The 133,700-nt window shown below is 37.0% G+C and overlaps 1 protein-coding gene across 1 annotated transcript; it reads left to right on the top strand.

Annotated features, from left to right (window-relative positions):
* Window positions 1-14,332: 14,332 nt before the first annotated feature.
* LOC139354086 (coiled-coil domain-containing protein 40-like) lies at window positions 14,333-126,561 on the top strand. Its single transcript, XM_070998347.1, has 3 exons — window positions 14,333-14,473; window positions 125,419-125,627; window positions 125,680-126,561. Exons 1-3 carry the CDS (start codon window positions 14,398-14,400, stop codon window positions 126,481-126,483), a joined length of 1,089 nt encoding a protein of 362 aa, XP_070854448.1. The 5' UTR covers window positions 14,333-14,397; the 3' UTR covers window positions 126,484-126,561.
* The last annotated feature ends 7,139 nt before the right edge of the window (window positions 126,562-133,700 follow it).

Genomic DNA, 133,700 nt, shown 5'->3' with positions numbered 1-133,700 from the left:
AAATAACAAATAACAAATAACAAATAACAAATAACAAATAACAAATAACAAATAACAAATAACAAATAACAAATAACAAATAACAAATAACAAATAACAAATAACAAATAACAAATAACAAATAACAAATAACAAATAACAAATAACAAATAACAAATAACAAATAACAAATAACAAATAACAAATAACAAATAACAAATAACAAATAACAAATAACAAATAACAAATAACAAATAACAAATAACAAATAACAAATAACAAATAACAAATAACAAATAACAAATAACAAATAACAAATAACAAATAACAAATAACAAATAACAAATAACAAATAACAAATAACAAATAACAAATAACAAATAACAAATAACAAATAACATAACAAATAACATAACAAATAACATAACAAATAACATAACAAATAACAAATAACATAACAAATAACAAATAACATAACAAATAACATAACAAATAACAAATAACATAACAAATAACATAACAAATAACAAATAACAAATAACAAATAACAAATAAATATTTATTATTTATTATTATTATTTATTATTTATTTATTATTTATTATTTGTAATAACCTTGTCACCGATGTGGAAGAGGTTATTTTTTTCATCAATATTTGGAATCGAATTATACATATTAAAATCGATAAGAGCGCACTCATATCGACCATTCAATTCGATAGGTGGAAAAAAGTTTGTATTTATAATGGAACTATTTCCATTCAAGGATAATGCAAGTGATCTAGACATATTGAAATCCCTTGATAAACTGTGGGATTGTAAGTATCTAACCAAGCTTTATATTGAAATTACTCCTTAAATCATAATAAATTGATCAAATCCTTTTCTGTATCTTCCGTTATCCATTTCGTTATCCTTGCTAATTAATAGGAATCCGTGCTTGTCCTCCCAACATTTTTGACAAATTTTCACAAATATTTCATAATTCATATCAGTGTTAATATGGTCCCGATATATATGCCGCATATTTAAATCATCTTGCTTAAACATTATAATAAAGTTGGCATTGTTTAGGTAGGACTATACGTTTGACATAAATAAAAAGAGTCGATATTTTTATGTCGACCCATACAAAAATAAGATCTTATGTTATCTTGTTTTTCACAAGCTACGTCATCGAATATCATAATGGAATTGTTTTTAGCTTCACTGGGGTCTAGTACACCCTCATTATGGGAGAATGTATGATATCCCATTCCTTTAATCGGTTTGATTAATTTCTCCAAGTACTCATATTTAGGTTGATATAAACTTTTTGAAAATATATAAACATTTTCGAATTTTAATCCATTAGGACTCTCTATTAGACTTAACATAATATTAGTTTTACCACAATTCGAAGGCCCAACAATTAGAGCCCTTATTGTGTTCGGTAAGAGAGCACTATGTCGTGGCGGTAGATTTTTCTCGTTTTCATCGTTAATATTTCTAACTAAAATTTTTTGTTTCTGACTTATTAAACGCATCTTTTAACCTAATGTACCTCATTCAATGAGAAATCTTTGATGATTAAACATCAATAAAATGGGGAAACGTTTTTATAATCGCATCAGTCGTATTTTTAATTGTAAACACGGTGGTGGTCTTGTCGATAAGCTAATTAATACATTACCGTTTGAAGCCCATATTCCGGGATATAATTTTTGTGGACCGGGTACAAAGTTACAGAAACGGTTGGAACGTGGTAATCAAGGAATAAACCCATTGGATGAAGCTTGCAAAGAGCACGATATCGCATATTCTCAAAACAAGGCATTGAGTGAACGACATAGGGCAGACTCCATATTAATTGACAAAGCCTGGTCGCGTGTCAAGGCACCAGATAGCAGTCTTGGTGAAAGAGCAGCAGCATACTTTGTTACAAATATAATGAAAGCCAAGAAAAAATTTGGTATGGGATTGAATAAAACGGAAAAGAAAAGAAGGAAAAAGATATTGAAGAATAAAATGAAGAAGAAAAACCTTTCGACTGTAATAAATGCCGCTACTAAGACATTAAAAAAACAAAAACCATTAGACATTATGAGTGCAATTAAAGTTGCACGTAAATCAATTCATCAATCAATGGGTTCTAAGAAAAATGTTAAAGTACCTCGTGTAATTAATGTACCCAAAATTGGAGGTTTTCTACCAATCGTGCCGATCTTGACAGCCCTCAGCGCTCTTGGTAGTTTAGCAAGTGGTAGTGCAGCAATTGCAAAAACAATTAACAATGCGAGAATGGCTAAGGAAGATATGGAGGAAAAAAAACGTCACAATAGGAAAATTGAAAGTGTTGCTGTAGGAGAAGGATTATATCTCAAGCCCTATAGAAAGGGTTATGGTTTCTTTCTTAAGCCCTATAGTAAGGGGAAAGGAATTAAGAAGCGAAAAAACTAATTTCTCTGCTACCCAATAGACCACTATCAAATATCGACATTATACATTTTGCTAGGAAATATATCCCACATTTTAGAGGGGTGTTTATGAGAGATCTACTCCCAGAAGCACCAAAAAGTAGGGAGTGTGGTATAGTAAACTTAGATAATTCACGATCAAGTGGTACACATTGGGTTGCATATAATAAAAATAAAAATAATATACATTATTTCGACAGTTTTGGAAATCTTCAGCCACCTAGAGAAGTTGTGAAATACTTGGGACATAGAATACAATACAACTACGATAGAGTTCAAGACTTTGATACATACAACTGTGGACACCTGTGCCTCGCTTTTCTACTTTCTTTCGTAGAAAATGTGGAGTCAAAACCGGTATATTTAAATGGTTAATTTACATTTGGGGGGGTTGAAAATCAATGTATGGGTACGTGTATGTGTGAACTTTGTATGGTATAAAAAGTGGACCTGCACGCGTTCAAATTCACAGTCTAAGTTTCTACTTCACATCGAACGTCATCTAGAGGACAAGAATTTTTGATCATTCTTAACAAAAAAAGCCTATAACTGCTCATAACAGCTCAAAACAGCTGGTGACCAGCTTATAACAACTAGTAAACAACTAGTTAACAGCTACTAAACAGATAATAACCATCTAATAACAGCTATTAACCAGCTAAAACAAGTAGTAAGCAACTACGAAACAAGTACTGAACAACTGCTAAGCAGGTAGTAAACATCAAAATACAGCTAAAAACAACGTGGAACAACTGTATCAAGTCCAAAAAACTCAACAACCATCATGAATCAGGAAAACCAGATGAACATTGTAGTTAAAGAGTTCAATAAATTTAATAAAAAGACACTGCTATCGAAGACAAGGATGCCTGAAAATGTAAGATTCCCGATCCTCAAGGCGGAGCGCAAAACAACAAAGGTTGGAGAATCTATTGCTCTCGAGTTGGAGGAGCACATTCTGTACATGGAAAGGTACACCTCTCTTCAAGATGATATCATCAATGAAATGGTTGATGGAAAATTTAATATTTATAAAAGTAATGACAATTTGTATTTAGAAATAAGTCAGTAATCATTAAAAAGATTGAGATTTTAAGAATATAACAATAAATACACTTTTTAAAATATAATGAAGAAAATGTATCGAATCTTTTTTTTTATTCGGAAATGGTATATAAATATTACAGATCTTGGCGTTCCCTAAACAGTATTTGTTTAGTAACTGAGCAGTGACTACATGAATTTCGGAAATTTTTAATCTTTCACCTATAAAGTTTGAACAATATACTACAATGAATATTTTGTCACAGTTAACCAAAGCTAGATTTGCTTTGAAGCGAAAATTCGATGATCTCAAACAAGTCAAAAATCATACGAATTTACAATTGGAGGAAACTTTTAAACCTGTTACTGAACCCTTACATGAACTTGTTAAGGAAAATAGAAAACAAAAGATTTCTAATGTAAAAGATAGTATAAAAGTAAAGCGTGAAATGAAGCAAATTAAGAAATACGATGATGATGAGAGAGAGCTTGACGATTTCTACTTTACAACTAATGAGAAAGATCCGCAGTCTAATCGAAACATAACTCCACCAAGGTCTTTCGATGATAGTGATTCCTATAATCAATTCTTTTCACAAACGAATATAGAGGAAGATATAGAAGAAGAGAAAAAGGAGACGGAAAAGAGTGAAGAAGAAGGGACAACACCTTTACCAATGTATACAGGAGAGGCCGACATGGGTGTGGATGCAGAGCTAGAAGATAATAACACTAGTTATAATTATGATTTTAATATCAGTAATTTGACCAGAGGAAATGTGTTGGATAAGGGTTATGGACCTAAAAAAAGCGCAAACAATTCATTAACTTTGGGAGATAAAGAATTAAAAATTAAAAATAATAAAATAACATTTTCTAGTGGAATGAGTTGTGATCTGACTCCTGGTCTGTACTCTCTAATTTTTCTTAGTAAACCTGAAAACTATGATGATCAAGACTTGAAAATGTATAAAAAAATTATTTTAGAAACGAATATACATAGATTAGGCTTTAAACCTAATAACAGAATCAAGGGTACACGAGCATACAAATATAGCCATATTATTAAGAAGTTGATAGACAAAGATTTCAGTCCTACAACGTCTACTACTACAGAAATCAAATCCAAACTATGTATATTGCGCAATGATGTAAATGAGTTAGTCGAACGATTGGAAATTTTAGTAGCATCAAAAGGAGCGGGTAACACCAGCCACAATAACGAAATTTTTTCAATACTAGAGGAATCGCGTGAAGAAAGGATTATATATTAATGAGTATAAATAGGAAGGACAAATATGTTTTACATTTATAAACATCATGTCTGTCGACAAGTTTGGACATTTTTCTGTTGATAAGGAACGATCAGAAAATTTGAAAAGACGTGTTAATTCTACTGAGGGGTTATTCATCGATGAGGACGGTAATCTAAATGCTCAAAATAAACGTATCAAAAACGGATCTAAGCCTTTAGACAACAATGATCTAGCAACGAAACAATATACTGATGAGATCCTCGGAAAGTTGGGAGAAGATTTAAGAAAAATTATAACTCAAAATGTTAATCGTCGACTCACAAAAATTTCAAGCTTAGAAAATAAAATTGAATTTGAATTGAATAGTAAGAGGGCAGACAGCGTTGACCAAATTTTTGCCAAAATTCTGGAAAAGATTAAAACCATTGAGGACTATATATTTAAATATGTAACAAAACCGATATCATTACCGAAAAAAACCACAATTGAGTTAGAATGTGTCGCTTTTCAGCCTATTAGAAGAATATGATTAAGCGAGAAATCGTAAATGAGTTGCACGGACCATCTCGAAAAAACTTTCAACGAAGACGAGTGATTACAAGGGGTATAATCGATCTGTGGCAAGCAGATTTGGTTGAAATGGGAGCCTTTTCAAAATCTAATGATGGGTACCGATACTTGTTGACTGTTATAGACACATTTTCGAAATATGCTTGGGGTGAGGCATTAAAATCAAAAAATGCAAATGATGTTTCCCAAGCCATGGAGAGAATATTTAAATCGGGTCATGGAACACCAAGAAACCTGCAAACTGATGATGGCACTGAATTCTTTAATTCCAAATTTAAGGTATTAATGAAAAGTTATAGGATAAATCATTATTCAACCTTCAGTACTCTAAAAGCATCAATAGTTGAACGTTTCAATAGAACTCTTAAAGAATTAATGTGGCGTGAGTTTAGTTTCAATGGAAAATATAAGTGGATAGATATGTATAAACAATTAATTAATAAATATAATAATAGAGAGCAGAGAACAATAAAAATGAGTCCAAGTAAAGTCAATTCTTCCAATGAAAAACAAATATTACAAACATCGTATAATCACCTGAAAATATTTGTTGCAAGTAAATTCCGTAAGGGGGACCACGTTCGTATCAGTAAATATAAACATGTCTTTGAGAAAGGGTATACACCGAACTATACATCTGAAATCTTTAAAATTAGAAAGGTGAAGAATACATACCCTAAAACATACTTACTTGAAGATTTAGATGGTAGTTTCAATGGAAAATATAAGTGGATAGATATGTATAAACAATTAATTAATAAATATAATAATAGAGAGCATAGAAAAATAAAAATGAGTCCAAGTAAAGTCAATTCTTCCAATGAAAAACAAATATTACAAACATCGTATAATCACCTGAAAATATTTGTTGCAAGTAAATTCCGTAAGGGGGACCACGTTCGTATCAGTAAATATAAACATGTCTTTGAGAAAGGGTATACACCGAACTATACAACTGAAATCTTTAAAATTAGAAAGGTGAAGAATACATACCCTAAAACATACTTACTTGAAGATTTAGATGGTAGTTTCAATGGAAAATATAAGTGGATAGATATGTATAAACAATTAATTAATAAATATAATAATAGAGAGCATAGAACAATAAAAATGAGTCCAAGTAAAGTCAATTCTTCCAATGAAAAACAAATATTACAAACATCGTATAATCACCTGAAAATATTTGTTGCAAGTAAATTCCGTAAGGGGGACCACGTTCGTATCAGTAAATATAAACATGTCTTTGAGAAAGGGTATACACCGAACTATACAACTGAAATCTTTAAAATTAGAAAGAAAATTAGAAGAATACATACCCTAAAACATACTTACTTGAAGATTTAAATGGTAGCCCGATTCAGGGCGGATTCTATAAAGAAGAACTGAAAAAAACACGATTTCCCCACACATACCTAGTTGAAAAAATTGTAAGGCGAAAAGGAAATAAAGTTTTGGTTAAGTGGCTTGGGTTTTCAAAGACTAGCTGGATAAACAAGGAAGACATTTTGTAGTATAATAAATGATTTATTTAATTAATTTTTATTTACATATTATCTTATCTTATATTAAGTTTAATATTAATATTTTTGTACAATGTTTTAAATTAAAATTAAATATAATAAAAATACTTTTTACAAACTCAAAATCATTTTCATTTATATTTTCCAAAGTCTCGATCATAATAAAACATCTCCAATTCAACTGATTTATAAAATAGTTCTTTTTCAATATGTTCCTTTTGAAATTTAAGGCTATCTAATGATTCTCCATCGTTCACATAATTATTATACCCGTTACTCGTAGAGTAAAAGGGTATACTAGATTCGTCGGAAAGTAAGTAACAGGCAGAAGGAAGCGTTTCCGGCCCCATAAAGTATATATATTCTTGATCAGGATCACTAGCCGAGTCGATCTAGCCATGTCCGTCTGTCTGTCTGTCTGTCCGGATGAACGCTGAGATCTCGGAAACTATGAGAGCTAGGCTATTGAGATTTGGCGTGCAGATTCCTGAGCTTCTTACGCAGCGCAAGTTTGTTTCAGTAGACTGCCACGCCCACTCTAACGCCCACAAACCGCCCAAAACTGTGGCTCCTACAGTTTCGATGCTAGATAGAAAATTTTAACTGAAATGTAATGTTCTCATCAATACCTATCGATTGACCCAAAAAAAGTTTGCCACGCCCACTTTAACGCCCACAAACCGCAAAAACCTGTGACGCCCACAATTTTCATGCTAGATAAAAAATTTTAACTGAAATGTATTGGTCTCGTCAATACCTATCGATTGATTAAAAAAAAAAAATTTGCCACGCCCACTCTAACGCCCATAACGCTTAAATCTGTATACCGCCGGTAGGTGGCGCATTTTAATCTCGCTTTGCTGCTTGCATATCTCCATTTAGCTGAGTAACGGGTATCTGATAGTCGAGGTACTCGACTATAGCGTTCTCCCTTGTTTTGTATCATCTCACCCAAGCAAAATGAATTTGATTCTAGCCATTCAACATTTTCTAAAATATCTTTTTCAATTAAACTCTGATGTTTTATTGATGTCGTACCATGGTCTTCATTACTTAACTCTAAAAATTGTGTTTCATTAACATTACGTTTTCTTTTGTTATCTTTGCCACAAAGCATTTTTTTATTTACTTTAACTGTAGTTATTTTATGTGCTTTTGATCTAAACATTGTTCTATTACCATATAGTGAGGCCCCAATTAATAAAACGTTTTTATAGTCTTCGATTGTAAGATTTCGTGAACTCACTCCCTTTGCTTTATTATGTGAAGATTTAACTTGATCTATTCTATAACAATAAACCTTTGAGCACAGACCTACAAATTCTGTCATGAGTTTACCGTTAAGCTCATCTTTAAAAAACCCTAAATTTTTTTTGTTAACTCTTTTAAAGTTATATAGATTAATTCTTTCATCTGAATAGTCCGATGTATCAATATCTTTATAAAAATCTTCAGTTTTTATTGTATAGATAAATGAATCAGTATCCATATAATTTAAGAGTAACTTTTCCTGAAACTTTGGCTTCATATATTGATAGTGAAAATCGTACATTTTCCATTTCGATAAGTCTAATACTGCAAATCCTAAATACATTGGCTTATTAAATAGAACGGACAATCTTTTCATTTGAATTGCATAGAAATTATCATTAATTTTAGTTGCACTATGAAAATTGGATTTTGAAATTAAAGTTTGGCACAATGTGCTTTTCGTCCAGTCTTGGAGTTATCCGGAGCTTCCCATGAACTAATAAGCTTAATATCGACCCTGAGCTCGGGATCTTCCATTGTTTTTCCGTCAACAGAAATATTCATTAGTTTAAAAAAATCTTTTTCAAATTTATTTTTTGCATTTTGTCTATGTAAAGTATTTAGATTAATGTAATTCTTTAACCAAGGCTTTTGTAAAAACTGAACACCTCTATGGATCTTTTTCAATACTAACCCATTCTGTATACATTGTTGCAAATTCCGATAATGTATTACATAATTTTTCTTATTTCCCAGGTCAGCAATTAATTTTTTTACCTTATCCTCTTTTGAGGCCAGACAATTTGACGGACAAAATGGAAGATCATTATGAAGATCATGTAAACGGTATGGATATATTAAGTCCACTTCCAAAAAATAACCGTATTTGCTATCGATTGGAATATTATTAATATCAAAATTGTCTATGTCTGTGGTAGACATCCACTTAAAATCTTTATAAGGTAAAGGTTGTGACATTGCCCAACCATACAAGTTATTCGCATCTACATACATTAAAAATGAAGACTCCTTCGAGGAATCATAATCTGACAAATATTTGTTGTTTGCTTTTGTATATCTATGACAACATTGAACTAAACCACCTCGAATGCTACTTTGAATAAATCTATACATATCTATATCTGTCAACAATTCAAGTTGAATATTTGTAGATTTCAACATTGCCTCCCAAGATAGACCTGGTGTCGTAAAATACTGAGCTGGGTCAAGTGAATAAATTTGCATACAAATTTTTCGGAAGTTTTCAAAAATGTCGGTTAAAAGAAATACATCAGTTTTCAAATATAATTCTAAATAATCTTTAAGAGTGGAACAAGAGAAATGCGACCAAACTTTAAGAGCTTGATCATAATCTTCCTGAGAGCATTCCCTTTCCGTTAAATTACTATAGAATGCTTCCCTTGGTGGGAGGGAAGTTTCCTCGAGTCTACTAGCGGAATCTAAATATTCATAGGGAAATATACCCTTCTTACGCATTAGTCGAAATTCTATATCATTACTGAAAAACGATTTTACAGTGTTCAATTGATCATCAACTAAATTAGAAGCTAGGGTATCTAAACTTGATGGCATAAATCTATATGTATCGAGAAAACGAATTTCAAAACTATTTCCACTTAAACTTTTTATTTTCCTTGAGACAGAAATATAGTTTTCCTTATTTATTGGTATTACGGAAATTTCACCGGGAATCTTTCCCAACTCTTGAATAAACAAATGACAGTCGTATTTTGAAAAATTATGAAAAAATACTGGTATGAATTTGTTAACTTTATAATCCAAGTTACACTTAGAGTGGGCTGCACCTCTAAAGCGACCTGTGAAATGACAATGATCTCTAACCCTATCAGTCCCTAAATCTTTCTGACAAATAGAACAATTCAATGAATTATCAAATATTTTCTGGTCATCCAAAGTCATTCTTATAGGAACTATTTTATTTAAGTAGTCATCACTCAATTTAGTTAAATTTTTTATCAATGAATCTACAAAACGTACTCCCGAATTTTTTCCTGTTTCTAAAACAAATTTATCTAGTCTAGAATCAAAAGCACACTTTATATAATACGCATATGATATTGGAATATGTTCATTAATATTAAATAATTTAGGGCTCACTTCAAGATTTTTCGGAATGCATTAAAAATCCGCGTAGACAACGAATGGAACTGTTGAACCTGGGTAAATTCCAATGTATTATTCTGGGGGTGTGGCATCTTTGAGACCTTTTTACTGCAGAGCGTTTTGTGTTTCAATGCAGCTTCCTCAGTTTTGGAAAAATTTAAACACACATTGCAGAAATATTGCGCCCTCTTCTGATTTCCTCTCTGAGCAGTCATTAGTCTTTGAAAGAGAAATATATACAAATTATTTAATTGCTTAAAAGAGATAAAAATGAATAAAAGAATTTACCTTGAAATATTTTTAATGTACATGTAATGTCCATTTCCACCTTCTTCCAAAAACATCATATTGATATGAAGAGGCTTTTCCACTTCCGATTGAAAAAGTGGTCCAATTATTTCCCTCGTCTCTTAATTATATCCGAATACGTTTAAACTCATATGAGTATTCTTCTTTAAAAAATTTTTTATACATTTTATTTCAAGGGGGAAAGTCAACCCTGTGAAATCTAATATTATTTCACCACTTATACGAATTATCTCCAGCGATATATCAATATTATATGCCGAACATTTTTGCGGCCTGTTAACAATTTTCAAGGCAGAAATCAAAGCCCATTTAAAACAATAGTGATCATTTTCGTTACAAACGTTAACTATTGCTTTTTTCGTTAAAAGGAAACGAGGTAGTGGTATGAAAGATGAACCAGCCATCGGTGTATAATGATTCACATTCATTTCCAAGCGAATCAATTTTATAAGAGACCATCCACTATCTCTCTCTTGAAATTCTTGTGTTTTTGAAATTATTTCCATGGTATGTTCATGGAAGATATTTTCTAAGTCAGAATCTTTGTTCATGATCGTCATTTTACTTTGAAAACTTTTCATATCAATTTCTTCAGATTCATCTTTAAAAAGTATATACTCTGCAAACAGTTCAAAGTTGACTTTTGCTGAAGTATAACTTTCTAACAGAATGCTGAGATGAGGTAGCAGGGACAATCCAGCTTCACTCAAGAAACTCTCAGGTAAGATCAAGTCCGTTCCATCGTTTACATACATGTAATGTAGTATTCTTCCCTTGAATCCCTCAGAAATTTTTTTAACTCTTCCGTCAAGGGGTTGAGTTGCACTTCGCTTATGCAACTCCGAACGGACATGATTTGCCCACTTATTCTTTAGCAAGAAACACTTGCAGGATTGGCAAAACTGATTTTGGTTATTCATTTTATTTTATTCGTTTTGTTTAAATTCTTTTTTCACGATCACTTTTTCACTTTTACTTAAGTTGTGTTTGACGTAGCAGAGTATCCCACTTCAAGACTGTTTTTGGTAGACTAACTATTGTCCTCGATCATTTATAGTGTTTGAAGTGGGCGTGAACGATAATATTGAAGATGAGAGATGCATTCTTAAGACTTTTTTAAATTCGAAAACAATATAGGCAATTCTAGTAGGTTACATCGACTATTCATTGGTTAGAAGAGATGAGAAGTATTGATTTTGAAAAATATTTGATACAAGTGTAACCAATAGGACACCATCAAATCGATAAAGGAGACACAAAATCATAGAATAAAGGAGAGTGTTGGTTAGAAGAGGTCGCACATACTTTGCTGCAGGTGGGAAAGGAAAGGTCATTTTTTAGACACACCATCATACTCAGGTAGCCAATAGGGGACAGTTTGGAAAAAATCATTTCGAGTTTGGGAAAAAACAAAGATTTTCATTTGTTGAATTTCGAGAATGCACATTTTTGGGTAAAAGAAGAGGAAAAATCAAAGATTTTTCATTTGTTGAATTTCGAGAATGCATATTTTTGGGTAAAAGAAGAAGATGGAAACCTGTAGAAATTTCCTTATAAATCGTGTAAGCATATTTAAAAGGGTAAGACGAGATTGTTGACTTAGATAGACAACATGCATTCAGTTAAAATAAATAACTTTTTGAAAGTATTTGACGGAATTTTGTTCAATGCACACTATGTACGGCTCCAGTTCATACAATCAAAACTCTTTGAATGTGAACGAGGTAATATAAAAACATCTATTCATGGAAATCATATGGACACCTGCGTGTGGAGCAATGATGCAGCCACTGAGGGAGTTGATACTTGTGTATGCCATCGAATTTCCGATTACAAAAAGGAACCACTCGACATTATGAATAAATACTATAATCTAGAAAAAAGAATGAAAATGATTAAATAACATAATAAAACATGTTCGCAGTACCAAAATAAACTTCTGACTTTTTATTTCGAGTTAAAATTACAGGTACGGAGAATGGAAAATATTTCCTTGACTGAGATATGTCGGCTACTTGCGAGTTGTTGCGCGGTCGTGATTTCAACCCCTATTATGGGAACGTCGTATGAGCTCGTATGAGGTCGTTGGCGTGAGGCCCATGATCTTGTCAATGAGCGTGCGCCTTCTGGGTTGTGCATGTGTCCCTTTTATTGCGGTCAGGTAATTGAGAGGTGCGCATGTTCGGGTAGCTCTTGCTTGAATCCCTTTTATGACATGTTTATGACCCATTTGTGGAAAGGAGAGAATCTTAGACAATTTACCAGTTAAACGTTCTGGGGCGGAAACAAAAATGTGTATTTGAAAATATTCCACAACTGAGAATCATTAACTTGTGAGATATATTTTATTGGGGTTCTTTTGATTTCTAAATTAGTTTTACAATCATAGGAAACATTATTCCCCAACATGATCGGACATGTTCCTCTAAGATAACCATCTTTGAATACTTTGGGTGTGCGACCTTTCACACGTGCACAGCAACACCTGTGATAATGAGGCAAAAGGGTACGTGATCACACCTTTCCCCAACATGATCGGATATGTTCCTCTAAGATAACAACCTTGGATACTATGGTTGTGCGACCTTTCTCACGTGCACCTTTCTCACCTGACTATTAATTGCACATAATGAGGGGAAGGATACATGATCAATATTGTCACATGGGGATGTGGGGGCGATGGGGGCAATTAAGTATACTCTTTATAGACATGATCGTGACATTTTTATGACTTCAAAGCCCATTAAAATCAGTTAATTTATTGGATTATGCTAATTGTCCCAGAACTCGCATACGTTAATGAGGAGGGAGGGGGGGGCCGGGGGCCATTAATATGCTAATTGTCCCGGAACCCATCTTTCCCTACTACTAACATAGTTCTTTGCATGAATAGCTGTCGTCGGCCAGGTCAGCTGTTTTGGATGTATGTCGAAGGTGTGGCCAGATGGCAAGGATATAAAAAGCCAATGAAAGCAAGCAAGCAGTGATAGTAGAAAACGGGAAAGAACACATTGGGTGAAAAGAGTTGCAGCTATGATTATGATATACATTTCAGAGCTTCTCGAGCCTATAAATTAAAATCTAGAAATAACGCCATAGTCGAGTGTCTCGACTATCAGATACCCGTTACTCACATGAAGAAAGCACTTACATCCTTACAAGATCAAATTAAAGCAAGATCTGAAGCCGCTTGGCCAACAGAACCGTCGTAAGTTCGTGAATTGGACTGAGCAACAAAATCTGATCCGGATTTTCATCGAAAAATCATCTTCAGCGACGAGGCACATTTCTGGCTGAATGGCTTCGTCAATAAGCAAACTATGCATTATTGGTCTGGCAGCAATCCACACGTACTTCATGAGTCACCATTGCATCCCGAAAAAATTACGGTTTGGTGGGCTTCATGAGCCGGAGGCGTCATTGGGTCGTACTTCTTCCGTAATGATCAAGACCGGCACGTCACTGTGAATTGTAATCGCTACAGTTCAATGATTGCCGAATTTTGTTGGAACGGATTGGATTAGATGCCGTTAGGATATTACCGCTTTTAAAAAAACAGGTCAAACTTTCGAAGTTGTGCGGACATACATATATGGCTAGGTCGATACGGCTGACTATGCTCATTTAAAACATATATTTTCTTAACACAGTCAGAAATGCCTCACTTAGCTACAATATTAAAAAATATACAAGTAAAATAATAATAATTATAATAATAATTGCTTAAAAATAATGTAATAGCGCAGTTATTAGCTGACATTTCAAACGTTTTTTATTCATATTTAATCATTTCTTTCAGATTAAACAAATTGAAAAAACTATTCACACTGGAGAGCTGCAAATTCGTGAGCATCAACATTTTTGGATAATGCTGCAAAATCACTTTGTTAATCTGTCTCAAAAGAGAAGTGACCAGTTAAATGAAATTCAAGTAACTCGAAAACGTAAGTTCACCTTTAAAATAGCGCAAAATTATCAATCATGTTTTTCAAGTTAATTTATACAACTTTATGAAAAAAACATTAATTTGTATGAAACATATTAGTTATTATATAATAGGAATTGACACAATTCATTATACAAATCAAGACTGCTAACCAATTTTTTTTTACATGGGTTATGTACTGGGCTTCTGATCCTGATCAAAAATATATAATAGATATATATATAGTGACGTGTCTGCACTGCGATTTCTCAACGGCCACCAGTTGAAAGATCGAAACCGTTTTCAAATAAACAGAATCGCCAATTTCGGCTTTGATTAAAAACGATACAGAAGCTCGAGATCCCGCATTGCAAACAAACAAAGAAAATTGATTAGGTCCGAACGTCAACAATGACGTAATTCAATAAACGTAAAAATCCAATAAGATCGCAAAATCCAATAAGACCGAATGATGTAAACATAAACAAAGAAGTGGCGATCGCATCATCCACCTGCGATTGCGTCACCTAATGCACTAACAGTTAATTCTAAGACGCAAACCGAGGTTTCATTCTAACCAATTCTGTAACATACAATTAGTCTTTTTCCAACGCTCTAATAAAGAATAACCAAAGAATATAAAAAATCTTCTACAATTTTTTATTCCGGCGAAGAACGACTCATGTAAATGGCGCAGTCGGTAGGATCTCTTTAAAAAATATCCTTGCGAAAAAAAAAACAAAGTCGGGAGCTTACTGATCAATTAAAAGGATATTTCTTAGCCACTAGGATATCCAGATCAGCGCGTGGAATTGCCCACAAGTAAGCAATTTATTCGACTAGCTCGGAAGTGCAACTTGAAAAATCCAACACAAATAAATGATTTTGAGGCATTGCTTAAATCTAAAAATTATACTGATGAAATAAATTATGCTGTTCAAAATGAATTAGCAGAGGGAAAAAGTTATCGCTTAGAACACTTAAATGAAGAAGAAAAAGTTAAATTATTAAAATTAATTAAGCAATATAAATGCATTCAATATCGTGATGGTGAAAATTTGACCTTTACGAATGTTGTTAAGCATGAAATAAAAACTCATCATGAAAATCCAATTTATAAAAAACCGTATGGGTATCCTTTTTCATTTGAAAAAGAAGTTGAGTCTCAAATACAGGATATGTTAAAGCAAGGAATAATTAGGCACAGCCAATCACCTTATTGCAGTCCATTGTGGATAGTACCAAAAAAGAAAGATGCTTCAGGTAAACAAAAATTTAGACTTGTAGTAGACTATAGGGGCTTAAATGAGATCACTATTAGTGATAAATTTCCCATTCCCAATATGCACGAAATACTAGGCAAGCTAGGACGGTGTCAATTTTTACCACCATTGATTTGGCTAAAGGTTTCCACCAGATCGAAATGGACCAAAATTCCATAAACAAAACAGCGTTTTCCACAAAGTACGAGTACACACGAATGCCATTTGGATTAAAAAATGCACCTGCAACTTTTCAGCGATGCATAAACAATGTCCTTCGTGAATTAATAAACAAGCATCAAATACAGGATATGTTAAAGCAAGGAATAATTAGGCACAGCCAATCACCTTATTGCAGTCCATTGTGGATAGTACCAAAAAAGAAAGATGCTTCAGGTAAACAAAAATTTAGACTTGTAGTAGACTATAGGGGCTTAAATGAGATCACTATTAGTGATAAATTTCCCATTCCCAATATGCACGAAATACTAGGCAAGCTAGGACGGTGTCAATATTTTACCACCATTGATTTGGCTAAAGGTTTCCACCAGATCGAAATGGACCAAAATTCCATAAACAAAACAGCGTTTTCCACAAAGTACGAGTACACACGAATGCCATTTGGATTAAAAAATGCACCTGCAACTTTTCAGCGATGCATAAACAATGTCCTTCGTGAATTAATAAACAAGCATTGCCTTGTATACTTGGACGATATAATTGTTTTCTCTACGTCCCTTGACGAACACCTTACTTCATTAAAAATTGTTTTTGAAAAACTTAAAAACGCTATTCTAAAATTACAACTAGACAAATGTGAATTTTTGAAAAAAGAAGCAGCATTTTTGGGACACATAGTTGGACCAAACGGTGTAATGCCAAATCTAGAAAAGGTTAAGGCAATCAATAAATTTCCAATCCCCAAAACTCAAAAAGAAATAAAATCATTTCTTGGTCTTTGCGGTTATTACAGAAAATTTATTCCAAACTTCGCAGACATTTCAAAACCTTTAACTAAATGTTTAAAAGCTGGTTCTAAAGTGACATTCAAAGATGATACATTTATTGCAGCATTCAATAAATTAAAACAACTAATCATAAACAATCCCATACTGATTTGTCCAGACTTTGGAAAAAGGTTTCAATTAACTACTGATGCTAGCAACTTTGCATTAGGAGCAGTTCTTTCTCAGGATAACAAACCAATCAGTTACATTAGTAGGACTCTAAATGCACATGAAGAAAACTATAGTACAATTGAAAAAGAATTATTAGCTACAGTATGGGCAACAAAAACCTTAAGACCCTATTTATTCGGAAGAAGATTTGAGCTATTAAGTGACCATAAGCCGTTAGTCTGGCTAAACAATATCAAAGAACCTAATAAGAAACTGCAAAGATGGAAGATAAGGTTAGGAGAATATGACTTCGAAATAAAATATTTAGAAGGAATGCAAAATCACGTAGCCGATGCATTGTCAAGAATCAAAATTAACGAAGTATACTATGGCAGTAACAAAGCAACAGCACATAGCGCTGAAGAAGATAATGAAAATTTAATAACAATTACTGAAAAACCAATAAATCATTTCGCAAGACAGGTAGAAATGATTCGAACCAATACAGAAGGTGAAGAAAGTGAAAATTATTTTAAGAAAGTCAAGATTAAAATAATGTTTAATGAATTAAACATCGAAAAAGCTAAGCAAATATTAATAAAACATTTTTGTACCAAGTCAAGTGCACTTTTCATCGAACACGACTCTGATTTTGAAATCATTCAAGAAGCTTGTAAACATGTTATGAACACTACTACAAAAATTGTAAGAGTAGTAATTAAATTACAGGACATAAAAACTTACGCTGAATTTAAAGAAACTATTGTTAGCAACCACGAAAAACTATTGCACCCAGGAATTAAAAAAAATGGTAAGGCTTTTCAAAGAAACCTATTATTATCCCGACTACCAGAATTTAATTCAGAATTTAATTATTGAGTGTAATGTTTGTAACCAAGCAAAAACCGAACATAGAAAAACATCGCTTTTATTAAAAACAACTTTAGAAACAGAATTTTGTAGGGAAATTTACGTCGCAGATATTTACACGATCAAAAATCAAAATTACCTAACTTGTATTGATTTATTCTCAAAATTTGGAAGCGCGATTGAATTAAACGGAAAGGACTGGATGGAAGTTAAAAGAGGACTTTTCCGAATATTCAATTCAATGGGAAAACCCAGAACCTTGAAAACAGATAGGGATAGTGCTTTTATGAGTATAGCGCTTAAAAATTGGCTGGACACAGAAAACGTAAATATTCAGATAACAGCAAGTAAAAATGGAGTATCAGATGTGGAAAGATTACACAAAACAATTAACGAAAAAATACGTGTGATCGAGACCGGCGACAATCCGGAAAATAAACTTATGAAAATGGAAATAATACTGTATACTTACAATCATAAAATAAAACACAATGCAACAGGTAGAACCCCAGCTGATATTTTTATTTATACAGGTACCCCTGCATATAATAGCCAAATTATAAAAGAAGCTAAAATAGAACAACTTAATAAAAAACGACAACATTTTGAGGTAAATACCAAATTTAGAAAGGCTCCCATAATTCACGGGAAATTACACAATCCTTATAAAAAGACAGGAAATATAGAACAAATAGATAATGATCATTTTGAGGAAACTAACAGAGGTCGAAAAATAAAACATTACAAAACAAACTTCCAGAGACAAAAGAAAGTTAATAAAAGTAGATATTTGCAGGAGGACCCAGATCAAGACCCAGCGCTTTGACTTTCATCTTTCTGACATCAACGTTAATAATAATGATGCCAATGGGTAACAACCAATTTATAGAAATTAACCCTATAAAATCATACAATAGCTATTTGTTATTTATGACCGACACAATCAACATCCCAGATAGTTTTGAATACCATTGTCTCACAATTAATATTACAAAAACGGAAGAAACTTACAAAAATTTGCTATCACAAGCGTTTGGTTTTAAGGAAATAATGCAGATTACATATTTAACAGAAAAACTACAAAGAGAAATGAATGGGTTAAAAATTGTTAGGAGAAACAAAAGAGGATTAGCTAATTTTGTAGGAACAGCTTACAAATATCTTTTTGGAGCATTAGATAATAATGATAAAGAAGAATTAGAAGAAAAAATCAATGTAATAGCTCAAAACAGTGTACAGGTAAACGAACTAAATAATATAATCGATACAGTTAACAAAGGCATCGATATAATAAACAAGCATCTCGAATACAACGAAAACGAAAAAATTCTTGAATTATTGGTTTTTAATTTAGAACATTTCGCAGAATACATTGAAGACCTGGAAATGGGAATGCAGTTAGCAAGATTAGGAATATTCAATCCAAAGTTATTAAAACACGACTACTTGACAAACATTAATTCTAAGATACTTCTGAACATAAAAACCTCGACTTGGCTTAGGTCAGATTCAAACGAAATTTTAATTATATCCCACATACCCAGAGAAATAAAGAAACTTCCCGTATACGAAATATTACCTTATCCAGATGAAAATAATAAAATATTACAAGATAACACCCAAAACAAATATTACGTATACAGAAATAGTTTGTATAACAAAGAAACAAAAAAACCTGTTACCAACACATGTCTTTTAGGTCTCGTTAATCAAACAGATACTAGTTGCAGGTACACAAAAACGCTCTTAACTACCCAAATTAATTATGTCGAACCAAATATCATAGTTACATGGAATTTGTCAAAAACTATACTAAATCAAAATTGTATTAAAAATGAAATTGTAATTGAAGGAAACAATATGATCAAAATACACAATTGCTCAATTGCAATTAACGATTTATCAGTAGGGTGTATTTGTATGTTCTGGATAAAACGATGGTGTATTTGTATGCTCTGGATAAATTTGTATTGTATGTTCTGACTCACTGTTTCGCTGGTGCGGGGGCGCTTATCGCTTGCGTAAGTTGTTGTTGTGGAAGTTGCTAGGGCCGCGCTCAATCCCCCTCCCACTCCCCCTCCCAGTTCCCCTCCCGCTTGTCCTCCCGCTTGTCCTCCCGCTTGTCCTCCCGCTTGTCCTGGTGCTTGACCCTCTGGGGGGTTGCGCTCACTCCCCCTCCCACTTCCCCTCCCCCTTCCCCTCCCCCTTCCCCTCCCCCTTCCCCTCCCACTTCCCCTCCCACTTCCCCTCCCACTTCCCCTCCCACTTCCCCTCCCACTTTTCCTCCCACTTTTCCTCCCACTTCCCCTCCCACTTCCCCTCCCGCTTGTCCCTCTGGGGAGTTGCGCTCACTTCCCCTCCCCCCTTCCCCTCCCGCTTGTCCTCGGACTCTCACTCTCGTTTGCGATAGCGCCCACTCCGCCCTCCCACTTGTCCACGGAAACGATATATAAAGCGCCAAGTGTAGTACGATTAACCAGTCCACGTCCAGTCCAGTAGCAACCGTAACGCGATGTCTCAATCGACTAATTCTACACAAGCAGAGGAGCTCGTTAGCAAAATTACGCTTGTTGAGCATAGTGAAAACCTACAGAGAACAGAAGAGCATGCTAATAGCTTGACAAGCAGCGATCAAAAGTCCAAACCACTTGTCCTCCTACTGCTGCATTAAGAGTAATAAACAAGTTGGAGCAAAGAAGAGCCACCAATGTAATTCAAATTGTGGCAGCGAAAATGAGAGAACTAAAAATAGATAATTGGACGATCGCAGGAGGTTTTGCTACTTATGTACTGGGATATACAAACCACTTCGAGGATATTGACGTCTTCTATGCAGCACAAAAACGTGGACGTGAAGTTATTGAGTTCGAGGATTGCGACTTCAATATTGATCTAGTTGCTTTTGAACTGGATCCAAAATTAAGTAATTTGCAGTTTATAACGGCTTTCCTACTAAGTTTCGACCTGCCTATTTGTCGTGCTGCGCTTCTACTTGACGGAGATAAAATACGCGTTTTAAATTTAACGCAATATACTTTGATGCATAAACTAGTGTGGAGGAAAACCCCTGCTCGCGAAGCTAAATACAAAGAACGCATGCGAGAAAATACAATTAAATTGAGCGCAAAAGAAGAACTAATAACCGAAGCAATAGTACTTGCCACTTTACAAACGGGCATTTCACTCGACGATTTTCTATATCCAACAAAATAATTCAACTATAAATAGCATCCACAATATTTACTGTGAAGGTCTTACTATTCAAATATTATTCCACTATTAATATATGAACCACAATTATTATACTTATATTGTTCATGAATTAAACAAATATATTAACCACAATTATATTGTCCAACACACTTATTCTAATATAATATATTGTACAAGTATTAAATAAATATATTAACCACAATAAATCTACTAAATACTTTGTGAATTATTATCGCCTTTCAATTCTATCGGCCAAGTCCTGGTAGCGTTGTATTATAATATAAACTCCAACTTTAAAACGTTTTCTAATGTTACGTGAAAACGTCAATTCGCTGTCTGATAAGTGTGCCCCTATCGTCATCAATTTTCTCATATTTCGTAAGGTCTGTAGTTCGAAATCAGGGAGAATGTCTTCATATTCAATGAAAAATTCGTCGATTTCTTTTTTTAGCTCATCAACTTCGTCTGTATTAACGAATGTTTCAATCTCATAACTGCTTAATTCTTTCCTATTATTGTATCCCGCACCGAAAACGTCATCATCATCTTCAATACTAATTTTAGGATTTTTTTTTGTTAGGTTTTCACGCAAGAAGCGATAACGTTGCATTAAATTAAACGCTCCCCACATGAATTGCCCCCTGATTGGGCGTAAGGCTCTGTAGTCCCCCGGAGTAAGTACTGTTCTTACTGTCAAAAGTCTTTTTACAGTGCGTAAGGTTCTCAGATCAGCGCTAGATATTACATCATCGTATAACGTACGAAACTCTTCAATTTCATCCTTTAACTCTCGAATTTCTCGATCAGCAACACCAACAGCGTCTTCACTGTTGATAGATCTTCGTTTAGCAAGAGAGTTAACAGTGGTGGATTTAACCAACTTATTGGGTCGAGGATCTTCCTTTTCAGCAACACCAGCAGCAGCAGCAGCAGCAGCAGCATCAGCATCAGCAACACCAGCAGCAGCAGCATCATCAGTAGTACCATCATCAGTACTAGCAGCAGCAGCAGCATCACCATCACCATCAATGATAGATTTAGAAACTTGTGTGTTTTTGGAACCCTTTATTTTTTTTTTTTGATTGAAAAAATATAAATAAAAAAAGAGATGAATAAATTATAATTTTACATTCTTTTTTATGTTTTTTTTCTTGTTTTGTCTAGGCGCAGCAGGTATGGTTATGGTGGAGACCTACGTTATTATCCTCAATGGTGTCATCAGGAATTTGAGTTAAGATCTTGTAATCGTGGACGGTATAGTCTTCTTCTTCTTCGTCTTCTTCTGAGGTTGCGTAACCGGGTTGTCTGTGGGTACACACCACACATTTGCAATTGGAGCATCGAAGCGCTTTCGGTGGTCTACTCAATTTGCTTAACCAATTTGAACCGGATGCTTCTTCTGCTCCTACTACCACTTTCTTGTATTTGATCGTTTGTGACTCCATGTTAACTTCTGCTTGCTTGCTTAGTTTTTTGGTTATATATATTGTTCACGTACTTAATTCAATTATGAACTGACTTTGAATTTGACTGTCTCAGCGCTATTTATTGGAAACTTTTCGCTGATTGAGTGTGTGTATGTGGACGCTACATTTTCTCGCAATCACTTGCAAATACAAAGTAAGTGTTTTTTGTTTGAAATCCCTTTTGAACACCGGATGTGCGATAACTGCATCCATTGCAAAAAAAAAATTATTAATTTGTTTATTTCTACCCCCACGCTCAATTTTTTTATTTGAGTAGGTGGCTTGCTGGGTATTTTTTTTTTAAAGTTATGTGAAAGATAACGAAGAAAAAAAGGACATTAAAATTTATTGGCTGAGTGGATGATAAGAGTATGCTTTGAGAAAAAAAATGTGATTTAAATTCACAACTGCGCAATAAGTGCACACACACACACACACACACACACACAATCACTTGCAATACAAAGTATGTATTTTTATTTTTTGTATTTTTTTTCTTCTTGTGATAACGAAGAAATAAAGTGTTTTAAATTTATTGGCTGAGTGGGTGATTTAAATTCCTCAACTGCACAACAAGTGAGTGATAAAAAAAAATCCCGCTCTCGCTCTACCTCCCGCCCTCCCTCCCGCTCTCGCTCTCCCTCCCGCCCTCCCTCCCGCTCTCGCTCTCCCTCCCGCTCTCGCTCTCCCTCCCGCTCTCCCTCCCGCCCTCCCTCCCGCTCTGCCTCCCGCCCTCCCTCCCGCTCACCCCCAATATTAAATACGATTTTTTTTTTTAGTTTCACCACAATATGAAATATTAGTATTTTAATTTATTTCTAATTTTTTTTTTTTTGTTTTTTAAAGATTTTGAGTACAATATGCATTATTAAGTTCGTAATTATTATTATTATTTCGAACTGGTGATGCTGCATCTTCAGTCATCTCAACTTTGATGCAGTCTATATAACAAGAAAAGATTATTTGAAATATTACAATTGCAAGATAGACTAACAAAAGCAATAATAAAAATATAATAGTAATGTTAATATGATAGACATATTTTGGTACAAGTGATGTTTTTGAAATGTCATCGTTGTCTGCTGCTGCTGCTGCTGCTGCTGCTGCTGCTGCTGCTGATGATGAGTCTGGTTCTTTGATGCTGGTTGTTGTTTGTGTTGCTGCTGTTGTGTTGTCTGCTGCTGCTGATGATGATGATGAGTCTGGTTCTTTGGTGCTGGTTGTTGTTTGTGTTGTTGTTGTTGTTGTTGTTGCTGTTTCTGTTGTTGTCGGGGGTTGTGGTGTTGTTGTTGTTGTTTGATTTGAAGTGATTTTAGCGACTGCGCATACTAACAGTAATAGGAATACGCGAAAATGCATTTTTTTTTGTTCGAAATGCTTGAGAGAGAGACTCGAGAATAATTTTCAACATACTTAATCTACTGACCAACATACATTCAATTTTATAGCTGAATCTATATACTATATATCACATTCTATCTTGCCTTAATTTTCCCCCATTTTCTTTGTTTTCCTTTTTACAATCTCTCGCTCTATAATACACACACACACACACAAACAACACAGGAAGCCTCCCACTTATTATTCGGATATACTAGATGATGACGATGATGATGATGATGATCTGAAATATATATAACAAATAAAATAACTGATATATATATATATTTATTAGTAGTATACTTACAAAATTTGATAGGAAGTCATAATTTGTAATGCGTCATGTTCATCAACCAATTTTTGTTGTATGTACTTGAAATGTTGTTCTTTTTCACAATCTACTACATCATCAGCAGCAGCAGCAGCAGCATAAGTTGTACTCATCTCTTTATTCGTTTCCATTTGATTAAAGGTAATTTTTAAATTTTTAATATGTTCTAATCGCATATGTATACTTTGGAGAGTTTCTTTATCCTCGGGCGACAGAATGTGTAGAATGAATAATTTTTTTTGTAAATGTCATTATTTTTTTTTTGTGTTGTTATTATTGAATATTCATATGCAAAACCTGTAGATAATCATTGATGTTATACGTTCCGATGTGTCTCTCTAACTGAAGGTTGGTGGGGTTGGCTTCATCGTAATAATCATCTCCCTCATCGTTGGTAAAGTCTCGTTCAAAAAAATAATTTTTCTCTATCAGGTTTCGCTCATTGGTATTGCTTACAGCATTATAGTGATGACAAAAAATTCGTAATGTTTTATTTGTTAAATCGCTATGATAATTGCATCGAATATTGACAATACTTCTCAAGTATCTTAATTTGAAATATCTACAAATTACAGCGGGTGCGCCAATTATTCCACCAATATCCTCTTCTTTTCTAATTAACTCTCGGCGGAAATTTTCAACTACCTCATCGATCGTGGGGAAAGTAAGAGGCATATGTTCGAATAGTACCAAATCTCGTTTAAATCTAATATCATTTTGATTTTTGTTGTTGCTGCTGCTGCTGCTGCTCTCTCGAATCACTTCCACAAATGCGGTATTAAGTTCAAAAATTAAATTTACTTTGACAGTCAATGTTTCGTTTACAACGAGATCAAAACTATAGTATTTAATTTCCGTTTGGTAGGGAATTTTTTTGATATCATATTCGCTTTTTACTGGCGCTATTCCAACGAGGATTCCAAGTACAAATAATAATATCAAAACCAAAATTATTTTCATTTTGTGCATTTATTATTAATTTTTTATTATGCGATTATATACTTTCCCTGTGGGTGAATGCTTAGAGACTAGTTTAACAGAATTGTGATTAAAGTAAAAAAATGCATGAATGCATGTATAGTATATAGGCTGCGTCTGTTTGTTTGTGTTGTAATCGACTTCTAGCGCGTGCCCCTCTCTCTCTCTCTCAAGTGATTGTCATCGTCTCAGTTTGTATATAGTTGTTGATGTCTTCGTTGAGGATAATGTTCTTCAGGGTGTTGGGGTTTTTTTCGACAAATGTTTGTTCTACCTCACCGTTTGCTAATAAACGTTCAATAATGATTGTCTCAATATATTGATTGCATTTTATATTTAGTGTTCTCTTCTCATAATTGCTTTTATACAAACAACGAATTGATATAGCCGACTCTTTATATTGGAGATTAAAGTGCCTATAGAATGGTACTGTTGCATTCAGTATTCCTCCAATATTTTTCTCCTTTTCTATTAGGTTTGCTTGAAACAATTCGATTACTTGATCAACCGTAACTTTAATATTATCCTCGGCATTGTCCTCATCGTTAGCTGTTGATGTTGGTGGTGGTGGTGGTGGTGGTGGTGGTGGTGGTGGTGTTGATGATGGTTGTCTCAAAAATTCTAATGAGAGGTTTACTTTTAACACCTCGTTGTTCGATAATGTTATATTAAATTCTACACTTTTTGTATTTGTATTGATACTATTGGTGATATTCAGAATAGAAGCAAATTCAGGATTCGGAATAGGATTACAGTTTCCCTCCCCGAAATTGCAACCGAATAGTAAAATAATTACAATGATTATTATTCGCAACATTTTTATTTTATTTTTTATATTTTTTTTTGGTTTTTATTCTCGTTTTGATTGTAGTTTCTAGCTTGCAGTTCGACTTGCTACTAATGCTTGCTTGCTTGCATTCTCACAGAGAACGCAATAGAAACAAGGAAGAACGCTATAGTCGAGTACCTCGACTATCAGATACCCGTTACTCAGCTAAATAGAGATATGCAAGTTGCAAAGCGAGATTAAAATGCGCCACCTACCGGCGGTATACAGATTTAAGCGTTATGGGCGTTAGAGTGGGCGTGGCAAATTTTTTTTTTTTTTTGACCAATCGATAGGTATTGACGAGACCAATACATTTCAGTTAAAATTTTTTATCTAGCATAAAAATTGTGGGCGTCACAGGTTTTTGCGGTTTGTGGGCGTTAGAGTGGGCGTGGCATATTCGCGTAACAAACTTGCGCTGCGTATAAGGCTACGAAATCTAAATCTGAAGTCCCAATTCTCTATCTTTGATAGTTTCCGAGATATCCACGTTCATATTTACGATTTTTTGAAGTTTGTGGGTGGTTTATGGGCGTTAGGGTGGGCGTGGCAAACTTTTTTTTGGGTCAATCGATAGGTATTGATAAGAACATTACATTTCAGTTAAAATTTTTATTCTAGCATCAAAACTGTAGGAGCCACAGTTTTGGGCGGTTTGTGGGCGTTACAGTGGGCGTGGCACTCTACTGAAATAAACTTGCGCTGCGTAAGAAGCTCAGGAATCTGCACGCCAAATCTCAATAGCCTAGCTCCCATAGTTTCCGAGATCTCAGCGTTCATCCGGACAGACAGACGGACAGACGGACAGACGGACATGGCTAGATCGACTCGGCTAGTGATCCTGATCAAGAATATATATACTTTATGGGGTCGGAAACGCTTCCTTCTGCCTGTTACATACTTTCCGACGAATCTAGTATACCCTTTTACTCTACGAGTAACGGGTATAAAAATATTCACATATACGTACATTGTATATATATATATATATATATATTTATAATATTTTTCTAACCTCGTTTGATAGCGGTGTATATTCGAATAATTTATCATGAATTATGAGACAGTATGCAGATGTTTTTGAAGGGATATTACTTTGTGTTTTAATCTCAATTCGTATATCAATGGGTCCACTTTTTACTGCTTCATTTTGATGCGTTACATCTAAGACAATAATGGGAGCCTTATTTTTATAAGTCTCTAGCGATAATAACGGTTGTGACTCACAGCCGTAGTAACTTTTTTGAAAATTGATATACATATCGTATAATAGTGCATATCTATTATAAGAAAAATTTTGATTTAATCCGTCATACGGATATACTTCAGAATTGAGATATACTTTCACATCGACTAAATCACAATGAACATACTTCTTATTGTTTTTAAATGCGATAATAACATAGCGAGGGCGTTCAGTTTCAGCAGCTAATTTAACACTCCAAATAAATGTAGTTGTCTGTGGAACTACTGGGTTATAGTATATATCCCAACTCCTGAAGGGAATCAATAATGGCGTTTGTTTGTTTATCACATTAAACATGTACAATTTATAAGCATCAGACAATTGTACATGGGGCATTTTCCAAACAATGCTCGAAATCGTTTGACTCATTGTTAAAGCTACAGCAGTGCTCTTATAAACATCATCGTTATCTTTTCCTCTTAATAGAACTAGCTCGTGTTTCCCATTCAGCAGTATTTTATTGTAGTCCTCAGCAAATCCAAGTAACAGATTCAACGGCACGCAAAAATTAAAGTTTCCTCTTTCAAGTTTTAAATTGTCTGTGATGGACCATCCACAATTTTCGAGCAAGTGTTCTTGATTTCGTTTAATTGATAAATAATTTTTTAAATCGCTTGTTACACCCAAATGTCGTGTTCGATCAATTTCAATACCATTCAATTCATATCGTATTTCACTAAATAGATACGCCATGCAATTATTCAATAAAGCTATTGTGGTTTCGATTTGATCATCAACTTTTGTGATATGCCCTTGAATGTGAAGAAAACTTTCGCTCGGCAACACATACAAATCTTGATTTTGTATGGCAATCCGAATTTTGTCATTGTTCTCATACGATCGCAAATAGGGTGAATAACTATGATAATCTTTCTTTATTATTGAATTATCAATAGTCGGTTTCTCGAGCACGTTAATTATATGTGACATTTTTTTTTTTTAAATTTGAATCCTAAACTCAATAAAAATTTTTTATTGCACTCCGTTAATGGGATTTGTTTTTGTTGTCGTCGCCGTCGTTGTTGTTGTCGATTAGCTAATCTGGTCAGCGTTGGTGAAGCGAGTAAGGGAGAATTGAGTGATAATGCCTTTTTATAGACGTTGTTGTTGTTGTTGTTGTATATAATCATTTTTTTATATTGGTTTTAAATGTAATCTTATTGTAATTCTTTCACCGCGAAAATTAATCAGATTACCGTCTTGATCACAGATCTTTAAAGTTATCGAATGTATTTCTTTTGTGTTTACTGGTAGATATATAACATTTTGTGGTACCTCAGTTATTTTATATCCAGGACTAACGACAAGCGCAAACTGATGTAGTGTGTGTGTTGTTTCGTTGTTTATATATGTACCATCTATAATATTGCATTGTACACAAATGGTATTAATTTTTGTGATATCAATTGCCTTATCAGAAGTATGAAATATATTAGGGCTTAATATATTCGAAGTGAATCCCAATAAAGAGCCGATTGACTTTTCCTTATTGAAATATATTTCATCAGTTGCAGAGAAAATTTCTGATTGCAAAGTGTTATAGTTTGGAACTAGATAGAATTTGGGACTTCCATCGGTCTCATTCTGTGTTAACTTTCTATATTTTCGTGTCAATAGATCATTAATATCGCTGATTTCATAGGAACCTACGGGGATTTTTATCAAATGTTTACCAATATGAAATAAATTATTGTCTACGTCAACGTTTGGAATCGAATTATAAGTGTCCAGACTGATTAACGCACACTGATAGTTCTGTTCAAGTTCAATTGGAGGAAAATAATCTGCAACAAGTACTGACGTATTGCCTGTTAGTGTTAATGTTATCGACATCTTAACGGTTCGGGAGGGAATGAAATGTTTATAGGCTTTACACATACACATATATAGTATGCTACGTGTGTGTGTGTAAGTGTGTGTTTACAAATCAATCCAGGAATTATGCTCTGATGAGAATCCTAACCATTTAACGAATGCTCTACCATTTCGACGTCTAATAACCTTCTCCACTAGATATGTATCGGGAAATTTAGTTTTCATCAGCTCATATTCGTAAAATCCTCCCTTAATATCATTTCCCTGATAATCTTTCAATATATACGTAATGGGATTGGTATTTTGTATCCGTTTGATTTGGAATATCTCAGTTGTCCAGTTTGGAGTATAACCTTTTTCGAATACATGTTTATATTTACTTATTCGCACATAATCGTCAACTTTGAATTTTGGTTTATGAGTGATTTTCAGATGATTGTAAACGGTTTGGAGGAGTAATTCTTCATTTCGAAAACTTACATCGTTTGGACCCATCAGAATTGTTTTATGGTATGTGTTATTATATTTAGCAATCAATGCCTTATAGATATTAATCCATTTGTAGCTACCTTGATAGCTGAACTCTTTCCACATCATATTTTTGATGGTTCTATTAAATCGTTCAACGATGCTGGCTATTAAAATACTATACGTTGAATAATGATTAATATGATTTAATTTCATCAGATTTTGAAATGTCTTATTGAAAAATTCTTTACCATCATCTGTTTGTAAGTTTTTCGGTTTTCTTTGTGCATCATCGAAAATGCTTTTCATACTCTTTGTGACGCTGTCTCCTGTTTTGTTTTTAATAGCAACAGCCCATGCTTGCTTCGAAAACGTGTCAATAACAGTTAAAAGATAACGATATCCCTTATTATATAATTGATAGGGTATCATTTCAACTAAATCGGCTTGCCATAAATCATCTATCCCCTTCATTATCACACGTCGTCTGATAAAATTTTTTCGTCCTTGTCTATGCAACTCTTCGGTGAGTTGTCTTTTATCCGCATTCAAGTTATTGTTGTTGTTGTTGTCACTCATTTTGTTTTATTTTATTGTCAATAAATTTAACAACAATGGGGAACTGTACTTTAATTTTTTTCACCTCATCCGTAGGTAGCTGTGTAGAGAGTAATTTAAAGAGAACGTCCTCAAGCCGTTGAATATTTTCTTCTAATCGCTCTATATACTTAGTATAAATATCTTGAGAGTAGTCCTCTAGAGCTAATTTTATAAGATTCGCACGTTCACTGACCTCTGATTGAAGGTTTGTTTCCAATGTAATTATTTTGCTTTTTAAAATATTTATGCTCTGTCTCAAGCTGTTTAAATCAATATCCGTTTTCTCTTGTCAATTTAAAATATATTTTTTTAGACTTGCTCCTCCTACTCCTCCTCCTCCTCCTCCTACTCCTCCGGACGACAAGCTTTCACCAAATTTATTAATCTGATTCATTTTATTATATTTGCCTCTCTAAGCTCTTCAATAATGGATATAATTTAGTTTTTGTGATTGGTATTTCCAGCACTCTCGGATGCTAATAGTAATCGTAATCTCTCGATTAATTCATTCGGATCATCCCAATACTTGTATCCTCTATCCTCCTTGGAGTAAGATTTTGTTGTTGCTGCTGCTGCTGCTGCTGCTGTTTGTGTTGTAAGCAAACCTTTACCAATAAGTTGTGTTTTCGGTTTGAATAGATTTTTTATAATATGCTGATACTTAAATGATTTAGACCCCTTAACTTGTGAACTATTCTCATATTTTCGTTTGTGTGCGTTTGTTCTTAAGAGAATATCTCGATAATTTTTCAAGTCCAGATTTGAATAATGCGCGGGCTTCGTGTGAAATAACAATTGAAATAGACCAGGGGTCAATTTCCATTTTTCCTTATCAATAATAATTGTGTTATTATTATTATATTTCAATTTACTATTGGCAAAATACCATTCACCATTTTCTTTTATATTCAGACCATACAACATGTCCAATTGTTTTTGACTTTTTAAGAGCTGAATATTATGCAAAAACGGTGATTTCTTGATCGAAACTTTTCTCTTGATTGCAATTTGTTTTTCCTTTTTGATCACATTGTTGTTGTTTTGTTGCTGTTGTTGTTGTTGTTGTTGTTGTGGCTGTTGTTTTGTCTTGTTATATCTTGGATATCTGGGTCCATTTATCAAAAAACTTTTCTCAAGCATAGAATCTCTTTTTTCGATTAATTTTAATCTTTTATTAGAGGAAGAAGAAGAAGAAGAAGAAGACTGAGGCAGAGGTAAATTTTCTGTGTGAGCACTTCGTTTTTTTTGTGTGTGTGTGTATGATCTCGGTATAAAATTTATAATGTTCGATGACGATGTCTGTGCTGTTTTTTTAAATCTATTAAATTTGGGACCATTGACCTTACGAATTTTTTCAAGCATAGAATCTCTTTGTAGCAGATTAAATGGTAATTTGAATCTCTTGTTATTAGGCTGGACTGCTGCTAAAGATAAATTCTCAATGTTAGCATTACGTTTGAGATTTTTAAAAAGACTTAATTTTAAATCATAATCATCATCGTCATCATCAACATCAACAGCAGCAGCAGCAGCAGGGAGAGCTGGGCGGCAGGGGGAGCAGGAGGGAGAGGGAGAGGGAGAGGGAGAGCAGCAGATGTACTACTACTAACTACTGCATTGTGGTCATCGTTCCCGTTTTGTGTGTGTGCAGGACTTTTTTTTTCTACTAAATTAGAGCATTTTGCTCTTTGACTATCCAAAAATTAAGTATAGTCTGATAGGATATCGTTGGAAGTATCTATCAAGTCGGGTGGGTTGTTGTTGTTGTTGGTTTTTGGAAAACTCGTTATTTGCGGACGATTAAATTCCATATCAAACACATTAGCATCATCATCATTAGCAGCAGCAGCAGCAGCAGCAGCAGCATCCTCATGCTGGATGTTTCTTCGTTGATAAGGTCTTCTTTTCCTTCTGTTTGCATTATAGGATTTAAATTTTCTCACTTTTATCTCCAAATCGTTGTTTGTGTTGTCGGTGTTATCTAGTCTTCTTCGCATAACCCTCTTTGGAGAGTATCGTCTTTTGTGTTTAAGCATTTCAACATGTTGTTGTTGTTTTTGTTGTTGTTGTTGTTGCTGCTGCTGCTGTTGTTCTCCTTCTTGAAGACCTCGATGCTGATGATCATCATATTTTATCAGTTCACGCTTATTATTGTTGTTGTTGTTGTATTTGTTTGCCTTCTTGTTCTTTTTTAGAAAATTTTCCGCAATCACATTCAAAGGTTTTGTAATTGGTTTAAAGGTATTTTCCAGCATATTAATTCGATCCATTTCATTCGACTTCATGCTCTTCAATTTCTGTGTCAACAACAATCTGGTTTGAATCAGATCATCCAACACTTTAGTCTTATTTTTTGATTTGACCATTGCTGCTGTGGTTGTTGTTGTTGTTTGTTTAAAAACCATTTATTTACTAGTAAAATATATGATATATATATGTATATATATAGCTGATCCAAAAGCTGATCCAAAGCTGATCCGAAGCTGATTCAGAGCTGATCCAAAGCTGATCCGAAGCTGATTCAGAGCTGATCCAAAGCTGATGCCGAGCTGATCCAGAGCTGATCGAGAGATAATGATGATTAAAGATGTATAAAACTATCGAATCCTTTTCTATATCGTCCTTTATCAATATCATTATCTTTACTTATGAGAACAAATTCATATTTTTGCTTCCAGCATTCCTCACAAATTTTTATAAATTGCTTAAAAGTCATATCGCCTATAACATGATCATTGTAAATATGTTTAATATTCATTTCATCTTGTTTAAAAATTATAATCAAATTAGCGTTGTCACGTATTAAATGTTTTAGTATTTTTGTATAAGTTTGACATAGATAGAAGGAGTCTATGTGTTTGTGGCGACCCATACAGAAATAATCTCTTATTGCTGTTTGCTTATCACAGATTACGTCATCAAATATCATTATTGAGTGTGGTCTAGCCCTTTCTGGACTGACGACTTTTTCCTTGTCTGAAAACGTGAACATGTGTATCCCCTTAATTGGTTTAATCAATTTCATTAAATATTGATACTTTGGCTGATACAACGATTTTGAATAAATGTATATATTTTGAAATTTAAGTCCATTGGGACTTTCGATCAAACTTATCATTACGTTTGTCTTTCCACAATTAGATGGCCCCACAATTAGAGCACGTATCGAATTCGGTAACAATGGGCTATGTGTAATTTTTCCACTCCTATCCCCCTCACCACAAATTTGATCGACATTTCGAACTTTAATTTGTCTGGTTTGTTTTATAAATCTCATTTTGTTGTTGTTGTTGTTGTTGTTGCTGTTGTTGTTGTGGTTGTTTTATTGGACAAATTTTTACAACTACTAATGAAAATACTATAAATATTTGAGTATATATTTCGTTTTTGTTTAATATACGATTGTCATTGAAACAGAATAGTCATAAACAAAAAACAAAAAAAAAAAAAAAGGAAATGCAATAATGCGTATAAATTATAAACATAAATTAAATTCATATCAGTATCGAATTGGTAGTGGACTCGTTAACAACTTGATTAACAAACTACCAATTGAACTTCATTTGCCAGGATATCAATTTTGTGGACCAGGCACACAACTTGCAGAGCGTTTGAAACGTGGAGACAAAGGGATTAATCCGCTAGATGCAGCGTGTCGAGAGCACGATATTGCATATTCACAATTCAAAGACCTGAAAAATCGTCATCAAGCCGATGATATTTTAGGTGATAGAGCGTGGGAACGTTTTAAAGCAAAAGATAGCGGTCTAAAAGAACGTTCTGCTGCTTGGTTTGTGACTAACGCTATGAAAACAAAAGTTAAATTCGGTCTAGGTATGTCTAAAAACAAATCTCATCGACGTCAACGTAAGAGGAAACCAGCTAGTAATAAAAAAAAACAACGTCGACGTTATCGACAAACAAGAAAAAAATCATTCGCAAGCATTGTGAGTCAAACGAAGCGAATTTTGAAACGAAGAAATCCTACGAGTATCGATGAAGCAATTCAGATATCTCAACAATCAATCCCAACTAGTTTTCATCGAAGACAACGAGGACAACGAGGACGAAGACGAGGTCTAGCGAATAATATCTCCAATATTCCGAGGGTGATACCATTACCAAAAATTGGAGGATTCCTACCGTTGATACCAATATTGACTGCACTTGGTGCAGTTGGTGGTCTTGCTAGTGGTGGATCTGCTGTTGCTAAAGCAATAAACGCTGTCAAAAATGGTAAGAACAATTAGCCGAAGCGACACGTCATAACCGCTATATGGAATCAATTGCGATGGGAAAAGGACTTTTCTTGAAACCTTATAAGAAAGGATATGGACTATTTTATAAGCCATATTAAGCAAAAAACTAATAAATATGCTACCCAAACAAGCACTTACCGATATTGATTTAATTGATTTTGGTAAACAGCATTTTAGACACTTTCGTGGTGTTTTTATGCGTGATCGTCTCCCCAAGAAACCATGGACCAACGAATGTGGGATAATTAATTTAGATAACGAAAGCGGTAGTGGTACGCATTGGGTAGCATATTTCAAGAATAGAAATTATAAAGAATACTATGATAGTTTTGGTGATTTGCAACCGCCCATTGAAATTGTGAAATATTTAAAACCACCCATTGAATATAACTATAGAAATGAACAAAAATTCAATACATATAACTGTGGTCATTTATGTTTAAAATTTTTATTTCGAAAAAATAAAATGTAATATATTTGTATAAAGCAAAAAATACAATTTTTTTTATTTTTAGCTTAACTTAGTAGGCTATATCTTTGTGACCCCATGCAAGTGTGTCTATATTATTCTCTTTTATATAGCGCTTATCATCTAAATAGTTTAGGGTGACTTTTGTATACTCTTGCGTATAAATTTGATGTAATTTCGATTTAAATAAGTACATTGTTCCAACTTGCTTATTTTTTTGTCACTCAAAATCAGCATATGCTACAAAAGGAACAAAAGGAAGGAGGGGGAGGGGGAGGGGGAGGGGGAGGGGGTGGGGGAGGGGGAGGGGGAGTGGGAGTGGGAGGGGGAGTGAGCGCAACCCCCCAGAGGGTCAAGCACCAGGACAAGCGGGAGGACAAGCGGGAGGACAAGCGGGAGGACAAGCGGGAGGACAAGCGGGAGGACAAGCGGGAGGACAAGCGGGAGGACAAGCGGGAGGACAAGCGGGAGGGGAACTGGGAGGGGGAGTGGGAGGGGGAGAGCGCGGCCCTTGCAACTTCCACAACAACAACATACGCAAGCGATAAGCGCCCCCGCACCAGCGAAACAGTGAGTCAGAACATACAATACAAATTTATCCAGAGCATACAAATACACCATCGTTTTATCCAGAACATACAAATACACCCTACTTTTATCCATAAGCAATTATAATTCTGACTACACACAAAGCATATACACAAGAAATAATGTCACCAAATAAGACCCAATATCATACATACAAGCAAAAGAAATATTTTTTGAACAAAATAAAGAAAACCAGATTTACAAAATAATTGTAATTGTAACACTGGGTCTCTTGATATTAAGTACAGTAGTAGGGAAAGACGGGTTCTGGGACAATTAGCATATTAATGACCCCCGGGCCCCCCTCCCCCTCATTAACATATGCGGGTTCTGGGACAATAAGCATAATTCAATTAATTAACTGATTTTAATGGGCTTTGAAGTCATAAAAATGTCACGATCATGTCTATAAAGAGTATACTTAATTGCCCCCATCGCCCCGACATCCCCATGTGACAATATTGATCATGTATCTTTCCCCTCATTATGTGCAATTAATAGTCAGGTGAGAAAGGTGCACGTGAGAAAGGTCGCACAACCATAGTATCCAAAGGTTGTTATCTTAGAGGAACATATCCGATCATGTTGGGGAAAGGTGTGATCACGTACCCTTTTGCCTCATTATCACAGGTGTTGCTGTGCACGTGTGAAAGGTCGCACACCCAAAGTATTCAAAGATGGTTATCTTAGAGGAACATGTCCGATCATGTTGGGGAATAATGTTTCCTATGATTGTAAAACTAATTTAGAAATCAAAAGAACCCCAATAAAATAAATCTCACAAGTTAATGATTCTCAGATGTGGAATATTTTCAAATACACATTTTTGTTTCCGCCCCAGAACGTTTAACTGGTAAATTGTCTAAGATTCTCTCCTTTCCACAAATGGGTCATGTAAACATGTCATAAAAGGGATTCAAGCAAGAGCTACCCGAACATGAGCACCTGTCAATTACCTGACCGCAATAAAAGGGACACATGCACAACCCAGAAGGCGCACGCTCATTGACAAGATCATGGGCCTCACGCCAACGACCTCATACGAGCTCATACGACGTTCCCATAATAGGGGTTGAAATCACGACCGCGCAACAACTCGCAAGTAGCCGACATATCTCAGTCAAGGAAATATTTTCCATTCTCCGTACCTGTAATTTTAACTCGAAATAAAAAGTCAGAAGTTTATTTTGTAGCATAATAATACATTTATTCATTTATTTTGGTATTGCGAACATTTTTGTTATATATAGAAATTAATTTTCTGCTTTGATTCCGACGATTTGCATAGAAGAAGCAGGCGCACGTTTCCGCCGTCATTTCTGGATTACAAAATGTAAAGTGTTCACCATAATTCGTAGTTTTGAGATCATGTCCACCTCGATTCATGAACATAGATTTTGTGTTTAGAAGATATTGAAAAGGCTGACCAGTTATCTCTCCTTTAAATTGTTCAATAAATTGGTCAATTTTCTCATGAAATTTCATTTTGTTAATTCTATTTTCTTGTAGGTCTTTACACATCTAGTCTCAACTTTAAAACGATGTATAACAATTATTTTATTGTTTTGGAGCTACTTTTAAAAAATGTCAAAATAATGTATGCATGCACAAACCCCGCCCTTAAGGTGTGTTTCACAATAGGGAAACCGGTTTCCTTTAAACCTGTTTAATGACGGACAGCCCATTTCCTCGATATTAATGAGCTGACGACTCCCAAAAAACTTCTGTAGAAATCGTTTCATTTCCACACCTTTACAAATAATTTGTTTTCCGCTTGTAATTGTCCTTAGATACTTTCGAGTTTGTGGAAAACTGTTCTCTCCATCGTTCCAAAAAATTTTGTGATGTGTATTGGTTAACCAAATTGCAGTCTTTCGAGATTTTGTATTTAGCAAAGTAAAATCATATGGTGGTTCTATTAAAATACTATTATTCAAGTTTGGATCTTTTTCGAATACAATTCCAATTTCCTTTAGAATAAAATTATTATTATTATCAAAGAAACCTTGAACATCAATCGAAACAGTATCATTCAACATTTTTCTAATGTTAAACAACTCGTTGTACTAGTCCGTTTAATGGGTTATATTCAACTAAACGGTCATGTATGAGGAGACAGTAAGCTTGGGTATTTTCATGACTTGGTGTCTTCAGTTCTATTGAAATTCTCACATCAATAGGACCAGTTTTTACTGATTCGTTTTGATATGAAAGATCAACCACAATTATAGGGGCCTTCAATTTAAATTCATTTGGGGTCAAAAATGGTTGTGATTCACGATTATAGTAACTAGATTGAAATCTTGTATACATTTCATATAGGTGAGCATACTGATTCTTATTAAAATCAACATTCAGATTATCATATGGATATGACTCTGAATTCAAGTGAACTTTCAAGTTTGATAAGTTATTTGTGATAAGTTCTCCATTCAGTGTAAATCCAATTATAGCAAATCTTGGTTTTCCGCGGTTAGCCGACAATTTCACATTCCAGCTGTGTTGACTTCCATACCCCAATTTGGGGTTAACATATGAATCCCAACTCCGGAATGCGATTGGTAGGTTTACACCACTTTTAATAATATCGTACATCTTAATTTTTGCAAAATCGCTCGGAGTTACATGGGGAATTTTCCAGGTTATATTCGTCATTTCCAAATTAAAAGTTTGTTCACTTCTGGTTTGTTCAAACACATCACCAAGATTCTTAGTTAGCATCAACACTAGTTCGTGTTTACAATTTAACAAAACTTTTTTATAATCCTCAGCAAATCCCAATAAATTTTTTAATGGTACAGAAAAGTTAAAGTGGGGTCCCGTAGATATTTCGTCCCCACTGCTCCATCCGGAATTTAATAGATTTTGACTTTGAAGATTATCCAGAGATATATAATTTTTTAGGGTTGTAGTCATACCGACAAATCGTGTTTTATCAATCTCACATCCATTTATTTCGTACTACTTACTAAAAAAGTGGTAACATTTTCAGTTGTAGGTCCATTCGGTGAATCTTTTCTAATAATTCCTTGAAAATTAAGGTAACTTTCGTGAGGAAGCACGTACAAGTCTTGATTTTGAATAGTAATTCGAATTTCATCGTTTGGCTTAAATGTTTGATTATACGATGAATAAGTATGAAACTCTTTCTTCGAAATACTCTCATCTGAGTAAACCTTTTCTCGAACATTTAAAATTTCGTTCATTGTTTTCCTTTCCACCTTTTATATTATACTCGAAGCTTCAAGCCTAACGACTTTAAAAATAGTTTATTTTTCAAAGAAAGTGAGCTTCTTTTTACTTTTGATCCTCTTTCTATAGCTTTACAATTAGTAATGCTTGGCTGAGGACTTAAGCTACGTCTTTTATTATAAATAATCATTCTATTAACCGAATGTGCATGCGAATCGAAACGTTTTCACCACGTAAATTCACCAAATCACCGTTTTGATCAACTATGCGAATAGATAGTGTACTTATTTCGTCACAGTTGATTGGTAAATAAATTAAGTTATGTGGTGTCACTGTCATTTTATACCCAGGCGGAACATTAATGCCAAACTCATGTAATGTATGATTCGGTGTATTATCTACATATGAACCGCTGATTATATTACATTCCAAACGAATTGTATTAATTTTTAAAATGTTCACGGTCTGATCTGATCGATAGGTTTTTGTAGGATGTGGTTCTAGTACTTTTTGATGGAAACCAAACAGCTGTCCAACCGATCTTTCCTTATTAAAGTAAACTGACTCTCGCATGGTAGTTATTTCAACTTGAAGTGTATTATTATTACTTTGAATTTTAAATGTATTTTCAAGGTTATAGTCTTTTAGTTTATTGTAAATGAAATCAGTGATATCATTCAATTCATATGATCCAGTTGGAATTGTAATAACCTTGTCACCGATGTGGAAGAGGTTATTTTTTTCATCAATATTTGGAATCGAATTATACATATTAAAATCGATAAGAGCGCACTCATATCGACCATTCAATTCGATAGGTGGAAAAAAGTTTGTATTTATAATGGAACTATTTCCATTCAAGGATAATGCAAGTGATCTAGACATATTGAAATCCCTTGATAAACTGTGGGATTGTAAGTATCTAACCAAGCTTTATATTGAAATTACTCCTTAAATCATAATAAATTGATCAAATCCTTTTCTGTATCTTCCGTTATCCATTTCGTTATCCTTGCTAATTAATAGGAATCCGTGCCTGTCCTCCCAACATTTTTGACAAATTTTCACAAATATTTCATAATTCATATCAGTGTTAATATGGTCCCGATATATATGCCGCATATTTAAATCATCTTGCTTAAACATTATAATAAAGTTGGCATTGTTTAGGTAGGACTATACGTTTGACATAAATAAAAAGAGTCGATATTTTTATGTCGACCCATACAAAAATAAGATCTTATGTTATCTTGTTTTTCACAAGCTACGTCATCGAATATCATAATGGAATTGTTTTTAGCTTCACTGGGGTCTAGTACACCCTCATTATGGGAGAATGTATGATATCCCATTCCTTTAATCGGTTTGATTAATTTCTCCAAGTACTCATATTTAGGTTGATATAAACTTTTTGAAAATATATAAACATTTTCGAATTTTAATCCATTAGGACTCTCTATTAGAGTTAACATAATATTAGTTTTACCACAATTCGAAGGCCCAACAATTAGAGCCCTTATTGTGTTCGGTAAGAGAGCACTATGTCGTGGCGGTAGATTTTTCTCGTTTTCATCGTTAATATTTCTAACTAAAATTTTTTGTTTCTGACTTATTAAACGCATCTTTTAACCTAATGTACCTCATTCAATGAGAAATCTTTGATGATTAAACATCAATAAAATGGGGAAACGTTTTTATAATCGCATCAGTCGTATTTTTAATTGTAAACACGGTGGTGGTCTTGTCGATAAGCTAATTAATACATTACCGTTTGAAGCCCATATTCCGGTATATAATTTTTGTGGACCGGGTACAAAGTTACAGAAACGGTTGGAACGTGGTAATCAAGGAATAAACCCATTGGATGAAGCTTGCAAAGAGCACGATATCGCATATTCTCAAAACAAGGCATTGAGTGAACGACATAGGGCAGACTCCATATTAATTGACAAAGCCTGGTCGCGTGTCAAGGCACCAGATAGCAGTCTTGGTGAAAGAGCAGCAGCATACTTTGTTACAAATATAATGAAAGCCAAGAAAAAATTTGGTATGGGATTGAATAAAACGGAAAAGAAAGGAAGGAAAAAGATATTGAAGAATAAAATGAAGAAGAAAAACCTTTCGACTGTAATAAATGCCGCTACTAAGACATTAAAAAAACAAAAACCATTAGACATTATGAGTGCAATTAAAGTTGCACGTAAATCAATTCATCAATCAATGGGTTCTAAGAAAAATGTTAAAGTACCTCGTGTAATTAATGTACCCAAAATTGGAGGTTTTCTACCAATCGTGCCGATCTTGACAGCCCTCAGCGCTCTTGGTAGTTTAGCAAGTGGTAGTGCAGCAATTGCAAAAACAATTAACAATGCGAGAATGGCTAAGGAAGATATGGAGGAAAAAAAACGTCACAATAGGGAAATTGAAAGTGTTGCTGTAGGAGAAGGATTATATCTCAAGCCCTATAGAAAGGGTTATGGTTTCTTTCTTAAGCCCTATAGTAAGGGGAAAGGAATTAAGAAGCGAAAAAACTAATTTCTCTGCTACCCAATAGACCACTATCAAATATCGACATTATACATTTTGCTAGGAAATATATCCCACATTTTAGAGGGGTGTTTATGAGAGATCTACTCCCAGAAGCACCAAAAAGTAGGGAGTGTGGTATAGTAAACTTAGATAATTCACGATCAAGTGGTACACATTGGGTTGCATATAATAAAAATAAAAATAATATACATTATTTCGACAGTTTTGGAAATCTTCAGCCACCTAGAGAAGTTGTGAAATACTTGGGACATAGAATACAATACAACTACGATAGAGTTCAAGACTTTGATACATACAACTGTGGACACCTGTACCTCGTAGAATCTGCGCCTGTGCCTGTGCCTGCGCAAAACAACAAAGGTTGGAGAATCTATTGCTCTCGAGTTGGAGGAGCACATTCTGTACATGCCGGAAAGGTACACCTCTCTTCAAGATGATATCATCAATGAAATGGTTGATGGAAAATTTAATATTTATAAAAGTAATGACAATTTGTATTTAGAAATAAGTCAGTAATCATTAAAAAGATTGAGATTTTAAGAATATAACAATAAATACACTTTTTAAAATATAATGAAGAAAATGTATCGAATCTTTTTTTTTTTTATTCGGAAATGGTATATAAATATTACAGATCTTGGCGTTCCCTAAACAGTATTTGTTTAGTAACTGAGGAGTGACTACATGAATTTCGGAAATTTTTAATCTTTCACCTATAAAGTTTGAACAATATACTACAATGAATATTTTGTCACAGTTAACCAAAGCTAGATTTGCTTTGAAGCGAAAATTCGATGATCTCAAACAAGTCAAAAATCATACGAATTTACAATTGGAGGAAACTTCTAAACCTATTACTGAACCCTTACATGAACTTGTTAAGGAAAATAAAAAACAAAAGATTTCTAATGTAAAAGATAGTATAAAAGTAAGGCGTGAAATGAAGCAAATTAAGAAATACGATGATGATGAGAGAGAGCTTGACGATTTCTACTTTACAACTAATGAGAAAGATCCTCAGTCTAATCGAAACATAACTCCACCAAGGTCTTTCGATGATAGTGATTCCTATAATCAATTCTTTTCACAAACGAATATAGAGGAAGATATAGAAGAAGAGAAAAAGGAGACGGAAAAGAGTGAAGAAGAAGGGACAACACCTTTACCAATGTATACAGGAGAGGCCGACATGGGTGTGGATGCAGAGCTAGAAGATAATAACACTAGTTATAATTATGATTTTAATATCAGTAATTTGACCAGAGGAAATGTGTTGGATAAGGGTTATGGACCTAAAAAAAGCGCAAACAATTCATTAACTTTGGGAGATAAAGAATTAAAAATTAAAAATAATAAAATAACATTTTCTAGTGGAATGAGTTGTGATCTGACTCCTGGTCTGTACTCTCTAATTTTTCTTAGTAAACCTGAAAACTATGATGATCAAGACTTGAAAATGTATAAAAAAATTATTTTAGAAACGAATATACATAGATTAGGCTTTAAACCTAATAACAGAATCAAGGGTACACGAGCATACAAATATAGCCATATTATTAAGAAGTTGATAGACAAAGATTTCAGTCCTACAACGTCTACTACTACAGAAATCAAATCCAAACTATGTATATTGGAATGATGTAAATGAGTTAGTCGAACGATTGGAAATTTTAGTAGCATCAAAAGGAGCGGGTAACACCAGCCACAATAACGAAATTTTTTCAATATTAGAGGAATTGCGTGAAGAAAGGATTATATATTAATGAGTATAAATAGGAAGGACAAATATGTTTTACATTTATAAACATCATGTCTGTCGACAAGTTTGGACATTTTTCTGTTGATAAGGAACGATCAGAAAATTTGAAAAGACGTGTTAATTCTACTGAGGGATTATTCATCGATGAGGACGGTAATCTAAATGCTCAAAATAAACGTATCAAAAACGGATCTAAGCCTTTAGACAACAATGATCTAGCAACGAAACAATATACTGATGAGATCCTCGGAAAGTTGGGAGAAGATTTAAGAAAAATTATAACTCAAAATGTTAATCGTCGACTCACAAAAATTTCAAGCTTAGAAAATAAAATTGAATTGAATAGTAAGAGGGCAGACAGCGCTGACCAAATTTTTGCCAAAATTCTGGAAAAGATTAAAACCATTGAGGACTATATATTTAAATATGTAACAAAACCGATATCATTACCGAAAAAAACCACAATTGAGTTAGAATGTTGTCGCTTTTCAGCCTATTAGAAGAATATGATTAAGCGAGAAATCGTAAATGAGTTGCACGGACCATCTCGAAAAAGCTTTCAACGAAGACGAGTGATTACAAGGGGTATAATCGATCTGTGGCAAGCAGACTTGGTTGAAATGGGAGCCTTTTCAAAATCTAATGATGGGTACCGATACTTGTTGACTGTTATAGACACATTTTCGAAATATGCTTGGGGTGAGGCATTAAAATCAAAAAATGCAAATGATGTTTCCCAAGCCATGGAGAGAATATTTAAATCGGGTCATGGAACACCAAGAAACCTGCAAACTGATGATGGCACTGAATTCTTTAATTCCAAATTTAAGGTATTAATGAAAAGTTATAGGATAAATCATTATTCAACCTTCAGTACTCTAAAAGCATCAATAGTTGAACGTTTCAATAGAACTCTTAAAGAGTTAATGTGGCGTGAGTTTAGTTTCAATGCAAAATATAAGTGGATAGATATGTATAAACAATTAATTAATAAATATAATAATAGAGAGCAGAGAACAACAAAAATGAGTCCAAGTAAAGTCAATTCTTCCAATGAAAAACAAATATTACAAACATCGTATAATCACCTGAAAATATTTGTTGCAAGTAAATTCCGTAAGGGGGACCACGTTCGTATCAGTAAATATAAACATGTCTTTGAGAAAGGGTATACACCGAACTATACAACTGAAATCTTTAAAATTAGAAAGGTGAAGAATACATACCCTAAAACATACTTACTTGAAGATTTAGATGGTAGGTTCAATGGAAAATATAAGTGGATAGATATGTATAAACAATTAATTAATAAATATAATAATAGAGAGAGAACAATAAAAATGAGTCCAAGTAAAGTCAATTCTTCCAATGAAAAACAAATATTACAAACATCGTATAATCACCTGAAAATATTTTGTTGCAAGTAAATTCCGTAAGGGGGACCACGTTCGTATCAGTAAATATAAACATGTCTTTGAGAAAGGGTATACACCGAACTATACAACTGAAATCTTTAAAATTAGAAAGGTGAAGAATACATACCCTAAAACATACTTACTTGAAGATTTAGATGGTAGTTTCAATGGAAAATATAAGTGGATAGATATGTATAAACAATTAATTAATAAATATAATAATAGAGAGCATAGAAAAATAAAAATGAGTCCAAGTAAAGTCAATTCTTCCAATGAAAAACAAATATTACAAACATCGTATAATCACCTGAAAATATTTGTTGCAAGTAAATTCCGTAAGGGGGACCACGTTCGTATCAGTAAATATAAACATGTCTTTGAGAAAGGGTATACACCGAACTATACAACTGAAATCTTTAAAATTAGAAAGGTGAAGAATACATACCCTAAAACATACTTACTTGAAGATTTAGATGGTAGTTTCAATGGAAAATATAAGTGTATAGATATGTATAAACAATTAATTAATAAATATAATAATAGAGAGCATAGAACAATAAAAATGAGTCCAAGTAAAGTCAATTCTTCCAATGAAAAACAAATATTACAAACATCGTATAATCACCTGAAAATATTTGTTGCAAGTAAATTCCGTAAGGGGGACCACGTTCGTATCAGTAAATATAAACATGTCTTTGAGAAAGGGTATACACCGAACTATACAACTGAAATCTTTAAAATTAGAAAGGTGAAGAATACATACCCTAAAACATACTTACTTGAAGATTTAGATGGTAGCCCGATTCAGGGCGGATTCTATAAAGAAGAACTGAAAAAAACACGATTTCCCCACACATACCTAGTTGAAAAAATTGTAAGGCGAAAAGGAAATAAAGTTTTGGTTAAGTGGCTTGGGTTTTCAAAGACTAGCTGGATAAACAAGGAAGACATTTTGTAGTATAATAAATGATTTATTTAATTAATTTTTATTTACATATTATCTTATCTTATATTAAGTTTAATATTAATATTTTTGTACAATGTTTTAAATTAAAATTAAATATAATAAAAATACTTTTTACAAACTCAAAATCATTTTCATTTATATTTTCCAAAGTCTCGATCATAATAAAACATCTCCAATTCAACTGATTTATAAAATAGTTCTTTTTCAGTATGTTCCTTTTGAAATTTAAGGCTATCTAATGATTCTCCATCGTTCACATAATTATTTTGTATCATCTCACCCAAGCAAAATGAATTTGATTCTAGCCATTCAACATTTTCTAAAATATCTTTTTCAATTAATCTCTGATGTTTTATTGATGTTCTATTACCATATAGTGAGGCCCCAGTTAATAAAACGTTTTTATAGTCTTCGATTGTAAGATTTCGTGAACTCACTCCCTTTGCTTTATTATGTGAAGATTTAACTTGATCTATTCTATAACAATAAACCTTTGAGCACAGACCTACAAATTCTGTCATGAGTTTACCGTTAAGCTCATCTTTAAAAAACCCTAAACTTTTTTTGTTAACTCTTTTAAAGTTATATAGATTAATTCTTTCATCTGAATAGTCCGATGTATCAAATTTTGCTTCAAGATCATTACGAATATCTTTATAAAAATCTTCAGTTTTTATTGTATAGATAAATGAATCAGTATCCATATTATTTAAGAGTAACTTTTCCTGAAACTTTGTCTTCATATATTGATAGTGAAAATCGTACATTTTCCATTTCGATAAGTCTAATACTGCAAATCCTAAATACATTGGCTTATTAAATACAATAGAACGGACAATCTTTTCATTTGAATTGCATAGAAATTATCATTAATTTTAGTTGCACTATGAAAATTGGATTTTGAAATTAAAGTTTTGGCACAATGTGCTTTTCGTCCAGTCTTGGAGTTATCCGGAGCTTCCCATGAACTAATAAGCTTAATATCCACCCTGCGCTCGGGATCTTCCATTGTTTTTCCGTAAACAGAATTATTCATTAATTTAAAAAAATCTTTTTCTAATTTATTTTTTGCATTTTGTCCATGTAAAGTATTTAGATCAATGTAATTCTTTAACCAAGGCTTTTGTAAAAACTGAACACCTCTATGGATCTTTTTCAATACTAACCCATTCTGTATACATTGTTGCAAATTCCGATAATGTATTACATAATTTTTCTTATTTCCCAGGTCAGCAATTAATTTTTTTTACCTTATCCTCTTTTGAGGCCAGACAATTTGACGGACAAAATGGAAGATCATTATGAAGATCATGTAAACGGTATGGATATATTAAGTCCACTTCCAAAAAATAACCGTATTTGCTATCGATTGGAATATTATTAATATCAAAATTGTCTATGTCTGTGGTAGACATCCACTTAAAATCTTTATATGGTAAAGGTTGTGACATTGCCCAACCATACAAGTTATTCGCATCTACATACATTAAAAATGAAGACTCCTTCGAGGAATCATAATCTGACAAATATTTGTTATTTGCTTTTGTATATCTATGACAACATTGAACTAAACCACCTCGAATGCTACTTTGAATAAATCTATACATATCTATATCTGTCAGCAATTCAAGTTGAATATTTGTAGATTTCAACATTGCCTCCCAAGACAGACCTGGTGTCGTAAAATACTGAGCTGGGTCAAGTGAATAAATTTGCATACAAATTTTTCGGAAGTTTTCAAAAATGTCGGTTAAAAGAAATACATCAGTTTTCAAATATAATTCTAAATAATCTTTAAGAGTGGAACAAGAGAAATGCGACCAAACTTTAAGAGCTTGATCATAATCTTCCTGAGAGCATTCCCTTTCCGTTAAATTACTATAGAATGCTTCCCTTGGTGGGAGGGAAGTTTCCTCGAGTCTACTAGCGGAATCTAAATATTCATAGGGAAATATACCCTTCTTACGCATTAGTCGAAATTCTATATCATTACTGAAAAACGATTTTACAGTGTTCAATTGATCATCAACTAAATTAGAAGCTAGGGTATCTAAACTTGATGGCATAAATCTATATGTATCGAGAAAACGAATTTCAAAACTATTTCCACTTAAACTTTTTATTTTCTTTGAGACAGAAATATAGTTTTCCTTATTTATTGGTATTACGGAAATTTCACCGGGAATCTTTCCCAACTCTTGAATAAACAAATGACAGTCGTATTTTGAAAAATTATGAAAAAATACTGGTATGAATTTGTTAACTTTATAATCCAAGTTACACTTAGAGTGGGCTGCACCTCTAAAGCGACCTGTGAAATGACAATGATCTCTAACCCTATCAGTCCCTAAATCTTTCTGACAAATAGAACAATTCAATGAATTATCAAATATTTTCTGGTCATCCAAAGTCATTCTTATAGGAACTATTTTATTTAAGTAGTCATCACTCAATTTAGTTAAATTTTTTATCAATGAATCTACAAAACGTACTCCCGAATTTTTTCCTGTTTCTAAAACAAATTTATCTAGTCTAGAATCAAAAGCACACTTTATATAATACGCATATGATATTGGAATATGTTCATTAATATTAAATAATTTAGGGCTCACTTCAAGATTTTTCGGTTCCAGAATGCATTAAAAATCCGCGTAGACAACGAATGGAACTTGAAGCTGATGTTGAACCTGGGTAAATTCCAATGTATTATTCTGGGGGTGTGGCATCTTTGAGACCTTTTTACTGCAGAGCGTTTTGTGTTTCAATGCAGCTTCCTCAGTTTTGGAAAAATTTAAACACACATTGCAGAAATATTGCGCCCTCTTCTGATTTCCTCTCTGAGCAGTCATTAGTCTTTGAAAGAGAAATATATACAAATTATTTAATTGCTTAAAAGAGATAAAAATGAATAAAAGAATTTACCTTGAAATATTTTTAATGTACATGTAATGTCCATTTCCACCTTCTTCCAAAAACATCATATTGATATGAAGAGGCTTTTCCACTTCCGATTGAAAAAGTGGTCCACTTATTTCCCTCGTCTCTTCATTATATCCGAATACGATTAAACTCATATGAGTATTCTTCTTTAAAAAATTTTTTATATATTTTATTTCAAGGGGGAAAGTCAACCCTGTGAAATCTATTATTATTTCATCACTTATACGAATTATCTCCAGCGATATATCAATATTATATGTCGAACATCTTTGCGGCCTGTTAACAATTTTCAAGGCAGAAATCAAAGCCCATTTAAAACAATAGTGATCATTTTCGTTACAAACGTTAACTATTGCTTTTTTCGTTAAAAGGAAACGAGGTAGTGGTATGAAAGATGAACCAGCCATCGGTGTATAATGATTCACATTCATTTCTGGCAAATCAATTTTATAAAAGACCATCCACTATCTCTCTCTTGAAATTCTTGTGTTTTTGAAATTATTTCCATGGTATGTTCATGGAAGATATTTTCTAAGTCAGAATCTTTGTTCATAATCGTCATTTTACTTTGAAAACTTTTCATATCAATTTCTTCAGATTCATCTTTAAAAAGTATATACTCTGCAAAGTTGACTTTTGCTGAAGTATAACTTTCTAACAGAATGCTGAGATGAGGTAGCAGGGACAATCCAGCTTCACTCAAGAAACTCTCAGGTAAGATCAAGTCCGTTCCATCGTTTACATACATGTAATGTAGTATTCTTCCCTTGAATCCCTCAGAAATTTTTTTAACTCTTCCGTCAAGGGGTTGAGTTGCACTTCGCTTATGCAACTCCGAACGGACATGATTTGCCCACTTATTCTTTAGCAAGAAACACTTGCAGGATTGGCAAAACTGATTTTGGTTATTCATTTTATTTTATTCGTTTTGTTTAAATTCTTTTTTCACGATCACTTTTTCACTTTTACTTAAGTTGTGTTTGACGTAGCAGAGTATCCCACTTCAAGACTGTTTTTGGTAGACTAACTATTGTCCTCGATCATTTATAGTGTTTGAAGTGGGCGTGAACGATAATATTGAAGATGAGAGATGCATTCTTAAGATTTTTTTAAATTCGAAAACAATATAGGCAATTCTAGTAGGTTACATCGACTATTCATTGGTTAGAAGAGATGAGAAGTATTGATTTTGAAAAATATTTGATACAAGTGTAACCAATAGGACACCATCAAATCGATAAAGGAGACACAAAATCATAGAATAAAGGAGTGTTGGTTAGAAGAGGTCGCACATACTTTGCTGCAGGTGGGAAAGGAAAGGTCATTTTTTAGACACACCATCATACTCAGGTAGCCAATAGGGGACAGTTTGGAAAAAAATCATTTCGAGTTTGGGAAAAAACAAAGATTTTCATTTGTTGAATTTCGAGAATGCACATTTTTGGGTAAAAGAAGAGGAAAAATCCAAGATTTTTCATTTCTTGAATTTCGAGAATGCATATTTTTGGGTAAAAGAAGAAGATGAAAACCTGTAGAAATTTTCTTATAAATCGTGTAAGCATATTTAAAAGGGTAAGACGAGATTGTTGACTTAGATAGACAACATGCATTCAGTTAAAATAAATAACTTTTTGAAAGTATTTGACGGAATTCTTTTCAATGCACACTATGCACGGCTCCAGTTTATACAATCAAAACTCTTTGAATGTGAACGAGGTAATATAAAAACATCTATTCATGGAAATCATATGGACACCTGCGTGTGGAGCAATGATGCAGCCACTGAGGGAGTTGATACTTGTGTATGCCATCGAATTTCGGATTACAAAAAGGAAGCACTCAACATTATGAATAAATACTATAATCTAGAAAAAAGAATGAAAATGATTAAATAACATAATAAAACATGTTCGCAGTACCAAAATAAACTTCTGACTTTTTATTTCGAGTTCAAATTACAGGTACGGAGAATGGAAAATATTTCCTTGACTGAGATATGTCGGCTACTTGCGAGTTGTTGCGCGGTCGTGATTTCAACCCCTATTATGGGAACGTCGTATGAGCTCGTATGAGGTCGTTGGCGTGAGGCCCATGATCTTGTCAATGAGCGTGCGCCTTCTGGGTTGTGCATGTGTCCCTTTTATTGCGGTCAGGTAATTGACAGGTGCTCATGTTGGGGTAGCTCTTGCTTGAATCCCTTTTATGACATGTTTACATGACCCATTTGTGGAAAGGAGAGAATCTTAGACAATTTACCAGTTAAACGTTCTGGGGCGGAAACAAAAATGTGTATTTGAAAATATTCCACATCTGAGAATCATTAACTTGTGAGATTTATTTTATTGGGGTTCGTTTGATTTCTAAATTAGTTTTACAATCATAGGAAACATTATTCCCCAACATGATCGGACATGTTCCTCTAAGATAACCATCTTTAAATACTTTGGGTGTGCGACCTTTCACACGTGCACAGCAACACCTGTGATAATGAGGCAAAAGGGTACGTGATCACACCTTTCCCCAACATGATCGGATATGTTCCTCTAAGATAACAACCTTTGGATACTATGGTTGTGCGACCTTTCTCACGTGCACCTTTCTCACCTGACTATTAATTGCACATAATGAGGGGAAGGATACATGATCAATATTGTCACATGGGGATGTGGGGGCGATGGGGGCAATTAAGTATACTCTTTATAGACATGATCGTGACATTTTTATGACTTCAAAGCCCATTAAAATCAGTTAATTTATTGGATTATGCTAATTGTCCCAGAACCCGCATACGTTAATGAGGAGGGAGGGGGGGCCGGGGGCCATTAATATGCTAATTGTCCCAGAACCCGTCTTTCCCTACTACTCTCTACCTACTTTATAAATTTAAGAAAATACCTAAAAGAATACTTATAAAATACAATAACACAAAAGGTGACGACCCAACAATAGACTCACAAGAGTTACAAGAAATACCAAAACTATACCCCAAAATCACATAAATAACCATACGATTTTGTCTAAGTGATGGGGGAGTGACGTGTCTGCACTGCGATTTCTCAACGGCCACCAGTTGAAAGATCGAAACCGTTTACAAATAAACAGAATCGCCAATTTCGGCTTTGATTAAAAACGATACAGAAGCTCGAGATCCCGCATTGCAAACAAACAAAGAAAATTGATTAAGTCCGAACGTCAACAATGACGTAATTCAATAAACGTAAAAATCCAATAGGATCGCAAAATCCAATAAGACCGAATTATGTAAACATAAACAAAGAAGTGGCGATCGCATCATCCACCTGCGATTGCGTCACCTAATGCACTAACAGTAAATTCTAAGACGCAAACCGAGGTTTCATTCTAACCAATTCTGTAACATACAATTAGTCTTTTTCCAACGTTCTAATAAAGAATAACCAACGAATATAAAAAATCTTCTAAAATTTTTTATTCGGGCGAAGAACGACTCATGTAAATATATATATATATATTACTCAGCTAATGGAACCAAAGGGAAATGGAGATATGCAAGCAGCAAAGCGAGATTGAAATGCGCCACATACCCGTGATCTCAATATATGCTTATATGGGCGGTATTGACGAGACCAATACATTTTAGTTACAATTTTTTATATAGCATAAAAATTGTAGCCGCCACAGGTTTGGTCGGTTTGTGTGCGTTAGAGTGGGCGTGGAAATATTTTTTTAGATCAATCGATAGGTGTTGACGAGACTAATACATTTCAGCTAAAACTTTGTATCTAGCATGGAAATTGTAGGCGCCACAGGGTGGGGCGCTTTGTGGGCGTTAGGTAAGAGCCACTGCTTTGCGCGTGGCACGCTGCTGAAAAAAACTTGCGCTGCGTAAGAAGCTAAAAAGTCTCCATGCCAAATCCCAATATCCTAGCTCAGTAGTTGGGAAAGACGGGTTCTGGGACAATTAGCATATTAATGACCCCCGCCTCTCACTAATTAACATATTAATGGCCCCCGCCTCTTCATTAATGTATGCGGGTTCTGGGACAATTAGCATGCTCCATAAATTATCTGATTTTAAAAGGTTTAGATGTCATAAAAATGTCACGATCATATCCATAAAGAGTATACTAAATTGCCCCCCAACCCCACACCACCATGTGACAACAGTGATCACGTGACCTTTTTGCCTCATTATCAGCAATTAATATTCAGCAGGTGTTGCTGTACACGGGAGAAAGGTCGCACACCTTCCCCACATCCCCATGTGACAATATTGATCGTGTATCCTTTTCCTCATTATCAGCAATTAATATTCAGCAGGTGTTGCTGTGCACGTGAGAAAGGTCGCAAACCCAAAACATCTAAAGCTGGTTGCCTTAGAGGGACATGTCCGATCATGTTGGGGAATAACGTTTCCTATGATTGTAAAACTAATTTAGAGATCAAAAGAACCCCATAAAATAAATTCCACAAGTTAATGATTCTCAGATGTTGAATATTTTCAAACAGACATTTTTTTTTCGACCCAGAATGTTTAACTGGTAAATTTTCCAAGATCTCTCCTTTCTACAAACGGGTCATAAACATATCATAAAAGGGATTCAAGCAAGAGCTACCCGAACATGCGCACATGTCTTTTACCTGATCGGAATAAAAGGGACACATGCACAAGTCTGAAGGGGCACGCCCATTGACAAAATCATGAGCCTCACGCCAACGACCTCACGGCTGAGTGCTACCTCTAATACGTTCCCATAATAGGGGTTGAAATCACGACCGCGCAACAACTCGCAAGTAGCCGACATACCTCAGTCAAGGAAATATTTTCCATTTCCCGTACCTGTAATTTTAACTTGACATAAAATGTCTGAAGTTTATTTTGTTCCATATCAATACATTTATTCATTTATTTTGGTATTGCGATTTGCATAGAAGAAGCAGGCGCACGTTTCCGACGTCAAATCACGACGTTATTTGGATTACAAAATGTAAAGTGTTCACCATAAATCGTAGTTTTGAGGTCATGTCCATCTCGATTCATGAACATAGTTTTTGTGTTTAGAAGGTATTGAAAATGCTGACCAATTATCTCCCCTTTAAATTGTTCAATAAATTGGTCAATTTCCTCATGAAACTTCATTTGGTTAATTTTGTTTTCTTGCACATCTCTACACATCTAGTCTCAACTTTAAAATAATGTATAAAAATTATTTTATTGTTTTGAAGCTACTTTCTAAAAATGTCAAAATAATATATGCATTGTTAAGAGCACAAACCCCGCCCTTAAGGTGTGTTTCACAATAGGGAAACCGGTTTCCTTTAAACCTGTTTAATGAGGGATAGCCCATTTCCTCGACATTAATGAGCTGACGACTCCCAAAAAACGTCTGTAGAAATCGTTTCTTTTCCACACCTTTACAAATAATTTGTTTTCCGCTTGTAATTGTCCTTAGATACTTTCGAGTTTGTGGAAAACTATTTTCTCCATCGTTCCAAAAAATGTTGTGAAGTGTATTGGTTAACCAAATTGCAGTCTTTCGAGATTTTGTATTTAGCAAAGTAAAATCATATGGTGGTTCTATTAAAAAAACTATTATTTAAGTATGGATCTTTTTCGAATACAATTCCAATTTCCTTTATAATAAAATTATTCTTATTATCAAAGAAACCTTGAACATCAATCGAAACAGTATCTTTCAACATTTTTCTAATGTTAAACAACTCGTTGTACTAGTCCGTTTAGTGGGTTATATTTAACTAAACGGTCTTGTATGAGGAGGCAGTAAGCTTGGGTATTTTCATGACTTGGTGTCTTTAGTTCTATTGAAATTCTCACATCAATAAGACCCATTTTTACTGATTCGTTTTGATATGAAAGATCAACCATATTAATAGGGGTCTTCAATTTAAATTAATTTAGCTATTAAGTTATTTAGTTATTTAGTTATTTAGTTATTTAGTTATTTAGTTATTTAGTTATTTAGTTATTTAGTTATTTAGTTATTTAGTTATTTAGTTATTTAGTTATTTAGTTATTTAGTTATTTAGTTATTTAGTTATTTAGTTATTTAGTTATTTAGTTATTTAGTTATTTAGTTATTTAGTTATTTAGTTATTTAGTTATTTAGTTATTTAGTTATTTAGTTATTTAGTTATTTAGTTATTTAGTTATTTAGTTATTTAGTTATTTAGTTATTTAGTTATTTAGTTATTTAGTTATTTAGTTATTTAGTTATTTAGTTATTTAGTTATTTAGTTATTTAGTTATTTAGTTATTTAGTTATTTAGTTATTTAGTTATTTAGTTATTTAGTTATTTAGTTATTTAGTTATTTAGTTATTTAGTTATTTAGTTATTTAGTTATTTAGTTATTTAGTTATTTAGTTATTTAGTTATTTAGTTATTTAGTTATTTAGTTATTTAGTTATTTAGTTATTTAGTTATTTAGTTATTTAGTTATTTAGTTATTTAGTTATTTAGTTATTTAGTTATTTAGTTATTTAGTTATTTAGTTATTTAGTTATTTAGTTATTTAGTTATTTAGTTATTTAGTTATTTAGTTATTTAGTTATTTAGTTATTTAGTTATTTAGTTATTTAGTTATTTAGTTATTTAGTTATTTAGTTATTTAGTTATTTAGTTATTTAGTTATTTAGTTATTTAGTTATTTAGTTATTTAGTTATTTAGTTATTTAGTTATTTAGTTATTTAGTTATTTAGTTATTTAGTTATTTAGTTATTTAGTTATTTAGTTATTTAGTTATTTAGTTATTTAGTTATTTAGTTATTTAGTTATTTAGTTATTTAGTTATTTAGTTATTTAGTTATTTAGTTATTTAGTTATTTAGTTATTTAGTTATTTAGTTATTTAGTTATTTAGTTATTTAGTTATTTAGTTATTTAGTTATTTAGTTATTTAGTTATTTAGTTATTTAGTTATTTAGTTATTTAGTTATTTAGTTATTTAGTTATTTAGTTATTTAGTTATTTAGTTATTTAGTTATTTAGTTATTTAGTTATTTAGTTATTTAGTTATTTAGTTATTTAGTTATTTAGTTATTTAGTTATTTAGTTATTTAGTTATTTAGTTATTTAGTTATTTAGTTATTTAGTTATTTAGTTATTTAGTTATTTAGTTATTTAGTTATTTAGTTATTTAGTTATTTAGTTATTTAGTTATTTAGTTATTTAGTTATTTAGTTATTTAGTTATTTAGTTATTTAGTTATTTAGTTATTTAGTTATTTAGTTATTTAGTTATTTAGTTATTTAGTTATTTAGTTATTTAGTTATTTAGTTATTTAGTTATTTAGTTATTTAGTTATTTAGTTATTTAGTTATTTAGTTATTTAGTTATTTAGTTATTTAGTTATTTAGTTATTTAGTTATTTAGTTATTTAGTTATTTAGTTATTTAGTTATTTAGTTATTTAGTTATTTAGTTATTTAGTTATTTAGTTATTTAGTTATTTAGTTATTTAGTTATTTAGTTATTTAGTTATTTAGTTATTTAGTTATTTAGTTATTTAGTTATTTAGTTATTTAGTTATTTAGTTATTTAGTTATTTAGTTATTTAGTTATTTAGTTATTTAGTTATTTAGTTATTTAGTTATTTAGTTATTTAGTTATTTAGTTATTTAGTTATTTAGTTATTTAGTTATTTAGTTATTTAGTTATTTAGTTATTTAGTTATTTAGTTATTTAGTTATTTAGTTATTTAGTTATTTAGTTATTTAGTTATTTAGTTATTTAGTTATTTAGTTATTTAGTTATTTAGTTATTTAGTTATTTAGTTATTTAGTTATTTAGTTATTTAGTTATTTAGTTATTTAGTTATTTAGTTATTTAGTTATTTAGTTATTTAGTTATTTAGTTATTTAGTTATTTAGTTATTTAGTTATTTAGTTATTTAGTTATTTAGTTATTTAGTTATTTAGTTATTTAGTTATTTAGTTATTTAGTTATTTAGTTATTTAGTTATTTAGTTATTTAGTTATTTAGTTATTTAGTTATTTAGTTATTTAGTTATTTAGTTATTTAGTTATTTAGTTATTTAGTTATTTAGTTATTTAGTTATTTAGTTATTTAGTTATTTAGTTATTTAGTTATTTAGTTATTTAGTTATTTAGTTATTTAGTTATTAAGTTATTTAGTTATTTAGTTATTTAGTTATTTAGTTATTTAGTTATTTAGTTATTTAGTTATTTAGTTATTTAGTTATTTAGTTATTTAGTTATTTAGTTATTTAGTTATTTAGTTATTTAGTTATTTAGTTATTTAGTTATTTAGTTATTTAGTTATTTAGTTATTTAGTTATTTAGTTATTTAGTTATTTAGTTATTTAGTTATTTAGTTATTTAGTTATTTAGTTATTTAGTTATTTAGTTATTTAGTTATTTAGTTATTTAGTTATTTAGTTATTTAGTTATTTAGTTATTTAGTTATTTAGTTATATAGTTATTTAGTTATTTAGTTATTTAGTTATTTAGTTATTTAGTTATTTAGTTGTTTAGTTGTTTAGTTGTTTAGTTGTTTAGTTGTTTAGTTGTTTAGTTGTTTAGTTGTTTAGTTGTTTAGTTGTTTAGTTGTTTAGTTGTTTAGTTGTTTAGTTGTTTAGTTGTTTAGTTGTTTAGTTGTTTAGTTGTTTAGTTGTTTAGTTGTTTAGTTGTTTAGTTGTTTAGTTGTTTAGTTGTTTAGTTGTTTAGTTGTTTAGTTGTTTAGTTGTTTAGTTGTTTAGTTGTTTAGTTGTTTAGTTGTTTAGTTGTTTAGTTGTTTAGTTGTTTAGTTGTTTAGTTGTTTAGTTGTTTAGTTGTTTAGTTGTTTAGTTGTTTAGTTGTTTAGTTGTTTAGTTGTTTAGTTGTTTAGTTGTTTAGTTGTTTAGTTGTTTAGTTGTTTAGTTGTTTAGTTGTTTAGTTGTTTAGTTGTTTAGTTGTTTAGTTGTTTAGTTGTTTAGTTGTTTAGTTGTTTAGTTGTTTAGTTGTTTAGTTGTTTAGTTGTTTAGTTGTTTAGTTGTTTAGTTGTTTAGTTGTTTAGTTGTTTAGTTGTTTAGTTGTTTAGTTGTTTAGTTGTTTAGTTGTTTAGTTGTTTAGTTGTTTAGTTGTTTAGTTATTTAACCGAGAACGTCCACGATTTGCTTTAATTGAATTTAAAAAGATCCATTTGAACTCGCGCGCTGCGAGGATGTTGAAGATACTCTTGCCTTCCTTGATGCCCCTTCCCCCGAATGCCTTACCGATCCAACACGTAAGCCCAGAAGAAGTTTGTCTCCATATCAAAAAGCTGCATCCTAGAAAAACGGCGGGCTTTGATGGCATCGATAGCAGAATTGCCAAGGCTTTGCCTAAAAAGGGAATCCTGTTCCTTGTTCTCCTGTTCAACTCAATGCTACGTATCCACCACTTTCCCTCTCAATGGAAGTGTGCTGTGATAACGATGATACCAAAACCAGGAAAACCGGAGAACCTTGTCCAGTCTTACAGACCGATAAGCTTGCTACCCACATTCTCTAAAATATTCGAAAGAATATTTCTTAGCAGAATCATGGGAGTAAGAAGCGTGCAGGATGCCATTCCCGACCACCAGTTTGGTTTTAGGCATCATCATGGAACCCCAGAGCAAGCACATCGAGTTTTCCAGCATATCTTAGATGCTTTTGAAAACAAGCAATACAGCTCTGCAATTTTCGTCTATGTTAAGGAAGCTTTCGACCGCGTGTAGCACGATGGCTTACTTTATAAGTTGAAGTCCCTACTCCCGACTAGCCATTTCCTCCTACTAAAATCATACCTGCTTGACCGAAGTTTCATGGTCGTGGTGAGAGGGGAAAGGTCAAGAATCAGAATGGTTCGAGCTTGCGTTCCTCAGGGAAGCGTTCTGGGCCCCGTTTTGTACACCCTGTTCACTTCAGAACTGCCGTGTCCTAACAAGCCGGGCACGATTCTGGCTACATACGCTGACGACACTGCCTTTATTTCGAACGCCTCTTGCCCCATCGAAGCGTCAAGGATTACCCAGGAATTCCTCGACTCTTACGGGAAGTGGACAAATAGGTGGAACATAAACATAAATGGAAGAAAGTCGCAACACTGCAATTTCACCTTGAGAGAAAAGATCCTTCCCAGAGTAGAGCTTCTCGACATCACCATCCCACAATCACCCCATGCGCAATATTTGGGTTTGATCCTGGACAAGCGGCTCACCTGGAAGCAGCACACTACCAAAATAGCAGCTACATGTAGAGCTAAGCTCAGCCTTGGCAATAAAGTTTTGTTGTTCAAAGCAATTGTGGTGCCCTCGATGACATATTGCATCCAACTATGGGGCATGGCCTCCGACTCGAACGTAATGAAAGTCCAAAGGGTCCAAAACCGTGCGTTGCGAATGATTGCAGACGCGCCGTGGTACGTCAGGAATGACGCCCTAACAACTGACCTTCATGTTCCCTCAGTCAGGGAGCAGATAAACCGGTACTCTAGTCGGTACAATGATCGCCTTACTGCACACATAAACCACCTATCAGCTTTCTTGGCCCACACAAGGACTAGAAGAAGACTCAAGCGAAGGCACCCCGGTGAGTCCTAAGTCAATAAAATTGTTTTTGTTCAATTACTGTAAATATTGTTAATCACCTTTTCTGTTATGTTTCCATGTTAACTATTTCTGTTCGTACACGTCGTTTTATAGCCATTAGGTTGGCTGATCAACGTTGATAAATGAATTTGTTATACCAAAAAAAAAAAAAACGGATTTAAAGATAACCACCATCTGATTACAAACAATTTAAGAAATCTAAAGGTCTACTTAAACTCTGAAACATATCCCTACGATGACTTAAACTTGGACTTTGAAAAAGATGTATTGCAAGTTTTAAACTAGCTACTATAACCGAAGTGACACTCCCTTACTATCACCTACAGACTTTAAAACTAAAGCTCCTATTATTGTAATTGACTTATCATATCAAAATGAAATGGTTAAATCGGGGCCCATTGATGTTAGGATTTCAATTGAACTTACCAAGCCCGCTATCGAAAATGTTCAAGTATATTGCGTGCTCATACATGATCGTTTAGTTGAATATAACCCGTTGAATGGTCTAGTTCAGCGGATTGTCTAACAATTAATCAATCAATCATGAGTGAAGATATTGTTGCAATTGATGTTCAAGGATTTCTTGGGAACAACAATAAATTTATTCTAAAGGAAATTGGAGTCGTATTCAAAAACGAGACAATCTTGAATTCTAATTTTATCATACACTCTCCACATGATTTTATTGAATTGAATAAGAAATGTAGAAAAACAGCTACTTGGCTAACAAAAAAACATCACAAAATTTATTGGAATGATGGAGTATACTTTTTCAAAGAAACACAATTGTATTTAAGAGAAATAATTAGAAAACAGGAAATAATTTGTAAGGGATATCAAAAAAGGTTATTCCTACAAAAATTTTTAAAAATTGATAATGTAATTAACATTGATGAAATTGGTTGTCCCTCTCTAAAAATAATGGATGGAAAGCACTTTCCATATTGTTCATTACATGCTCGGGATGGTGTCTGCTCTCTGAACAATGCTCATAAAATCTTAAACTTTTACACAAACGAAAACTCCTAAACACCTTTTAAACAATTCATTCACATTTTGAGAGTCGGGAAAATAAGTTTACGAAATGACTGATTCTAATAACAATCTTAATATACCGACTTATTCATCTTTAATAAATAAAATTAATTTTTTTATTAATACATTTGGAAATATGATTTCAAAAGAGGACTTGAAATTACTACTGGAGACAAGGAACATGTTCATGGGTACTGACGTAAAGGAGTTTATAAAAACAACATTTGGAGAACATTTAAATTTATGTACATTTTCTAATGATAATATAGAAACTTGTGCTTGTTTTCATTTTGTAATTCAACAATATAGAGTTAGAAAATTAATTTCATCATATATTGAAATTTTTAAATAAAGAGAAAATCAAAAAAAAAAATTTTCTATTGTTTTGAATTTGTTTTCGAGGGTGGGTCTATCATCAGCTGTTGCATTTTTTAACATCTGTTTTCTAAGTATAATACAACGAGTTATCTCTACCAAACTTTAGTTTAAGATAGACATTCAGACTATTACGTTGAAAAAAAAATGATTTCCTCAAAAATTGAAGAGTTCTTAAGGGAGCATGGAAGTGAGATCTTCAAGGAACATGCTACGAAATTGAAATCATTTCATACATTTTTTAAAGATGTAGAAGCCACCCCACTAATTCATTCAAAGTATGGAGAACACATATCATCCTGTGCATGGGCATATGATGATTGTAAAGGGTTTGAGTTTGAGTTTTATAAAACTTTATTTTTATTTTTATTTTTATTTATCAAAATAGATACATTAATAATATTAAAAATGAAAACATTTTAAGCTTTATTTAATTCTAAATAGAGATTGTTATCCTTCTTTTTAATAATACAAAAAAGATTATCATTTATATAATCAATTGTTGAATCCTCTAAAGTTGAGTATTTTTTTTTTTTATGTTGTTCTTATTGTTGTTGATTTTGATGATTGCAAGATTTTTTAGGTTGAAACTTTAGGCTGAGAACGTTTTAGCTTGAAACTTTTAGGTTGAGACTGTTTGCAGGTGGTTTTTAAATGTGTGTTAGAATAACTTTTGATCGAGTTTTTATACCTTGAGGTAAACTAACCCTCCCTGTTCTCTCTCATTCTTGATTTAGCATCGACCAATCATAGCAGTGAATAGCATGTAAATAGGGTGGGTTTCAAGAATCATAGAGAAATTACTTGATCATAGTGTAAAAGTTAGGGTGGGATAGAGAGAGTAAGAATTGGAGGGACAGGTGTCCACAGTTGGTACTATTAAAGTCTTGTTTTCTCTCATAGTTATAGTTAATGTTATTCCCCAAGTATTTCACAATTTCTTTTGGGGGTTGTAAATTTCCAAAACTATCAAAGTAATGTATACTTTTTTTATTTTTGTTATAAGCTACCCAATGTGTACCATTTGATGAACTATCATCTAGGTTTATAATTCCTGACTCTTCTCTCCAAGGAGATTTGGGGAGTGAGTCTCTCATAAACACACCTCGGAAATGTGCAATGTACTTTTGAGCAAAATTCAAAATTTCGAAATTTGAAAGAGGTTTTTTAGGTAGCTTAGTAATTAGTTTTTTGGATTTCCTCTAAATGGATTAAGATATAATCCATAACCTTTTCTATAAGGTTTAAGAAACATACCTTCACCCACCTTAATACTTTTCATTTTCTTATTATGTTGCTTACTTTCTTCTAATTGTTTTTTCCCCATATTTGCATTATTAATAGTTTTAGCAATAGCTGCACTACCAGAGGCGAGACTACCTAATGCACTTAGTACAGTCAAAATGGGTACAATAGGTAAAAAACTACCAATTTTCGGTACATTAATAATACGAGGAATCTTAATTTTTTTTTTATTTCTGCCAATTGATTTATTGACTGCTTTACGTGCAACCTTAATCGCACTCATTAGATCTAGTGGCTTCTGAGTTTTCAATGCCCGCATTCCTGTTTGGATAACATTTGAAAAACTCTTTACCTTTGATTTCCTTTTCTTACACTTTCTCTTTGTTCCCTTTTTCACACCCATTCCGAATTTCTTTTTTGTTTTCATAATATTTGTAATCAAGTATGCTGCTGTTTTCTCTGCAATACTACTATCTTTTGAACCAACACGTTCCCACGCTTTATTTATTAGTACTGCGTCAGCCTTATGTCGATCAGCTAGATCCTTATATTGTGAATATGCAATATCATGTACTCTACAAGCTTCATCCAATTGATTTATCCCACGATCACCGCGCTCCAACCTTTGTTTTAGCTTTGTTCCAGGTCCACAAAAATTATAACCAGGAATATGTACTTCAAATGGAAGTGTGTTAATTATTTTGTTGATAATACCACTACCTCGTTTCAAGTTTGAACTCTGACTGCAACAATTATAAAAACTTTTACCCATTTTATATAATGTTTAATCAAGGAGCATTTCTCATCGAATGAAGTACATTACACACGTGAATATGCGTTTAATACGTCAAAAACAAGAAATCTGTGTTAGAAATATCGAGGGTGGTGATCATTCATTAACAAATTCAGTTCCACGACATAGTTCTTTATTACCCAATACAATAAGAGCATTGGTTGTCGGTCCCTCAAACTGTGGAAAAACAAATGTTATGCTCAGCCTTATTGAAAGTCCAAACGGGCTAAAATTTGAGAATATATATGTATTCTCAAAGAGTTTATATCAACCAAAGTATGAGTATTTAGAGAAACTAATTAAACCGATAAAGGGAATGGGATATTATACGTTCTCACAAAATGCTGAAGTTTTACCACCCGCTAAGGCTAAAGAAAACTCTATTATGAATTTTGATGATGTTGCTTGTGAAAAACAAAACAACATTCGTTCATATTTCTGTATGGGGCGTCATAAAAATATAGATTCTTTTTACCTATGCCAAACATATACTCATATTCCAAAACATCTAATACGTGATAACGCGAATATGATTATAATGTTTAAACAAGATGATTTAAATATGCGTCATATATATCGTGATCATGTAAATACTGATATGTCCTATGATTCATTTATGAAAATTTGTCAAAAGTGTTGGAGTGATAAATACGGATTCCTCATAATAAGTAAAGATAACGATATGGAAAAGGGAAGATACAGGAAGGGTTTTAATGAATTTATAATTATTTGAGAATATAAGTTTCATTCTGTAAGCTATATTTTCACAGTACATTATTATTAGACCCCAAAATGAGTAGATCATTCACTCTTACATTAAATGGTAATGAACCCATTACAAACATTTCTTATTTCCCACCCATTGAACTGACAAATGGTGAATATGAGTGTGCACTCATTGACTTTCATATGTACAACTCTATACCCAATGTTGATATAAATAATAATCTATTTCATATTGGTGATAAAGTAGTTCAACTTCCAATCGGGTCATATGAACTCAATGATATTTATGATTTTCTAAAAAATAAACTAAAAGATTATGATCTTGAAAAAAAAACATTTCAAATGGAGAGTAATAATAACACACTTCAAGTTCATATTACAACTACCAAGGAACCTATTTATTTTAATAGAAACAACTCCATTGGACAATTGCTTGGTTTCAATAAAAAAATAATTTACCCCGACTTGAAAAAAACATATATATCTGATCAACCTGTCAACATTTTAAAAATAAACACAATACGCTTAGTATGTAATATTGTAACCGGCTCATATATTGATAGTAGACAAGATCATTCATTATACGAATTTGGAATTAATGTTCCACCAGGCTATAAAATGAATATCACACCACACAATCTTATTTACTTACCAGTCAACACTAGAGAAATAAGTACACTCTCTATACACATAACTGATCAGAACGGTGAATTAATAAATTTACGCGGTGAAAACTATACAATTCGTTTACACTTAAGATTAATACAATGATTGTATACAATAAAAGAGGTGATACTTACCATCATCAGCACACTTTAAAACATAAAGTTAGAGGAAGAGGATCGAAACCAAAAAGACACACACTTACATTAAAAAATAAGTTAATTCTTAAATCATTGGGCTTCAAAGTGCGAGTTTAACTAAAGTCATGGGTTTGAATGAAATATTGGCAGTACGGGAAAAACCTTTCTCTGATGAAAGTATATCAAAGAAGGAATATCACAGCTATCAACCCTATCAACAATCATTTAAACCAAATGATGAGATAAGAATTACAATCCAAAATCAAGATTTATATGTACTCCCCCATGAGAGTCTTCTAAATTTTCAAGGAGATATTACCCTAATTAAGGAAGGGGGAGCGGTAGAAACTCAAAATGTTATTGCGAGAATGAGAAATAATTGTATGGCATACTTTTTAGATGAAATACGCTATGAAATCAATGGTGTTGAAATAGATAGAACAAGATTTAGTGGTATTACTTCTACAATAAAAAACTTTGTTCCTTTAAATCAATTTGAAAGCAAGAGACTTTACAATTCTGGATGGAGTGGAGGACCCGTTTTCATTTTAACCCCCCACTTCAACTTTTCAATACCCCTTAAAAACCTACTTGGATTTGCTGAAGATTTCAAAAAAGTATTATTAAATTGTAAACATGAACTAGTACTATTAATATCAAAAAATTTTAATGATGTACTTGAGCAAGATAAATTTGAGAATGCACAATTAGTCGGAAAATATCATCTCAATATGACTAATATTACATGGAAAATTCCTCATATAACACCCAGCGATTCAACGAAAATTAAAATGTATGATATTATAAAAAGTGGAACCAATCTACCGATTGCATTCCGTAGTTGGGATACATACATTAATCCTAAACTAAGTAATGGAACAAATCATGTTTGGAATGTTAAATTAGCTGCTAACCGAGAACGTCCACGATTTGCTTTAATTGGATTTAAAGATAACCACTATCTGATTACAAACAATTTAAGCAATCTAAAGGTCTATTTAAACTCTGAAATTTATCCCTACGATGACTTAAACTTGGACTTTGATAAAGATCGATTTGCTCACCTATACGATATGTATTGCAAGTTTCAATCTAGCTACTATAACCGAAGTGAATCTCCTTTACTATCACCTACAGAGTTTAAAACTAAAGCTCCTATTATCGTAATAGACTTATCATATCAAAATGAAATGGTTAAATCGGGACCCATTGATGTTAGGATTTCAATTGAACTTGCCAAGCCCACTATCGAAAATGTTCAAGTATATTGCGTGCTCATACATGATCGTTTAGTTGAATATAACCCGTTTAATGGTCTAGTTCAGCGGATTGTCTAACAATCAATCAATCAATCATGAGTGAAGACATTGTTGCAATTGATGTGCAAGGAAATCTTGGGAATAATAATAAATTTATTCTAAAAAAAATAGTATCATCATACTATTTAAAGTCAGCGTTATCTTTTCTAAAAACAGGACCCCGCATCCATAGCAAGCAGAATTTAACAGCAATACACAAGTTGCACTACTACTAAAAATAACATCCATGGAGAAGCAGCTGACTTTATTCGAAACATGCCAATAACGGATGCAGCTTTCGAGGCAACTTGGACTTGTCTAATTGATCGGAACAGCAGACCACGTCACATTTGTTAACTTACCTTTGAACGCCAGAGCAGATGTAACGGTTCTGCGCAAGTTGACACAGCAGGGCAATCTAATAGGGACTGCTGGATTATAAACTTTATTCTGGCCAAGTCCGATTGTGAAACCCCTCGCAAATGGGTCGAAGGAAGCCGGGAACTGGAATCTCCGTCTGTGGATAATCTACTTAAGTTTTTAGACCGACGTTGCGGGGAATTCGAGAACAACATGGCAAGGCAAAGCGATCGTCACACGCTTTAGTATCGATGCAAGCAAACACTTGTGTGGAGTGTAACTCCAAGGAGCACAAGATCTACACCTGCTCAAAGTTTGATGAATTGTCAATCGAGCAGAGGTGCGCATTTGTTAAGGTAAGGTCCCTGTGTCTTCACTGCATTGTGCTTAGGCATGTGTCGCGAAAGTGTGAATCCAAGTTCAGATGCAAGTTTTTCCATAATCGTCACCACTCTCTGCTACATGCAGATGACCTTGGTTCGCAAGCCGCTGTCACTTCGACACACTCCAAGCGTCCCGAAGATGCTACGGTCACCATTAGCCATATCGCACGGGCACAATGGCTCCCGCAGCTGAATCCATGTCCAACGGATCAACAACCGAAACACAGCCACAGGGCTACGAAAAAGTGCATTGCCAACAGCTCTGGTGTTTGTTAGAAACGTAAAAAGATCGCACACTACCTGCCGGGTGCTTTTGGACAGTGATTCGGATCTGTCGTACATCTCCGAGCGGTGCGTACAGGCACTCGGACAGGCACGCTCACCGTCACGAATCTTGTTGACCGGAATTGCGTCAATCAAGGCTGAGACAACTAGAGGCTGCAGCACTCTGGACTTGCAGTCAAAGATCTCAGATCACACAATGAAGCTACGTGCCCACGTACTTAGCAAAATTACCTCCACGTTGGCAAGACACGATATCGCCGCCCCAGCACTCAAGGCCTTCGCTGGCTTTGTGCCTGCGGATTTTGACTATCAGTCGTTGGTATCAGTTGATATACTCCTGGCCAGCGACTACGTTTGGACCGTGCTCACCGGTCAAAATATGTTCGACAAGCATAGCAAATTCATCGTTATTTCCACCATATTTGTATGGATCATAACATCTATCGTTACTGCTGGTTGTTAATCTACAACAACAAAGCACACGGCTATTGACATTGACGCATTGATTCGGCGCTTTTGGAGGATGTCAACCAGGAATTCCATGGGAAACCAGAGGACGATGAAGTTGATCAGCACTTTGTAACTCGGGACGCACACTCGGGACTCTAAGTGGCGTAACGTCGTCGATCTTCCGTTCAAAAACTCCAAGGAACGGTTTTCAGATACATTACAGGGAGCACTAACAAGGTTAAGGGGTGTAGAACGCCGCCTAAAGAAATATATTTGTATAAAAACACTTAAAACACATTTCTTTTGGGGGAAAGAGGAAAGATAAAAGAAAGGAAACATACACACACTTAAAATGCAGTGCACATTTACACAAATCACAATTATAAAAACAACAACACAATGAATGCACCAAAGCGACTAAGGGATGAAAAGTCGAATGCCGAAATCAAGGTAGCTCGCATATCGGACACACAATTGCTGCAACTAATTGATGCAAAATTCACGAGTCAACGGAATGAAATCAACATGGAACTGTTGCAGCTGATCGACGATAAATTTTGCGGAGCAAAGGGAGTCACTGGGTAGAGAGTATCGAGAGAGCGAGGCCCGTTTTCTCAACACTCTACAGGCAAAATTCGATGCAATGAACACAGAAATACACAACCTTACGAAACGAGTGCGAGAGCTGGAAACCGAGGCAAAAGAGGTGAATACACTGAAACAACAAGTGTGTGAACTGGATGCACAACTGGCAGCAAAGTGCAATGCACATGAGGTCGCGGATTTTGCATGCAACTTGCGCTGGCATGGTGTACCGCAAGTCAAGTGCGAAAATTTGAACACCCTTTTCAATCGACTATGTTTCTCACTACATCTGACCCCTCCTCCGCGAGTTAGGTCTTTTTTTCGAGTCCGAACGCGCCAAAGAAACTCACTTATTGACCCAGTAAGAATAATAAAAATGGATCACGTGCGCGAAAAAGCTGAGCTGCTGCGGGCGATTGGAATGCACCGACAAACAACCAAATCGCAGCTGAGCTTACAGCTGATCGGTTTTGACTCGCCGGCATTTATATACTTAAACGAAAAATTAACGAAAACAAATTTCGAAATTTTTAGGCATGCCATGCGATTCAAAAAACAAAAGCGCGTAGCGGCCGTCCTTACTCGCCGTGGAGACGTATTTGTTAAGCCTATAGACGGAGGAGAGGCTTACTACGTGCTCTACTGAGCTTTCTGATCTGAGTAGTGATGTGAGCGAAATCAACTCAAGCAGAGATGTCGCTTTAGAGAATAATTCATTTCGTAATTAAAATATTTTCAAACTCTATATTAGGATTTCAAATTAGTTTAATATCTTTAACTCCTGTTAGTCATATGTTTAGGATCAGTCGCATTGTTAATTTAGTAGTTTGCCTAATTTATTGTCTGGTGTGCAGTCCTTGTTTTTTTTCTTTGAAATTTAAAACTATTCACAATGGAAGAAAACCTGAATAATTCAACAGCAAATAGTCATGCCCTTCTTTGCATCCTGGCAAAGCAGAGACCTGGTCTCAAGATTTGTCATATAAATGCCCAAAGCCTGCCAAAGAAAATTGAAGAGTTTAGGTACATGTTTGTAAATTCGGAAATTGCTGTTATATGCGTGTCTGAAACATGGTTTGTCCAGAGTCTATGTGATGTGCTAATATCGTGTGATGGATATAATGTGTACCGTTCTGATCGTGTTAGTCATGGGGGAGGAGTTGCTATATATGTAAACAAAAAATTAAAAGCCAAAATTATTTGCCAACACACAATAAACAGTGCAATAGAATATATTTTTCTTGAAATACAAAACCCGATTATTGATAAAAATCTGTTAATTGGCTGCATTTATCGTCCGCATTGCAACACAAACTATGATGATTTAATCAATATTCTGACAGACATTACAGTAAACTTCACTGACGTAATCCTTGCAGGCGATCTTAATAGTGATATTCTAAGGGAATCTCACCTTACCAGCAACATGGAATCGCTAGGTCTGAAACCAGTGAATCTTTCATTTCCAACCCACTTCAGCAGAACACGTAACACATTATTAGATTTATTTTTTGTGAGTGATGTTAATAAAATATGTTTGTATGATCAGCTAATCGTTCCGTCCTTTTCAAAACATGACCTTATATACCTGACCTATAACTTTGACCTAAACTACACGGACCATACAATATTTTATCGTGATTTTAATAATATTAATTACATACTGTTGAACGAAGCATTTGACCTGTGTGTATGGAACAATATTTACAGTCTTCCAACAGTCGATCGTCAACTTAAACTTCTACAACATAATATTAGCCACTTATACGATAGTTTTGTCCCAGTTAAAAGTAAAACAATTCGACCGTCCGAAAAACCATGGTTTACTAATAATATAAAATTGGCAATTATAAAACGAAATGAAGCATACCAGAAGTGAAAAAGATACAAAACACCGCAACACCACAGCATGTTTGTATCTCTGAGAAAAACGGTTACCAAACTAATCGACTCTGCAAAATCAAACTTTTTTAGCCAAAAATTCAAAAACTCAACCTCTTCGAGTCAAACATGGAAACAGATTAAAACTCTAGGGATAGGTAAACAAAAGACATCACAGGAACTAGATGTTGACATAGATGAACTCAACCTTAAATTAGCAGAATGCCAAGTTCCTGAGGTCACAACCAACACGTACCTGAATTCAGTACCTGAAAACATCTGTGATACTAGGTTTAGATTTATGTGTGTTGACCAATGTGATGTTTTATATAATATTCTTAAAATTAAGTCTAACGCGAAGTCTTGTATAATACCCACACTCTTCTATGGTCTAGAGATCTATATGAGCATACAATAGTATTCCGCGTTTTATATTTAATTTGCATAGATCTGACCATGTAACTCAATTTGCTTACAAGATATTTGATATAAGCTTGGCAGATTATATAAAAAGTAGAAAACAATCTTTTTACACAAAGTTATATACACCAGAGAGCCATCATAATTATTTGAAAAATTACAATTCTCCAGATCTACAAGAACAAAGAATATTATCTGCATCCGACACAGGTTTCTGCTTTCAAATAGACAATTTTTTATAAATACGATTAGAACGTGGAACGAGCTTCCCAACTACATAAAAGAAACTAGGAGCGCAACACTATTTAAGACAAAACTTCTCTCACACCTAAAAAATAGCACTTCTAGTATTATATCCTATCTTAACATTGCGACTTATCCCCAAAACCTTTTCCTCAGTTTTTTTTTAATTTCGATTTAACTTTATTTGTCACTCTAAATGTTCAACAATTAATGTAATGTAACAAAGTATGTCATTAGATTTAAGAACTAATTTTGTCCAAATTTAAGTATGTTTACCAGTTGTGACTAGCGCAGTAATTTATAAGTTTTAGAACTTGTAGCGTTAGGAAGTCTAAACAATAAATAATAATAATAATAATAAAATTTACAAAATAATTGACTAACCTATGCTTAAGAATTGATTTACTTCAGAAGTAGTCCAATTGCATATCAATTGGAAGTGCGTTAGACTCATATAAGGCCCTATAGAGGGGCTCATTTTGGGAATTATTTGTCCGCCGCAGCTCGAGAAAAAAGGGATCAAAATTCCGAAGTTGTCTAGACGAGGCGTGAAAACCAACTTTCGAGAGTAGTTCTGGACAGTCGATACTACCATCCACCAAATCAGAGATGAAGCAAATGGCGAGGATACTTCTACGATGCTCAAGGGATGGTAGGTGAACAAGCCTACATTGCTGGTGGTATGAAGGGGTAGGGTCTAAGAACCTTAGCGGCAACAAAGCGAATTTCAAAAATTCTTTCTGTAGTCGTTATATTCTGTTTCCATGAGTGGTAGTGAAGGAATTCCAAATAAGAGACGCATTATCTAGTTTAAATCGGACAAATGCAAAATAAAGCGCAAATCTAGTGTAGGAATCCGTGAATAGTGATGCGTTCCGTTTCACAAATCCAAACACAGCATGCGCCCTGGGCATGATGCAAACTTAAATTTCGAGTCAAACAACACTTCTAGATCCACGGATTCCTGCCGCAGTTGTAGAGGTTGACCATTGATATTATAGGATGTGACGAAGTTGTATACGGATTTACTGTAAGTGACATAGAACCACTTGCTTATTTTAAGAGGAAGCGAATTTCGGCTACACTAGGAGCTCAATGAATCTAAGTCATGTTGAACCAATTGTGAGTCTGTCGCTAATATTAATAGACTTAAAAATTTTTAAATCATCTGCATACAGGAGACACTCTGAAGATAGACAGAACCTCACATCTTTAATGAAAATGATGAAAAGCAGAGGTCCCATAGCACTCCCCTGAGGGAGGCCAGAGGTTGCCAAATAGGAATCCGAGAATTTTCCATTAATATTAACTCTATAAAGTCGATGATGTAAATATGATTTTATTCAATTTAGTAATGCCGAATGTATACCCAAGTGGGCCAGTTTTGCCAGTAGGGCACTGTGTCTAACTTTGTCAAAGGCTTTCGCAAAATTGGTGTAAGTAGCATCAACTCGAGATCGCATATCAAAGGAATGAATGCAATAGTTGCTGAAATCGGCAAGATTAGTCGTAGTTGACCGACCTGCAACAAAACCATGCTGAGAAGTGCTTACATATGTTTTTACAAGAAATGATAATTTATGGGCAACAATGCGTTCGAACAGTTTAGCAAGATTACTGATCTTTGCTATAGGCCTGTAATTGGCAATGTTATTCTTCGGCCCTGATTTTAAAATTGGAGTCACGGATGTGACCTTCCATCTGTCCGCAAAGTGTCCACTAGAAAGTTAATTATCAAAGAGAATTTTTAGTGGAACGCATAGCTCCTCTATGCAATGTTTCAGAAGGTAGGCCGGAATCCCATCACAGTCCGGAGTGTAAGAATCATTAACGTTTTCCACAGACCTATGAATATTCTCTTCTAGCACGGTTAAACTACCTAAATTCAATAGAGGAGTGATCGCATTTAAGGTTTGACAATAATTCCAGGATGCTGTTGGCTCAAAATTAGCTTTAAAATAAGAGGCAAAGAGATTTGCAGTCTCTGTATTTGAATGGGAACATAAATTCCCTAGGAACATAGCAGATGGGACTGAAGAAGCGTTCTTCTTTGAATTGATGAATCGCCAAAAAGAGTTGGTATTATTTTCTCAACACTCGCTATATACTGATTGTAAAGAAATTTATTTTGAAATTCAAATTCTCGTTTGTGCTGCAAGTGTCTATTCCAATCACCAGGATCCTGTGTAACTAAAAACCTTTTATAAAATATATTTCGACGATTTTTAAGCTTTTTCAAACCTTTCGTATACCATGGCAACTTAAACGAATTGTGGACCCTTTCTCGAGCATTGTTCTTAATGATGTTTAAAATATCAACTAAAAAAGTATCATAACACGACTCCAAACTGACATGTGATAAAACTGACTACCAGTTAATGGCGGAGATCTCATTTCTGATGGCACAAAGGCTGGTTTCATTGAAAATAAATCTAGGTGAATATTAAGCTGAAGGCGCAAAATTGTAAAAGTTTATACCTAGTAGCAATGGTCTATGATGAATTTTACAATTGCTTATAGGTGAACTACATTGGACTAAAGAAAAGTTAATATCAGCGCTAACGAATGTTAAGTCTAAAATTTTATGTTAGTTATTGAATATATTATTGACTTGTATTAAGCCCATACTGAAAATATCATCGATGAAAAGAATCTCGTGTGGTTGATGTATGTTGCTTGGCAATGAAGAGTGATGCTCCGGATTTTGAGACCAAACGAGGGATGATAGATTAAAGTCTCCAATCACACAGATATGTTGATGGTCCTGCATATTATTGTAGATGTCGGTAATGTTTTCCAGATGAGCCTTGTAAAGTTTATATGAACCATTCGGTGGTATGTATGACACCACAATTTGCAGCGATTCCGATTCTCCAATTATCGACATTGATCAAGAAGGGTATCTTCAATGAGAAGTGCACTTGACAAGCAGCGGAAATTGCAGCAAACAGCAACAATTACACCAGCCCCTCTAGCACAGTGGGTTTTCGTGCTATCTTTGTTTTTGCGGAACACATGGTACAAATTTGAGTCGAAGAATTCATTTGAGTAAAAGTTTATGTTGAGCCAAGTTTCAACTAAAACTATAACATCAAACTCGCATTGGGATGTGGCAAGGTAAACTTACTCTGCCTTTGTCCGCATTCCGGAGATGTTTTGAAAATACATTTTTAGTGGGGCCGTTACTCACAATAGAACGATCAACAATCTCCGGATTCGCATTTAAGGCATCATAGTCCAATGCCCTAGGAAGTATTTTTTCTTGCGTTCCCAATGTTGTAGGCCCGCAGATCGCCTTCAGTAATGTAGTGATTTTAGTACGAATTTTATCATGCAGACTAGGATCGATGCATTCCTGAAGTTTGCTAGATACTTTTAGTAAAGACCAACTAGTTCTTAAGAGCGATGACAATGTCGCCGTTAAGAGAGCATAGCTATCCAAGTTGAGGAGAGATGGACAATGTTGTTGTTGATGCTGCCATCGGGAAGAGCCACACAAAGCAGTCGTTGAGAAATTCAAGCAATTTCGTAGCGTCAGAGAGGAGCGCGGTAATAAGGAAATGATACTGTGATCACGAGTATCACTCAAAGCTAATTTTGAAAGCTGCAGCCGTTGGGTTTTTGTGGGCATTAGACGAACGTATTACAAATCAGACAACGACATCTCCAGCTGACGTTGTTGTTGGTTTAATTGTGATAAGCGGACAACTCCGACGAGCGCGCTTAGAGCAGGAATCTTGATGAAGTATGATGAGAGCGGCTCTCCAAAGAGCGTTTGACGATCGTTGTGCGAAACAGACAACGACAACTCCAGCTGACGTTGTTGATTGCTTGACGGTGCTGAGCGCACAAGAGCGCGCTTAGAGCGGGAATCTTGATGAAATATGATGACAGCAGCTCTCCAGAGAGCGTTTAACAAACGTCGCGCGAAATAGACAACGACAAATCCAGCTGATGCCGATGTTGCTGTGATTGTGATGAGTGCACATCTCCGAAGAGCGCGCTTAGAGCGGGAATCTTAATGGAATGTGGTGACAACGGCTCTCCAGTGAGCTTTTGATAACCGTTAGACAGAACAAAAAAGGAAAAATCCAGCTGATGATGTTTTTGATTTGGGAGTGACGGGCGCCCAATACTTAAGAGTGCACTGGGAGCGGCGTATGAGTGAGTAATGGTAGCAGCTAGCGATATCGAAACCAGCGGACGTTGACATTGCGAATAAGTAGCATGAAGATGAGGAAGAGGATCATAAAAATTTGCCGTAGTCAAATCGACACCAGAGGCGCCGATTAACGGGGGTTTTTGAGTCCGATGTATGATGATCGTGCAAATCCAGAACGTTCCCATCAACAATCGGCCTATCCTTGTGGATGAATCGACTGACCTTGATTGGATTGGGCCAGAACGCATCACTAAACGCAGTCTGAAAGTGATGTTCAGGTATTCCTAATTTAAAATTGACGAATTTCAGTGTAGCAACATCTACACCATTTTTGACTAAAGGCTTATTTGCAACATGTTCACACACAGAATCAGATTTTACGTGCGCTCTGAATCTACCAATATGAAGGAATTTATTGCTCGGCACAACTTCTTGTAGTTCACAACTAGGAGCTTGACCAACTATTTGCCTCTTATTCCTGTTATTCTTTGCATGGTTCCTGGCGGCAGTAGAAACTGGTGCGGGGGTATCAGGTCTGCATGGTTGGCTTGACGACCAATCGAAGAAGCTGGAGCTAATGGTTTCACCACTTTTTTACGCTGACTGACATTGCTATTGTCAGTGGTAGAATTGGAAAAAGCCTTCAGAAACTTTAAGTTTAAATCCATTTATAGATTCTTCAGGTAATGAAGTTCCTGGCGGCAGTAGAAACTGGTGCGGGGGGTATCAGGTCTGCATGGTTGGCTTGACGACCAATCGAAGAAGCTGGAGCTAATGGTTTCACCACTTTTTTACTTTTTATTTTGTGAATCATTACTCACAACACAGCGATCACACTGCCAGAGTAGATTTGGCATATTTGTTAATAATCTAATAGCATCCTCCGGGAGATCAACACATGCAGTGTGAAAAGTACGACGACAAAGCGATGAGCAACGAACCGCCTCAAAACCGCGAAGCTGCGCTGCTGTAACTTCAGCATTGCACTCGGAGCACGAAAAAGAATTCATAGCAAAAAGAAAACACGTCTGACTACAACGAATGTTAATCAGAGACTAATCAGAGACTTTATCAAATAAAGACATATCTTTACGAGGTAAAGACCTAGTGCGATACCACCTTCAGCAAGCAAATGTTCTGATATCAACTTTTGTGACGAAAAGGTATTATACAATCTACTAAGTAAATAAACTTTCTAAATTTTTCTCAAGCGACATGCTTTATCAAAATCGTACAGCTTAACACAGGCGTATTGAATTGCAGCGTGCCAAATGTTAAAAGTTTAACACGATTTGTTGTCGCTTGATATTACAAAGATTAATAATAGGACGCAGTCTCTTTTATAATTTCTTCATAGTTAATATTTTTTTGGTTATTTTCAGTACGTAAGTCATGTGTCAAGAACATTAGTTCATGTCTATAGAAGTGGTAGAAGTGTAGAATTTTTGAGCTGTCCTTTGCAAAGAAAACGACCAGTAGGGTAGCACGAAGTTGAGAAGTGAGTGGAGAATGTTTTGTTTACAATATGCATCCCTAAGGATGACATATTCTCAAGAAGGTGATTTTTTGAAAGGATGTCACTATTCAAAGATTTTAGCTTAAGATTAATGGGTAAGACATAATTAAGAGAAAAAGGGAGTGAATCCGCTATAGTTGATGGCCTCGACTACTAGATACTCGTTACTCAGCTAGTGCGAGTGCGCGAAGAAGGACGTATTTTTCAATCGCTCTCGAAAACGTTTCGCCTATCGTATTTTCGTATCTTTTTCGATACTCCGCTTCACTGTGAATCGCCAACTTTTATGAAGACAGATTTTTTTTATATTTGAAAAAATCACAAAGTACCTCAGCAAGCTGACAACCAAAACAGTGTTCTTGTTGTTTTGGCTATATCGTCCCACCTACAACTCTCGCTCCTACGCCCGCTCAGCGTTGCAGCTTTCCGTTACAAGGCTATCGTTCTCAGAACATCGTCTTCTTATCACGCTCTCTCGCTGTCTCCTCTCTGCACCTTTCTTCGTTGGACAGGTCAACTTCCGTACATACCGAAGTGACCGATGCCGCTCCTAGCACCTCCTCTTCCGCACCGCGACCACTTACCGAAGTTTCACCTTGCCCCCCATCTGGAACAGCACCAAACTCCCAATATTACCGGTACAAAAACTAGCTTGCTTTTGTACCACTAATTATCAAAACGTACGCAGTCTTTCGGGTAAACTCAAACAAATTCACACTAATAGCGCGTTATTTGACTTTTATGCCTTTGACCGAAGCCTGGCTTAACTCTTCAGTTTCTGAACACGAAGTCTTTGTTCATAAGAGCTCTACTTATAGAACGGATCGGTTGCGGTATTCAAATATGCGGATGCTCGATCGAGGCTCTGCTGTATGCAGATGACATTGTGATCCTCGCCGAATCCCCCGTTGAACTGCAAACAATGATTAATGCTCTGCACAAATACTGTTTGTTATGGGGATTGTTAGTAAACACCGAGAAGTCGAAAGTTCTGATTTTCAAGAGGCATTGGAGAATGCCTCAAAACGAAAAGTGGAATTTGGGGTCTATTGAGCTAGAATTTGTCAAGTCGTATAAGTATCTGTGAGTCTGGATTTACCACAACGGTCGTTTCAACATCCATTTACAGGAGAAGCAAAACTAGCCATAAACTGCACATGGAAATCGCTGCTAGGAAAAAAGGACGTTCCAATGAGTAGCAAGTACAAGCTGTTTAGTGCAGCAATGCGGTCAATCCTTTGTTACGGCGCGCAGGTCTAGGGCACCTCACCTTATGAAGAAGTTGAAAGCCTCCTAAGATTGTTCTTAAAGAAATTATTTCGTCTACCCAGATGTACTCCGAATAGGGCTATATCTTGAAACAGGACTGTCGCCGCTGCATATCCTTACAGCTGAAAAGCATTTCAGGTATATCCAGAAAGTGGTAACCATGTCCGAACATAGGCTGCCACGAATTCTAGCGAACTTTTTTGTGCAGGAGCGTAAGCAATGGGTCATAGAATGGGAGACGCTTGTCGAGACCTACGGAGATAGGCTACAGTTAGGCGATCCTTCACAATGGTCGCAATGGGCGAAAAATATTCTAGCACACATGGACGAAACCTATAGGACTCAGTTCAAAATGGAATCAAGGAGAAGCACAACTCGGATGACTCATAGGTCCCTTAATTATGATCTGGGACTTGATAACTGTTTTACTGACGCTTTCACTGTTGAGAAGATCCGTACCATTTTCATAGCCAGGGGAGAAATCCTCCCACTAAGCTATATCCCAAACGTGACAGCCAGCGATGCACGATCTGCAATATGAGGAAGCAGGAAAACGTCGTGCACTTTATAGGACGCTGCCCCATTCTACGGGAGATCCGCCTGCTGCATTTTGGTAAGGCACAGCTGCAACCGCGGGATGTATTCAATTCGCTGGATGGGAAATGTTGATCAACTGTCTACAGCTACATCAACCAGGTTCTAAAGTACCGAAACAACATTTTAACGGAAAGCTTTTAAACACTTCATATTATAAATCAAACACGTAACTCAGCTCACCTAGTTGTTAAACTGATTGGTAGAACGATCTGATATCTGGGGAAGACCCGGGAGGTCAGGTGTAGTACACTGTGCAGTTTTGACACTGGGAAAGCGGAGATCGACAGACGGTTAAAATAACCAGGTCGATATATTTAATTTCCTTTTTTAATTCTTGTTTATATAAGAATTTGTGAATATTTTTAATTGTACACTTGAAATGCCGTTTGTTCAATGTTTTTTTTTATAAATAAAGAATACTTCTACTACTACTACTATAGAACGGATCGTCTTTCTTTTGCTGGTGGTGTTTCCTTATCACGGCAAATAACAATTTCTCCTCCGACTTGTTTCCTGTTGCTAACGATGCTGGTACTGAATTTGTTGCAGTAAAAGTTAGTATTGGCTCAGCTTTCATCTTTTTGACCTGCTTATACATTCCTCCAAAGTCTGATTCCATAGTACATTTAAACCACCTATATGCCATTCAGTTGTTGTCGCTTAAAGCAACTCTGTTAAAAATAATCGGAATAGACTTTTGGACCTCAGGTTCATTAGTGATGTCGCTTTTGCCATAGTTTCCAGAGTCAATTTCCCTTCCTGAAGATCCTTATCGCCCAACTTTATCTATATCTGTTGAGCTTTTAAACCAATCTTATAAATTGCTCTTATCAATATCTTGTCCGATAAAATGTTTTCGTAAAGCAGATTATACGCAAATCGTGAATACATTATATTGATCAAAAATTTAATAGGCTGCGTTTATAGACCAAACCGATTTATTGACTACCAAAATTTAATTGACTTATTGTCCTCTATGTCTATCCCTTATTCGGATGTTATCCTTGCTGGGGATTTCAACAGCAATATTCTAAAGGAAAATAAATTACCGGACGACATCGAGTCTATTGGCTTAAATTTAGTAAACTCATCAGTACCTACACATTTTTCAAGCCACAGTGATACCCTACTTGACTTATTTTTGGAACAACTTTCAGTGCCAATGTTTTCAAAACACAATCTAGTTTATTTAATTTATAATATTAATACAGACTTAACTAAAAACTATATAGTTTATAGGGACTTTAAAAATATTGACTACGCCTTGCTAAGTACCGACTGTCATTTATGTGACTGGGACTCTATTTATGACTATACAAATATTAATTCTCAATTGAATGTCTTACAAGATAATATAATATACTTATATAATCGATCAGTACCATTAGTGACAAAAATGACCAAGATACGTGAAAATCCATGGTTTACAAGACAAGCCAGCACGCAGCGCAATATAAAACTCTAAGGAAAAATGTTTTACAATTAATGAATCAAGAGAAACAAAAATATTTCTTTACCAGAAATGGGCTGATATTAAAAAACTAGGCATTGGTAAATCCAACAAATCGATGTGCTGCCAATCCTGATGAACTTAACATAAAAATTTTAGACTGCAAAGAACCTGACATAACTAAAGATGATCACCTACCTCGAAATACATATCGAAATTGTGATGACATAAATTGCGGCTGTGATAATGGTACCTGTGATAGTAGTTTTAGTTTCGCGTGTGTAACTGAGTCCGATGTTCTTAAATCAATGTTACTAGTTAAGTCAAATGCCACTGGAGTCGACGACATAAACCCAAAATTTATAAAGATACTTTTGCCAAAAATATTACCATACATAACTTTTATATATAATACTGCCCTGACACAAGCAATATTTCCCGACTCTTGGAAATTAGCTAAAGTTATACCGATTCCAAAATCTGCAAATGAATATAGGCCAATTTCAGTCCTACCATATTTGTCGAAAGTCTTCGAACGACTTGTGGCTGGTCAGATGACAAGTTATTCAACAAGTAACAATATTCTAACCGATAAGCAATCAGGGTTCCGTTTTGGCAGAAGCTGTACAACAGCTATAACTAAAATAGTTGAAGACATCAGGGAAAAAATGGATACTGACAACATAACATTTTTGACTCTTTTAGATTATAGTAAAGCATTTGACACGGTAAATCACGAAATTCTTTGTATTAAATTAAAACGGCTTATTTAAGCAATCGCGGGCAGTCGGTTTTTCGTAAATAATGTCTATTCCTCTTTTCTTTGTCTGAAACGTGGTGTCCCTCAAGGATCCGTCCTAGATACATTACTGTTCTCAGTGTATGTAATGATTTACCTAGTAATATGTCAAACTGTGAAGTACACATGTATGCTGATGATGTCCAAATGAATGTTAGTCGTCCTATTCGTAGAATTAATGAATGTATAAGTGCCTGTCAAACTGAATTGGGAATTGTTAGCCAGTGGGCGAAAATCAATGGGCTAGGCTAAAACCCGAAAAAGTCTAAATGTATTGTTGTAGGTAAAAGAGTAATGGCTAAAACTATCCATTTTTAATGCTCCTATTGAGTATGTAAAAACTGAAATTAATTTAGGATTTACGTTTAATAAAACATTGACGTGGGATGATCACATTAATAAATCTGTGGGAAAAATGTATGCAATACGTAGAAACTTATACCAAAATTAAAGAGACAATTGCAGTAATGTACCGGTACGTTTCTATGGACTAGAGGTATTTAGTGACAAGCGCAAGCGTTTAATAATGTGGGAAGATATATTTTTAACTACAAAGGGCTGACCATATAAGTGACGTTACAATTAAAATCTTTAACATGCCACTTAAATCCTGGACAAACCTTAGGGTCCTATTACTACTACATAAAATTATAAGCAAACAAGAGCCGTCGTATCTGTATGAAAAATTTATTTTCAAGCTTTAATAAGCTTTAAGTATAAGTACCTATGCACAAGGAGGCAGTTCCTTGTATATGTTGGTGGTAGACAGATTTATGCGTTATGGGCGTTAGAGTGGGCGTGGAAAACTTTTTTTGGGGTCAATCGATAGGTATTGACGAGACTAATACATTTCAGTTAACATTTCTTTCCAGCATGAAAATTGTGGGCGCCACAGGCCTATGCGGTTTGTGGGCGTTAGAGTGGGCGTGACAAACTTTTTTTTGGATCAATCGATAGGTACTAACAAGACAAATACATTTCAGTTTATCTAGCATTAAAATTGTGGGCACCACAGATTTGGGCTGTTTGTGGGTGTTAAAGTGGACATGGCATCTTTGCGTAACAAACATGCACTGCGTACAAGGCTACGGAATTTCAATCTGAAATCCCAATTCTCTAACTTCTATAGTTTCTGAGATATTCGCGTTCATATTTACGATTTTTTGAAATTTGTGGGCTGTTTGTCGGCGTTATTTATGAGGACAACACATTTCAGTTAAAATTTGTGTTCTAGCATCAAAACTATAGGAGCCACAGTTTTGGGCGGTTTGTGGGCGTTAGAGTGGGCGTGGCACATTGCTGAAACAAACTTGCGCTGCGTAAGAAGCTCAGGAATCGGCACGTCAAATCTCAATAGCCCTTATAGTTTCCCCGATCTCAGCGTTCATCCGGACAGACAGACGGACAGACGGACATGGCTAGATCGACTCGGCTAGTGATCCTAATCAAGAATATATACACTTTATGGGGTCGGAAACGCTTCCTTCTGCCTGTTACGTACTTTCCGACGAATCTAGTATACCCTTTACTCTACGAGTAACGGGTATAAAAATAAAAATAAATTAAAGTAATAGTAATAACAATAATAATGTAACTGATTATATATTAAAATTGTACCTATTAAGATTTGTAATTATTTGTCCTCATACCGTCTGACTCGACCCAAATGTTAGCTTATAAGATTAACTTTACGAGGAACTTTCAAATTTTATACTTGTGACTAATGCCTTAGTTTATAAGTATGCTTCATGCTTGTAGCGCTGGGATAAAAACAATCAAATAAATAATAAAATACTGGTTTAAATTTGTACCTTTCGAGGATTGACTGGTCATCTTTATTAGCAATCCAAGATTTTGATACCGCTGTCCTACAATTTTACAACTCCATTTACCCTGCCTTGGAAGCTTTTGTCCCATCATTAGGTGTTTCTCCTTCTTCCAAGCCCTCGTGGTTTTCCAAACATTTGTCGTATCTAAAAAATATCAAATATTCGGATCTCTACTTAACTTTGCCCGTTACTCCTCCATCCGCTCCAAATTCATAACTGAAAATAGTCAATCCTATCACAAATACCTTTCACAGTGTAAATAAAACTTTCGCACCGATCCAAAACAATTTGTCTCTTTCGTTAACTCTTAACGAAAATCTAACGCATTTCCTCCGCCCCTTCGCTATATCAATAAAACAGAAAATCTGCCCCCGAGATTTTCAACTTATTCGCATCTTTTTTCCAGTCAACATATTCTTCTAAACACTACTAGATCGTATCTCTATTATATAACGGACGCTAATAACATATTCTTATCCCCATCCACAGAGAGTCGTTTTGGAAAGAATGTCCTCTGTTGACGTTTCATACTCAGCTGGTCCTGATGAGGTGCCAAGCTGCATTTTAAAACACTGTGCGCAGAATCTGTTATTTCCGATTACATATCTTTTTAGCTTATCAATTTCTTTGTCTTGCCTGCCTAGAATCTGGAGTGTACATTAAAAATTACCGTGGCATTGCCAAATTATCAGCTATTCCTAAACTTCTGGAACACCTTTTCACTCTTTAACTGCAACATCTCTGCAGTTCTTAATATCCCCTTCTCATCATATCTTCATCAGCGTCGATCAACGACGACTAATCTTCTTGAATCCTCATACTTGATTAATCGAGGGTTTCAGTACCGATGTTATATTCAAAGATTTTAACAAGGCTTTCGATTCGCTAAACCATTCCCTGATTCTACTTAAACTTTCCTATTTTGGATTCCCAAATAACCTTCTAAAGTGGAAAGAGTCGTATTTAACAAACCGCACCCAACGAGCTCTTTTTATGAATGAGCTATCTTATATTGTTGATGTTACTTTTGGTGTTCCTCAAGGCAGCCATTTTGGACCTTTGGTTTTCACACTTTTTATAAACGATCTACTTCAAGTTATATCTTACTCTTCTATTTTTATGTACGCCGATGACGTTAAAATCTGTTTCTCCTATTCTGACTGGTACCTTTATTCACACCTTCAATTTGACCTCAACCTCAAATTTTAGAAGTGGTGCGACAGTAATCACCTTTTCCTGAACCATGCGAAATGCAAACTTAGGACTTTCTACCGTTCCTCCCCGCATCTTGTCTCCTATAGCTTTGGTAATCACAACCTAGACCGTATTTTCACTTCAAATGACCTTGGAGTCCTATTCGATCACAAGCTATGCTTTAATAGCCATATTACTTCACTGGTAAAGAAAGCCAAGGTATCCTAGCTTTTATAAAGCGATGATCCAAAGAACTTGACAACCCGTAAACTACCAAAACACTGTATGTAGCTTGAGTACTTCCGATACTGGAATATTGTTCCTGTGTGTGGAGTCCACAGTATAAGGAGCCTCAAACCATTATCGAATCTGTACAAAAGAAATTTCTGATCCTTGCACTACGTAATCTTGGCTGGCATTTCGATAGACTACTACCATTTTATCGGTGCAGACTTAAATTAATCGACATGCCGTCATTGCAAGACCGTAGAACTTGCAATGCCATAGTGTTTGTTCATATCACAGGGACCAAAGGGAAATGGAGATATGCATGCAGCAAATCGAGATAGAAATGCGCCACACACCCGCGATCTCAATATATGGTTATGTGAGCGGTAGACTAATTTAAGCTTTATGGGCGTTAGAGTGGGCGTGACAATTTTGTTTTCTGTTAATCGATCGTACTGACGAGACTAATACATTTCAGTTAACATTTTGTTCTAGCATGAAAATTGTGGGCGCCACAAGCTTAAGCGCCTTGTGAGCGTTAGAGTGGGCGTGGCAAAATTTTGTATCTAGCATGAAAATTGTGGGCGCCACAAGTTTGGGCGGTTTGTGCAAAAAGTTCTGCCACACAAGCCACAAAATTGTTGATGCGACGACCAACACGTATTACTCTCTGACCGTCTAAAAAAAGGTTGTACTTTTTTTTATGGCTGTAAACTTAGAAGAACTCCTTTTGAACGTGGGTGAATATCCTAGATCGGGCATATTGTAGCTCGCACGCCTACAGAAACGGAAAGAGCTGATTCCTCTTACGAAGACGATGTACGAAACGAAAGCAGTAGCTAAGTATCTTCAATAAACTAGTCCTGGAACCCAAATCTCAGGATTGCAAAGGTGCAAGTTCGCTCTGTAGGCCTAGAGATTTCTTCGCAGTCCCAAAATTTTTGAACATGAGAAGTTAACTCATCTACCTCATTAGATTGATCAACTGACATGAGACAGGATTGGCTCGATGGAGTGTATTCGCCAACAACTATCCAACCTAATAGGGATTTTTGCAGAACCGGTAAGTTAGTGCCCATTTTAACTTGTCTTGCTACTATGAGTTTAAAAAACAGATTCACTCCAAATAGCATTTTAATTTCCTCTGCTCAGTAAAATGACGGGTCGGCCAGCTTTACTTGTTCTGGGATCTGAAACCGATCAGCTGCAGTTATACTTAGCTGTTTTTGACAATAAACTGAACTCATCATTTGCCACAAAATTGGTCACTCGGGATTTAAATGTGGCTCTTACTTGGCCCAACTTTCTAGTTTCTCCACTACCTATCCCAGTCAATGAGTGATTTTTCTTTTGGATGTCGAGCTGGCCGCAAAATTGGCTCTCACAAAATTCACTTGACTACCCGAATCGAGCACGCATCTGCATGACTGATAGTTGCCGTGTTGGTCTTGAACCAGCACTGCGGCTATCGCTAAGAAGCTTATCGATCGGTTTGACACTGCAACGAACTATAGGATCTTGGATCGTTTCCAACATCAGCTCTTGCGTTGCCTGCCTCTGGATCTCCTCTATGTAATAGGTCATTATGTGGCTGATGACAAACGACACATCGCTCCGCGTTGCACTGTTTGGTCTTATGGCCCTTGCCAAAGCACAGCAAACACAAACCAAGCCCTTTGACTTCTTGATATCTTTGAATCGGGTTTAGGGATCTAGGAATTTGGTACGGACGCCACTAAACTAATCTTTTTGGTTTCGCCTTTCTCTGGAATATACAGTTCGCTGCTAAGTTGACTCCTCGATTATCTTAAAATGTACAAAGCAATGGCCACAACGGTAGCTTTGTAGTCATAATCTTTTTCCCATCTTTCTTGCGATTTCTCATCTAGCTTACTGCGCGCTTAATGAAAAATAAATGCATTAAGAATTTCGGAATCTTTTCATAAAGATCTAAGCGCGGTGAGAAGGGAATTAACGGAGTCTACTAGGTCGAGTAAGGAATCGGCATCAGCAACACTTACTCGTCGAATTTGGAATATCTCCCCAATATGAGCTGAAAAGCTTTCCGTTAGTTACTCTGTGACAATTCCAAGCAGTCTATTGCTCGCAGGGGAATAGGTCCTTAACATGATGATGTAAAAATTTAGTGAGCTCGTCCAAGCTGTCATCCGAATCAAGTAAAATGGTAAGGGAGTTGAACCAACTGGTCCAACCCGTATGTTTGCCACAAAATTCCAGCAATTCTCTCCCTGCACTGTTTCCTCCCGACCCCGACGCTAGCGATGTTTTTCTCCCCCTTACCGCCAGTGCCCTTACATCGCAGCCTTGATGCGACAATAGTTATCCTCAAATCCCTGTCTAAATTCATATTTTTGAGCGTTTTCCGCACTCGTTTCTATTTCGCTTTGTACATCACACAACTGTTCAAACACAGACTCCAATAAACTAAGGCGAGTCTAGAAGCTCCACCGATGAACAAATCAAGCTCCAAGTGTAAGTTGGAATCGGGGTGCTCCTGTAGCGAGCTCCAAGTTGAGGGTGCTCTGACACTTCTGGGCAAGTCAAGCTCCACGTGTGAGCGGCAATCGCGGTGCTCCTGAAGTGAGCTCCAAGTCGAGGGTGCTCCGTCACTACTCAGCAACTCAAGTGAGAGCGGCAACCGGGGTGCTCGTGCGGTGAACTCCAAATAGGACCTTTTCAAAGAGTCCCTGTTCGGGCGCCAAAATGTATTCGCTACTGCCTAGCTAATCCTGGAACCCAAATCTCAGGATTGCAAAAGGCGCAAGCTCGTCGCTAGTCAGATCAGTCGGCGGCACAGTTGCAGACATATGTGTTCCAGGTCGGAGGAGATGCAGGACTATTTCACAGTCTGACCAACAATTGATTCTGGAAATAAGAACAATTAATGATTGCTCGAAGCGGTGCTGATATGTTGCGAGGAACTCGACAAGTTTCCAACAAATGCCTTTGAGATACGAACTGTTACATAACTGGGAATGTAATACCTCATTTCATTCGACAGAACTCAGCCAGCAATCTTGAAAAATAATCTTTAGCAACGCGGTTGTCGGTCTTGGCTAGTTCCGACAGCAGAATGCGTTTTGTAAGAGCGGTTGTAATTCCGGAGGTTTCTAGCCTGAAGAAAATATAGTCATTTTTTTGTTCCCAACACGATCCCAGCGCTTTAACAAATCAAAATGAACTGTCCTTCTTTAAATCTTCAAGTGGATACTCAATAGGGCGTAACAGTGCTCAACTTATGAAGGTTTAATTGAGCTTTGCTTAGAACCAAATTTAATTCGTCTTTGAGTGCAATGAGATCCTTAATTTTGTCGCGTCCTGTGGGAAAATCATCAACGTACGCGTATATGTTAAGAACGACAGCAGCAGTCGGTTACTTTTCGGCATTGTCGTTCGCGAGCTGCTTAAGGACTCGAACGGCCATGAAGCTAAGCCATATGTTACTGTCGGCATTCGAAAATGATCCAGCGTAGGGTTATCCTCCATTCTCCACACAATACGTTGATACTGCGTGCGTTCGTGTGACACCAAAATGCCTGTAAACATCTTTTCGATGTCAGCGCAAAATGAATAAAGATGCTGACGAAAACGAAGACATTCTCCATTTAAATCCCTTCAAAAGGTTGGTCTATGTGCAGTCGTGAATTAAGGGAATGACCCTTGGAACTCTTCCCCGAGCCGTCAAATACAACTCGGCAACGTGTGGTGTGCCAAATAGTTACAGCGTGCTGGATCCTCAGACGCTTCAGCACCAGGTATCCTCCATGAAACTAACATACTCTTGATTGAGGGCAGGGAATTTTTGAAATTTCCGTTCCAAGGCGGCGAAGTGGTCATGCCGTGGGTTTCTTGAATGCGTACTGAACAATGTGTACACCATCTTCTCGGCGAGCATGATTTGTTAGAAAATGTTGTTCTGCAGGATCACTGGCGTCAATCGTTGCTTTGCTTGGATGTACTTGCTCCATTTCCATGAATGATCCATCTAAGAAATCAATCGTTGCTTTTCTTGGATGTACTTGCTCCATTTCCATGAATGATCCAACTAAGAAATCCAAATCATCGGAATCAAAATTAGCATGTAGTGCGATTCAATACCAAACGTTTGGCGATGTCTAGAATATATATTCCACAGTTGATCAGCGCCTAAAATAACGTCGATTTTTTCCGGTGCTCCAAACATCAGGTCAGCTAACGGCAAGCTGCGAATTTAGTTTCAGAAAGGAGCGCTGGACTTGTCCTGCTGAGATGGAATCAAAGAAGTCAGAAAACTCATAATCAAGCCAGAGACCTCCAATGACGCACTCTTGGTTCTTGAAAGCAGGCTTACTCCAGCCGGGCTAGCACCTAAACCAACAACTGAGATGCGAGCATGCGTGCGTGGAATTCCGATCCTTTGGATAAACGACTCAGCTTTCATGGTTATTGTTGAACCAAAATCTAGAAATAACCTACTTGCCGTCTTGTTGCCACATTGGCAAAAATAGTTGTCAGTAGGGCTTGACTGTTGGCCCTCTCTACAGTATGGCAGCATTTGAGTACATCCAGGCCTTTGAATTCAGTACATGCATATATATTGTGCTGTTTCTGACAATATATACATTCACGAGAATACTGCTTTGAAACTGGTCTTGAGGGTTGCATTACGTGTATATTTTGACAAGACTCCAAAGTGTCACAATGAGCGAAACGAAAAAGTAAATAAATTAGTTATGTCGACGTCTTCAGTTAGACGACACACTACAGTTAGCCCAAGCGTTTTTGATTTCGGAACCTAATTTTGATAGCAAAATATGAATTAGCCACACATCGCGGCTGTCACAGTTCAGCGCGTGTAGGCCTCGAATACATTCCTGGGCAGAGTCAACTACCCTACGTAACTCAGCGATATTCAAATTGATAGCGGTTGGCAACAAAAGAAAATTCTGAAAAAAAGACCGAGCGATAAGTGTTTTCATGTTGTAACGATTTTCCAATTCCTCCCATGCGTCTTGGAAACTGTCATTACAAACGGCAATATGTTTAATTAAGGACAGTGCTTTACCATCTAAACTTATTATCTACTGACCTAAAGAACAAATCTATAAACTAGCTCCAGTCCAATTTCCAGAAAAGAGACTTCTTATCTCCTAGGTGTGTCAACTCTTTACTGAACCAAGGTTGCTTGTTGGAGACTGACGGACAGTATAACGGAACACAAGAATTGAAAAACGATTTTACGGTACTGTAGAAAATATTTATGGCATCATCCAAATTTTAATTGGACGTTGATGCACTATGGTCAGTACAAACAAGTGGCCCTACGACACCAAGCAAAGCTTGTTACGCGCGGAGCCCATCACCGTTTTGGGCGAGTAAACATAATCGCGGACAAAGAAAAAGACAATGTAACAATAGACAATTAAAAATACAGGTCAATATACGAATAGACAAAATACATCAAGTAAAACTAATTAGTTACTAGGGAGGATAGTATTATTGATTTAAAGATAGGAAGTGATAGATATTAGATGATATAGTCTATTATAATCATTGCAAAGTACTCTAAAAGGTTCATGCATTGCGTAATTAGAGATACAGTGATTTAATACTAAAGGAATATAGTTTCTAGTGAATCTATTTGGCACATTAAAATGCAGGCGACCCAGTAACTCGGGACTCTCTACATCAACATGAATAAGATTTCTAATAAACGTAATACCAAGCATAGTTCTACGGTTAGCTAACGATGGTAAGTTAATTAGAAGTAGTCTACTAGAGTAGGATGGTAGTATTAGGCTTGTATCCCAGTTAAGTCTCCGTAAGGCAAATATTAAGAAGTTTTTTTGCACAGACTCAATCCGGTCTATATGCACCCCATATTGGGGACTCCAAACAGGAGCGCAGTACTCAAGAATTGGTCGGACTAATGACATAAACAAGGTCTTTGTGACATAGGGATCATCGAATTCCTTCGACCACCTTTTGATAAATGCAAGCACGCCCCTGGCTTTATTTACCATAGTAGTAATGTGATCGGAAAATTTAAGTCTAGGATCCATGTAGACTCCAAGGTCGTCAGCATGCGTTATCCTATCTAACGCACAACCACTCAAAGTATACGTTGAGTAGTGGGGGCTGACACGAAAAAAGGTCATTAGTTTACACTTAGAACCATTTAAATTCAATTCATTATCCATGCACCATGTTTGAAATGCATTTAGATCCGATTGCAAAGCTAAACTTTGTGCGGGGTCATTATATTGCAGGCACATTTTAACGTCATCTGCGTACATAAGAACCCGTGACTTCGTTAAGACTAATGGAAGGTCATTTATAAATAATGTAAACAGGAGCGGACCGAGATGACTTCCTTGTGGTACACCGGAAGTAACTCTGATTAGGGATGACAAAGAGTTTTTAAAAATGACCCTTTGAGTCCTATCATTCAAATAACTTAAAATCCACCTAAGAAGATCACCTGAAAACCCTAAAAGGTCCAATTTCCGGACTAAAATCGGGTGACTTACAGAATCAAACGCCTTACTAAAATCAGTGTAGACCACATCAGTCTGACGATTCTTTCTAAAACCTCCTATAACAAATGAAGTAAACTCCAAAAGGTTGTTTGTCGTTGACCTACGTTTTATAAATCCGTGTTGACAAGAGGAAATAGTTGCTTATTCGAAAAAGGGATGAATAGAGATCGGACCTACCAAAGCCTGATACATAAAAGTTTAGCTTCCGAAGGTCTGCCTTGCGAAAACAATGAATTCGTTTAGTTGACTTTTCAGATTTTTTTACTAACATAGCACCAAAGTCAATTGGGACCTAGAAAGCAGGTTGATATAGATCTTCGGGTTTAGTAAGAGGTTCTACTTTGGACAGAAACACGCAGTCCCAGGTATTTTTCAATCTCCTAGAACCACAAGTTTGTCTCTATTAGACAGCTTAGTTGAGACTGACTGTAAAGAGAAAAGATGATTTAAGTACTCCGGAAATTCAGATGCTGGCGGAATGTACGAGCAGGTTATATATATAAGAATAGCAGGAAACTAGAGCACTAGACATATGAATTCAATCTTATTGAATTCCTCAAAAAGTATCTCTTCCGACTTGAGGGTAGAGTCCACGGCTATTAAGACTCCACCTCTTCGCCTTGATAGCCGATCATGCCTATAATTGGTGTTCTTGCCAGGTAAAATTTCTCCGGGTTTGACCAGGTCTCAGTGAAAACAATAATATGAGAAGCAAAACAGTGTGTCCGAATACAATTTAGCCAGCTTGCTACGCATGCCTCTGGTGTTCTGATAAGGAAGAGGTAAGCTAGTTTTTAGTTTTTTGAAGAAGGTGCTACGGCAGAAGATGAAGGTGCGACGGGGGGTCTGGTTTCTACAGGATTTTTTTTTCCTGTATTCCTGTTCCCAGTTTCCAATTGCATTACCATCATAAGTGCCGGCCAGAAGTCTGCAGAACATATGGTTGGAACAGATATCTTTAAAGACAAAGTGTCCCTAGCATAAGTAAAATTAAATTTGCTAACAGTAATATTCTTGGCTTTTGTTTTATGTAGTATATAGTGCAACACCTCAGAGGCCGTTTGGTCAGGGGAAAGCCGAGAAACATATATTTGTTATATGGCAGAACTACTGATAGGGGTTTTAGTACGGCAGATGGTGTTTCTGCATAGACAACTTGTTCCGGTAGAATCTGCTCAGTATTCAATAAAGGTGGCAGGTTATTTAAAGAAGGAGGAATTGGTGGGTAAATTGCTGACGATCCAGGTTTGAATTGATCCATATCTTTTTTAGCTGCTGATCTGTACAATATTTGATGATTTTTTGTGGTCGACCGCTGCTCCACGATGGTGCTCTGATCATCACTTTCCGCGGGGTTGCGGGGTGTTCTTTGGAGACTCTTCTAATAGCTTGAGGCTATTGAATTCGTTTTTAAGATATTAATTAATGCCACAAAAAGTGGGCAATTTCCCCATAGTTCAGCATTGAGAGTAACTCATCTGCTTTTCGAAAACTAGCTAGTTATGCCAAAGCTGTTAATTACATCCCTAAAGCCACCTTTCGTGCGCAACCACAAGACAAGGGTCACAACAATATAGTAAGTTATAACCATTAGCAAGGTCAACACTAGTTCGACCGGTATACCCAACACAGTTGGTATGAACCATTATTTCACAAACCCAACACGTCAGATTTGACTGGTCAGCTCTGAGCAAACAAAATTATCCATATTTGGTTTAATTCAGACCACTGTACCAAGGGGAATGTAAAGTTTGAAAATTTGCAGACGAGCAATTAAAAGTACGGGAAGAGCACAAAGTCTGCACACTTAAACTTTCGATTAATAGAGAAATTGAGAGAAAAATTGAAGGAGAAAGCGAGAGTGCGGTAGAGCGGGAGCGTAATGCAGTGTATGCGCATGCAAAAACAACAACACAAACACAAGATTCGGCGGACAACGCACAAAAAAAAACTATAGAACTATATCACAAAGAAAATCAAAAGAATTACAACTATTGATTAAAAGTTTTACATTAATATTGGAACTGCTTAATGAGAAAATATACAAAAAAAGAATGCACCATGTTATTAGTTGGATATTTTTTGATATGAAAGAAATAAATTACATCTCATATCTTATCAGTTTTCTAAAGCACTTGCAATTGCACTGTTATTAAGTGGTATTAACTGAAAAGCTATAAAGTAATACATAAATAAATTAAAGTAATTATTTTTGCCCTTGTTGGTTTTATAAATAACTTTTTATACCCGTTACTAATAGAGTAAGAGGGTATACTAGATTCGTAACAAGTAGGAGGAAGCGTTTCCGACCCCAAAAAATGAACGCGGATATCTCGGTTCCAGATTTAGATTTCGTAGCCTTGTACGCAGCGCAAGATTGTTACGCCCACTCTAACGCCCACAATTTTCATGCTAGAAAAAAAATTTTAACTGAAATGTATTAGTCCCGTCAATACCTATCGATTGATCCAAAAAAAATTGCCACGCCCACACTAACGCCCATAACGCTTGAATCAGTTTACCTCCCACATAACCATATATTGAGATTGCGGGTAGGCGACGCACTTCAATCTCGCTTTGCGGCTTGCATATCTCCATTTCCTTTTGTCCCTTTATCTAAGTAACGGGTATCTGATAGTCGAGGTACTCGACTTTAGCGTTCTACCTTGTTATTTTAATATTCAGCGGAGTTTTTATTGGTGAAGTTCTTTCAAGTAAGATCCCCAATCTTAAACTGATTTTGCTAAACGCATTATTCTTATAACTATGGCTTTTAGCGGTGACAGCGACGAGAGCAGCAAAAGTGGACTTGGATTGAAGAATTTTGATCGGTAAAATCTGTGGTCCGATGAAACGGTTTCTAGGCTGCATCTTTAGTTTAATTAATTTGGATTGGCCAAAGCTTTTATGCTGACGAATGGGTTCTCAGGCTGGACCCTTTGTTTAAATGTTTAAATATTGTTTATGTCTGCCGTCGTCGATAAGGGCGTGAGAAGTGTTTATTATTCTGGTGACGCCGATCGAACGCTTGGGAAAGATTTGCTTCTGAAGGGTTAAATGTTTATGTCGGAATGTTTATAGGAAGGAAAAATCGATTGTCTGAGAGAGTAGAGTGCGAGTAATGGGCAAACGCGGAGGCCAGAAAAACAATATCACTAAAAGAATAGCTCACATTAAGTGGCTATTATATACTATAAAGCGATCTCCAAGCGAGTTGTAGAAGTCCATGAAATGTTCTTCAGAAATTGTAAAGCGAGGCGGGCAGTAGACAGCGGCTATTGTGATTGGATGGTCTGTGCGGTAGAAAGTGTAGCCTCTTATTTGGAAATTATATTTGTTTGTGAGGTGCGTCTCTACCAGTCGACGATATGATTATAATTCAGGAACTGTGTTACTTCAAGGTTGTGCCGTGAAACGCCATTGGCGTTCCACATTGTTATTCGTAGATTTGCCATCTATTATTTGGAGTGCTTAGCTGCAAGTAGCTGTAACACCATTTTCTGGTTTTGAACCAGTGTTTGCATGGTCGTTTTCATGAATGACGTGAATTCCATCATACTTTGTTGCATGGTGACCGTGCCGAAAAATACTTCCGGCGTCGTACGCGAGTAAGTGTACGCATTTTGGGTATTCTGATGACGCGTTGCTATCACTTTTCGCATGCGGTCTTTCATCTCCTTTTAGATCGGACAGCCCTTGTAGTTTGCCGTGTGGTTTCCTTGGCAGTTAACGCCTTTTTTTCTTTTTGGGGTCTTCTTTGTTGGCAGGGCAGTTAACCGAATTGTGGAAGTCTCCACAAGCTACACAGACTGTTCGAAGTGAACAGTAGGCCCTGGTGTGTCCATACTTCTGACAATGTGTACATTGTACTGGGCCGTTCCTTTTATGTGGCTCTTCCTCGTTAATTCTTCGGTGTAATAAGTATTGCAGGTTATAAATGGGGTGAACTTCTTTTTCAAATACGTCGCTCACATGGGTAACATCAGAACAATTAACTGTTGAACTTGATTTTCCAAAAGAATGCCTCCAGCTATGAAAGCCAAATACCGGAACTCACTCAGCTAATATTAAAGCTATAAAAGAAACCTGACGTCTGCCCGAACGACTACCCTGGACCACTAGAAGCTGCAGCATGCAAATACACATGCATGAAAAAGACCAGTGCGAAGACCGGCACCGGCCCCGCCTGAACCAATAAGCCACGGACATCAGTAGCAGTGAAGCCAACAGCGCGAGGGACTCCCCGTCCCTTTCGCCTACGAAGGAGCGTCAGCGTAGGCAAACGTAGCTGACGCGGAAGACATTCGATGCAGTAATTAAAATAATTATAATATTCATATAGGTGATACAAATGGTAAAATTGAGCGGAACCTTTTCTGCCCGATTAGAAGTGTAGCCCGTAAAGCTATACAAAACAATAGGTAGAAAACCTGTAAAAGTAGATGCAAAGTAATGAAATAAGTAAATTTTCTGAAGAAACAGATAGTTATAATTATAATTCCAATATATATACGCCAAAAATGGTGTTACCCCATAGCTGGGAGCCATATGTCCAGCTGGTCTTTAGAGTGGAGTTGCAGAGCAAAACCTTGTAGTCCTTAGTCGTCTGTCAAGGTGGACGCCGAGATACGTTACATCGTTGACTTGGGGAATCTGCGTATTATTCAATGATAGTGGAGTTCATGTTTGCCTGTTGAGAGTAAACGTTATGTGTTTACATTTTTGTTCATTTACTTTAATCTGCCAACCAGATAGCCACCTCTCTACTACGGAGAGGTGGATTGCTAGCTTTGATGTGGCTCGGCCTGGGCACCTCGAGCGACTTAACATTGCGGTTTTGTGAGCGAACGTAGTGTCGTAACGCTTAAATCTGTATGCCGCGTACTTAACCATATATTGAGATCGCGGGTAGGAGGCGCATTTAAATCTCGCTTGGTTGTTTGCATATCTCCATTTTTCTTTGGTCCCTTAAGCTGAGTAACTGGTACCTGATAGTCGAAGTACTCGACTATAGCGTTCTTCCTTGTTATACCCGTAAATCGTAGAGTAAAAGGGTCTACTAGATTCGTCAGAAAGTATGTAACAGGTAGAAGGCCCACAATTTGCATGCTATGTAAAAAATTTTAACTGAAATGTATTAGTCTCGTCAATATCTATCGATTTATCAAAAAAAAAAAATTTTCCATGCCCACTCTAACGCCCACAAACCGCAAAAGCCTGCGGCGCCCCCAATTTTCATGCTAGAAAACAAATTGAACTGAAATGTATTAGTCTCGTCAATACCTATAAGTTGACCCAAAAAAAAGTTTGCCACGCCTACTCTAACGCCCATAACGCTTAAGTCTACCGCCCAAATAACTATATATTGAGATCACGGGCAGGTGGCGTTTTACAATCTCGCTATGCTCGTTGCATATCTCCATCTCCCTTTGGTCCCTTAAGCTGAGTAACGGATATCTAATAGTCGAGGCACTCGACTACGGCGTTCTTCCTTGTTTTACGCTGCTTTGTTACTGATCGTGATGATCGAATTTTCGCCTCATGATTAGTAATCATGTGCGTTCAGCAGAACTATCGTTAGAATTCATCACTGATCAGGTATCATAATAAACACAAAATCCCATTTACACTTTTACAACATTTTCAAAAATATGGGAGCTAGACAGGTTTTTGCGTTATTGGGCGTTCAAATGGGCGTGGTCCTCCGATAAAAAAAATGGCGCTGCGCAAGAAGCGCATGCTTAGTCCCAACATTTGTTTACATTTTTGTTCATTTATTTTAATCCGCCAATCAGATAGCCACCTCTCAACTGCCGAGAGGTGGTTTGCTAACTGTGTTGTGGCTCGGCCTGTATAGATACGACTCAAGAAGCTTGTGAGTGTAATCAGGGAAGTGTGTTTTGATTTTGTGCATGAGGCCATCTATCTATACTCGATCGAAGGCTTGAGATACATCGAGGAATATTGCGCTGCAGTATTCCCGATGCTCAAAGGCTGTGCGTATTTCTGATGATATTCTGTTAACTTGTTCGATTGTTCCATGGTTTTGGCGAAAGCAAAATTGATGAGCAGGGATAACATTTTGTGCTTCTAGATATGGTATTATGCGAGTTAGAAGGACTTTTTCGAACAACCTAGACAGACACGATAATAAACAAATTGGTCTGTAGGATGACGGAACTCTGTGGTCTTTTCCGGGCTTTGGTATCATAACGATAATAGATTTTTCCCATTTTTTCGAGTAGTAGCCGAGAGTTATGATCCCATTGAAGAGCTTACAAATAACCTCAACCTTCAATTAACATTTTTGGGGTTATTTGGTCACCGCCAGGGGCCTTTTCCGGTTTCAGTTCCCAAATGACTTTTGCGATCTCCTTTAGCTGAAGAAATGTTGGTAGGGAAATACTTTTAGATTCGATTTGTGGTAGGACAAATGAACCAGAGGCAGGGTTCGGCTGGAAGACGTTTCTGAGATGTAAAGCAAAAGTTTCGGCTCTATCTTCGTCGCTGCGGACCCGGCTGCCAAATGAATTTCTTATCAGAGACACTGTTTCGATTGGAGAGCTCAGATTTGGGTGAGCTTTCCACAGAGGATGTTTTGTACTGGTTGGCGAAAGTTTTTAATGTACCGCAGCTGTGCATTTTCTGTCTCTTGCTTTAGAGCTCGATTTAGTGTGCGAGTGGCTTCCTTAAGACGCTGTTTTGATAACGGCGATCTGTTGGTTTGCCAGGCACGTCGTTTGTTTTAAAGTGGTTGGTTTGCACGTCCCTGCCTTGTGGTGTTGAGATAGTGGCTGCCTCCACTTCTTTAAGAGCATTGGTAGAGCAGTCGATGTCCGCATCGATGTTGAAGTGAGGGGTTAATTTGATACATAATTTTTATATTTTAACCAGTTGGTTCTGTACGACGTCAGCCCGAGGGGGTGATCTGTAGTTTTTGTGCTTTGAAGACGAGTTATTAGCACTGGCGAATGGTCTGACGACAGGTCCGAGAGCGCTTTGGCGCTTATTATATTGCGGGGAATGTTTTTTGTCACCGCAAAGTCTACTAGGTCTGGAACTTTCCTGGGGTCTGTTGGCCAGTATGTGGGGCTGCCATGGGAAACATAGTCTAATTTGTTGTTCGGTTTTATGATTGCATTGTATAATTGCCTTCCTTTGGGAGTCACAAGGCGTGATCCCCAGTGCGTGTGTTTGGCATTATAGTCCTCTGCAGCTATAAAGCGATATCCAAGCAAGTTGTAGAAGTCCATGAATTGTCCTTCAGAAATTGTAAAGCGAGGCGGACAGTAGACAGCGGCTGTTGTGAGGTTTCCATTGCCTGAGTAATTGCCTGTAAGTAATTAGTTGCATGACATGACATGAATTCCATCATACTTTGCTGCATGTTAACCGTCATAGATTCCAGAGTGCTTTGTGACTGTACTTGGATCTGCTGAGCGTTTCCTAGATTAGACTGGAGTGGGTTTTCCGTCCCTGATCGAAGAGCATCGGCGTATGAGAAGCCCTTCTGGGTGTTTAGTTGACCAAATGAGGATCTTGCAGCCGTGCCGAAAAATTCTTCCGTCGTCGTACGCGAGTAAGTGTACGCATTTTGGGTATTCTGATGACTCTTCCACGTTGATTCTTCAAACCAATAAGTATTGCAGGTTATAAATGGGGTGCACTTCATTTTTCTTCAAGACTCTGCTGTCTGGCTCCAGCACCCTGAAGAGTGGTTGCGGCTCTTTTTTCCTGTTTATAACGTTACTGACGTTCTTTGCAGAAAACCCTTTTTCCTTGAGAGCATCGATAACTTCCTTGGCGGTTACGTAGGGCTCGATTCCTTTTAGTACCACTTGCAGGCCCTTGCTGCTTTTTAGTTGGTACGTGTAGTAGCTTTTCCTAGCTTTCTCCAGGTATTTGGATACAGCTCGGAAATGTTCTTCAGATTTGGTCTGAAGCTTGGCTTCATGGATATCCCTTTTTGTGACCGGAACAGCATGAAAGTTTCCGTCCCCGGTCAGCGCAACAATTTTGTTGACCAGGGCGATCGAGATTTTCTCCCTAATGTAAATTGGTGGAGGCTTAAATTTCGGTTGGGTCTCCTGAGCCAGTTCTGGTTCATTTTCAGCTAGAAGCGCAAATCTATTGCTGTTGGATCTCCCGGGTAATTTATTTTCTATTTGGACACGGTTTATTTTTGACTTGTTACCTACCGCGGTATTCTGCGGGCTAAGCTTACGCTTGATATGGATGTACCGATCTAGTCCGGTCTGTATGGCCGGATCCGCTTGCTGAATTTTCTTTTGTTTTTGATTTGTTGTCGTGGTTTTTGTTGCCGTTGAATTAAGAGCTGCGGTTGCAGTCGATTCCGAAGTAATAGCCGTAGCTGTGGTTGTTGTTGTTTTTTTTGCCGTAGCTGTAGTTGTTGCTGACAAATTTAGTGCGGATGCAGAAGTCAAAACTGATGGTGGGGGACTTTTGCATTTTTTGACTCCACGCCGTCGGAGTGGGGGTAGCCGTAAGTAAGCATGGTGAGCAAGATCGTGCTCTTTGGCTATCGACCGAAAGTAGGGTCTTTTTTGCACTTCGTTATCACGCGTTGAGACATACGAAATGTAACCGTCTCTTTGGCTCGCGGAGCTTAGTCGCTCTTTATTTTGTTCGTAGCTCATTGAGCTTTTATTAGCGTGGCACTGTAAGATAAAATAATTATATGCTAGTTTAAGTCATTACACCGATTTTGTGAGTTTAAATCTAAATTGCTTTGGGTTTTAGCGTCTTTTCGCACATTTGAAATTAACCAGTTTAGTTTTTGTGTTTTGTTTGCATTTAATTTATCAACTTTCTTGCACTTTTCGCGGAGCTCGTACGAGACCCGTCAGCTCTCTTCAGCCGTCGCGAATTGATAAAAACAATAATGTCTTAGAATTAATACACACACTGTTAATAATAATTGTTGTTATAATATGCGCAAATTGTTTTTATAAAATGTACAAGTTGCATAATAAATGTCTAAAAAAGATATATATGAGCCAGAAAATGATCTAGAAAAAATTTAATAAAAACAAGGAAGAACGCTAAAGTCGAGTACCTCGACTATCAGATACCCGTTACTCAGCTAAAGGGACCAAAGGGAAATGGAGATGTGCAAGCAGCAAAGCGTGATTAAAATACGCCACCTACCGGCGGTAGACAGATTTAAGCATTATGGGCGTTAGAGTGGGCGTGGCAAATTTTTTTTTTGGTATTGACGAGACCAATATATTTTAGTTAAAATTATTTATCTAGCATGAAAATTGTGGGCGTCACAAGTTTGGGCGGTTTGTGGGCGTTAAAGTGGGCGTGGCAAACTTTTTTTTGGGTCAATCGATAGGTATTGATAAGAACAATACATTTCAGTTAAAACAAATACAAATGGGTTTAAAGAGCAGTATAATTCGTGCAGAGACTTAAATGAAGTGAGCTGTGGCGAATGTGACTGCTTTGGCGGACGTTTGAGGCCAAATTGAAATCCAATCCTCATGCTGCCATTTAAGTCCAACCAACGACTTTAATTTTCCCAACAACATAATATTCCTTATAGGCTGTCAACTGCGATCGGAAAGAAGAGATAGATCACTAAAATAAGTAGATTCAATACTTTAGCTACCATACTATCGAATTTGGTTATAATATCGTTGAGCACTCGTAAGCTGGGCAAATTCATTGGAAAATTGATCAATATGACCGACACCATTTGATAATTTTCATAGTAGAGCTCGTGTTTGGCTAACGAATTAAGATATAGGTCGACTGCGGAAAAAAGATGTCAAACGACTAATGAAAAATGTAAAAAAACACTGACCAACATGAGAGTGGGCGTTGCACCCTGCTGAAACAAACTTGCGCTTCGCAGGAATCTCAGGAATCTGCATGACTAACCCCAGTATTGTAGCTCTTATAGTTTCCGAGATCTCAGAAAACAACTTCATATAATTACGTTATTTTTTTAATGGAGGGAGATGTTGTATGTTCACATATCGAATGCACACTGTACTTTGTGTTATGCATTAATATTATTACAAACACATTGTATACACGAATCCAAGTCCCAAACAGTTCTTCAAGTGCCCGGCAATATGATCGCCGTTGAGTGCACTCGGACTGGGCAGTGCTGAGTCTGCATATTTGTCATGCGCAACCACTCTGTCACCATGTGAACATAAGACCTATCCACTTTCTGGCGGCGCCCAGAAAGATTTATCAATACCCTGTCCAAAAATTATTTTTGAAGGTTGAGTCCGTAGACCCGGTAGCGGTGGCAACGGGTATGTTTTGTCTTGATCTGGGTCTCGGAGAAGGATTTGAAGGCGAAGGGGAGGAGTTTCCTCTGTGTAGAAGGCTGTGATGTCGTCCGCGGCATGTAAAACAACTGTGGGTGCTTTCGCAATCACGCAGCTGATGCCCTCGTACGAAGCAGTTCAGTTCTTCATATATTCCGACCGCTCGTCGACCGTCATCTGGAGAAATCGTGCGCATGTGCGGACAGGATGGTTTTCCTTCTCACCAAGGTCACACCTTTAATCTTTCGTGCTATCCTTATCTCGTAAGAATTTATTCTTCGAAATGCTTCACTGGAGGCGGATCCTTTCGGCTGCGATTGACTCGAACCTGACGGTCGTATGTCATCTATGGCTTCTAAGGTCCGGTGACGCTCCATACGGAATCCGTTAAGCTCTTTCCACGTCGGAATCTCGGCATTATTGTGCAGGGACTGTTCCCTCAATAACAGCGTGAGCTTAGGGAGTTTGGAAGAGGACATGTACACCAAGAGGTAATCTCAAGTTTCGGTTTGAGTTCCGGACATTTCTAACGCCGTAAGGCAACCCTGGATGGTGCTTTGAAGTTCACCGATAGCTAACCCAGATTCCTGATTAACTGTAGGAGCCACAGTTTTGGGCTGCGCAAAAGCTCAGGAATCTGCATCCCAAATTTCAATAGCCTATTTCTTATAGTTTCCGAGATCTCAGCGTTCATCCGGACAGACAGACAGACGGACAGACGGACAGACGGACATGGCTAGATCGACTCGGCTAGTGATCCTGATCAAGAATATATTTATTTTATGGGGTCGGAAACGCATCCTTCTGCCTGTTACAAACTGTAACGACGCCTGTAGCGACTGGCGAACCTAGGTTCAGCCTGAAAGCCTACTATATAGGACCCGCTTAATCCAAAGCTTGACCTAGTGTGGCCACCTGTGTCGGCTATTCGATATTTCGATATTTTTGAACAGCTGAGCCAGGGTGGTCTTGGAAAGTCCTAGTTTTGACACCGGTTAAGTTCTTCTTATTTTAACCTGCAAGAAAAACGGACGTGCTAGCAGCTACCTTTCTTGGATCGTTAATTCTTTTGGAGAACAGAGACAAAGAACATTAATTTTCTTTCTGGCCAAAATTAGTAATCAGAGTAAGGATTTTTCTTTACTTAGTTAGTGGTGTCTAGAAAACTCAGTCCGAGGAAAATGCAGAAAGTATCAAACTACAGTAGACCTTCTGACCCTTTCTGATTTGCTACATCATAAACTTAACCACACTCTGTTAATTAAAAGGTTTCTATAGACTCAATCGAAAGGAAAATAGGTACAACTTCAAGTGGCACACTATCCACGAAAGACCTGTAGAAATTTTAATTTCGTTTAGCCTTAGAGCGATTATTTTTTTATTAGTGAAGTAGGAATATAGCAGTATTAGTTCTCGAACTATACTCTGTCCGCAATACACTTTAGAAAATCTAACCGTCTCCCTACATGGATTTAGTTTTACTAGAGATTACGAGAAGTCCGCTTAATCTGTCTCTTATTATTTTTTCGAGAAAGTTTAGCAGTTAAAAAAATAATAATTTAGTTATCCTACGATACGGGGAACATCCAGCAAAAGTTCAGTTTTACTAATTCTATTGGTTTATATATAAAGAAGATTTTAGTTTTATATCTACTACGGTGGATTCTCTTTGGTTTTTGTGTTTTTTTAAATTTAATTATTTCCTAATTATTCTAAAAATGGGGTTAGACCGATCCCCAGGAAAAGGCTCTCAGGAATCCACCAAGCCAGTCTGTCCGATATGCAAGTCCGAAATTAAATCATCTTCCGAACTTTTCGAAACCATATGCCATCACGAGTTTCATAAGAAGTGCATTGATGCGCAAAGTTTCTTGCAGGGCAGTGGTCGAAAAGTGTTTACAAACTCGGTCTCAATCTAAAGGTCGCCAACAAGGAGTTAGCGATAATACCCCGGGTCCATCTGGAAGTGCTCAGAGCAACAACAATAGCGTTACTGATCAAGCAACCGCAGTAAACACGGTCACAATGGTGTCCATGGAGCGAAGGCTATTCTCGCTTCTTTCAGAGAAAATTACCGATTTAATCCAGACTTCAGTAGAAGAAAGTGTACAGAGACTGATCAGAACTCCGCCAAATTCCGCTGTGAGTGGCGGGGAAAGATCAGCAACACCTCCTCCAGTAGACGAGGAAAATAACGAGCCAGCTGTTGTCGAGCAAATTCAAAACAGACATCGGGTCCTGCCTAACTTAGGTTCGCCTGGTTTTCACCGAAATGACATTTCCGATCTCCTAACTAGACCCGACAAGGTCGTTCATATTTTAAACGGATGGAAAATTAAATTTTCGGGATCAGGTGTTTCAGTAGATAACTTCATTTATAGAGTTGAGGCGCTGACGCATCAAACGTTAGATGGGAATTTCTCAGTCCTTTGTAGGAACGCCAGCGTTCTCTTTGAGGGCAAGGCCAACGAATTTTATTGGCGTTACCATAAACCGGTGACTGAAGTCCGCTGGGATAGGTTATGTTCTTCTTTACGATTGCAATTTCGTCAGAAAAGGGATGATATTGACATCGAGGAGTGGATCCGTAACAAGAAGCAGAAGCCTAGTGAAACCTTCGATAGCTTTCACGATAGCGTAAACATTTTAGTCGATCAACTAGAGATACCATGGAGCTCGAGAAAACTTTTCCGAGCTCTCAAGAATAATCTATGGCCTGAAATACGACATGAGTTATTAAATGTGGATATTTCAACAGTCTCAGAGTTAAGAGAAACCTGTCGTCGACGCGAAGCTTTTCTCGACGACGTCAAACGCGCTCACGGTTATAGTAAAAGTAGCCCATTTAAACGCGAAATATCAGAACTGATTCTAGAGTCTGAATCTCCGAAAGGTTCGGAGTCGGAAAACGAGTTAGAAGTAGACGCGTTTACCTTAAAATGCTGGAATTGTCGCAAAGATGGCCACATTTACCAGGATTGTTTAGCCGATAAAAGACTTTTTTGTTACGGCTGTGGAGCAGATAACACTTACAAATCAAATTGAGCAAAGTGTGCAAAAAACTCCAAGTCCGGCGCTTCGAAGTTGCCGTACAAACCGAAAACTTCGAGTGCCTTTCGCAATCAGTCAACGATGACCGATTAAATGTGGATGTACCGTTCATTGCACCACAAATTATCCCTGACGTACCGGAAAGCAATGCCAGCTCTTTACTGCAATGTAAAGTTAAAAATTTACCTGACATTCCAAATCCAAAATTTTGTCTTAACCCTCTCTTGGAAAGATTTAAATCTCGGAGTTCTAAAAGAATCAAATCTTTTTGGCAAAATATTAGAACCTGTCGGCTAGAATTGAAATATATTTGTTCTGTTCCGATAGAAATAAGAGATCCTCGACCGTTTTTGCCGGTTCGTTTATTAGATCGTACCGTGTACGGTTTACTTGACTCCGGGGAATCTATAAGTTGCTTTGGGGGTGATTTAGCCAGCGAACTCACGAAGAAGGACAATGCTTACAAGTCGTTAAACGTTAGTGCTACCACGGCAGATGGAAGCCCACAACGAATAGTAGGCAAGATGAAAGTTAACATAGAATATGGAAACATTCAAAAGATTTTAAACATTTATATTGTACCATCACTAAAGCAAGATCTATACTTGGGCATAGATTTTTGGAGGCTGTATGATCTTCTTCCCAAAAATCTGCATATATCCGAGCTAGAATCTAAAAAGTCTAGCAAAGTTAACAGCGACGTCGAGGCAGATCAACTTGACTTGTCTGAAGCAGAAAAGTTAAGATTAGTTCATGTTATCAATTCTTTTCCTCCATTCGCTCAGGAAGGTCTTGGGCAGACTAGTTTGATTACACATACAATTGACGTGGGCAGTGCTAAGCCAGTCAAACAGCGTCATTTCCCCGTCTCACCTGCCGTTGAGAAGAGTATGTACGCAGAAATAGACAGAATGTTGCAATTAGGGGTTATTGAAGAGTCGGAAAGCGCTTGGTCCTCTCCCATCGTCATGGTTACTAAACCTGGCAAAGTGAGGATTTGTTTAGATTGCCGAAAGGTCAATGGTTTCACCGAGAAAGACGCATATCCACTTCCACAAATCAGTGGCATCTTAAGTGTGTTGCCAAGAGCCGAGTATATTACTAGTCTTGACTTGAAAGACGCCTATTGGCAAGTGCCATTGGAAGTTCAATCCCGAGATAAGACTGCATTTACAGTTCCCGGTAGGCCACTCTACCAATTTAAAGTAATGCCTTTTGGGCTTTGTAATGCCACCAGCACAATGTCTCGCTTGATGGACAAAGTCGTCCCACCGCATCTCAGGAACGAGGTATTCATAAACTTGGATGACCTCCTGGTATTATCGTCAAATTTTGAGAATCATCTTAACGTACTTAGGGAGATCGCCGTTCACATCAAGCGTGCAGGATTGACAATAAATATTGGCAAAAGTCATTTCTGCATGCGACGTGTACGTTATCTAGGTCATATCATTGGTGATGTCGGAATTCGTACAGATCCTGAAAAGGTGAAAGCAGTCACCGAGTTTCCCTTCCCGAAAACCCTGCGAGGGTTGAGGAGTTTTATGGGCTTATGTGGCTGGTACCGCAAATTCGTTCCGAATTTTGCATCACTCGCTTCTCCTTTAACTGATTTAATGACAACCAAACGAAAGTTCAGTCTAACTCCAGAAGCACTAAAAGCCTTCGAAATCTTGAAGACTCGTCTTAGCGAAGCTCCGGTGTTATGTAGTCCGGACTTTTCTAAACCATTTGCTATCCATTGCGATGCTAGCAAGTCTGGTGTCGGTGCTGTGCTAGTACAGGTATCTCAGGAAGGAGACGAACGTCCTATAGCATTTATCTCGAAAAAACTAAATCGAGCTCAAAGAAATTATACCGTGACCGAGCAGGAGTGTCTGGCGGCAATAGTAGCCTTGAAGAACTTTAGAGCTTACGTGGAAGGACATAATTTCACGATCATAACTGACCACGCCTCGCTTAAATGGCTTATGTCTAACCATGATCTCAGTTCTCGTTTAGCTCGATGGGCGTTAGCCTTGCAAAGATATCGATTTAAAATTGAGCATCGTAAGGGTACAATGAACGTGGTACCTGATTCCTTGTCCCGCGTTAACGAGGACGAAGTCGCGGCGATAGATTTGCGGTAAGGTTTTTTGGTCGACATGAATTCAAACCACTTTAAACCTCCTGCTTACAAAGATCTAGTAGCTAAGGTTGAAGAGAAGAAAGATAATTTCCCTGATCTTAAAACAGAGGAGGGGTATTTGTATAGGAAAGCAGAACATTTAACTGGAGAACAAGTACACGATGAATACGCATGGAAGCTTTGGTTACCATCAGAGCTGATCCCCGAAGTTCTTTTCCAAGCCCATAACAGTCCATTGGCTTCCCATGGCGGGATACATAAGACTGTCGAGCGCGTTAGGAGCTATTATTTTTGGCCTCGCCTCGTGTCTGACGTGAAAGCATACGTTAATGCCTGTGAGAAATGTAAGTCGACTAAACCACCGAATCATGTTCTCAGACCACCGCTAGGAAAAGCGCCAGAAACTGTGCGACTTTTTCAACGAATTTTCATCGATTTTCTCGGACCTTACCCACGTTTGAGAAGCGGGAATATCGGCATTTTCATAGTCCTAGATCATTTCTCTAAATTTGTATTTCTAAAACCTGTGAAAAAGATTAATGCTAGTGTTGTTATTAAGTACCTCGAAGGCGAGCTCTTCATGACTTTCGGAGTCCCGGAAACCGTCGTATCAGACAACGGATCCCAGATCCGTTCTGAAGCTTTTCAGAAACTGATGAAGACATATGAGATTTCACACATGCTGAGTATGTACGCAGAAATAGACAGAATGTTGAAATTAGGGGTTATTGAAGATTCGGAAAGCGCTTGGTCCTCTCCCATCGTCATGGTTACTAAACCTGGCAAAGTGAGGATTTGTTTAGATTGCCGAAAGGTCAATGGTTTCACCGAGAAAGACGCATATCCACTTCCACAAATCAGTGGCATCTTAAGTCGGTTGCCAAGAGCCGAGTATATTACTAGTCTTGACTTGAAAGACGCCTATTGGCAAGTGCCATTGGAAGTTCAATCCCGAGATAAGACTGCATTTACAGTCCCCGGTAGGCCACTCTACCAATTTAAAGTAATGCCTTTTGGGCTTTGTAATGCCACCAGCACAATGTCTCGCTTGATGGACAAAGTCGTCCCACCGCATCTCAGGAACGAGGTATTCACACATTTCACACATGCTGACGACTGTTCATTCGCCTCAAGCAAACGCCTCTGAGCGAGTCAACCGCTCTGTTATTTCAGCGATTCGAGCTTACCTTCGTCCAGATCAGAAAGATTGGGATGTGTATTTGAATAGGATATGTTGTGCCTTAAGATCCTCGATCCATGCCAGTATCGGTACAACGCCGTACTATATGGCTTTCGGCCAGCATATGGTAACTTCCGGTTCTACTTATTCCTTGCTAAGGAGACTGAACATGTTAGATGATCGATCCTTGATGTTTAAAAGGCAAGATTCATTTGAAATAATCCGAGAGGAAGCGACTAAGCAAATGCAGAAAGCTCACGATCGGAACGAAAAGCGTTATAATTTGCGCTCGAGAGATGTTTCCTACGCTGAAGGGCAAGAGGTATTTCGACGCAATTTTAAGCAAAGTTGCTTTCAGACCGGCTATAACGCCAAGTTCGGTCAATCATTTGTAAAAGCCCGAGTTCGAAGAATATTGGGATGATCTTATTACGAACTAGAGGACTTGCAAGGTCGACTCTTGGGTAACTATCACGCGAAATATATTCGCCAGTAATGCGACTCCAGGCGGTAATCTGTCTAGGGTATCTAGAGCCAAATACCCTAGCCTGATTCTAGCGGGGGGTTTTTGTAACGGCGCCTGTAGCGACTGGCGAACCTAGGTTCAGCCTGAAAGCCTACTATACTGGGCCCGCTTAAACCAAAGCTTCACCTAGTGTGGCCACCTGTGTCGGCTATTCGATATTTCGATAGTTTTGAACAGCTGAGCCAGGATGGTCTTGGAAAGTTCTAGTTTTGACACCTGTCGGTCGTCATATGATATATATTTCCGCCAAGAGCCTCGCTGGTATCCAGCCGATTCCGGTTAAGTTCTTCTTATTTTAACCAGCAAGAGAAGCGGACGTGCCAACAGCTCGAAATTTAAATTTCAATTAAAAGACTAAAAGTCCGAAATATATATTTTTTTGAGTGGCATCCAGTATTTTTGAGTGGCATCCAGTATTCTAAGTGGTGTTTAGCACTCAGTGTGGCTGCCAGCTATAAAAGCTAGCCAGCGAATAAAGCTTAAAGTAAGTGCAAGTGCATTTTGTTAGAAATTGGTGCGTGTTTAACCTCCAACAAAATTTCACTACAGGTATTTCTAAAATTCCGGGTGGAAACCCTTGTCAGTGCTGCCTCAAGTTGCCGCCAAAGGCGCATCTCATTAACTCGGCCAATTTGCTGGAGGATTTACCTCACGAAGGCCAAAATCAAATCGCGGGCACAATCGTCAGGTATGGTTTTTTTTGAGACCCATATTTCGCCCTATCTGAAATTAATTTAAACGCCCAATCGTCAGGTTGGCCCGCGAGGAATGATTTGGAGAGATTAGTGCCCTGTAGTACCCCTATCTACTATCTACCTATCTACGGGTCATGTAGTGCCGGCCAAGAAGAGCAGTTTATATAAAGAGCACTCGATGGCAATTTAATTCAATTACATAACCTGCCCCGATGCCCATCATGCCGCGCGTCCGTACACCAGCCGAGTTTTAAGGGGTGCGCGTATCCGTCTGGGGGGTTCCGAGTGGAATATCGCTGCCGCAGATTTAGGGATTTATACCCGTTTATGTTGTAAAAGAGCCGCGTGTGTGAACGGCCTTAACCTAGCATGGCACACTAGCCAACCTTAATGGAGATAACTCTCTTTCGTACTGGATCAGTCCTAACCCTGTTATATAACCAACGTGCTTTGAACAACCGAATTTAAAAATTAATTTGAAAAGAAAATCAATGAAATCAAAGATTTGTAAACCATAAAGCAAACGATAATTTTTCGTAAAGCCTCAAGTGGCAACGCCATGTAAAGCAATAGTTATATTTAACAAATTAAAAGAAATTAACAAGTCGATCGGGTCAAAGGAGATAATGCACGCCGAGAAGCATTAATTTAATTTAAGAAGAGTTATATTTTTTTAGGTTTAAATGAGAAATTTGTTATTGCAAAGTATTCAAGGAAGTACGATGAATTAGGTACGGGTTACAAGTTTAGTTTAAATCGTTCGCGCGTCTAAGAGTCACACTAACTAATCACATATATATATATTTTTATTCACCTTTCTCGCCGATCCGTAAAGTGAACGAAACTTGTTTAAACATAAACCCCGAACTAAAAACAATTAATTTATCAAATTAATTAATTGCATTCTCTATGAATTAATTTGCGATTTTCAAAAGAAGTTTAATACAAATTACGATCGCCTATTATTAAATTTCAAAGTCTCTAATTGCCTGAATACATGAATTGATAAATTTAGAAAGTCACTTGAAGAAGTATTTTTTTACTAAAAAAAAAAATAATACAGAATACCTAGAACTATCGGAAAACTATTTCTTTAAGCTAAAATTTATATTTAGTAAAGTACTTTGTTATATCATAAATATTATCTTCCTATGCCTTTTTTTTTAAATACCATATGTTCTTTTTATAAATATTAAATATGACTTGTATTGCTATCTACGGAAAATTAATTACCTTTTCGAACAGAAATAAAACCATGGATCTATAAATAACATTGAACTGAACTAAGCTGATGATTTCTCGATCGTAGGGTATCAAAGGGGTCACCGAAGCCATGCTTTAAGGTGGTGATCATAGGTTGGGAGGGCCATACGCGACCACAATACCATCCGTGGATTCGCATAGCTAAATTTCTCCAAATCTTTTCTGTCCCTATAATACTTATTCCTGAATTTATTTATCGTTCTCTTCCGGTTTCAGTTTACTATTCTCTCTTGTCGCTAGCACGCTTATTTCTGATCTTAGTGATAATAATGTGTAGTCAGTACGCGAATCTGTAGGCGCAAGACCTCCACCCCCAAAGCCGACGAGCGAGTGCCGGACCCTAATAGCGTGCCCCCCAACTGCAGATTCCCGATTTCATGCAACCGTTACACGCTACAGATATAATTCATTATTATTAGAAAGAAAAGTGGCGCTCAACGTGTGGGACCTTAGTGAGTACAGTAATCACTCATTAAGACTCACCGGTAATTAAATTCGAACTCTTTTCTATACTTCTTTAATTTCAACTTTTAATTTATTCACTTCTACAAAATACCTTTCTTGGATCGTTAATTCTTTTGGAGAACAGAGACAAAGAGCATTAGTTTTCTTTCTGTCCAAAATAAATAATCAGAGTTAGGATTTTTCTTTACTTAGTTAGTGGTGTCTAGAAAACTCAGTCCGAGGAAAATGCAGAAAGTATCAAACTACAGTAGACCTTCTGACCCTTTCTGATTTGCTACATCATAAACTTAACCACACTCTGTTAATTAAAAGGTTTCTATAGACTCAATCGAAAGGAAAATAGGTACAACTTCAAGTGGCACACTATCCACGAAAGACCTGTAGAAATTTTAATTTCGTTTAGCCTTAGAGCGATTATTTTTTTATTAGTGAAGTAGGAATATAGCAGTATTAGTTCTCGAACTATACTCTGTCCGCAATACACTTTAGAAAATCTAACCGTCTCCCTACATGGATTTAGTTTTACTAGAGATTACGAGAAGTCCGCTTAATCTGTCTCTTATTATTTTTTCGAGAAAGTTTAGCAGTTAAAAAAATAATAATTTAGTTATCCTACGATACGGGGAACATCCAGCAAAAGTTCAGTTTTACTAATTCTATTGGTTTATATATAAAGAAGATTTTAGTTTTATATCTACTACGGTGGATTCTCTTTGGTTTTTGTGTTTTTTTAAATTTAATTATTTCCTAATTATTCTAAAAATGGGGTTAGACCGATCCCCAGGAAAAGGCTCTCAGGAATCCACCAAGCCAGTCTGTCCGATATGCAAGTCCGAAATTAAATCATCTTCCGAACTTTTCGAAACCATATGCCATCACGAGTTTCATAAGAAGTGCATTGATGCGCAAAGTTTCTTGCAGGGCAGTGGTCGAAAAGTGTTTACAAACTCGGTCTCAATCTAAAGGTCGCCAACAAGGAGTTAGCGATAATACCCCGGGTCCATCTGGAAGTGCTCAGAGCAACAACAATAGCGTTACTGATCAAGCAACCGCAGTAAACACGGTCACAATGGTGTCCATGGAGCGAAGGCTATTCTCGCTTCTTTCAGAGAAAATTACCGATTTAATCCAGACTTCAGTAGAAGAAAGTGTACAGAGACTGATCAGAACTCCGCCAAATTCCGCTGTGAGTGGCGGGGAAAGATCAGCAACACCTCCTCCAGTAGACGAGGAAAATAACGAGCCAGCTGTTGTCGAGCAAATTCAAAACAGACATCGGGTCCTGCCTAACTTAGGTTCGCCTGGTTTTCACCGAAATGACATTTCCGATCTCCTAACTAGACCCGACAAGGTCGTTCATATTTTAAACGGATGGAAAATTAAATTTTCGGGATCAGGTGTTTCAGTAGATAACTTCATTTATAGAGTTGAGGCGCTGACGCATCAAACGTTAGATGGGAATTTCTCAGTCCTTTGTAGGAACGCCAGCGTTCTCTTTGAGGGCAACGCCAACGAATTTTATTGGCGTTACCATAAACCGGTGACTGAAGTCCGCTGGGATAGGTTATGTTCTTCTTTACGATTGCAATTTCGTCAGAAAAGGGATGATATTGACATCGAGGAGTGGATCCGTAACAAGAAGCAGAAGCCTAGTGAAACCTTCGATAGCTTTCACGATAGCGTAAACATTTTAGTCGATCAACTAGAGATACCATGGAGCTCGAGAAAACTTTTCCGAGCTCTCAAGAATAATCTATGGCCTGAAATACGACATGAGTTATTAAATGTGGATATTTCAACAGTCTCAGAGTTAAGAGAAACCTGTCGTCGACGCGAAGCTTTTCTCGACGACGTCAAACGCGCTCACGGTTATAGTAAAAGTAGCCCATTTAAACGCGAAATATCAGAACTGATTCTAGAGTCTGAATCTCCGAAAGGTTCGGAGTCGGAAAACGAGTTAGAAGTAGACGCGTTTACCTTAAAATGCTGGAATTGTCGCAAAGATGGCCACATTTACCAGGATTGTTTAGCCGATAAAAGACTTTTTTGTTACGGCTGTGGAGCAGATAACACTTACAAATCAAATTGAGCAAAGTGTGCAAAAAACTCCAAGTCCGGCGCTTCGAAGTTGCCGTACAAACCGAAAACTTCGAGTGCCTTTCGCAATCAGTCAACGATGACCGATTAAATGTGGATGTACCGTTCATTGCACCACAAATTATCCCTGACGTACCGGAAAGCAATGCCAGCTCTTTACTGCAATGTAAAGTTAAAAATTTACCTGACATTCCAAATCCAAAATTTTGTCTTAACCCTCTCTTGGAAAGATTTAAATCTCGGAGTTCTAAAAGAATCAAATCTTTTTGGCAAAATATTAGAACCTGTCGGCTAGAATTGAAATATATTTGTTCTGTTCCGATAGAAATAAGAGATCCTCGACCGTTTTTGCCGGTTCGTTTATTAGATCGTACCGTGTACGGTTTACTTGACTCCGGGGAATCTATAAGTTGCTTTGGGGGTGATTTAGCCAGCGAACTCACGAAGAAGGACAATGCTTACAAGTCGTTAAACGTTAGTGCTACCACGGCAGATGGAAGCCCACAACGAATAGTAGGCAAGATGAAAGTTAACATAGAATATGGAAACATTCAAAAGATTTTAAACATTTATATTGTACCATCACTAAAGCAAGATCTATACTTGGGCATAGATTTTTGGAGGCTGTATGATCTTCTTCCCAAAAATCTGCATATATCCGAGCTAGAATCTAAAAAGTCTAGCAAAGTTAACAGCGACGTCGAGGCAGATCAACTTGACTTGTCTGAAGCAGAAAAGTTAAGATTAGTTCATGTTATCAATTCTTTTCCTCCATTCGCTCAGGAAGGTCTTGGGCAGACTAGTTTGATTACACATACAATTGACGTGGGCAGTGCTAAGCCAGTCAAACAGCGTCATTTCCCCGTCTCACCTGCCGTTGAGAAGAGTATGTACGCAGAAATAGACAGAATGTTGCAATTAGGGGTTATTGAAGAGTCGGAAAGCGCTTGGTCCTCTCCCATCGTCATGGTTACTAAACCTGGCAAAGTGAGGATTTGTTTAGATTGCCGAAAGGTCAATGGTTTCACCGAGAAAGACGCATATCCACTTCCACAAATCAGTGGCATCTTAAGTGTGTTGCCAAGAGCCGAGTATATTACTAGTCTTGACTTGAAAGACGCCTATTGGCAAGTGCCATTGGAAGTTCAATCCCGAGATAAGACTGCATTTACAGTTCCCGGTAGGCCACTCTACCAATTTAAAGTAATGCCTTTTGGGCTTTGTAATGCCACCAGCACAATGTCTCGCTTGATGGACAAAGTCGTCCCACCGCATCTCAGGAACGAGGTATTCATAAACTCGTTTAGCTCGATGGGCGTTAGCCTTGCAAAGATATCGATTTAAAATTGAGCATCGTAAGGGTACAATGAACGTGGTACCTGATTCCTTGTCCCGCGTTAACGAGGACGAAGTCGCGGCGATAGATTTGCGGTAAGGTTTTTTGGTCGACATGAATTCAAACCACTTTAAACCTCCTGCTTACAAAGATCTAGTAGCTAAGGTTGAAGAGAAGAAAGATAATTTCCCTGATCTTAAAACAGAGGAGGGGTATTTGTATAGGAAAGCAGAACATTTAACTGGAGAACAAGTACACGATGAATACGCATGGAAGCTTTGGTTACCATCAGAGCTGTGCCCCGAAGTTCTTTTCCAAGCCCATAACAGTCCATTGGCTTCCCATGGCGGGATACATAAGACTGTCGAGCGCGTTAGGAGCTATTATTTTTGGCCTCGCCTCGTGTCTGACGTGAAAGCATACGTTAATGCCTGTGAGAAATGTAAGTCGACTAAACCACCGAATCATGTTCTCAGACCACCGCTAGGAAAAGCGCCAGAAACTGTGCGACTTTTTCAACGAATTTTCATCGATTTTCTCGGACCTTACCCACGTTTGAGAAGCGGGAATATCGGCATTTTCATAGTCCTAGATCATTTCTCTAAATTTGTATTTCTAAAACCTGTGAAAAAGATTAATGCTAGTGTTGTTATTAAGTACCTCGAAGGCGAGCACTTCATGACTTTCGGTGTCCCGTAAACCGTCGTATCAGACAACGGATCCCAGATCCGTTCTGAAGCTTTTCAGAAACTGATGAAGACTTATGAGATTTCACACATGCTGACGACTACTTATGAGATTTCACACATGCTGACGACTGTTCATTCGCCTCAAGCTAACGCCTCTGAGCGAGTCAACCGCTCTGTTATTTCAGCGATTCGAGCTTACCTTCGTCCAGATCAGAGAGATTGGGATGAGTATTTGAATAGGATATGTTGTGCCTTGAGATCCTCGATCCATGCTAGTATCTGTACAACGCCGTACTATATGGCTTTCGGCCAGCATATGGTAACTTCCGGTTACTTATTCCTTGCTAAGGAGACTGAACATGCTAGATGGTCGTTCTTTGATGTTTAATAGGCAAGATTCATTTAAAATAATCCGAGAGGAAGCGACTAAGCAAATGCAGAAAGCTCACGATCGGAACGAAAAGCGTTATAATTTGCGCTCGAGAGATGTTTCGTACGCTGAAGGGCAAGAGGTATTTCGACGCAATTTCAAGCAAAGTTGCTTTCAGACCGGCTACAACGCCAAGTTTGGTCCATCATTCGTAAAAGCCCGAGTTCAAGGAAAACTGGTCAGATCCTATTACGAACTAGAGGACTTGCAAGGTCGACTCTTGGGTAACTATCACGCGAAAGATATTCGCCAGTGATGCGACTCCAGGCGGTAATCTGTCTATATAACGGCGCCTGTAGCGACTGGCAAACCTAGGTTCAGCGTGAAAGAAAGGAAGAACGCTATAGTCGAACACCTCGACTATCAGATACCCGTTACTCAGCTAAAGGGACCAAAGGGAAATGCAGATATGCAAGCAGCAAAGCGAGATTGTAATGCGCCACCTACCCGCTATCTCAATATATGGTAATGTGGGCGGCAGACAGATTTAGACGTTATGGGCGTTAGAGTGGGCGTGGAAAACTTTTTTTGGGTAAATCGATAGCTATTGACGATATTTATACCCGTTACTCGTAGAGTAAAAGGGTATAATCAGGTTCACTAGCCGAGTCGATCTAGGCATCCGTCTGTCTGTCCGTCCTGATGAACGCTGAGATCTCAGAAACTATAAAAGCTAGGCTATTGAGATTTGTCATGCAGATTCCTGAGCTTCTTGCGCAGCGCAAGTTTGTTTCAGCAGGGTGACACACCCACTTAACGCCCCCCCACTGGCCGCCGAGCCCCTAAAAATCATATAACGTGCTGCTGATTGAAAACCCTTTGGTTTTTATTTTCTTTCTTATAGGACTCGACCGGAATTTATTAATTCGGCTGGCTTTTCCCTTTCAACCTCTTCCAGAGTTTCGCACAATTGACGGTGAAAGGATTAGATGGAAGAGAATGCTGATGCCGCTTGCCATTGTCGCCCTTAACCCTTAACAGACAAAATGACAACCGCTCTCAGCAGAAACCAACTGATATTTCGCCCTGTTGACCTATTTTGCTTTCTCTTACCCGATCTGTTCTCTTTTGACTACCAGCGCTACACATTAGGACTATTCACCAAGGGAGATAGTAATAAAGACAAAACAGAACAAGAATTAGCAGCTATCCACCGGGCATTAAACCATTTTCGATCATATATTTATGAAAAACGCAGTAAAAACTGACCACAGACCACTAATTTACTTATTTTTTATGACTAATCCAAGGTCAAAACAAGAGAACGCTATAATCGATGGCCTCGACTATATGATATCCGTCACTCAGCTAAAGGTAGGCTAGCGCCACTTAGCGCCCTCTAGCCTATAAGGCCAAGTAGCCAAAAGCGCCCATAGCGGCTGGGTGGCATACTAGTGAAAACAGCTGATTTCCTGCTTGTGGGGTGCAATTTCAATTTAATTTGAAAAATATTGATAAATATTTGGTTATAACTTTTTATTGAATGGTCCGATTTCAATCATTTTTGGCATGTGGATGGGTATTCATAATAAGAAAAAAATATATATGTCGGATCTTAAATTATGGTAGTCAGTGTAAAAGCATTAAATCAAATGCGTGTACCAAGTGGCGAATCTCGTCTCTGCACTCTAACGGTTGTTTGTTAGTACGTTTTGTTCCGTCTATTCGCCAGGTGGTCAGTATAGTTCGATGCGAACATGAGAAAAAAAGTTGTGAGAGGTTAGAGGTTTGAGAGAGAGATGCGCACTACGATTGTTGTGCGTGTATCCTTGAGCCACTGCGAGAGACAGAGACACAAGTATGCTCGTTGCAGCATTTTCGGGAGGACTTTTTCGGTATGCAAGAAGGCTGGCGCGCATTCTCAAATCGACTGTGGTGTGCTCAAGGATATTCGCCGTATACAATCTGCGCAAAATATGGAAAATCAAATCCATAACCCGACATCAGAAGTGGGATCGGTGCCAGCTCCTGCATTTTCTGAAGATCAGTGGCGTACTATTATGGAACTGCAGAATCGCAATTTCGTTGAAATGTGTAAAGCTATGCAAGCGTCTGTGCGTCCACAAAATCAAGTGGTTTGCCAAAATTTAACCCAGATTTAACTGAAGCCGATGCGACTCAATGGTGTGCAACGGCAAGCATTATTATGGACGAACAGCAGATTGATGGCAGCGCACTTATCATGATGTTGAGTAGTTGCATGCAGGGCAGTGCTTCAGCGTGGCTTGCACAGATCTGCTATCCCGGCATTAATTGGGAGCAGTTTAAAGATCTATTTATACAGCGTTTCGAGATTAAGGAAACGCCGGCAGCTATGTTCCTGAATCTGCTAAACAGCCGTCCAGCCCACAACGAGTGCCCTGCAGTGTACGCAAGCCGTATGGTGACGTCATTGACCACAAAATGGCGCAATATGAACGTCGAGGAAATAGCTGTATCCACGGTACTTGCGCATATGGCCAATTTTGACAACCGTTTGCAGCGTATGGTGTTTTCGTCAAATGTACAAACTAGAAGACAACTCCAGATGGAACTGAGAGCATTTACATTTGACAAAAAGCGGAGTGCTGGAAGTACTGATGGTAATAGCGGCGACTGCAAGCGAGCCAAAATCGTGTGCCACTTATGCAAGAAACCAGGACGTAAAATGGCGGAGTGTAAATTGAAGCGGTCAGCATCGTGACTTGCAGAATGTGACCTGTTATCGGTGTGGACAACTTGGGCATCTTGCGAATTGGTGCACGAACAATGCAGCTATATCTGGAGCAGTTACTGAGAAGAAATGTAACCAATGTTTTGTGGCTGAGCCAAAAGGAGTTATGACACACCAGGGTGAGATCTTTCCTATTTGTTTTGACTCTGGAGCAGAATGCTCGCTTATGCGAAGTAGTGTTGCCGATAAATTTGATGGCAAACATATTAATAATATTGTCATAATACGAGGTATTGGCGACGCTGGCATTTCCAGTAAGCTGCAAAAACTATCTAAATGCATTGTTAATGGAAATATTGTAGAAATACTGTTTTATGTCATAGCAGATAAGCATCTCACAAATGATATTGTAATTGGTAGGGAAATCCTTAGTCAAGGATACGAAATCATCTTGACACCTGATAAATTTGAATTTGTTAAGTCTAAATCTGTAAACGTATGTAAAGTATCTGAGCCATCTGCTTTGTTACTTAATGTTGATACTGAAATGATTGGTAATGACAAGGAAAACTTAATTAAATTACTCAAAGACTATTCAGCTGCATTTATTGATGGAATCCCTTGCACAAAGGTTAATACGGGTGAGATGACTATTAGATTAATTGATTCAAACAAAACTGTGAAGCGGCGTCCATATCGTCTAAGTCCAAATGAAAAAGAAATTGTACGTGAAAGGATAACAAAATTGTTAAACTGTAACATTATTCGACCTAGTTGCTCTCCCTATGCTAGCCCTATACTCTTGGTTAAAAAGAAGAACGGATCCGATCGACCTTGCGTTGACTATCGTGAACTGAACAGCAATACTGTTTCTGACAGATATCCCTTACCACTTATCAATGACCAGATTGCTAGACTGGCGGGTGCAAAATATTTTACTTGTCTGGATATGGCTAGTGGATACCATCAGATACCCAATTATTCCGATTCTGTTGAATATACCGCGTTTGTTACACCTGATGGGCACTATGAGTATCTGACAATGCCATTTGGCCTCAAGAACGCCCCGTCTGTTTTCCAGCGAGCCATTATAAACGCATTGGGAAATCTTGCATATTCTTATGTAATAGTCTATATGGACGACATAATGGTGGTTTCATCTACCATAGATTTAGGTATGGAAAGATTGAGGATGTTGGATGTATTGACTGCAGCGGGATTCTCTTTTAACATAGCCAAATTGTGGATTCTTAAAAACTACTGTACAATACTTGGGGTATGAGGTACGAGCTGGAGAGTTAAGGCCTAGTCCGCGAAAAATTCTTGCGTTAAATTCCTTGCCACCACCGCAATCAGTTCGTAGCGTAAGACAGTTTATAGGATTAGCGTCTTATTTTCGAAAATTCGTGCTTCGGTTCTCACAGATTATGAAACCGATATATTCTTTAATTTCGAGTAAAAGTGTGTTTAATTGGAATAACGAGTTGGAAGATATTAGAAAAAATATTATTGCTATCCTTATAAATGAGCCTGTACTTATTATTTTTGATCCACAACATCCAATAGAGTTACACACAGATGCAAGCTCTTACGGTTATGGTGCAATTTTAATGCATCGAATCAATGGTAGTCCTCATGTAATAGAGTACTTTAGTAAAACTACTTCCCCTGCAGAGTCTAGATACCATTCATACGAGCTAGAAACCTTGGCAGTGGTAGAATCCGTTAAACAGTTCCGTCATTATTTAGTTTAGTTTAGTTTGTAGTGTATACTGACTGTAATTCTCTTAAATCATCGCGGACAAAGATTGATCTGACACCAAGAGTGCATCGTTGGTGGGTGTATCTGCAGTCGTTTGATTTCAAAATCGAATATAGAGAAAGAAAGCGCATGGCGCATGTTGGGGCGGTGCGGCTTGATCGATGAAATAATTGAAGCCCCAAGATTGAGTGGTACGCATAAAAATAGGCGGGTACTTTTGGGGTTTTTACGCGACGTGCGTAGATGTTTATTGTATCACTTTGAAACAAGAACTGCTTAAGCCTAACTTAACTTAAGCGCTCCAGAGCAGAGCGGAGACTTAGGGGAGAGATGGAGAGGGAGAGCGGACGGCAGTGCGAGCGCGCGAGATGTAGACATCTGGATAAAACTGCCGCTCGACACTGCCTCCTGAAATTAAACGCCCTTTTGGCGTGAACATTCTCCCCCCCCCTTGCGAGGACAACCGTAGCAAGAACCTCAGGATAGTAGGCTCAGGAATATTTTGGAAGTATAGATCGGTCGTCCGTATGTAGGAGAGTGTGGTGGGCCTTTCCACACTTGTGGCAGTGATGACCACTGCGGCAGGAGTCCTTGAAATGATTGTGAGCCAAGCAATTGGAGCAGTACTTCTGGATATGTACTTCCTGAAGCCGATTCTGGGGGCTTAGCCGTAGAAAGCGGTGGCACTTCCGTAGAGGATGGATCTTTTGGCAGACTCGGCATTGGTAGGATTTAATACCTCGAGTACGTCTGCCATCCAAGGCGGGGTATGGAACCCAATATTCGGATGGAGTATTCTTAGGAGGAACTTTTTGTACGGAAACTTGCGTTGAATAGGACGAAATGATGTGTGGAACTGAGGCGGATACTGGCCTCGGAGGGTCGGATGGAATCGTCGGAGTAGTAGGACCGCTGTTTCGATGAAGCAATGTGTGATGCCGATCTTGGCAAGTGAGACAGTTGTGAGCGCTTGTGCAATCCCGGAGTTGATGGCTACTTGCAAAGCAATTGGAGCACAACTGCTTCCTTTGGATATAGGCTAAGCGATCTTCTACCGTCATCTGTAGGAAGCGTTGACATATACGCACGGGGTGGTTCTTCTTCGAACACAGATCGCAGCCTTTGGTTATCGGAACTAACCTTGTATTGAAGGAATTTATTTTTGGAAATTCTGCCTCTCGATTTGTGTCTTTGGACTGGACGTGGTGCAAATTGGAAGATCGGAAGCTATCGACGGCCTCAAGAGTTAGATGGCGCTCCGTCAAATATGCATCAAGCTCAAGCCACGTAGGAATTTCGGCTTTATTTTGGATGGATTGCTCCCATAATGAGAGAGTGAGCTTTGGTAGTTTTGTCGAGCAGATATAAACCAGGATAGGGTCCCAATTCTCAATATTAACACCGGAAAATTTTAAGGAAGTTAAGCAACCTTGAAAAGTGCGTTGAAGTTCCTTTAAGGCTGCTCCCGACTCCTGTGCTATGGATTGCACATTGAAAAGTGTTTTCAGGTGACTGTTCACCTGCAATCGCTTGTTTTCGAAACGCTCAGTTAGGTTATACCAGGCTGAGCAAAGGCCATCATTGGTGAGTGGGGATCTTGAAACTATGGAATGAGCTTCGCCACTTGTTTTTGAATTTAAGTGGAATAATTTTTCAACGGGCGTTAGACTCGGATTGTCTATGTATATTGCCGTGAAAAGGTCCCGGAAAGTCGGCCAGCGAAGATAATCGCCAGAGAAAACCTCTGTGTCGATAGGAGGGAGCCGACAGCCATAAGACGTGGAATTTTGGGACGGAGTTACTGGAGCTTGAGGTATTTGGGAGGAGCCCTTTTGGATTTGTTCCATCAGCTGCGCGGCAAATATTTCGTAAGTGGAGTACGTTTGGTAATACTTGGACTTTAGTATGGATTTTGTGTCTGCGGCGATCTCGCCTGCAGCTATAATGCAGTCGGAGCATATGTCGTACGCTGCCTTTACCGGTTGCCACAAGGAATTGAGATGATCGCGACGGATTTTTTTTAGGCGGATAACGTTGGTGTAGGAGCACCTGGAGCGTTCACAGTGGCCTCAAAGTGGATCAGACAGTCAGCTGTGGCCATAAATCGGGTTAAAGCGGATTTTACTGATGTTGCCATGACGTTAAATAATTTAGAATTTTAATTCTGATGTAAGGAAACGGATTGGAATCAAATTGGAATTTAGGAACCAATTAAGATTGTAAATATATACGGTCACACTGTCGGATAGGCAATAAATATTTATTATATCGGATGGTCGGACTTATGTAAGGAATTAAGGACTTTAATATTGTTTGTTTGAAAGGAACACTTTTTGTGAGCTCTTGACCCACTGTGCACTGGCGATATACGTATGTATGTACACTGTACATATGTACATATGTGGGGTGCGAATAGCGGAATAACGTTGCGGGAATTGGAAAGACTTCGCTTATGTTTGTATGTCGGTGCGTTTGTTTGTCACCTGCACAATTAAATTGCAAACGATTTGCTGGAGTAAATTTGTGGAATTTGTAACTTTGTTCTTAATATTGGAAATAGTTTAGCCGTATTTGTAGGTCGAGAAAAGTAGTTGGAGTGGACTGTATTAGAATATTTATGTAAATATACACGCGCAGCTGGAACACAGTAAAAAATAAAGAGTGCAAATCTTAAGGAATAATTTTATGACCGGGAATTTTTTACTGCGGCTGAGTTATATTTTACACACGATTGGAATTGAAAATATATTTGACAAATATTTTCGTTGAATAGTAGCACTGAAATATTTACTGGAATTGTTTCAAGTGTGCAACTGTGGGCAAAGGAAACTGGAATATTGTGGGGCACAAGTAACGGAATTGAAATACATATATTAAATGCCGTTGCGTCGGATTAATCTCTTTTGGATTTAGACAATATATCATACAGAAAGTTAGTCGAAATAGGGTTCGAAAAACTGGCTGTATGACCGGCAATTATAGTAAGCGGAACTTATCTGGAGTGTTTCAAGCCTGCTGGGACAAAATCAAAGGAAACTCCAGGAGAGGAAAGTCCAAAGATTTTGAAATCCTGCTCGAACTGGACCAAAATGTTGGGGCGGTGCGGCTTGATCGATGAAATAATTGAAGCCCCAAGATTGAGTGGTACGCATAAAAATACGCGGGTACTTTTAGGGTTTTTACGCGACGTGCGTAGATGTTTATTGTATCACTTTGAAACAAGAACTGCTTAAGCCTAACTTAACTTAAGCGCTCCAGAGCAGAGCGGAGACTTAGGGGAGAGATGGAGAGGGAGAGCGGACGGCAGTGCGAGCGCGCGAGATGTAGACATCTGGATAAAACTGCCGCTCGACACTGCCTCCTGAAATTAAACGCCCTTTTGGCGTGAACAGCGCATGTGGATTTTTTATCGAAAAATCACATTCAGGAAGCAACAAAAGTTGAAAAGTCTTTAGTTCCTGAAAAGCATGTAAGCTTGGCAGAAATCTCAAGTGACTTGCTTGCTGCTGAACAGCGCCAGGATTCTGAAATTACTGATATCATTAACAAACTTAACTCTAAAGAGTCGACAGATGATGTTGCACAGACTTATGAGTTGAAAAAAGGTGTCTTGTTTCGTAAAGTCCAGAGAAATGGAAGAACCCGTTGTTTGCCAGTAGTGCCCCATGCATTTCGATGGTCAGTAATAAATCAAGTGCAAGAGTCCATCATGCATTTGGGATGGAAAAAGACTCTTGACAAAACTTACCAATATTATTGGTTTGCTAAGATGAATAAATATGTTAGGAAGTTTGTCGATAGCTGCATTACATGTAAAACTGTTAAGGGTTCATCTGGGAAGATACAAGCCGAGTTACATCCAATTCCAAAAGTGAATGTGCCATGGCACACGGTGCATATCGACATCACTGGAAAATTAAGTGGGAAGAATGATCTTAAGGAATACGTGATAGTACAAATTGATGCCTTAACAAAATTTGTTTATTTGTTTCATACTTTAAGATTAGATTCTGACAGTTGTATTCAGGCAATGAAATCATCTATCTCTTTGTTTGGAATACCGCAGCGTATAATAGCTGATCAGGGTAGATGTTTTACTAGTGGGAGATTTTCAGAATTTTGTACATCACAGAAGATTAAGCTTCATCTTATAGCTACAGGAGGAAGCTGTGCAAACGGCCAAGTTGAACGTGTGATGAGTACCCTTAAGAAGTCACCGATCTTGGCAAGAAGCTTTAGGTGGGGTACAACTTGCCTTAAACTGCACAGTTAGTAGTACAAGCAAAGCAAGTCCCCTAGAGTTACTTGTCGGCAAGGTGGCTCGTCCTTTAGGTTTGATTCCACCGTATGATACGGAGATGGAGGTAGATAAAGTTAGGGCAATTGAAAATATGAACAATCAAGCTAGTTACGACAAAATAAGATTCGATAAAAATAAAGCAGCAGTTGAACGACATAAAATTGGAGATTTTGTTTTACTGAAAAATGAAGAACGGCATCAAACTAAATTGGATGTAAAGTTTAAAGAACCATTTTTAGTTAGTGAAGTTCTAGAAGGAGATAGATATATCTTGAAGTCATTGCATAATAAGAGAACTTATAAATATTGTCATGAAGATTTGAGAAAGATGGCAGATGGTTATGTTCCTAGTGAATTGGATTGCCCGCCCGAGACTTGTTGAAATGGTTATAATATATCCGTGTGAGAGGATATGTTATGTGAAAACAAAATGTTCATATAGAGTATGGAATAGTTGAAATGAAGTTGCAATAGACTTCGATAAGAACATGTTTGTGAATGGCGGATGTGTTTGAGAATTCGAATGGAAATAACCTGGCGGATGCAAAGTTTGGTTGATATATGACAATATTTGATTGAAATGTATGAATTAAAGGTATGGTTTTGAGATTTAAGCTATCTGCGTCATTGAGCAAGCACAAGTGAAAGACGAAAGTTGGAACATGGCGTGTGGCGTTCTTGACGGGACTAAGCTCTTAATCAAAAGGAAATCATAGTGACGATAACTAGAGTCGAATTGTAAAATGCCGAGAAGTAAATGAAATGATTTAAATGTTAAAATGAATTAGATTATACAATGAGAATAAGAATTGAAATTGAAATAATTGAAATAAAATAATGAAAGATTATGAAATAAGAGAAAAATGTTAAGTGTAAGATAATATATCGAATAAATAAATGATGTTCGAAACTGATGAGTAAAAGAAAACACAAGCTATAATCACGGATTTACAAGTCATATTTAAAATATTAAGATTACAGTACACGAGGACGTGTAATTGTCAGAATGGCCGTGTCGGATCTTAAATTATGGTAGTCAGTGTAAAAGCATTAAATCAAATGCGTGTACCAAGTGGCAAATCTCGTCTCTGCACTCTAACGGTTGTTTGTTAGTACGCTATGTTCCGTCTATTCGCCAGGTGGTCAGTATAGTTCGATGCGAACATGAGAAAGAAAGTTGTGAGAGGTTAGAGGTTTGAGAGAGAGATGCGCACTAAGATTGTTGTGCGTGTATCCTTGAGCCACTGCGAGAGACAGAGACACAAGTATGCTCGTTGCAGCATTTTCGGGAGGACTTTTTCGGTATGCAAGAAGGCTGGCGGGAATCTCAAATCGACTGTGGTGTGCTCAAGGATATTCGCCGTATACAATCTGCGCAAAATATGGAAAATCAAATCCATAACCCGACATATATATATATTTTCTAAACAATTCTTTGTGTTTAGAAATGGAACCACAATGTGGACTTCACGTGCGGAAAGTACACATGGAATTAAGTAAAAGCCCATTTAGGTTTCTCTGGCTTAGATCGCGATTGGGTCTTATTATAGAGTTTTAAAGCTAGAAGACGAACTTGACTTATATTTGCCACATCTCGTACTTCGATTTCACTTTAAAATTTATAAAGGTATGAACAAAAGAAACTAAAATTCCGAATATATTATGAAAATATTCATCTAGGCCGCTAAAAATTGAAAGATTTTAAAATTAAACAGGAAATGGCCTGCACGGGCATATTGTATTGTGTTGTGCCGCATGAGAAAAAATAAGAAAGTGTTTTTAGTTAGAATGTCGAATAATACATTTTCGTTACAAAAGTTGATATCAGATCTATTGTATGTTGAAGGTGGGGTCGTACTATGTTTTTGCCTCGTAAAGAGATGTCTTTGGATGATATATATAATTTCATATATATACATATATATTGTTTAGTCTGTATTCGGTGGTTTTTAGTTTCGTGGTAACTTTCTATTGGCTTGTTTACTATTAGACGTGGGTTCTCATTTCTTAGAGGGTGTCTCGAGGGTAAGTGTATGTAGTGCTATGGGTATGTGCCTCCCTCAACCATTGGGTTGGTGACACTCCAAGAACTTTACAGCGCTGTAAATGTTTGTTTTCTCATTGGTCTAAAAATATCGTATGCGAAACTTTTTCTCGTGTATCGATTGCGCGGCTTTGCGAATTTTTCAGGTGTCTTCCAATATTAAAGCGAGAATCTTCGCGTAAATTACCCTTTATTAATTTTCAACTTTAGAGCTGGGTATCGGATATCTGATAGTTAGGACACTCGATTAAATCGTTCTATTTTTTTGTATACTGTGTACTTGGATTTTGTTATGAAATTGAAGTGAGCTTCCAATTGCTTCGTACTGGCTTGGAACATTGTTTCATAAGCGAAAACCATTAACAAACAAGAAAGGAAGCTAACTTCGGCAAGCCATGCAGCTATAATTATTAAATTTAAAAATACATAAGATGATATTGTCATAGTATAAGATAATATGTCAAAAAACACCGAAGATATAATTTGTTTCATATTATTTTCCCACCAATTTTCCGATCGATCATGTGGCAGCTATATGATATAGTCTTCTGATTTCGATAAAATTAAATACGAAATTCAAAACTGATTAAAAAATGTTATTTCCAAGCGTAAAAGGTTATATGTTAAGAGACACCGAAGCTATAATTTGTTTCATACTATTTTCCCATCAATTTTCCGATTTGGATAAAATTAAATTCGAAATTCAGAACTAACTAAAAAATTGTAATTCCAAGAGTAGGAGGTTATATGTTAAAAAACACTGAGGCTATAATTTGTTTCATATTATTTTCCCACCAATTTTCCGATTGTTCCTATGGCAGCTGTATGATAGAGTCGTCCGATTTTGATAAAATTTAATTCGAAATTCAAAACTAATTAAAAAATGTTATTTCCAGACGGACATGGCTAGATCGACTCGTCTAGTGATTCTGATCAAGAATATATATTCTTTATGGGGTCGGAAACGTCTCCTTCACTGCTTTGCAAACTTCTGACTGAAATCATAATACCCTCTGCAAGGGTATAAAAAGTAATGCTAAAACTGATAGTTTGGTTTTGTGCGTAGCGTAGTTGCTCATCACTTTTTCAGTTAGTAAACTGATCCATTCGGAGCCACGCTCGACACCAGTTACCTTAGAAATGAATCTTACTCCACCAGGTTCACCAACATAAACACAGTACAATTTTATGAATAATACCTATAATCACATAAATGCTTTGATACCAGAACCTTCGCCTGTTTTACTTAAACGAAACCGAACTAACCAAATACTTTCAATTTGCTTTCAGAACTATCAATTATTAAGCAAAAATCACTTAAAATTGATCAAGAGCTGGAATTATCACAAAGAAAATCAAAAGAATTACAGCTGTTCATTAAAAGTTTTACATCAAAATTGGAACTACTTAATGAGAAAATATATAAAAAAAGGATGCACCATGATATTGAAGAAACTGATTTCGAGCACGAGCAGGCTGACCAAACCCAAAAACTTAAGGTATACTGAAGTCTTACTGATATATTTAATAAAAGCCAATATTTTATTTTAGGTTGCCGAGCTCGGAGTACTAAAGTTGGAAGAAACAATTAATGACCTGCAAAACGAAATTGAGCTTCAAAAAGATTTCGTTATAGATAACCACAGAGAAACATTATCGTGGGAAACTAAATATAAATTGCTTGAGGAAACTATAGAGTGGTCGAAACTAGAGCGATCTGTAAACGGAGAAATCGGTCAGATGAAAACAGAAATTCATCGCATGACTATAAGATATGCTCAACTAAAACGAGCACAGGAAAGTCTTGTTCTAGATCTAGAACATTGCGTTATGCACCGGGAACAAATATTTGTCAATGCATCAGTGAAAGAACACTTACAAGGCAAACTAAAAAAATTAAAAAATGCTTCTCATGTTCAGGTCAGACTTGATGAAGTTCATAATAGAACTAAACTCATAAGTAATGAAATAAAGTTATTGTCGGAAAAGCACTTAATTGATGATGTCAACAAAATTGAGCGCATGATTTATATGTTACGAAGAATTGAAACGGATCTTAAAGAAATATTGAAGGATGATGCCAACATTCAGGATCGAATCCAAGAAGGGATTTTAGCTAAGCATGCAAATTTGGAGCAAATAATACGGAAACAAATTAGAGCAAAAGCTTATCGAAGACTTAATTTATTAAAATCAAAGCAGAAAATTGTTCGATCAGAGCTGGCGGTACAACAAATATCACAAAAGCAATGCGAGCTCAATGAAAGTCTTACGGAAATCGCACAGAATCTATTACTCGGCTTTCCTAATAGCAAAACATTTTTTACAAAAGTACTTCACGTTTTAAAAGACTAACTGAAATAAATAAAAATACGCATATTGGAGCTAAAAAAACGTCAATAAAGAAACCAAAAGATTAATGTTTGAACAGTAGGAGAGATTTCCTTAAATCATCATCAGCATTATCGATTTAGCGTCGCTTGGTACCGGTTGCGTTTATCCTGTGCTCTATGATTTTGTCCATTTGCTGATTAATATCTGTGGTACTGGTGTCCTGTTTTGTAACCTGACCCAACAGAACAGCCGTGTGTGTTTTTTAAATATGTTTTTTGTAGTCAATTTGTCTACTTAATAATAGGAAATAAGGAACGTGCATTCTATTTTTAACTTTTTGTACGCTGTTTGTGCATTCGTTTCAATCACAGCTTTTGTTGTTGTTTCTCATAGCTCTCTGTAGTCTCTCTCCCGCTTCTTTTCGCTTAAACTCTTGTCGTGTATATTTTGCTTATGCTTCCCAGGCTACTCTCTCGCGCCAACTACATTTTTATTTATTGATCCCAGTGTCAAATTGACTGAGGTATTTATAATTCTTTTGATTTTTGTTTTATAAAAAACACTTTTTTTAATTTTAGATTTATAAATATAAATTTAAAAGAGGCATTTTTTGTTCAAAAAAGATTGTCAGTTTGGATCATCACCTAATAACGTTTTAATTTACTCTCTGCAATACACTCATACATTCTAATGTACCGGACTTGTTGGCAGAATAAAGGATTATATTTATCTGCGCGTTGGGTTTTCGTGGACTTGTGTCTCTTGCTCTAATATATAATAAATGGCCATACCTCCTTTACTAACTCCAAAACTTTTTCTTATTTCTCTTTCCATTGTGACGTCAAGGTCTCCATATATTTTTGTATTGCTCTGACGTGGTCACATTATGTTTACTACGGCATGTCAGTGTGAAGAATGTTGTGATTTTAATACCCTTGCAGAGGGTATTATGATTTCAGTCAGAAGTTTGCAACGCAGTGAAGGAGACGTTTCCGACCCCATAAAGTACACGAGGGCAGTCCGATAAGTACTTAGCCTCACCGCACGATGGCGTCACTATCGCAAGAGAAATTTACTATAGTGTATTTCATTCTCGTAGACGGCTTCTGTCGAAATTTCAGCCGAATCGGATTCGTAGTTTTGTTTTGACCGCGTGTGGAATCGGACGTGTCCGCGTATTTTAGAAAAATGGAGAAAGAGCAATTTCGGTCTGTGATTCGATTCTTGTTTTTGGAGGGGAAATCGCGCAGCGAAATCAAAGAGCGCTTGGATGCTGTGTACGGTAACTATTCTCCTTCGGTGGCGACCGTCAAAAATTGGTTTAACGAGTTTCAACGTGGTCGCACGTCGGTTTTTGATGAGCCACGCCCAGGTGCCCCGAAAACCACGGAGGATAACGTGACACAAATCCACGATCTCGTATTGGCAGACCGCCGATTGATGATATGCAAGATAGCTGAGACAGTAGGCATGTCAAAATACCGCGTGGGTCATTTCCTGCATGAAATTTTTGGCATGAGAAAGCTATCGGCGCGACGGGTGCCCGTCTGTCCGTCCGTTTCTACGCAAACTAGTCTCTCAGTTTTAAAGCTATCGCGCTGAAACTGTCCCAAAAGTCTTCTGTCTTTTGCAGGTAGTATATAAGTCGGAACTAGCCAAATCGGAATAGGAATAATCGGGAAAAAATTTCAAAAATTAATTTTTTGGGTTTTTTAACATATAAACTCCTACGCTAGGAAATAACATTTTTTACGATCGAACGACCGGAAAATTGGTGGGACTTCACTTGGGTGGGATCACTTTCGATTTAGCGTCGCTTGTGACGTTTTTATGTGTTTATCTTGTGCTCTGTGATTTTTGTCAATTTGTCATTAATATCTGTAATACTGGTACCTTGCTTTGTGACTTAGTTCAACATAACCAGCCGTGCTTGTGTTTTAAATCTTCTGTTTATGTATAATTGTCTATTTTATTGTTTTAAGCCTGTGCATTTTGTTATTGTATCTTCTGTACGCTGTGGTGCATTTGTTTCAATAGCTTTTGTTGTTGTTTCCCATAACTTTCTGTAATCATATCTCTCTGCTGTAATCTCTCTCGCGTTTCTTGTCGTTTAAACTTTTGTCGTGAATATTTTGTTTGTGTTTCGCAAGCCACGCTCAGTCGACAGCGACTCTGTCGAGCTCTCTCGCTCTCGCATTCTCTACGCGCTCTTATACTTTTTGGTTCGTGTGTGTCTTCATTTTTATTTATTGATCCCAGTGTCAAATTAAGTAAGGTATTTATAATTCTTTTGATTCTTTGGTTTTATAAATAACTTTTTTCTTAAATTGAAATACTTAAAAATTGCTCTTTTTTGTTACAAAAGATTGTCAGTTTCAGTCTCCACAACATAGTCATACATCCAAAATGTACTGGACTTGTTGTCAGAGTAAAAGATTACATTGACTGGATTTGGACTTGTGCCTCATGCGTTGAAATAGCCCGTGATTTGGATGGCTACATGGCGCTGACCAATGATCGCCTTAAGAAACATTTGGATATGCTTATGAACGTAGTTGCTGATTTCAAAGAGTTTGAGGCCGACCTTAATAACAAAAAATTTCAGTTGGGTCACCTAAACGCAAAAAGACCGCTCCTTTCAAATCTGTGGCAGTAAAGGCATCAGTCCCGCATCCCAATATGATTTCCAGTACTTTTACCCGATCGGTAAAGGTTGGCTCTGGGGGAGTCCCTGTTTCCGCTGGTCAGCCTAAGGATTCAAAACCTCACAGTGGAAGAGTTTTATTTTCCTTATGATCGTAGGATATCATGATTTAAAATCTGCTCCTCCTGAAGTATTTAATGAACTAAATTCTAAAAATTTTTGACTTTATGATGAAGTGGTCATTAAATTAGACGGAGAACTAATAATAGGCCTTCCACAGTAGTCCTGCGCCAAAAAGCTGAGCAGTTTATTTTTGGGCTATAAAAATATATGGGGCTTGTTGCGTCGGTAACTTAAATATCGCCTCTGCAATCATGCATCTTGTCTCATCTGCACTTACAATCCACCGCCCCGTATTTAACGCGCCTATACCCGAGTTTGCGCCGATGCGATGCAATTCAAAGATGCGGTACTGTGATCTCCTTCTCTTACACGTCTCCGCTGCCGAAGCCGCGAGTTTGAAGTGGCGCAGTTGTAAAAAGTTGGTGATCGGCATGACGTCCGACGAAAACGAGGAAAGCACAAATGTAAGAATATATAATTGAATTAACACGCATGCTAACATGAAATAAAGATTTAAGTTGTCGTTTTCCGATCGACTGTTTCTGGAGTAAACTACTAGAAGTCTGTGTTTTGAGTGGATGTTATGTCTCTCGCGTTAGCCGCTAGCCAACATTCTGAAATATTTCTTTCGACTGAAACTTAGAGAAGTCAATCGGAACCTAACGGCGTGACTGAAACCTTCCGGGGTAAGTTGGCAGACGTACGCATCGAGTCAGCCTGCACTACGGGAAGAAGTGTCACGGTGTGAGACGATGGCGGCCGGGAAAAAAATTGGAATTCGGCACAGCTTCATCGCTGAGCGAGGAGCCTTAACCTAATCGCGGTTGCGGCTCAGATTAGAGGATAACGTAACCCAAATTACGTGAGGAATCGACCATGTCAACCCCAGGGGGAAGCAAAGACAAAATGGAGGACAAATCTGAAGGTGATTTGAACATGCCTCCTGGCAGACTCTCCACTGATTGCCGTGGTTTCTTAGACATGTCTCGGAATCAGCGTTGGGACTTCGTGCGAAACAAAAACCTGTGTTACTGCTGCCTAGACGATCACACAGTTCGAAGCTGCAGGTTGACAAGGATTTGCGGAGTGGACGTCTGTAAAAAGATCCACCATGCCCTGCTGCACGCTTACCAAGCGGTCGAGGATGAAACGGTACCTTAGGACCTCAAACCGTACTATTTCACGGAGGAGAATCATGGAAGGCACTGTTTCGGTACATCGAGGTGCAGCTGTATATTCGAAATTGCCACATAAATACCTTTGCTTTGGTTGAAGGCGTCGCTTGCAATCCTGATAGAGAAAGATCTGGCCGGAGTGGGCTGCGCTGGAGTGGGGAAATTTCTCAAACGGAACCTCCCTCCAAGTTGGTAAACTTTCAAGTCTCGGCAGAAAGCCGAGGTGCAACACGCTATGAATTAAAAGGAGTAAGATTTATCGTTTATTTGGACCTGCCTTGGAAGAACTTATAAATTCGCGTTCTGATCTGAAATCCATCCCAATGCCAACCTACCGCAATGCGAGACTCATTATCGGCCTAGATAACATCAAAACCAGCGTTCCGCTCGAAGTAAGAGAGATTGAAGGAGACGACATCGTGGCAGCACGTTTTAGACTTGGCTGATTCGTTTATGGATGGCACTGTTCTGGGCAATCTTCTCGCCCTCGTATTTTGCACGTTTGCGAGTGCAATAACGGGGACCGCCTGCACGATCTTGTCGAAAGTTTGAGAAACCACCTTGCGCTGGAATCCCTGGACGTAACCGTCGCCAAGACGCCCTTTAGATCGAAGGAGGATCAACGCTCTGCTTGTATAATGGAGGCTACGACAACACCGGAGCTAAGCGTTGGCAAACGGGATAACTCGTATCCCATGGCGCTAGGACGTCTACGATTTCTGGAGGCTAAGATGGCAAAGGAACCAGCTCTCAGCCACTTCTTAAATGAGAGCATGTAGAAGAAAGGCTATATCCGGCAGTTAGTTCGAGAGGAGATAGTTTCCAATTCGAAATCCTTAGATCTCCCAATCTTCACTGTTACCAACCCAAATAAGAAGAAAACCAGGATAGTATGGCACACAGCGGCTGAAGTCAACGGAATGTCCTTCAAACATGCTCTGCTGAAAGGACCGAACATATTGGTGTCGCTAATGGGCGTGCTGCTGCGATTTCGTGAAGGTAAAGTTGCTGTTGCTGGGGACATTCGCGAGATGTTCCACAAAGTAAAAGTGCGACATGAAGATCAAGGGTCCCAAATGTTTTTGTGGAGAGGTGGAGATGGGTAACGCGAACCGGATATTTATGCGATTCTAGTCATGACGTTCGGAGCCTCATGTTCTCCTACCCTGGCCAACTATATACGAAATCGAAACGTGGAGCGCTTCTTCAGACAGTCGTCGGAAGCTGTAGCGGCCATATGCATTAACACCTTTGTCGAGAGAGCGATATGATATCAATCACCGGCACAGTGAAGAAAATCCACGAAGAAGGAGGGTTTGAGATGCGACGATGGACTTCAAACTCGTTGGAAGTAATGCACCTCTACCAGGTGTCTCGCCGCAACGAACGAAAATCAAGAAAAGTTGCTGGGATTATGGTGGATGCCAGGTCCTGACCTCCTCACGTATATGATCAAGCCGGAAATAACAGTGCTAGGAGAGTTGTAAGTGTAATGATGACCGTCCTAGACCCGCTCGGACTACTAGGATTTTAATTCCTGCGCAACTGACGCGGGCTGTCGACCCGTATGTCATTCTGGTGCGAGTGCGCCAGAAAGCGAAGTTTCCTAAAGAAATCTAAGCCCTAAGACCGTGCAACAACGTGTACGATCGCAAGAGCCCATTGTTTAAGTGTTTCCCATTCCTAGACGAATCTGGCGTGATGCGTGTAAAAAGCCGCATAAACGCGAATCACTACCACCGGCGGTTTCACCACATGAAGAACGAGGTCGTCGTCAAAGAAATGAGACAACGGTACAGGATTAAAGGACTAAGGGCCCTTGTAATGGAGGTTGCCAAGGATTGTCTGACATGCCGCATACGAATCGTACTACTCGAGCCACCAGAGATGAGAAGTTTACCACAAGAGCGACTCTCCCCGTACACTCTTCCGTTTACATTCACCGGGGTGGACTACTTCGGACCTATCGATGTCGTAGTGGGACGTCGACGGTAGAAGAAATGGGGCGTGCTGTTTACATGTCTTAAAACTCGAGCAGTGCATCTGGAAGTTGCAGTCTCACTCTCCACGGACTCCTTTTTATGTATCCTAAAGACATTTGTAGCCCGGCGAGGTGTACCACGGCGGATCTTATCAGACAACGGAACAAACTTTCGAGGAGCAAACGGAGTCTTACGGCAACATATATATCAACGTCTGCAATCGAACGGTAATACCCAACGTTGGAGTTTAGTACCCTGGTGTCCCCCACATGGGCGGGGCTTGGGAACGGCTTGTCCGGTCAACTAAGTCTATACTCAGCGAGATTCTTCCCGCAGAAGGTATATTAGAGGAGCAAACGGAGTCTTACGGCAACATATATATCAACGTCTGCAATCGAACGGTAATACCCAACGTTGGAGTTTAGTCCCCTGGTGTCCCCCACATGGGCGGGGCTTGGGAACGGCTTGTCCGGTCAACTAAGTCTATACTCAGCGAGATTCTTCCCGCAGAAGGTATACGAGAGGAAATACTTCGAGCCGCTTTCGCTTACCAATTTTCCTTTGGACGATGCGGACGTGGAAGCTCTCACGCCCAACCATTTCTTAGGGGGCAACTCAAGTGGTTTGCGGGAAAGAGGATCACTGAGCCAAGCTGGTGATCAACTACCGAATCGAAACTCAGCTGGCCGATCGCTTTTGGAAGAAATGGCTATGAGAATGTCTTCCAACGCAAACGAAGAGAACAAAATGGTTCCAGCCTCCGCTGCTGCCGCTCGCTATTGGAGATCTGGTAATTATCGTAGACGAAAATTCGGATCGTTGACGTTCACCAAGGGGCCGATGGTCAAGTTCGTAGCGCAGTGGTGCGCACTGTGGACGGACTGGTCACCCGACCATCGGTAAAACTGGCCAAGATGGACATATTAGACGGTAACCCACCGTGAAAGCAGGTTAATTACGAGGGGGGATGTTGCGTCGGCAACTTAAATATCGTCGCCGCAATCATGCATCTTGTCCCATTTGCACTCACAATTCACCGCTGCGTACTTAACGCGCCTAGACCCGAGGTTGCGCCGATGCGCCCCTGCGGAACCGCAGATTTTTCGAGGACTTACCGCAATTCAAAGATACGGTACTGTGATCTCCTTCTCTCTTCCACGTCTCCGCTGCCGAAGCCGTGCGTTTGAAGTGGCGCAATTGTAAAAAGTTGGCGAACGGCATAGACGTGCGAGCAGACGAGGAGAGCACAAATGTAAGTAATTGAATTAACACACATGCTAACATGAAGTAAAGACTTCAGTTGTTGTTTACTGA

This window comes from Drosophila suzukii, assembly GCF_043229965.1.
Source record: "Drosophila suzukii chromosome 2 unlocalized genomic scaffold, CBGP_Dsuzu_IsoJpt1.0 scf_2c, whole genome shotgun sequence".
NCBI lineage: Eukaryota > Metazoa > Arthropoda > Insecta > Diptera > Drosophilidae > Drosophila > Drosophila suzukii.
The sequence above is the reverse complement of the archived record's forward strand: the minus strand, read 5'-3'. Positions and strand labels throughout refer to the sequence as shown.

Bases quoted from the DNA above. Each gene is read 5' to 3' on its own strand.
- LOC139354086 (XM_070998347.1), top strand. From the start codon at position 14,398: ATGCTGCAAAATCACTTTGTTAATCTGTCTCAAAAGAGAAGTGACCAG. The intron at 14,474-125,418 runs GTAAGTTCACCT...ATTTGCTTTCAG, and splicing joins AATTCAAGTAACTCGAAAAC to AACTATCAATTATTAAGCAA. The intron at 125,628-125,679 runs GTATACTGAAGT...ATTTTATTTTAG, and splicing joins ACCAAACCCAAAAACTTAAG to GTTGCCGAGCTCGGAGTACT.